The sequence below is a fragment of the Chlorocebus sabaeus genome, chromosome 2 (genome assembly GCF_047675955.1).
Source record: "Chlorocebus sabaeus isolate Y175 chromosome 2, mChlSab1.0.hap1, whole genome shotgun sequence".
Lineage (NCBI taxonomy): Eukaryota > Metazoa > Chordata > Mammalia > Primates > Cercopithecidae > Chlorocebus > Chlorocebus sabaeus.
In genome coordinates, this window is record NC_132905.1 from 87,539,137 (window position 1) to 87,683,315 (window position 144,179).

The 144,179-nt window shown below is 37.8% G+C and overlaps 1 protein-coding gene across 10 annotated transcripts; it reads left to right on the forward strand.

The window, feature by feature from the left end:
- Positions 1 to 13,020: 13,020 nt before the first annotated feature.
- NRIP1 (nuclear receptor interacting protein 1) lies at positions 13,021 to 118,567 on the forward strand. 10 transcript variants are annotated; one of them, XM_073010336.1, is made up of 5 exons: positions 13,021 to 13,204; positions 34,981 to 35,062; positions 64,403 to 64,525; positions 97,924 to 98,199; positions 111,286 to 118,567. In XM_073010336.1, the coding sequence occupies exon 5, from the start codon at positions 111,617 to 111,619 to the stop codon at positions 115,082 to 115,084; it is 3,468 nt and encodes a 1,155-aa protein (XP_072866437.1). In that variant the 5' UTR covers positions 13,021 to 13,204; positions 34,981 to 35,062; positions 64,403 to 64,525; positions 97,924 to 98,199; positions 111,286 to 111,616; the 3' UTR covers positions 115,085 to 118,567. The 10 variants fall into 10 exon arrangements, with proteins under 10 accessions (XP_072866437.1, XP_037838731.2, XP_072866438.1 ...); XM_073010337.1 differs by lacking the exon at positions 13,021 to 13,204 and adding an exon at positions 14,162 to 14,186 and having other exon boundaries at positions 97,921 to 98,199; XM_073010334.1 differs by lacking the exon at positions 13,021 to 13,204 and adding an exon at positions 14,162 to 14,186.
- Positions 118,568 to 144,179: the final 25,612 nt, after the last annotated feature.

Consider the following 144,179-nt stretch of genomic DNA (forward strand, 5'->3'; position numbering starts at 1 on the left):
TGGTAAATGTTAACACAGAGCACGTTATGTGTGTAGAGTGCAGGAGTGCTCTGTGTGCGCGTGTTTGTATGTATTGTATACATATATATGCAAACACACACACATGTAAAATTTAAAACAGTAATTTAGAAACAAGAACCAATCTGAATTTGAAAACAGTCTAATTTCTATAAAACAATAGTATGTAGTGGTAAGTTATGTCTATTTTCTACTGATATTACCTGCTGGATTTATTTTGTTTCACATGCCAGCAATATTATGTTTCACATGAATTCCCGTAGGCTAATCAAAAAGCATTTCTACAGTTTTTGTACCTTAATTACTAACTCTGTTTTTGGTGACTTGACTAATACCACTAATCCTCATTCCTCACCTGAGCCTTATGGCCATAGTGCCTTTGATTCAAAAGAGATACAGAAATGAGACATGATGAAATGAGACAGTTCAGGCTCATGGTATTTAGATACGTCAATGAGAAACCTTTAATGCCATCACAATAACGTTTCTTATCTCTCTTCACCAGAGGAGAACACAACCGAGCATGAGAAATGCATATGTCCAGGTTTTAACAAAGAGCCCATTACCATATTAGACTTAGCTGTGCTCAGTTAACTGGGAAGCCTCGGAATACAGACAAATGATCCAATGAGTGCACTTTATTGCCAAATGTTGTCCAAATTAAAGAGATTATTTTAGCAAATGTTTCATTAGTGTTTGACTTAACAGACAAACCACTATTTTCCCTGTGAGCATGTTTTAATCAAAATGGAGAAGGCAACAGATGCTGTTTGATAGTTTTCCAATCTATACTAAAATTTCTCCCACCATCAAATATATTTCAAGTTCTTTTAAAGGTGATATTAAGAATGCTTATGCCCAAATTATATAGCTCAGTTCACTTCAGAGCTTTCTTGCTATTTTATGTCAATTCTCTTTCACATATCTTTCAAACAGGATTAAATTATACATGCTTTAAGCATACAATGCGTTGAAATAATGAGAGTCAGCCTGGCTTCCTGGAAAGATTAATTAAGTGCATCAGCTCTTTCCTGGGTAGAAAGAAGCTGTAAATTTGATTCTTTGATGCAGGATTGAGCTACTCCCCCCAAAATTAGCTGGAAAAAGTGTTGGTCACAGGTAAGGCTGTCCTGAAATTAGAATATCTTGTTCACATTATATAATTAAAGAAATTTGAAAAAGTCTGACTGGCAAAAAATGACTCCTTTGTCTTATGAAGGGTCTCAAATTCCTAATCTTCAATTCACTCTGTGTGAATTTTCTAAGGACTCTTCTGAGGAGTCTAACAGAGTAACTTGCCAATTGAATAGAAAGGATTCGTGTATTTGAACCATTAGTATATCTGTGTATCTGGAAGACAGCAGACTTCCAAAGGAATGAATAAAATCAAGGGTTTTCATATTTGTTCAAGAAATGTAACACTTGTGGAAAATTTTTTATAATATCTTAAAATATTGCTATGGTAAACTAAAAATGATCATGTTTTGTGTAAATTCAATATCTTATGAAACAAGATTCTAGTATCATCACATGATAGCAGAAACTAGGACTGAACAAAAATATGGAAAAAAATTTGATTGAGAAGACTATTTGATAGTTGAATTTTTCCTGCAAATTGAGAAAAGATGACTGTTACTTGATTTAAAAACAGAAAATCTTGGAACGACAGTATTTTGGGGGGCATAGTTTGTGAACTGTTGAATTAAATTTTTCAATCAGCAAGGATAAGTGACAGGTCGAGAGACTGAGAGTTACGGTGTAGGTTTGTGAATATCTAAGAAGTATGATGGGAAACGGCATAAATTGGGGTGCTCCAAGGGTGCAATCAGTTAGTGCGCAGTACTTATATGGCAAAAATAGCATGAATTGGTGGAAAAAGCCTTGGATTATAAATAAAATACCCCAGTACTATCAAGCATAGTACCAAATCTACTATTTGTTATCTTTGTGTCATTGGAAGTAGATTACTTAAATTGGGGGACATCCAGTACTTTCTTCACAAAATAAGAATCCATGACTACCTAACTTGTCTTACATATGATAATGCTACAGAAACATAAGGTCTGCACTAATACTTTGGAAATTATCAAGCAGTGTCATATCTCTTTAATTCTATGTCATATGCCATTGATTCATCATTTGATATTTTAACATCTTGGAAATGGGAACGTGTCTTTGTGTCCCTGTCTGTGGGTGTCGTTTGCTAGTGCATTTACATCAAAGCCTGTACAATGGAGATCAGCAACTTGGAAAAAAATCTTACAGACATAGTAGCCGAGCACTCTTTTGAGGCATGCTGCATCAACAACACTACTTGATGGCACAAAAGAGTAAATTGTGTTTTGTTAAAAATAAACATTGATGACGAAGTCAAAAAGTGATTCTTGCGGGACAAACTCAGATATTCCGAACATGTTTAGGAATATCTTAAAGAATGTGATTCACTTATATTGTCCTTCTATTTATACATGTGAGTGATAGAGGATTAAAAATCTATGTATAAATAAGTGTAAAAGAGCTCTTTCAATAGGTATAAAATTAGAATTCTATGTCATAAGCAAGCATTGTGCCTTTATTTGGTTGGTTACAATCTTCTTTCTTAACAGTACATGGAACAATTGATGATGCATTAGAGGAAAAAGATTTGGTCCCTAAATATACAATGTTATTATGCAGTTACTGGGCATCGCACTAAAAGTGGGTTAGAGAAAGGGCATGTATTGGTACTAAAGGTATGGTTGGCACATTTCACAACATTATTTAAGAATGGCCTTGATACCAAGGAAGAGACCATGGAAGTGACAATCACCACAACTACTAGAGACACCTGAAAATTTCTCATGTTCACGAAAGCTATGTTATTAGAAAATGATTTTTCAATGCCTATGAAAAGGGAAAGAAAATTACAAGGAGAAAGAAAAATAAAACAATTTTACCCCATGTGAGGGAATCTGAATTTGCTTTCAATTGACAAAATACAGTTCTAGTTCTATATATTGACATGTTGAGAATCAACGAAACTTCCTAAAAGGGAAATAATACCTGTAAAATATGATTTGATAGTAAGATGTTATAGTAAGTATATAAATGCGAATCAGCAATGACCATAAGAAAAAAGCACACTAATAAATTCATCATTCATGATCTAGTTCAAAAATCATTTCTTTGAAGGAAGGAACCTTCCCTTCAATCCCCCATGTATGAACCAATGCCTCCTTTCTCTATAATACTCATCTTTATGCCTGTATTAAAAAGTACATCACAGTAAATATTAGCTGTCTCCTCCTGTGGTGCCTCAAAGAATGTAGCCATGGTTTGTCCATTTGGCATCAAGAGAACTTGATACACTGTGCCACAGGGTACTTGTAGGCACAAGCACATAATTAGTGAAAGAATGAATAGGTTTAATGTATTTTGTATATAAGAATCACAAGCATTAATTTGCAAGCAGTTTGTAAATAAGATTAATGATGCTGTTACAATATTACAAGTCTTAATTTATGTAGTGTAAAAGACAATAACTGTACTAGAGTCATTAGTTTATTGATCTACCACACTCATCTTACCCTGCTAGTTTTACCAGCCCTATTCACAGCCTTGCGAATGTCAATCCTTTGAATCAAGCGAACTTGCCCTCACCTCCATTCAGTATAACTGACAAGGGCTGGACATCTGACCATAAAAGAAGTAGTCCATTGACTGGCCAAAAGCCAATCAAATTTTCTCTTTGGAGAATTGGACCAATAGGGTCTGAGTAATTGGAGTAAAAAGGCATATTATTGGTGGAGCGCCAGGATGAAGAGCTATGGTCTCTTGAGGATTGATGTGACAGTACTTCCTTGGATTTTATGAATTAGAAGTTCCTTTTCTCTCAAGTTATTTGGCATAAGTCGCTCTTCCTTACAACCAAAAGTGTCTTATCCACTTATCCAAGAGTAAGCACACTTTTTGTATCCCAACAAAATCAATATATGATATACTGGTTAACCCAACTTCCAAGAACTAGAATACAGTGAAATAAAATTAGTGCAAAATTTACCCAAATTTAATGATCCTTGGGTGAGTTATTGTTCATTTTACAATCTACAATACTTCCTGTGCTTCAGAAACTTGGGTTTTGCTCTCTACTGGATATTTGACCTTTCCTGCTCCCTTAATTTCATGCCACTTTTAGCTCCAACTGATATTTTTCTCTCACCACTGAACAGTTGTGATCCTCAGGCATAATTACTGCCACACTTCACTGTTCACTATTGCCCCACAACCATGTTCCACTCCTGTGTCTTCACCAGGGAAGGACTTGGAACAAAGACGTGCACCTTACTATGAAAAATTGTGGAGATGAACTGGGCAGTTATTGATTTATCTGCATATGGAGATATATATCAAACATTTCTGGAATCCTATTAGTGTCTTTAAAATAGACAGGTAGGCCAAACAAACTACAGCAGCAATAATACTGCTATGGCTTAGGTATGGTTTAAGTTTGTCCCTATCAAAACTCATGTTGAAATTTGATCTCTAGGGTGGGCAAGGTGGTTCATGCTTATAATCCCAGCACTTTGGGAGGCTAAGGTGGGCAGATCGCTTGAGCCCAGGAGTTCAAGACCAGCCTGGGCAATGTAGCAAAACCTCATCTCTACAAAAAATACAAAAAAATTAGGTGGATGCGGTGGCATGTGCCTGTATCTTAGCTACTTGTGGGGCTGAGGTGAGAGGATTGCCTGAGCCCCAGAAGTTGAGGCTTCAGTGAACCATGTGCCATTGCACTCCATCCTGGGTGACAAAGTGAGACCCTGTCTCAATAAAAAAAAGAAGGAAGGAAGGAGAGAAACAGAGAGAGAGAGGAAAGAAAGAAAGAGAGAGAGAGAGTGAAGAAAAGAAAGAAAGAAAGAAAGAAAGAAAGAAAGAAAGAAAGAAAGAAAGAAAGAAAGAAAGAAAGAAAGAAAGAAAGAAAGAAAAAAAACAGGGAGAGAGAAAGGAGAAATTTGATCCCCAGTGTAGTGGTGCTGGGAAGTGGGGCCTAATAGGAGATGTTTGGCTCATGGTTGCAGGTCCCTCTTGAATGGCTTAGTGCCATTATTTTGGCAGTGAGATTTCCCTCTGGTAGGACTGGATTAGTCCTCCTGGGAATGAATTAGTCCCCAGAAGAGATCTTTGTTATAAATATCAGAAGTTCCTCAGGTTTCGTCTCGTCACACGTTTTTGCTTTTCCTTTGACTTCTGCCATGTAATAATGCAGCATGAAAGCCCTCTCCAGAAGCCAGGGCCATGCCCTTAAACTTCCCAACCTACAGAGCTGTGAGCTAAATAAGCACCTTTTTTCTTTTTAATAAATTACCCAGCCTCAGGTATTCTGTTATAGCAACACAAAACCGACTAATACAAACACTAAACCCAAGAAGAATCCTACAGAGAAAAGGAAACATAGTAAGTCAATGTAATTCATGCTATTTATTAATTTTACTATATATGTTATCATGATTTTCCTCAAATATTAGTATGTCAGTTAAAATACAATGAAAACCCAGAAATAAACCTTTGACCACTGTGCCAGATGCTGCAGAATGACACACCCTAAATACTACTCTAATCTCTTCCTAGTATACTTTCCAGGTTACTGGAAGACTGAATATGACATTTCTCAGACTCAGGTGAAGCTAAGGTTTCACATGTGACCTGGTCTTCACCAACCAAATGCACCTACATAAGATATGGAAGCCAGATAGGAACATCGTAAGGCAGAATCTATAGGGCTGTTTGGCAAGTAAAGTGGTTGGTTGAAGTGTGTGGTTCTTCGGTACAGTTTTAATGAAGGTTCTAGTATTTAGTCTGTATCCTTATTGGTTCAAAGTGGCGGATGATAAGTGACTGGAATTTCCACACGGCAGTCCCTTTATGCAACTGAATATTTCTCTTATGTATTATCAAGCCTGGTTTCTGGGTCCTTGAAGAAATGTTGTAAACTATTTTGGTATTAAAACAAAAACAAAAACATTTCTGCCTAAACTAGCAAGAGTAAATTTTGTTTCTGTAACCAGGAACCATGGCCAATTGGTACCAGAAATGGTATGCTGCATGGTACAAGTACCACTGATTTAGCAGAAAGATTTGGGCTGTGTGTGATTGGACTCTGTTTTTAATGTGGTAGCTAACTATTTGGTTAAGCTGCCAACTGCTTACCTTGAAAAGCAGACTCTTTGCTGACTGAGGCCATAGTGTTAAGGGAAATAAAAGATACATTCATACTGTTTGTAGGTGTTGGTATAGTTTTGCTATTTTCAGCAAAGTCTTCTGAGTTAGGTGAACTCAGACAAGAATCAAACATTCTGAAAACAGAGGTGGAAGGAAGCAAAGATTTGCTAAGGGAGACATTCTCTGCCGATACTTGCTAACAACTCTGACGAAGAGTCCAGTGATGTGGGCCTTGCAGTGTTGAAAAAGTCATCTACTCTGTACTTGAAATTGAGGAAGTTTTAAGCTGTGGCCATGAAACTGCAGGCTTAGCAGGAGGTAAGACTTGTGCTTTGTCATAAAGCAGCAGTGATATTGTTAGCAAGAGGTGATAAATTGTATTGCCTCCCCACCTAAGCCTATTATTTCAGATGATCTCAAGGTAGACACCATTAATTTAAGGGCCAGAGGGATGGGCAGAGTACAGAGCCCAGTAAATAAAAACTGAGAATCTGCAGCCTTGAAAACCATGTCTGGGCAAGACTTTTGGCTATGGTAACCTGTACATGGAAGGGAATGGAAACAAATCAAGCCTTCTAAGTGTCTGAAGAAATTAACATCCCAAAGAAACCCCCAACTTGGTCTGCAATAATCTCATTGTTAAAACTTTAAAATAACCCCTGTGTTGAAATATTTCAAAATCCAAGAGGTCTCTACGAGGGACAGCCTCCCCTGTATCTGTCTCAGATACATTTGTTGAGGAAAACTGTCAAATGTGAACCTTCCAAAGGCAGATCCAGGAACAGCAGAGGGCAAGGCACTAGAGAGAACATTCAGGAGAACGAATCAGAGGCTACCAGGTTGGTCAATCAAGGAACTTCCTGTATTGCCAAGAAAAGGAGTCCTGGCTATTCCTGCTTAGTAGGTTTTGATAATTACTATGGAATGGTGACCAATGCGAGTTCCTCATTCTTCCTTTTCCAAATGGACAGATTTATTGCAGTGATCCTGATCCTTCTTCATGGTTGAAAATGTAAATGTGCTGTGGCTGAAAGCACGTCTGTTTACCAGCCTTCAAGGGGCCTCATCGGGCCTTCCTGGGGAGTGCTGCATGTCACCCAGAATTCTTAAGCAACAGATTTGATGCAGTAACCAGAAGACGCTTAAGTCTTGTTCCCTTGAGGCAGGCAGTGAGCCTGTTCAGTGTGTGGAAACAAGGACATGCAAGTTGATTTAGGAAATCGAAGAGGCAGACCACAGGCAAAAATGTGAATTGCCTGCTGTGGTGTTTTTAAAACCTGTTCACAGATTATTTGCTACACCTCCCTTCAAGATGACTTTCCTCTTGAGTGTGGAATGAACTTAGTGACTCACTTCTAATTAACAGAATAAAATGGAAGTAACCATGTGTGAATTAGGAGAGCGGGTCAGAAAGGACACTCTGGCTCCACTGTCGCCCTTTCTTGGACAGCTTGCTCCAGTGGAAGTTAGCTGCCACATCATGAGGATACTCAAGCAGCCTGAGGAGAGGCCCATGTGGCAGGGATCCGAGGCCTCCTGCCAACAACCATGTGAGGGTGCCTTCGTGCAATTCGATCCTTCAGACCTAGGCAAGCCGTTCGCATGACCGCAGGCCCTGCCAATACCCTGACTGCAGCCACAGGAGAGACCTTGTGTCAGAACCGTCCAGCTAGGCTGTTCCTGCATTCTTTACCCCCAGAAACTGTGAGATAAGAAGTGTTTCTCCTTTTAAGCCACTAAATTTTGAAGTGATTTGCTATGCATCAACAAGGAATAACAATTGAGTGTTCCAATGACTCTACATGCTCACCAACGCCGGTTTCCTCTTTTTTTCCTTTTGTAGCCATTTGTCTTGAGTGTGAAGTAGCATCACACTGTGGTTTTGATTTGCACTTCCCTGATGGCTAATCCTATGGAGTATCTTTTCATGTGCTTGATGTACATCTTCTTTGGAGAAATGTCTACTCAGATACTTTGCTCATTTTAAAAACCGGGTTTTTGCCTTTTTATTATTGAGTTGTAAGAGTTTTTTATGTAGTCTACCTATGGGTCCTTACCTGATATATGATTTGCAAATATTTTCTCCTATTCAATGGGTTATCTTTTCATTTTCTTGATGGTATCCATTGAAACACACAAGATTTTAAGTTTGACTTCAGTCCAATATATCTATTTTGTTACTCATGCTTTCAGTGTCACAACTAAGAAGGTTTTGCCTAACAGAGGTCACGAGGATTTACTGCAATATATTCTTCTAAGAGTTTAACAGTTTAGTTCTTACATTAAGTCTATGTTTCATTTTGAGTCAATTTTTGTATATGATGTGAAGGAGCTCAATTTCATTCTTCTGCATGTAGATACCCTAGCACCATTTGTTGAAAAGATGATTATTTCCACCATTGAATTGAGTGAAATCTTGTGTGTGTGTGTGCACGCTCAAATTCTTTGTGAAAAGAAAAACTACATGAGATTTTTATGTTTCTTAAACTTCTCTAAAACAGATAGGTCAGTGTCTATGTCTTCTTTTGAGAGTCAAGCAATTATACAAATAGTAAGCTTACATCATGCTTTCTTTACATCTTTCTTCCCCTCAGAACCCTGAATAATTTGGAAAAATATATGTGTATTGCACTTTTCTTTAGTTGAAGTCTGTCTAAATATATCTCTAAAAATAATAGGATCATGTTTTTACTGAATTGATTCATAATATGGTCCTATGTTTGTGAAATCCCTTAAAGGAAACTTTCACATGCATTTACGACAGGACTGCCTAATGAGAGCTGCTACGCCATTTCCACATGAAAGGACAGGTTTCATGTAATATCTACTCTCAATCACTTAGACATATCCAACTGACACATCATTAAAACTGACAGGTTTTCCTTGCTTCGTTGAGACTTCTTGGCTTTTCTAACCCCTTAACCATACTAGACATTTTCTTGTTTTGAGAAGGAATGAGACGGCATCAACCACATATGCATGTCATTAAAGTAGCTGCCTTTTCCTTTACATGTTTGGCTACTTGTACACAATCATTCTCAGACTGTTTTGTAAAAAGATACAGTTTTCAAGATTCATTTTAGTGTAGACAATGAGCGCTGTGGATTTGCCAGTCTTTGGCACTCAAAATCCAATGAAACCAAAAGGGCTCCAATCTCACTGGGGAAAGCTGCACAGTCACCTGCAGACAGGGTGTCTAAGCATCTTCACGTTAGCTCTTTAGACCTTTCTTGGTACTCAGGGAGCTGCAGCAAACCCTTACTGCAGCTTCAGGTAGGCAACTGCCTCAAACAAAGGTCGGGGTGGTTTTTGTCGTCTACAAGTAACTGGGCATAAAAGAATTAGACAGCTAAACCCTGGACTTCTACAGCTAGGAAGATGCTTGGTGGTAACTGCATAGAAGAGGTGGCTTCATATTGTAGAGAGAATTTTTTTAAAGCTTAGTCAACCCCAAATCTATAGCATTTTATTTGTGCCATAAAAACAGTTTACATTTACAGTCCACCACCACAGTTAATAGAGATAGAAATAGTTGTAACTACAGCATCATTAAGACACAGTACATAAAACGCAAACTTTGCTGATTATCTAATGGGTGTAAATGTCTAAACACAAGAAGGTGGTCTTTATAACCTAACATAATTCAACACTAATAATCGGCATAAATAAACTCTTAGAGTTAACACGATTTAGATTTTCCTCTTAAGAAAATTTTCTTAAACTATATTATTAAATATTTCCTACATTCTCTGGAGCTGCACTACCCGATACGGTAGTTGTTAGCCACATGTGGCTGTTGAGCCCTGGAATATGACTAATCCAAATGGAGATGTGCTATAAATGTAAAAGACACACTGGATTTTGAAGACTATAAAAGATTGTAAAATATCTAATTAGTGATTTTGTATGTTGTATAGACATTGAAATGGTAATTTTTGATGTATTGGGTTAAAGTGGATTATTATAATTAATTGTACCTGTTCCTCTGTACTTTTTGAATGTATCTACCAGAAAACTTAATATTCCATATGTGGCTCACATTTGTGGTTCACTTTGTTTTTATTGGTCAGTGCTGCTCCAGAGGCTAAGGGACTGTGGCTAATAAGGTAACTGCAATGGGGTTCCATCTGTCTGTGATCTAGGACGTTACACATATTTCCCCCTCAGGTGTCATAGTTCACTCCATAGTATAAATATGGGCTCAATACTTCTCAATGCATATTTTTGTTTTCTCATACCTCTCTACTGGTAAACAGTCTACGTCCTCTACTGAGAGCCCAGTTTCCCACTTTGCCTACATGGCTAATCCTTTTAACCTTTCAATGGCCAGTGGAAGCATTATTTTCTCTGCAAAATGTTCTCTGAACTCCCTTACCTCACAGCCAGGACCCCAAGAGAAAGATACCTTCTGTTCTCTGGGGTATGACAGTATGTTGGCCAATATCTACTGAATGTCTATTGCTTGCTGCGCACAGGGATAGGTAGCTAGAAGTCCCCAAATGTGAATGAGAGGGGTATGGACCCTGTGCCTGTACTGCTTGCATTCTACAGTGGGATACAGACAAGCAAATACCCACTCACAAAATGGTTTTGAAAAATGCTATTCAGGAGGGATTTAGAGAATACACCAAAGGCATACCCCTTCCAGACTACATCTCTGTGGCAGATAGGTATACTGAGACTGAACTATAAGCATGTGGTTCCACAGGAACCCTGGACGTAAAACAATAATTAGGTGTTTAAGTATATAAACCGAACAGCATTGTTTTCACATCACAAATGATTCAAATGAGAATTGACTTCGAAGTACAAATTACCAAACAGGCATTCTTATATTACATATAATGCCCTAGTATCCTTGCAAGGACTCTGTTAGCCAGGAAATTTAGGTATTGATTTATTTTAAAAAACAAAGAACAACAACAAACAAAATAGTCTCCACATAATTAGCAAGATTAAGTGAAAATGAATTCCACAAGAGGTGTGCAATTTACTTAACACTCATGCCACTATCAAAAGAGTTCAGGATTTCAGTGACTGGATTTTTGTGGGGTTGAGAAAACAGAATAATAATAAGTGAACAGCTTTGGGAAGTCATCTAGCATATAGCAGTGGACTTTTTAACACCAATGTTGGAGGGCTGGAAAATTCTTGGCTTGTTGGGCAATCTCCGTGGTTCAAAACCTGGTTAACAAGTAAGAGGAATGCATTTAAAAGATAGATTTGAGTAGTCCAAATATCTTTCCAGAGTCTATGCACTAAGGTGTGTGTGCGCCCTACTCCTTGGTGAGCCATTAGTCCCTTACCCAGAACCTATTAAGTTTACTTTAGACAGAATTGTGACAAGTGAGGCTATCTGGATTCCCAGTCCACACTAGACTTGAAGTTACCAATCAGAAGAGGAGGAGAATGTTAGTGACAGCTGTGCTAGTAACAGTAAGGACAACAGATTGTCAGTTAGTGAAGGGGGAGAGAGAGAAATTACAAAAGGCAGAGATAATCACTAAGTCATAGCATCCTACAGTCCCTCGGTGTAGCCACTGATAGCTTTTGTACCTCCTGGGAGAATCCCTAACACCTAGGAAGAATATAGAATAGGAACTGGATATATTTCCTGAATCCACTACAACCTACTACAATAATTACTTTTAATAAAATTGACACTGAATTGTCAAGAAAATGCTAAATGATGTTCAATAAACCACTTAAGAGAAACATTTGCAATACATTGTAGAAAAATCTTTGTATTATGGTTAAAAATAATTTTCGTAAAAAAAGTTTGACCCCCACTAAGGGGCCAAGCTCCAATTACGCTGGTCATCATTGAATTGAAACGGTTTGCTTTGTATCAATTCTGAATAAATGATGCACTAAAAAACAGCAGCCTTTACTAATTTGCCTACAGCAGATTTTGAATTGTGGTATATGCAAATAATATGGTATTATATGAGGTTTAACTATATAAAATGGCAACAGATTGCATAGTTCAATCAGTAGGGTAATGTAAAATAATTGTTTCAAAATGTGCCATTGTCACTAAGAAAAACATCGGTACCATGTGCCCGGCACTGTGCTAGGTGCTGAATTTATTAAGCATTAATTTGAAAAATTGCTTTCACTTTCAAGACTGTGATAGTATTCTAAAACTCTCATTCATATTTTTAAAGGTTAAGTGAAATTTGCAGTACACAATACAGCCATTACATAACAGGCATAGAATACAGTTTCATGACTTGGATAGTTTTTGTTTTTTAAGCGCATTAGCCACTCCATTTTCAAATGCTATCAAATTCTTCAGGATATGAAAACCTACATGTAAGAATGGAGTGCCTCATCGGCTCATTTGTCTTATGTAATAAGTGTTTTAACACAGGCATGCCATTTCAGAATTTCGGGTGAGACTAAGCTATACTTTAGCTTTTTTGTGTCAAGCAAAAACAATTTCAGCGACAACATTGGTTTCCCCTGGTAATTTTTTTCATGGCGAATTACTAAATGCTGGATGCTCAAGTCAAAAAGAAACCTGACATCTGGGGAGGTGTTGAGGGGGTGTTAATAGCTCTAGGGAGATGTTTGGGGAGCGCTGAGGATACGATTTTTAAAACAGCGAATACACGGATAAGGGGAAATGATGGTTTCGTATGACTCTCTCCTCCCTCCACTTTCTCGTTTCACCAGTCTGTAGCCCCCCCAGTTTAGAGGCGGGTTCAGCGAGATTAGGCTGCAGGAAACCAAGAGGCTCCACCGCGCTGCCGCCCCGGCCTCGTGATGTAATTGTTATTTCTTATTCGGAGACTGAACCGAGGAGAGCTGCTGAAGAAGTAGCAGCCCTGCTCCTTTTGCCTTGTCTGGTTGGGTCAGATCCTTCCCGGGGATGATGTAGATTGGCTGACAGACTCCGCTGGAGACTTCGCAGTGACAAAGCAGCCGAGGATTAACCCTGCTCCTGGGTCCTACGTCTGTCCAGGGAGCTGAGCGGGGCGCTCCTCAGGTCTCCTTCCTAGTTTTCCTCCCGGAGTCGCTCCACATGAGGGCTGGGTGCCTATTACGTGCTGGGCGTGGGGTCAAAGTGACCCAGAGTTCGCGCCCGCGCCCCGCAAGATTAAAGCAGGACACACAGATGACAAGGAGATAGAAATTGGGTGGGGGGTGAAAGGGGGCCCAGGGACCGCGTGTTGTGGGGTGAAGGGGAGGAGGTAGATGTTTAAGGCGCCAGCACCCAGGCGGGGACCCTGGGGCGCCCCGGTCCCCAGGCTCTGCCCAAACGGCAGCATTCGGCCTGGGTCCCGAGAGCGCTTCCCCGGGTTCCCAGAAGGAGCTGTCCAGGCGCCTGCAGCGGTCGCAGGCGGCTGGACAGAGCTGGGAGCCCGGAGGACGGCCCGGGCGCGCCGAGCAGCCCCTCTCTTGGGGACGCGGTCCTTTCGCTGCCTCCGGGCCCTGCAGCCCCGTCTGAGCCACCCGGAGAGCAGGCGAGGAGGAAATCCACGAACCATAGGGGGCTCCGCAGCTCCCGCGAGCGGCCCGGACCCGCACGACTTCCTCCTGACCGGCTGACAATGGGAGGGAGGGGGAGAAAAGGGTTAAGAAACTTGGCTGAAGAGCTGAATGGCGTGGGGCGGCGAGGGGAGGGACTGGGCCGCGGCGGACTCGGCGGCGGAGGGAGGAGCGCGGCTGCGGGCGGGCGGGCGGCGAGCGAGGCGCTCAAAGTCAGCCTCGCAGACATTGCAGCAGAGCCCCGAACTCGGGAGGCGGCGGCGGAGGAGGCGGCGGCGAGGCGCAGGGACGATCCGGCCCCACGCCCGCCCGCCACCCGCGCGCGCCCGTCCGCCCGTGGCCTCGCGTCCGCCGCTGCGCCGGGAGCGCCGCTGGTCGGAGGGAAGAGCTCGCCGGGGTGCCGGGCCAGGACGGGGCGGCAGGCGCCTTCGCGGACCGAGCCTGACGGAGCCGGAGGCTGGGAGCCGCGGCGGCCTGGGGTGAGTGACGGCCGCGGCCAGGGCGCCCAGAGTAGCGGCCGCCGGCGCCGCCGGAAACGGCCCCGGAGCGCGGCCAGCGTCGGCGCTGGCTTGGCGGGCAGGGCCGCGGGGGCGTCGGGGCGGCGGGGGCAGCGCGGGCAGCGCGGCCGGCCGCGGGCGCGCACGGGGCGGCGGGGAGGGCGCGTTTCCGGGGAAATCCTGCCTCTGCTGCCTGGTTCGAGTCTCCCTGGGTTCTCGCGGGGGGCCGGGGCGGCGGGCCGGCAAGTTGTGGAGTGGCCCCGGGTCGGCCGGCCCGTCCGTGCCAGTTCTGGGCAAGGGGGCGGCCGTCGCGTGGCCCCTGCGCGGGGTCGGACACGGGAGCTCCGGGGGCCGGGTCGGGGTTGCCGCTCTCTCGCCTGCCCTCTGGGTCCCGAACCCCGGGCACCGCTCGCCGCGCCGCTCTCGATCCTGCTGTCCAGCCGGATCCTGGGCGGCGCCTTTCGCCTGGGTGCCTGCCTGCTCCGTGCTCGCTGGATACCCGGCTGGGAAAGTGAATAGGAAAACGGACAGCTCGCCTGGCCCCCAACGGACCCCAGGCCCGCTCTCCCCGCACTCGCCGTCCCCCCCGGATGGCGTGGCTCACGGACCCGAGGCCTCAGCCATCATTTTACCAGGAGCCAGGGGCCGGCCCCCATTTAGCGTGAGCCCGGTGGAAGTCCGGGAGGCTGCCCTTTCTCCCTTCTGCTGTGTCCACCTTACTACTATTGAATATTGTTTTATGAAGGTTTCCGTGGACGTATTCTGCAGACCCTCACATCCCTTCCAAAGTAGTTTCCCAATTTTAATCAGGAGTTGGTGTTCAGTCTGAAGGAACAAAGGAACCAACTGTGTCTTAGAGGCGGACGGGCTGGGAGTCTGTGACACATGTTGATCTCTGAAGCATTCCAGGAGTTTCTACCTTTTATCACGTCAATAATTGGCTGCTGAAGGTAGTAGAAGAAGTACGGAATGATAAGCACTTTTGCTTTTTAAAAATATTTTTTAATGGCATATTTTACTTTGGGGAAAAAAGACGTTCTTAGGCACAAGGATGTTTAAAAATTCGGCTGGTGGAACTGAGTTGGAGTTTGTCTCTGGTATTGTAAATGATTACATGTGGGATTGTGAAGGAAATTGTGTCCTTAGAGGAAGAGAAGCTATCTGTAGGTGTCCATAGTAAAAATGGTTGTCGGGTTATAGGTGATGAATGCTCTTTCTGTTTCTTGGGAAAATTTGTGAAGCAAGGGGCTTCGGTAATTCATTCTTTAAAGTTATGAATTGCATTGAATGCTTATTAGTGAATCATAGGTTTAGTAAGTGGGTGGCATTATTCAATGTTTAATCATCAGTTTTCCACCTTTGTGGAAGAGACAGTGAGATAATAGACTTTTTAAACAAATGGTGTTTCATCTGCTTAGCCCCTAAGTGTCGGTTGCCGCCTGGTGTATGTTGAAGTGTTTTTCACCTTCGAAGTAAGTGAATTGCTCTGCTTTTGCCCAGCAGTTTGGTAATGTCGATAGGGTTTATTTGGTTCAGGGGAGCGCTGGCTTCATCACCTATAGTAACTTTTTTTCTGCCTGGGCATAGTTCCTAGAGACAAAGGAGGAGAATCATTAGTGGAACAGCTACTGCCCTGCAGGTTACAGGATTGGTTGCTCTAGTCTGTGTCATACTCTAGTGGAGAAAGACCTCTTTCCAAACTTACCCTAGGAACTGCCCTAGGAGTGTGAGCAAAATACACATCAAAACATAAAAAACAACAACAACAACAACAACAACAAAAAAAACAGGACTGTTCGTTGTTGATTTTATTCAAATGAGTTAGGTGAAAAGGCAGGTTTAATGCCTGTGGGAAGTTAGTTGAAAACCAGGTTTAATGCCTGTTTTACATGCATTTGCAAACTCTGTAGAACTTGGATTTGGCTAATTTTAACAGCCTAAAATGTTGTTAACTTTGCACTAAAGAAATGTGTGAAGAGACTAAAAGCTTTTCTGACTCTTGCAGTTGTAAGTGCAAAACATCATGATAAAAAATAACCTATACCACCACCTAGAGTCTGTTTGTTAGTTTATTGCTCATGAAGTTTGCTTAAATTGACATGTCTGTTATAGTTCTGATACAGTCGAAAATGATGAAGAAGTGCTAGCTTTCAAAAGGTCATCCAAGAGAACAATTATTTAAGTAATAAATAGCAAGTGCCAATTTAAATTATCCATGCCACCTTTAGAATGGAAAATTATGACATATCAAGTTGAGTGGGCTATTCTCCAAAAGGTATTAATTCAAAAGATTTTGAAACGGAGTTTTCAGTGTGTGCGCCAAGGCAGTTCTGATTGCTTAAAGACTTCTTCGTTGTTTTCAGAGATTCAAGAACTCTTCCAAATCAGATGCCATTAGAACTTTTGGAAGTCCAGATGAAACAAAAGCAAAAAGATAGGAGAGCATTACAACTACAGAAATTCGGGAAATTCAGAAGTTGAGAGAACGCAGCCCATGGCAGAGTTGTGGTTCAGAGATATGAAAAGTAAAATCAATGTGAATTAAAGTGATAATCTGTTTTGCTGGTAGTTTATATGTGGTAAAGCAGTCTATTAAATGAGAGAGTTAGGGAGGCAGCTTTGTTGCCATGTGGCTTATCACATTGTCCATGGAGGAAGTAATGTTCCTCCTTTAAGTGGTATAGCCTGAGAGAAAGATAGCCTCCAAGATCTTTAATTAAATACCAGTTGAACAGAAAGAACTAGAGCACTGTATTAATTCTGTCAAACATCACTATTTTAGAACATTGAGGACAACTAAAAATGAATTAACGCATATCTGAAAGCAGAGTTTGATAGAAGGTGACAGATGAGGCAAAATATGCCAATCTAATGGAACAAATAAGATAAGGAGGTATGCCATCCTTGACTCTAGAAAGATCAGAGGGAAGATGATTATTGTTAATTGCACAGATTCTATTGCAGACCAGTGCTAGAAGACAATGACATAGAAGTAATTTTAAATCAGAGTGACTTAGGATATATGAAGTTAAAGGAATTTGGCTTTTCATTTTAAAACATAAAGAATTTAAGAAACTTAAAAGCTCATGTTCTAACTGTTGTTTGGGAAAAACTAATAGTTTGGTGTATCAGGTTAAAAGATAATTTTGCTCAGAATGAGTTTAAAATATCGAATTTTTGTCGAGGAAAGCATTATTCACTTTAAATTGTGATAGGGTCAGTTTTGCGTTTGAGATTGCTTGCTACAATTAGTTTTTAATGTAGGTTAGTAAGAGAAGAGGAGTTCTAGTCTCTTCCCTACCCTTTCCCTCCCTCCCTTGCTTTCTTCCCCTTTTCTAAAATAAACAGCGTCTACATCTTTGGATATTTTCTTCTGTGAAAAGTGCCTTGATTGCAACTTTCCTTCTTGGCTGTGGTTGGGGTGAAGTTTCTTCACTCTTGTACTTTTCTGCCCCTTCAGGTGACTGATACACAATCAGAGTGAGTTTTATTTTGTGTGTTTGTTTAATAATGATTTACTGTTACACGGATGAAGACTGGGAAAAAGCATTTGTCGTTCTAGCAAAGTCCTGTATACCCATGTCTTCCAACTGGAGAAATATTTTCATTAAAATAATCTTGACAACTATTGAAAAGTCAAAAGAAAAATTTCAGCAAGATAGGGTAGGGGGCTCGCAGGATGTATGAGTTTGAATCTGTGAACTAAAAAGATTCAAGTTGCATTTCCTTAAGTTGTTGTTTTTTCAGGGACTTTTGGGGGAGGGGGAATGAGCAAGCTCCTCCTATAATATTTAGATAACACAACAATTAGAGAAATGTAACACCAGTATGGTTGCTAAGACTTGAGAAGGTAAAAAACCAGGAATGTCAGATGATGAAACAGGCCATTGGAATGGAACTAAAGATTATGTCGAGAGGTTGGAATGAACAAAAAGTAAATGGAGGAGAGAGATCTAGTTTCCGTATCCTGTTTGCATCTGATGCTGAAGCAGAGGCATGAATTGCTGATGGTAATGGATTCTCTATTCCCTTTTATGAGGCCAGCAATATTATATAAATAGTGGTTGTTTGAGGGTGAAAAATGACAAGTTCCCCATTTGTGCATGTTCCCACTTTGTTTTGAATGTCTCTGAGATATCTCTAAAGTAGAGGGTCAAAACTGGGTACCAGCATGGAATCAGGAGTTATACTTTGTTTGGAGGAAAATGAATTAATGTTAGATCACATTTTCTTTAATCTTTTAAGATCTGGAATTTTCCGAGGGTCTTCATCAACAGGGAAAACAGTGTTCTGAGTGCTAAAGTTTGTGTGGTGAACTGGATAATTCTTTTATAGGATCTTTGATAAACAATGTAAATAACTGCAGAAGGAATGCTTTATTTAAGCACATTACCTATGATTCATGGTAGGGGGAAAATAGAGACCACAGAAATTCCTGAAGTCTTATCAGGGTTTCTTTGCAAACTATCATATGGATGCCCATCTGTTGTTTTTTCTTGAAATTTAGTGTTCAGGTTGATGGATACTGAATGTATAGGATTCTGAAGATTGGAGTTTATTTAGAACAGAACTTTCCTTTTGTTTTACTACGAGTTGTGAAATGCAGTTTTAATTTGTTGCAATAAATATACAAACTGAGATGAGTAGGAATTTATACTAACTTTTCTCACTGTTCTGGTATATACTCTATATCATGAACCTTGAAATTCAAATTGATCCCTACACTATCTTGCAAATATTACAAATGAAGCATTACAAAATTTGTGGTATTTTAGCTTATCAAAATGTACCCGAAACATAAAATAGTTTTCCTTAAGTTCTTAAAACAGAAGAATAGGAAAGAGTTGAAAATAAATGTGATACATTTTATCATTATATTAGGATTTTGTTGAAATTAATACTTTGAATCATGCTAGGGATAAACATTTAGCCTAGAACTCTGAAAGTAGTATAATGTGAATCAGATTTAAAGAATTGAGGCTGGCAACTCGAAAATAGAGGAAAAAAACCACTCTTTGGGGTTATGAAAAAAAGGATCCTCTTAGTATTAAGATTTTTAAAAAAGCTATACACAATTTTAAGATAGATTTTTCTTGAAGATAATGGGGTGAATACCTGCTAAACAAATTATGAGTCATATGATCCTTTTTTTGGTTGAAATAATTTCAAGAACTCCAGCCTATGTTGCAACTTTGGCTAGAAAGGTGATTGTGACATCCATCCATTCATCCATTCTCCCCCTCTCCTTCCCTCCCTTCCTTCTGTCCACTTTCAATACATAGGGCTTGGGTAAAAAATAAAAATAAGAATAAAAATAAACAATTTTGTAAAACTTGATAATAGAATTATTTGACAGGGTTAATAGTTGTGTTTGAAATTCAGAGCTAGTATGGTTCACTATCCCCAGAAAATAAAATTTTAACTTTTTACACCTCAGGGAATAAAAACTCTAAATTAAAACCCATCTTGCCTCTTTAACTTTGTGTCACTTAGCAAAAATATCTTTAAGGATGGAAAGAAGAGACCCCATGTGCCTTAAATTCCAAGTCACTGTGTGACTAAGCTCAGAGTTTCAATAAATATTAAACTAGAATCCTGCTGGGAATTTGAGTCATCAGCTTAAGCTACTCCTGGGACCAAGACAGCTGTGGTTGACCTGATGTTGGTGTTTATTCAGAGCTTTGGTAGAAAGGAGCCTCTCACCCTTGGACTTCTAATTAACAAAGTCATTTCTTAGTCACTTGTTAAGTGATAGAGCTACTCCTTGTTTTCAAGCCTGTAATTTGCTAAAGGATTGAGCACAACAGAGAAACTAAGGAGTTTGGAGCTTCTGCTGTTAGAAGTAGTCTGCTTTGATTATTTTACTTTTACTTTCTTATCTAGCTATATGAGGGTACTAGGTAAAAGTCTGGTGATTTGCTTTAGATACTTAAGAGAAAAGCTTAGCTGTAGTCACATATAGTGACTAAGATGGCTTTCCTAATAGTTACATGTTTTTAATAGTTTGAGTTTGCCTATACTCTTCATAACGTGCACATGTTAAATATGTTACTGCATTCAAAAAGCATTTCATTAGTAAGATGGGAAATTGTTTATGTACAATATTGAAATGAGAGTAGCAGTATAATGGAGTTTTTGGTAACTAGCAGGACATAATCAAAATTTGAGAATTAGAAGTTCAGAATGAAAAAGGGACTTCTCTCTTGAGGGATCTTTCTAGAAGTTGAGAGAGAGCAACTGTTTAACAGATTGTAATGGTTTCTGAAAAGCATGCTTTTCAAGATTTTTTTTAAATTCCTGAATTTATGAGTTTATATTATAATAATCTATAATAGAGTAATAGATTTATACACTGGAAAAGAAACAAATTAAGGGAAGGAGAGAGTACGCAATAACATGGAGGACATCAAGAAAATATGTTTGGAAACATGTGAAACTCTCCAAATGGGAAGTAAGAAATATTCTCAAGAGAAATTAATCACAGTTGCAGTTTTTCTCCTAAAGGGACTGTTTGCACAATGGGTCGTGTAGGCTCAGGTTTGATTTTTGAAAAACATATTTAAAAAATAGTATTCCTGTTTTGTTCTTCCACGTTTATTTTTCGACTTTAAGTTCTGCTACTAAATCAAGATGATACAGATAAAAGGAAAGCCCTTTTCTTTCCCCGGCAGCATCTGTTGAATAAGGGGTTAGATTTGATTTCTAAATTTTAAAATTCTGACTATACAGCAGTATATGCTGTTGTTGACAGTGAACAGTAAAGATTTCAAGCCCGTGGTTTTAAAAGAAGAAGAGATGATTGGGTAAAAACTTGGAATATTAAGAAGTTGTTTAGTTACTTGCCTCTTGCCTTTTCCTGTTTTATTGGGAGGGGGAGCAGGGAAAGGAAGAGTATTGAACTTTTTAGGGCAACTGTTTTGTGCCAGACGTTGTGCTGGAAGCTTTACACACATTTTGTCTTTTAATCCTTCCAATTCCCCTGTGACATCTAGGTATCATTTTCTGTAGTTTAGAGATAAGGAAACCTAGTCTGAGAAATGCAAGAGTAGTTAACTTGCCTGCGGGCACATGGCTAATTTCATTGATAATTTGATTTTCTTTAAGAATATACCATTGTTTGAAGAGAAAACCAGTTGCCATCTGATTTTCAGGAAGCCGTTAAAAAAACCTTGCTCCCAACCTGGTAGCCACAAAATTCATGCAGCATTTCCAAGCCTCATAGCCTGGATTCTGCAAGACCAGGCTCTCTGGGAAGGCACATTGTTGCCAGTCGATGATTCTGCAGCAGTTTATGCTAGGACTCAAAGCGCTGATGTCCTGCTGCCTGCATTGCACTGGAGGGAAGTGTAGTCACCAAGGGCTGCCGCACAGGCTCTTTTCCCTCCAATGCTAGCTGTTGTACTTACACTGCAGTGTTATTTGAGGCAGTGAAAGCAGCTATGTTTCTTGATATAATTCATTAAAATAGCTTGTCATGGTCTTAATCTGAGTGTTCCCAAGGCTAATTATGTTTGTCCACTTCAAGGAGCAGTTGTAGCAAATTCAGAACCGTAGCTCTTCCTGGTTGAAAAGTTACAACTCTTGACTATTACAGTTCTTAACATGATTTTTTTTTTTTTGATTACCCTATCTTCACTCACAATAATTTTGTTCAAGACTATGCTGTGCTGATAAACTGGTCTCTGAAATACAGAGGAAATTGACAATGCATTTGTGAAATGGAAGGAAGTGGAAGTAGAGAGGTGAGGAGTAGCTGACTTTATTTTGAGAGTAGACTGGTCAGGAGGGAGATTGTTGAGTTGAGGAGCTTTGTGGCACATAGTACATTTTTAAGTACATACCAGGTATGTGCTTTTATTGTTAAAGCCATAAGAAATGGAGTTATGATCTTCTCCACCTCCTTTTACTTGCCTCATTTAAAATTTATGGAATTTTGAACCTAAAAGATTCAAGCTGAGTGGTTCCCTATACACTGAAAGGTATAGTCAAATTGAAACTATATTGGAGACACAAGGATGAATAATAAGACTCGTAAACATAATATTTTCTATGGTGCTTTAGATTTTGAGTTGCCAAATCCTGTTGGAAAAGCAAGAGATTTGTATAAAAGCTGCAAAGGAAACATTTTGCATCTATCTTTTGTTTAGAGAATGCATTGTATTTTGGCCAAATAAGAAAAAAGAGAAATTGTCAAAGTCAACAATACGGTGAGAAGAATGTCTTCCTAAAGATCAGAATGAACTTACATTGTTTCCTTAACTGATCCATGCTTTTCTTAAAAAAAAAAAAAAAAAAAAAAAAGAATTAAAATACAGTGAATCTATGTGATGCCAAATACAAGGATTGAAAACAGTCTTTTTTTAATTTACCATCTGATTCCTTTCCAATATATGGATGTTTGCTCTTATTGTGGCAAAACCTGAGGCAATGAATTGTTAACTATTGCTGCAAATCTGCTTTTATCTATCCTGGTAATACTTGACTGACCTGAGTCAAAGTTACATTTTCTTTTTTTTTTTTTTTTGAAATAACTTTGAATTTCTTTTGCTTGGGCTTTCACAAATTGAAGTGATTTCATAGAATCGTTAGATTCTTCAGGTTGGAAGAGAATTTGATAAAAGCTATGGCTGCTCTGGATTTAAGCACACCTATCTTAGAGGCACCTTGTCCTCCCCCCATTTATCAAACAAGTTGGGTTTTAGATGCATCTTGTGTATGGAAGAGCACCCAGCTAGTGTAGACTATAAATAAAATAATGATAAAATGCTACCATTTAGTGCTTATAGCCATTTTCTTTTCTCTTGGGTTTCCTTCTTTCTCTATTTTTGTTTCGTCTTTACTCTGTTTTCCTTTTTATTTCTTAATATCTCATTCATCTTTTTTTTTTTTTAATTGCCAGGGGATCCATGCGATACAATGGGGTAAACGGTTACTTATCTTCCTGTAGTTTTTGTTATTGCCATTAAGTTAAAATGTCCAAAACAGTTACTGTCTGCATTTATGGAGGAAGAAATTGAGTCCTTAAGAATTTAAAGACATTTTGAAAGTCATTCAGCTAGCAGTTGGGGGGACCTAGGATGACCAGTCAAATCTTGGTTTATTTCACACTTTTTTGTTTGTTTTTGTCAAAGCAGTCTCAGAAAGAGGGGTTCGTGTCCCAGGTGGTAAGAAATAGTTAATAACCTTTGGTGATGGATCCTGCAGTAAAATCCAAGCTAACCCCAAGAAGGGATCTATAATAATAAGAACAAGGTCTTGAGACGTGGAATGAGAAATGGCTGGCTGCCTCACTTTTGTTCTAGTACCTTATTTTCTTTTCATGGTCTTCATAGAAGTCTTAGGATTTGTTGAATATTCTATTACTTGAAATATAATTTCCAAGCTGAGAATTAAAAAAAACAAAGAGTACAGTTATGTGCATGTTAATACAGTGGCATTGTTTTACATGTTACATACATTTGGAATTCTATTTAAAAAGAAATAGGGAGACTTGTTATTTATTTGTAGATGAACAAAGCCAGAGACCTTTAGTTGACCAGAGCACTCACAGGCCATCTCTACTTTTTACTGATGAGTGGTCTTCTGACACCATTAACAGAGGTGATTGGGTCTGTTGGTTCAACTGGAAACGGATTTCAAAGGTTATGGACCCCATTCCTCTATTCTCTTGAGAAAGGTAACAAATAAGATAAGAGGGCACTGTGTGGACCAGTGGTGATAATGTGCCATGAACCAAGTGCACATTGGTCTACACACCTAGAAAAGAGAGCAAGAGAGAAGAAATCTATATGTAGACCTTTTCTTGGACCACACACTGGCCATGCTCCTGACCTTGGTGAAACAAATTGGAAAGGAATATTCTCCCTCATGGGACAGTGGGCAAGGGAGTTTGTAGGCTTACTTCTGTCCCCAAGCCTCTAACAAGAGCAAATCTTCTTTCACCGTTTTGTGTACACCCTGATTGTAAAAGTTAAACTTGTGTTATAGCTGTTTTCCTTGGTAGAACTCCATGAATAGGAGCTTATTCATCAGTGTACTGTCAGTCCTGTAAGTGTCTGGCACACAGAAGGATGTCTGTAAGCATTTGTTGAATTGAACTGTACCAGTCCCAACCATTGGCAAAATTTGGCTCACTTAGGTCAGCAATAGGACCTTTATGTATTTATGCATAGCAGCTGTTAATTATTATGTATAACTTGTGAATAATGGAAGCTCGTCCACGTTTTTTCTTTAGTCCATTTAAATTAGGACTTTTAAAAGGAGTGATAGTTTTTTCCTTAAAATTTATTATCTTCTTTCCAGGCATACTAATTATGAGGGAAAAAGTGAAACTGACTGTTAGTGACATTATGATTAATTGGTACTTGAAATAATTTGTTTTGTAATACTACATTTCTGCAGTAATACACAAATTATAATATATTAGAAAACATGTTTAGCAAAATCTTTGGGGACAACTTTTTTTTTGTAAGGAAATGAATAATAATATTTCTAGAGCCTTCTAGGCAGTTTCCTTAGCATCACTTCCGGTAGTCAGAAGGAATCCCCAGCTGGGCACACTTAACTGCATTGGATTTGATGGCTTGGGAAGTTGGAAATGTTAACATTTCACATCTAGAGTTAATTTTGGTGTGCAGTAACCTTAAAAGTTAAGAGGGTGTCAAGAACAATTGATGATTCAGAACTTGGTAAGTTACAGGATTAAGCAGTATATGAAGCCCTTTTGTATTTTAAAAATTAGAATTTGCTCTTCACTAAAGGTGAATTTCCTGACCCTTAGAACACCATCATATTCAACTTCATTAATAACTGCTGGTAAGAGACAGAAAATAAAATTATTTTGAAATGCAGCTCAGAGATTTCTAGATGAGAAATTTATTTTAAAATGCTAATAAAAATAAATGAATTATATGGATATATATTTATAACATTGATTTTTAACAGATGCTCTTAAAATAACTTTAGTTTCTTGCTTTGTGAAGGCAAAGCTGTGGTTTTTTTTTTTTTTTTTTTTAAGCAAAGGTAACTTTATGAGTGTTTGACAGTATATTTCTTTTGGCTTACATGTCTGTGTATTCACCTGCTTGTAAATCATAGCAAAAAGGAACAAGCTTAGTGGACTAATGTATGAAGTAAAAGGGCAGAAAAATGAGCACATTTGCTATTTATGCACTGTGTTCTACTGTGTGCTTTCCACCAGTGCTTACCTATCCTGAGTTCCTGAACAACTTTTCCTTCATTGTTCATTAGTGTCAGTTGGTATGTTATAGAAATGCGTGAATTTCTCTACATTAGTTGTAAGTGTGAATTTCCCACCATTGGTTTCCTCAGCAGACACCCAAACTTAATTTCTGTTTCATGAACTAAAAGTTGTAGGTAAGCCATAACGTCTGATTGAAATTAACACTATTATCCTTTGCAATGAAAAGGGTGAATAAAACTAAAGTTGCAGGTAGTTGCCCCGATACAAGTGTTTGCTTAGTTTTGACCATACATCAATCTGTTTATTTTACATTTTACACGTCCATGGGTATTCTTCCCGATAATGCCAAGGAATGCTTTCCTTTGCAGGCATCATTCTAATAACACAAACACATTCACTTTGAATTTTAAACTTTTTCTCTTTTTTCCTCCTTTAATAAATTATCTCATTGAGATTATTCATTGTTTTGGCAGCACTCTAAATGATCTTGCTTTTGCAAAATCATTGTGTGTTCTATTTAATGGCATGTTACTTTAAACCTGTAAAGTTTAGGGTTGCTAAAGGCAAAAGCTGACAATATTTGTGAATATTGAGAATAGGTAAAAATGGACCTTTGGGCAGTCAGCAAAAGTAAAATTAAAATCTGATATTAAATCTTTTGAAAATCTAAAATTAATATGGATTTCTTCACACCAATCAGAAATTCAAATTTTGTTTTATGTTACTGATCTTTAAGTTGTATATGTGTCACAGTGAGGGCGGTAAGAACATTTTTTTCTAATTGTGTGAAGTTAATGAAAGGAAAAATAACAGTATACATCACTGTGGTAAAACTAAAATATCGTTAATGATAGCATGTTAGTTTGGACTACATTTTGTTTTATTTTACAGTGAAATAGAGAGTGTTTTGGTTCTGTTTTTTTGAATTCTGGTAAATGTGAACAGCAATTCATATGCATTTAGGTGTAAAAAAGACATATTTGAAAAGATATGCTGCGTGAATTTGTCCGGTGAGGATAAGTAGCAAGTTGTAATTGCTTTCTGTAGTTTAAGCCATTGGCTGTATTAATACTTCAGTGAAGTATCGGGGGAAAAATAGTGGTTGTACATACTACCTTGTGAGTGTTGTAGGGTTTAGTAGTTCTCAATGACCATTGTTACTTTTAAAGAGGAAAAAAGAAAAATAGTGAGGGGATAGGACAGGAAGTTTCGATGTGTGGGAGGGGAAAGGAATCATTACTTCTCAACTACTGAAGTCACAGTTTATTTTGTTTTAGACCTCTTTGCATAGCATATTCTAGAGGATGTTGAAGGATAATAATTTGTTGTGAAAATGTTAGTGTCCTTAACACACTTCCGGGTGGTTTAACCATTAATCAGAAACACCATGGAGATTAAAGAATTGGAACTAGGGATTAGATAGGTTTTAGTGAGGCTTTGCCATGGAAAAGCTATGAAATGGGTGAGTCATTTAACGTCTCCTTGCTTCAGTATCAGTGTTACTTTGAAAGTGAGGTTTTACTTTCGAATGTATTGAGTATCAGGGTGAATAGAACTTAGGCCTGGGAGGATGTCCCTTATGATTTTTTGAGCTTGGCATTTAATATTTTACAGCAAAGTTTTTAGCTTAACATAATTGAACTTGTACTAGATAGGGTTAATAGGCTAGAACAAAAGGTCAAAGCATAAGGCATTAGGCTTAATTAAGGGAGAGCAGGAGTGGCAGGAGTGTGTGACAGTTAAATGGGTTTCCCACAGACTAATGTCGGTGACAGTGCAACCATGCCTCAACTTAAGTGGGTTATTTTGTGCAAAGGGCAGCAGTGATTAGCAGTTTGACATGCCAGACACTTCTGGCCAATCCCATCTGTTTTAGAGGTTAAAAAAGCACACCTTTATGAGCTGATGGATTGATTTGTGTGCCCGTCTGGTAAAGATTAGAAGTCCAAGGCCAATGCAGTAAATGTCAGTTATAGAATATTATCCTTTCTTGGTTGGCTCATTGTTTTAACCGTCAACTGTTTTATAATGGGGGAGAACTGCTGTTTATGGAGTTGAATGCAAGATAGGTGGGGGAACAGGTGAGGGAGGAAGAAAAACATTTCCTAGATGGACTTGTGAATTAACATAGTCTGTAGCAGGTGTTCACATTTTAAATGGAGTGTTTTTGACCTGTTCCTTACAGTTTCAGACACATTGTTCTTTTCTGAGTGTTATCTGAGCACCACTGCCAGTCCAGGATTTCATTTTGCATACAGAATTGGTAGGTTTGTTTATTTAGGTACCTCTTTTTAAAGGTGTAATAATTTTTTATTGACCTCCTGAACAAGGAAAAATAAAATGAAAATAACACACACACACACACACACACACACGCACGCACACACACGCGCGCACACACGCAGAGTTCTGTGTTCTTTTATGTGGTCAGTCAGGTGCATGTGAAAAGGAGACACAGGAGAGGCTCAGGAAGACAAAGTTTATTGTACTCATGAGTTCTTGGAGGCACAGCATGACATTCAGGGCCACATGAGAAAGCCCCAGCCTTGGTCCAGGGGCCAAAGGGGCAGGAGCTAGGAGAGAGAACAGGCTGCAGCCGTTTCTGGAGTATCTGTGGGAAAGGCAAGGCAGGGCAGGTAACCAAGTTCAAGATTAGCTGGTTTGCATTTGCTGTAGGTAAATGCTACTGCTACTACTACTAAGAAGCTATAGGTGTATAGTAATAATAGCTTTGAATAAGTTGTAGGTATACAAGCTCTGAAATGTAAGAGTGGTCCCTAGTTTGCCTGGTAGATACCAGGCAGGGGAATATTGCCTCCTGGGTGTGTGGGCCAGGTGGAGGAGGTAGGCTGTGGATTGGTCAGTCTGCATGTGAAAGGCGCACTGAGTCCTTTGCCTTTTCTAAGCATTGGCTGGCACCTAGAGGGGCAATCTCTTCCCAGCCAGAAAGGAGTCAAAGCCATCATAATATACGGAAAACAAGAAACGTAAACAATACACACATGTGTACTTGCTTTAAGGGTAGGATGTACTGTGGTCACATGAGTCCACAGTGAGAGTGGTAAGAACATTTTTTTCTAATTGTATGAAGTAAATGGAAGGAAAAATAACAGCATGTTTGAACTTAGACTCTAACCTATTCTTTGAAAGCTGTTAAGTGCGATGCCATTAATGTAGTTCATTTTCAGTTCTGGATTGTAGCTCATTTAAAGATACACAGATACTAGGTTGTGGTTATAGAAATTGGCTCCAACATATTCTGATATTCAAGGAAAGATCCCAATATTATGTGTATGAAATCTTCAGATATTGTCCTCATAATCAATGAACTTAGGAATATATAGCATTGATTCATTCTTTTGGGATAGGCACAGAGAGAATGTTTGAAGAAAACAAAAGTTATCTTAACAGAAGATTATATTCTTCCTGAGGTTTGAGTTCAAATAGAAATGTAGCCAACAACATTGGAGATACATTGGAAGGTTCTGATTGGGGTCAATAGCTTATTCTTGTCAAAGAATGTGAACCATTAACTGCCTGTTACCTAGTTACACAGATTATATATTTCATGTCTGGCCCTGAATTGTTTCTTACAGAAAGAAAATTAAAATACCCAGATGTGGTCACTGAAAGTTATATGTAGACAGTAATAGTAGTTAGTATTTTATCATATATGTGTATGCATTTATTTTAAAACTAAGCTAATCCAAAGTGAATTGTCTTAACTTAAAAAAAGATTGAGAAATTTTATTTCTCATTTACAAAGGACGAAGTGACATCATGTATTCAAATTTATTTAGGAATATCTTAATTAAATATGTGTCCATCCTTGTGTTCTTTGTGGAGTAGCATCACTTGAAATGATTTGGATCTAATATAGATTTACGTGAAAAAAGTTTTGCCCTTCTCTGTAGGGAGAGAAGGTGAAGAATAAATTTTATAATATCATTGCTTCTCTTTCATTAAATCATTTGTAAGTTGCAAAAGATTGGCTTGAGTAGTGTGAAAGTGCTTGGATAGTAAATTAAATGTGAGAGATTTACCTGATGTAATGGGTGGAAACTGCTTAAATGAATCTTTTGGTGATGTTGTATTAAACCTGAGACAAATACTTCATATTCTGCATGTGTACTAATATTATAAATATTTAAAAGGTACCCTAAATCCTATTCTTTTGAGTTCCTTCCCTTTTCTCCAGTAACTCAAGTGCCAGTAGTGCCTAGTTTGTGTTACAATTCTTTTTTACAAAGCTAAAGGGAAATATTTTGTAGGGTTAACTTTTTTGTGTGTGTATTTTGATGTACTCTTGAGGTTTTGGAGAATACACATTATCCCCTGTAATCTATGCTAGTTAATCTTTCAATCTATTGTACCTCTTTTCTTTTATTAATATGGTATTATTGGATTTGAGACATGTAAACTGTGCTTCTCTAAGCAAATTAGTTGAATATATTCTTGTTTAGGCTATAAAAAATGAAAGCAGGGACTCAACATACTTGGCCTCCTGTGTTTTAAATTCTTGTCCTAAAACGATAGCTTTGTAACCTGAATATTAGGTGTTAGAAATTTTACAAGACAATGGAAAAATAATAGCCCTATATTGTATTTTGATTCTAAATGCTATTAGAGTGTAGAATTGTGCTTTACCTCTATTTAGGCAGATTAATTTTAAGAAGAAAACCATAATATATGATGGACTTAAATATATATTTTAATGTTATTTATATATTTGTAAAATGAATACGTGTGTGTGTGTGTATGTATTTGTGTGATATATTTTAAATGGAGATGTCTGCACCTGTTGATTGCATTAAGTATTTAGTATCCCCTAATGAAGGATGGAAAAGGTGCTGCCACGCTGTCTAAGTGGATCATTTCTCCTTGGTAAATTGCATGCATTCTACTTTTTTGTATTCTGTGACCTTGCAGTCAGTGACTTCAGCCCAGAATAGTTTCAAAGTCATGTAAATGAATGCAATTAAGGTATTGCCTATCATCTTACATAGTTCAGATGAAACCTTATTGGATAGAGAGGTTTATTTGCTTTATGAGGGAGGTCAAAATAAAGTTAAATTTTATTACATAAAATGATTTGGTAATGTTTTTATTTAGCTCCTGAAAAAGTAATGTCCTAATAGGAAATGATAATGCTTTTTTTTTTTTTTTTTTTCCCTTAATCACCTGGAGGTCTCTTCAGGTTCTGTTTGTTTTTGTGTGATAATTATAAACTCTATCTTGAGGAGATGCCTTCTGTCAACTAAGATTTTGGAACATGCTGCCCGTAGTTACGATTCCAGGTATCTTTGACTTATACACATAGGTGACATACCCTGTTAATGATGTAGGATAGCTTTGGTGTTGCTGGTGTGTAGGTATACTTCCTTTCATTGTGCTTCACTTTGTTGCTCTTTGAAGATAATTTTGTTTTTTACAAATTGAAGGTTTGTGGCAGCCCTGCGTTGAGCAAGTACCATTTTCTCAACAGCATGTTTTCAGTTTGTGTCTTTGTGGTCACATTTTGATAATTCTCACAATTTTTAAAACGTTTTCATATTATTATATAAGTCACGGTGATCTGTAATCAGTGATCTTTGGTGTTACTGTTGTGATTGTTTTGGGGTACCAAGAACTGTGCCCATATCAGTTGGCGAACTTAATTGTTAAGTGTGGTCTGACTGCTTTACAGACTGGCTGTTCCCCCATCTCATCTCCCTTTCCTTGGGATTCCCTGTTCCTTGAGACACAACAGTATTGAAATTAGGCCATTTAATAACCCTATAATGGCTTCTAAGTATTTAAGTGCAAGGAAAAGTTGTAGGTCTCTTACTTTAGATCAAGAGCTAGAAAAGATTAAGCTTAGTGAGTAAGGCATGTCAAAAGCCAAACTTGTCTGAAAGCTAGGCCTCTTGTGCCAGTTGACCAAGTTGTGAATGTAAAAGGAAAAGTTCTTAAAGGAAATTAAAAGTGCTACTCCAGTGAACACATGAATGATAAGAACACAGAGCAGCCTGATGTAACTTGGCTGTGTCCCCACCCAAATCTCACCTTGAATTGTAGTTCGTATACTCACCATGTGTCCTGGGAGGGACCCAGTGGAGGTAATTGAATCACAGGGGCAGTTACCCTGCTGTTCTCGTGATAGTGAGTTCTCACGAGATCTGATGGTTTTATTTATTTATTTATTTATTTATTTATTTTTGAGACGGAGCCTCTTGCTCTGTTGCCCAGACTGGAGTACAGTGGTGCGATCTGGGCTCACTGCAAGTTCCGCCTCCCAGGTTCACGCCATTCTCCCACCTCAGCCTCCTGAGTAGCTGAGACTATAGGTGCCCGCCACCACGCCTGGCTAATTTTTTGATTTTTAGTAGAGACGGGGTTTCACCATATTAGCCAGGATGGTCTCGATCTCCTGACCTTGTGATTTGCCTGCCTTGGCCTCCCAAAGTGCTGGGATTACAGGTGTGAGCCACCGCGCCCGCCCGAGATCTGATGGTTTTATAAGAGGCTTTTCCCCCTTTGCCCGGCGTTTCTCCTTCCTGCTGCCTTGTGAAGAAGGTGCCTTGCTTTCCCCTTACCTTGTGCCATGATTGTAAGTTTCCTGAGACTTCCCCAACAATGCGGAACTGTGAGTCAATTAAACCTCTTTCCTTTATAAGTTACGCTGTCTCGGGCATTTTTTCATACAGTGTGAGAACAGACTAATAGACAGCCTTACTGCTAATATGGAGAATATTTTAGTAGTCTGCATAGAAAATCAAAGCAGCCGTAACATTCCCTTAAGCCAAAACCTAATCCAGAGCAGGGTCCTCACTCTCTTTAATTCCACGAAGGCTGAGGGGAGATGAAGAAACAGCAGAAGAAAAGTTGGAAGCTAGCAGAGGTTTGTTCATGAAGTTTAAGGATAGAAGCTGCCTGGATAACATTAAAGTGCAAGATGAAACAGCTAATGCTGATGTAGAAGCTACAGCAAGCTTCCAGAAGATCTAGGTAAGATCACTGATGAAGATGTCTACATTAAACAGCAGATTTTCAGTGTAAATGAAACAGCCTTCTGTTGGATGAATATGCCATCTAGAACTTGAATAGCTAGAGAGGAGAAACCAATGCCTGGCCTCAAAACCTCAAAGGGCAAACTGACTTTCTTGTTAGTGGATTATACAGCTGGTGACTTGAAGTGGAAACCAATGTTTGGCCATTCCAAAAATCCTAAGCCCCTTAAGAATTATGCTAAATCTCCTCTATCTATGCTATATAAATGGAAGAAAAAGCATGGATGACAGAACATCTGTTTACAGCATGGTTTGCTGAATATTTTAGGCCCCCTATTGAGACCAACTGCTCAGGAAAAAAAAAAAAAAAAAGATTCCTATTAACATATTACTGCTTATTGACTGTATACCTGGTCACTCAAGAGCTCTGATGGAGATGCACAAGGAAGTCAATGTTCATTTTCATGGCTGTTAATACAGCATCTGTTCTGTAGCCTGTGGATCAAGGAATAATTTCAACTTTCAAGTCTTACCATTGAAGAAATGCATCTTGTGAAGCTATAGTTGCCATAGGTAGTGATTCCTCTGATGGATCTGGGCAAAGGCAATTGTAAACCTTCTGAAAAGGATTCACCATTCTAGATGCCATTGAGAATATTTGTGATTAATGGGAGGAGGTCAAAATATTAACATTAATAGGAGTTTGAAAAAAGCTGCTTCCACCCCTTATGGATAACTTTGCTGGGTTCTACTCCTGATTGAAGATACTGTGTGAACATTGTTGAAATAACAACAAAGGATATAGAATATCATATAAACTTAATTGATAAAGTAGTGGCAGGGTTTGAGAGGATTGACTCCCATCTTGAAAGATGTTCTACTGTGGGTAAAATGCTAACAGGCCAATGGACAGTGAAGCTACTGGTGATAAGGGCGGTACCGTGCAAACTCCCCGATACCACCATAGCAGCATTCCATTTCTATCAGATACGCCACTTAGATCTGACTTACACTTCTAGAACTCTCAATTCCTAGCCTAGAACCTGTGATCAGTTCTCAAGGATTATAGCTTTGAATAAAAATAAATCTGTAAACCTGAATTCTAACCTCCCAAAATAACTCTTTTTCATTTCCTTTCATTTTACTGGGGGCCCTTCAATCTCTTAAAACCACATAAAGGTAACAAATTTCTTAGAGTAATACTTCCCCAACATCCTAACCAAGCAGGCTCTTCACCACTATACCTGTAGGTCAGTTAGTCTGTATCTTGCTTATTGTTATTCTGCCTGTGTCTGTGAACCCTCAGTACCCCGCATGGTGCAAGGTATACAGCTGATACTCCGTAAATGTCTGATAAATGACATCAATTAATCATAGAGCCTTAATCAATTAACATGCCAGGCTTAAGTAAAAATAATATCATAAAAGAGAAGATCGTAGTTTTAGATGGACCAACTGCAGTGAAAAATATATGCCCTTAATTACTACTACACACGCATGCACACTCTCTCTCATCCACTCATTCACTGTCAGTTCTTCATCACTAAGACTCCTCCAGTATCTATTTCAACGCTCTCCTAATCCCCCCGGCCCAGACAATCAGCCTGGCTGGGTGGTAGGTGTCCTTTCTAGCCAGATGAGTTGGGACTCTGGTGTTGCTCTCTGACATCCTGTACCAACCAGCGTGGTACTCAGGCACTGTCCATTGGCCTGTTGACCAAAATAAAGTTTCTTAAATGTTAAATTGTTTGCTCCATCCCTTGCTGGCCAAAAACTTTGATCCACTCTTTTGTTCCTGGTAGTATGAACTTTTCCACATCAGTGTCATTCTGTATCTAGTATGGTTCTAATTCTGAGTTTAACATTTTCTGTTCCTAGTGGTACAGAAAAGAGATGAGGTGTTTCAAACTGTGCAGTGACTGTTAAATAATTCTAATACTTTTTCTCCCAGAAGCCTTGACTGAAATTCCTCTTTATCTTTGACATTAACTTTTTACATCATCAACAATAGGGACAGTCTTTACAGTAAAATAAACACAGATGGGTAGTTAGCTGGGTGTGATGGCTCACGCCTGTAATCCCAGCACTTTGGGAGGCTGAGGGGGGCAGATCACCTGAGGTCAGGAGTTTGAGACCAGCCTGGCCAACATGGCAAAAACTCATCTCTACTAAAAATACAAAAATTAGCTGAGCGTGGTGCTGGGCACCTGTAATCCCAGCTACTTGGGAGACTGAGGTGGGAGAATTGCTTGGACCTGGAAGGCGGAGGGAGGTTGCAGTGAGCTGAGATCACGCCATTGCACTCTAGCCTGGGTGACAGAGGGAGACTCCACCTCAAAAAAAAAAAAAAAGGGTAGTGTATTTTGGCAAATATTTCTGTAATTAATGCTGTTCTGTTACATGTGGTCTACAACTGTGTCCAAAGAAAGCGTGTATCATGAAGAATATGAATACTTTTTTTACCTTGTAATACATCTTTTTGTTGTTTTTTGAGATGATTTAGTTAGTAATTAAAATTCCATTGTAAAACAACTCTTTGAGATAAGGTGCACTTGAAGTAACACTTATTTCTCTTAATTTTCAGGAAGTGTTTGGATTGTGAGCTATTTCAGAACTCTGTTCTCAGGACTCATTATTTTAACATTTGGGAGAAACACAGCCAGAAGGTATTGTCTTTTGTCTCATTGCCCCACTTTTTAAAATGTTATCAAGACTTTCCAATTGTAGAAAAGTAAGACTATGTCATGTCACATTTTGTTATTTTTCTTTAATTTTTAGATATTGATAAACTACTTTGCCATTTGTCACAAAGAAGGTTATATTTCAATTTTGGTAAATCAAAATGTTGTGTAATCGAATAAAATGTCTGGTTTAGAGTAAACCAGTTTTACCTATTTTAAACATGAGGTATTTACATTTTACCTTACTAGTATAGAACTATTTTAAAGAATGTCTTGATTTGAAAATGAGATACATAAAGTTCCTTTTTACCTAAGACAGTGTGAAGTATACCTGAAACATTCAGGCAGTCTTAAAATTATTCCTGCCTGCGACAGCTCCACCTTCTAGTGCAGGGATCAGCTGCCATCTGCTTTTGGATCAGTCTATCATCAGGGTCCATGGATAGACTCAGCCAGGCCTCCTGGTTTTGCCCCTGAACATCCATTTGCTAAGTTCCCTCTTTGCATGATCATTTGTGGATAGATTGGAACAGCATAATAATTTATCTGCTTGTAGACCCAGAGTGTCAGGACATGCGATGTATTACTAGGAAGGAAGGTTATGTTAAAATCATCTTTTGAGAAGCTTGCTCACTTTGTGCTTTGTCTTATCTTAGTCCATTTGAGCTGCTGTAACAAATACCATAGATGAGAGGCTTGTAAACCACAGAAGTTTATTTCTCACAGTTCTGGAGGCTGAGAAGTCCAAGACCAAGGTGCCAGGAGATTTAATGTCTAGTAAGGGCCTGTTCCTCATAGACGGCTGACTTCTTGCTGTAACCTCACATGGGTGGAGATGGCCAGAGGATTCTTGGGACCTCTTTTATGAACTAATCCTGTTCATAAGGGCATTCCCCTCATGATCTAATCACTCCCCAAAGTCCCCACCTCCAAATCACCCTCACATTGCAAATATGGTTTCAATTTGTGAATTTTGGGGAGATACAACATTCAGACCATAGCATACTTCATAGACCACATATGGATATGCCAGCCAATTTGACTAATGTCAGTGGTGAACATAGTCTTCTTGATCTATATCCAAGGCATCCTTCTTAATGTTCAACCTTATACCTCCTCTGTATCTTGTGTTTTCCTTCTCGAAAACTTTTGCCAGCTGTCTTGCTTGGAATAGAAGCAGATGAAGGAAGGATGCGTAAATACATCTAATAAAATAATGTATTTGTTAAGATTGTAGTGAATTGGCCACCTTCTTTTACTGTAATACAGATTTAACTTTATTAGCTGAATATTCATGATTTTTATTCATATGAAATAACACAAAAATCAGTTTTTACAGATTTTCTTAATCACCATCAAGCAGTGTGAATTTCTAGGATTGGTTGAACATAGTCTTTTAGTAAGTCTCCCCAGTACGCTGCATTGAACTTTTAAAATGGAAACTCTGTGTTTAAGATTATTATTTATTGGCAAACCAACATATTCTTCCTCTTCTTGTCAGTTACGAGGGAAAGGCAAAAGCAAGGAAGAAATTTAAACAAGCAAATTAGGTCTGTGAAAGGACTTGTAAACGAACCCCCAAAATAAGTTAAATTTAATATACACTTTATCCAGTAAAATAAATTATATAATCAGAAACTGGATTTTATGGAATTTAGAGTTATCTTTTCAAATTAAAGATGAGAATGAACTATTATAAATATTTCGTATAAACATTCACACTTAGCTTTAAAGATGGAAGTTATAATTTTAATGATAATATGAATTATCAATTCATGAAATGTTGTCATATCTCAGAATTAAATGTATGTTTCAATAGAGTTGATAGTTACTAAAAAGAAACTGCAAAGAAATGGAAAGTTTAGCTGAAGGATTAAATCGACAAATTCTCATGTATATTCAAGGTAAGAATTAGTTTTAAGTAATTATTTTGAAAAGGAATCGTAATGCATAAGGTCCTTTTAAGAAAAAGTTTCTTCTGTTTATACAAAACCTACTGAAGTGTAACTTCACGTAATCAAATAGACACCCTTATTTGTTAACTTGATTGTTTTTTATATAAGTATAGTCTGAGTAACTAGCACCCTACTCCAGAAGGCTTATTATATTTGTGTATTTTCTAATCAATCCTGCCTGTACCCAGCAGAAACTAGTCTTTGACATCTTCTGCTATAGGTTAGTTTGGCCTGTTTTAAACTATATAAAGTTGGAAGCATGTCATATGAAATCTTGCGTGTCTGTGTTTTTTTAATCAACATTATGTCTGTAAGAGTCATCCATGTTGTGCATGTTATTTGTTTTTCCCCCTAAATTGTCGGTGTTCTGTTCTATGATTATACCACCATTTATCCATTCCACTGTAAATGGACGTTTAGTTTTCTTTCAAGTTTGTGGCTACAAATAAGGCTGCTGTGAACTTTTTTGGATCTTTTGGTAGAAATAAACGTTGATTTCTCATGAGTACAGTGTCAGCACGGGAATGGAACTGCTGCTGAGTGGTGGGGCATGCATGTGTTTAGAGTAATAGGTACTTAGAGTGCTTTTAAGAATATTTAGGAAATGTCGATCAGTGTGTCTTTTGTTAATGGTAGGTTTTATAATTAGAGAGACTTATTTTTCTTTGACCTAGTGTAAACTCCAAAGTTGTTTCTTAGGAGTTATTTAAATTTTCCCATCTGTTAAAAAATAAGTTACCTATTTTCTGATTCCATTATAATATGTGTTTGGCTCACAAAACCTGGGTTTGTTCTAACCCTAGTGAAGGAAACTAGGACACAAAACCCTGCTCTATGTACTTGTGATCGTATGACGGAAATACTGAAAGCGGATTTTGAAGCAAATCAGACATAACACATATTGAAGGCTTTTTTTAATTATTGAATATTTGGACACCTCTCTGAATATTTAAAGTAATAGATACTTTTGAGTTACAAAACCCTTATTTCAGCATTCCTGACAGGTGTTTCTTGTGACCTTTGTGTTTTTATTATTCTGGTGATAAAAATTGATATCACTCATCCTAGCAGATAAGTATTTGAGAAATTAATCTTTTTCTAGGTCTTTCCTATAGAGCAGTGCTGTTCACTAGAAGTATAATGTGAGCTGCGTTATGTAACTTTACATTTTAAATGTTAAAGTTTCTAGTAGCTGTGGTTAAAAGTAACGGGTGAAATTAATAATATGTTTGATTTAACTCAGTATCTGCAAAACGTTATCCTTTCAGTCACTATAAAAAATCAATATAAAATGATGAGATATTTTGCATTCAAAAAGAATGTAAATCTGTACTGAGTTTTTGAAACCTGGTGTGTGCTTTGACTCACGGCTCTCTGAATTCTGACTAGTCATCATTCAAGCACACAGGGGCCACATGTGTCTACTGGTTGCTATATTAGACAGCACAGCTATAGAGTTACATTTTGGGTTTTTAAAAGACAGTGCTTTAGTCCGGTTCATGACTAGTTAAAATCACCCTTAAAAATCCAAGAGAAAGGGGCCATGTCAAATGCTGAAGTACTATCTTTAAGTAAGTTTCAAACAGCCTATTTTTCCTTCTGTTTTGGAATAAGTAGCATTTTCTTTGCTTGAACATCAGAGAAATCAATTAGCCAGTGTTTAGGGGACATGTCGAATGACAGATACGTATCTTTAAACTGTAAAATCCAAATCTGTGGCAGTAGATTCGTATTTTCCATCTTACTCCAAGTTATACTAGGTAGAATTTTACTTTTGGGGGAAGTGTGTTTTTCTTTTTTTAAAAGCATGGCTGTTTTAATTGAATGTGATAGATTGCTATATGATACAACTCCACTATATTCAATAAAATAGGGGAGTTTGCAGATACTTTGTGTGTGTACATATAGATGTGCCTATGACTTCTCATTGCTTAGGATATTTAAAATTTACCTAAATTATGAGGGTTAATGTTTCTTCATGTTTATTTTCGCCAAATGGGATAAATCAAGGCTATAAACCGTCTCACATGAATGTGGGTTTGATTTTGCCACCAAATTGGGTTTAAAACTTCTTGATATTCAGCATTGGGAATGTGGATGAGGGACTATTGGCGTGTGAAGACAGTCAGTATGGAGGCGTATTGTGGAGGGAACAGCCCTTTGAGGGATAGATGGCATCTTCACACTTCAGCGCTTGCCTTGGGTCCCAGATCTGGGATACAGTGGTTGTTTTATAGCTTACCCCCAACACATTTTTGATAATACTACCTCCACACTCTTAAATGAAATTGGTATTCTTTTTGACACTCAATTCTTATTGAGTAGTAAGAAAAGAAAATTATTCCTCTACTTAAAAGCCTTCACCTCACTTGATGTAAAACTAAAGTCCTTTCATTAGCTGAAAAGGCATCTTCTTAGTGGAGTCCACCCTGGTGACCACATGATTCAAAACGGAAACCTCCTCTTTTTTCTCTCTCCTTTATGCTGTTCCCTTTCTCCACAGCACTTAACAGCTTTAAAAATACAATGAAATTTGTGTTTCTTTTTAAATTATAGTTTATTGTTTAATCTTTCTAAAATTGAAACTCCCTGAAGGCAAGAATTTCTGTTGTGTTCATTACTAATAAATCTGAAGAAGCTAGTGGAAGGCTGAGCATCTGGAAGGAGGACATACCTGTTCATAGACTAATTATTTATTGAATGCGTGGAGAAGATACACATTTGTTTTTATTTCTGAAAATTTGCCTTTATAGGTTTTCTGGGGCAGGGAATATTTAAAGGAAATGAAAACAGAAATTGTAAGTTATAAGCATCATAATACATTTGGATAATTTGAATAATTTGAAAATAGTTTTTTTCATCAAACCGACATACACATCCCTTTGAAAGGTAATATGTAAATAATGAACTTTTCAAAAATTAGGGTTTATTATTATGGTCAGGTAATTTTTCTTATAGATATAAATATGTGTTTTTTTCATTTGGATAATAAAATTATGTTGGTAATCAGTTTGAGAAGTTCATTTATAAAAGATTTCTGTTTCTGTAAAATATAGGAGACATACATTATATTTTGGTATCTTAGTATAGATCAGGCACAGCTCAAAAGGTTTTGGAAAGTAATTTTGTATAGAGAAGTATAGATTGGCTTTCATTTTATACAGGTGGTATCTAATTGTAGTTCTTGAAGTTTTATTTTTAGGTCAACTACAATAAATGTTTTTAAAATAGTACAAAAATTGAATTAAAGACATATTCAGTTATGGTATATGGTACCCTAGAAAACATTCAAAGGGGACATTATAATGTTTATTACATTTTAGGATAAGTGTGAGATGATAAATGTGATCAAAGTCTTTCCTAAAAGTCTATAGGCAAGTTCTCAGTTTTATATTATACCTTTATGTATTTAACATTTGATTGCAGTCAGCAGTAATTATGACTATGTCAATAATCATTTTCATTGGAACAGGAAGAATTACGAGTTTTGGTTTGTCTTTCCACTGCCATTTTCCAAATTCAGGCTTTGTTACTTTCTGGTTATTAGATAGTGACTGCAGTAACTTTCTATTTGGTCTTTTGTCTTTTAGTTTTATTACCCAATACATTCTACACAGCAAAGTAAAAATTTCTGAAGAAAATTATTATGACCCTGAACAAAGACCTTTGCTCCCAAGATAAGACAGGTCCTATTTCTGCTTGGTTCCTGCATATCTCAGGATCATCTGTTTGGTTTGCCCCTTCCTTAAACGTGTTAATTGCACATTTCTTATTCTGCCACATTATTTTTGCTATCTTCAGCTCAGATGTCCTGTGATCCCTACTAGTTTTCTTTTACCAAAGGCCATCCATCCTGTGATTTGTATGACCACTCGGACAGAAGGGAACATGTGCTCCCATCTACTCTCTTACAGTGGTTGACGAATGCCACTCACACTGCCTTTATTTTTCATATCTTTTCATTCATCTCTGCAGCAAAATTATAAACTTCTAAATGGAGGGGGTTGTATCTTTTGTAAATTTGTGATTTACAAAGCACTCAACTTGATGCCTCACGCATGTGGGGTGATAAATCAAACCGTTGGTGAAACCGAACTCCAGAGTATGTCCTGATACAATTTTAAAGCTTTAGAAATGATCAAAAAAGGATAAAAGTTCATCTTTATTATATTATGCAGGTTGCTTACATTTGTGCAACAGTTTTTTCATATACTTTGTATGCAGATGAAATGATAGCATGTGTTTTAGAAATTTACAGGTTGCGAAGTGTAATATGAGTAATTATGACAGTACCCAGACTTTATTTTGTGGGATATATACATTTCTTTGACTTAACTGACTGTGATATGTAGAATGCTTTTTTAATGTTCCTTACCTGAATAAGCAGAATTTATTTAATATGTTAGCTAAATAAATTCTGCTTATTATTTTGCTTAAATTTTGCTTATTATTTCCTTATAGCTTACTATAGACTTAATATTCTTTGCTGTTCATCAAGAGAGAAAATACAAAAGCTTTTGGTGAAAGTAATAAATTACCTGCTTAGAATGTAACAATTTCAAAGATCAAAGTTTTGTTAACTTCCCAAAATGTATCTTTAGTTTTCCATATTTAATTCACATTGGGGTAAAATATATTTTTTAAAAAGAATCATTTCACAGATTTCCCTAAATTTCTTAAAGATAACCCCAGCCTTTTCAATTCTATGTCTTAGGAATATTTTAAAAATATTGCTAAATAGTCTGCCTGGCTAGTGGAGATTCTAAATGGAACTGAATTTGGGATAATGAATTTTTTTTATTTGGTTAGGGCATTGTTCTGGTGCTAAGAATAGTATCTAGGAATGAAATAAGTTTCTGACTTTCAGATCTATGCCCCCTCCAAGAAAAACCCCAAATCTGAAGATCATGTGTATCTGGGTTGTGGGTGTAAATTAGTTCGCAGAAAGAAGTGGTAAAAGGTTAAAGGAGGAAATGAGTTTCATAGAATCAGCAGCATAAACAAAGATGAATTCTGTCGTCATACATAGACCCCGAGCATTTGGGCTGACTGTGGTTTTATGTATTTAAATGCTGAGATGGTGGTGACACGGAGTAGTGGCAGAAACTGAATTTGGGAGGAGGAAACAATGATTATAGTTTCTAAATCTTCCTTACTGTAACAAAATATGATGTGCAATTGGGATATCCTTTTGGCAACTAAATATATTTGGGAAGTTAACATTTTTGGCCACCCAGATTATGTGGGCAGTATACACAGCCCTTATTTTATTATCTAGGGCATAAAGTTTAGAAAATATTCAGCCTTTTTTTCCAGTGTTAGTTAAAAAAATATTGATCCTCTGGCTTTACTTATATCACGTACAAAAATTCTGAAAGACAGCCTGTTTATTGCCATAGAAATGGATATAACGTCACAAGGAATGTTACTCAAGTTACTTTTATAAGCGTTTTAAAAACATGAGCATGCAGTTTGTATTAATAGTGATACTCCTCTACTGAGTTACTGCTAATTTGCCATTTTCACAGTAATTTCAGAAAATAAGAAATCGATAACATTATTATATTATGTAAATACTCCCATGAGTTTCTGTTAAGGTTGAAAAGCATCATTATAGTATTTGTTACAAAGTCATATACATCACAATGCCTGTAATCCCAGCACTTTGGGAGGCCGAGGCGGGTGGATCACAAGGTCAGGAGTTTGAGACCAGCCTGGCCAGGACAGTGAAACATCGTCTCTACTAAAAATACAAAAAATGAGCCGACTATGGTCGCGCACAACTGTAATCCCAGCTACTCAGGAGGCTGAGGTAGGAGAAATGCTTGAACCCGGGAGGCGGAGCTTGCAGTGAGCCGAGATCGCACCACTGCACTCCAGCCTGGGCGACAGCGCGAGACTCCGTCTCAAAAAAAAAAAAAAAAAAAAAAAAGGCATGTACAATTTAAACTTAATCTGGTGACCACAGAATGCTGTTTCCTTAGCTTCCTTTTTTTTTTTTTTTTTTTTTTTTTGTGAGACGGAGTCTCGGTCTGTCGCCCAGGCTGGAGTGCAGTTACCGGATCTGCTCACTGCAAGCTCCGCCTCCCGGGTTCACGCCATTCTCCTGCCTCAGCCTCCCGAGTAGCTGGGACTACAGGCGCCCGCCACCTCGCCCGGCTAGTTTTCTGTATTTTTAGTAGAGACGGGGTTTCATCGGGTTAGCCAGGATGGTCTCGATCTCCTGATCTCGTGATCCGCCCGTCTCGGCCTCCCAAAGTGCTGGGATTAACAGGCTTGAGCCACCGCGCCCGGCCTGTTTCCTTAGCTTCTAAACCCTTTATTAGTGTAACTTCTCTTCATCTTGGTTACTTTAATGTCAAATGAGAGTTATCATGCAGACTTTGTTTTTATAGCAACATTGTATGAAATGAATAAATGTGAACTATTTAAAATTGGCTCAGGCATTTAGACTTGTTTCTGATAGGCTTATCACATGAATACTCCTTATTACCTTGTAAACTTGTATTTTAAAAGAAAACATTTATTTGAGATATAAGGATTCCTGTTTTCTCTTGAGAAGAGGCAGAGGTAATTGGGTTTTTTTGTGGCTGAAGCCTGTAATCCCAGCACTTTGGGAGGCCGAGACGGGCGGATCACGAGGTCAGGAGATCGAGACCATCCTGGCTAACATGGTGAAACCCCGTCTCTACTGAAAAATACAAAAAAACTAGCCGGGCGAGGTGGCGGGCGCCTGTAGTCCCAGCTACTTGGGAGGCTGAGGCAGGAGAATGGCGTGAACCTGGGAGGCGGAGCTTGCAGTGAGCCGGGATCGCGCCACTGCACTCCAGCCTGGGCGACAGACCGAGACTCCGTCTCAAAAAAAAAAAAAAAAAAAAGTTTTAAAACAAAGGGTTTATTTCTTTTTTACCTCTTGAGTAGCCATTAAGAGCTTCTGCTGTCACAGCCACAGTTAAATACAATGGTATGGAAAATGATAGCTTTAGAATCCTAAGATTTATATTCTTCACATATACTGCATCTTCTGCATCTTTACATATACTCTTCCCATCTTCACATATACTCTTAATCATTTAACCTGAGCATCAGTTTTTCGATCTGTAAAATGAGGATACATCTTACATCATAAGAATATTATGCAGAATAAATGAGGAATTATATAAAGTGCATTGATATCAGTGTAATGCTATAGAAAGATAATGTGTTATGGACAATATTGTTAATTATATATTTTTCAAAAGAAAGAAAATAGGTTTTTAGATGGTCACTCTTTTACTTAATAGCACGTCCTTCTAAATTAGGACCTTTCTTCCACACATTTTTATTTTTATTTTTATTTTTCATTTACTTTTGAGTTACTTTTAAGAGTTTCCACAAACCTCGGTCCATGCTTTTAGGATTCCTTTCAAGTTTGAACCACTTAACATCTGCCACCTACTGACCTAGTTCTTTCCACTTCCTCCTGCTCTCCTCTCCTCATACACACTTGCGTATTATGTTTGTTGGATGATTAACCTGTCTTTCATTTCATTTTTGCAAAGATCTAGATCAATACAGGGTTAGGAAAAACAGTTTCTGAATTTGTTTGAACTATAAAGCAAGGTGGTACATAGGAGTCAATAATAATATTCATTTTTTCCCCCCAGGAAAACAGTTTTCAGGGGAAACAATTAGTCAACTCCCACGTGGACTTGCTTTTCCTTTCATAGTGTGGCTGTGATAGGTTTTAAAAGGGATTTCTGCCTACATATCCAGGTTAAAAAAAGTTTTCAGTATAAAGCATGAGTTGGGAAGTGACTCACCACATATGGAACTACTTCAAAATGCATGCCCCTTAACTACTATTTGAATTTTTGTAGGTTTGTAGTTTTGCTGACTGCAAGAAAATAAAAGGCCCAGTGCCAGTTCTTACTGGGTCAGGATTTATTTTAAAGTACCAACATTTCCTCAGCTTTTTGATACTTACAAAGTCCTAGAGATTTTCCTGCACAAAGTTTTAACAGGCTTTCTTCCAGCAAGGAAAATTCAGGATGTTTATGCTGTGGTAGTAACAAAAGCAATGGATTTGGTGAATTTGCAATAGAAATTGCCAGAATCTAGATTACCCCAGGAACATATTTTTATTTAAAGAGTCTAGTGGGGTCCGGCAAAGACTTGTAATTATATGTATGTCTTTCACATAGCTCTAGAAACAAAACATTTGATGAATGATTTATAAACAGATGGTTAATTTTTCATGAAATGATCAGGAGACGAGCTGACCAAGGCAATTGACCTGACACTGCTGACGTTTATTGGGGATTGATTGTGGAATGCCTTACTGTGAAACACACTGACTTGGGTTTGAATCCCAGATTTACCCCTTAACTGGGCAAGTCACTCAACTTCTCTGAGCCTCATCTGTAAAATTGGATACTATCTATTTTATAAATAATGATTGAGTGAGATAATGTATGTCTTAGCCCTATTGTCAGTAACAGGTATTTACTTGTGTCTAATGAATAAAAGTTAATCATGATAACTGACAATAACCCACTAGATAATTGTTTTAAAACTACATTTCATGTTGAAAGTCACCATTAGAGTATAGAAGTATACTTGAGACTACTTAAAATCTTTAATAAACTGCATTTCAGCCAAAGAAGTGTTTATGGGTAAATGGATTGAAGTTGACAAAGGCTTGTGATGTGGTGATTTTGAACAAGACCAGATAACCTAGGTATGAACCCCAACTCTGCCGCTGCCACTTACTTACTATTGCTGACTATGGGCAAATCACCTTACCTCCCTAAGGCTCAGTGTTCTCATCTGTAAAATGGGGATCTCTTCATAGAGTTATTTGAGAATTACTGTATAGGAATTAAGCCTGCATAAAGCATTTAATGCAGTTCTGACATTGTATGGGGTATTTTTTCTTTTCTTTTTTTTTTTTTTGAGACAAGAGTCTCGCTCTTTTGCCCAGGCGGGAACGCAGTGGCGCGATCAGGGCTCACTGCAAACCCCGTCTCCTGGGTTCACGCCATTCTCCTGCCTCAGCCTCCCGAGTAGCTGGGACTACAGGCGCCCGCCACCACGCCCAGCTAATTTTTTGTATTTTTAGTAGAAATGGTGTTTCACTGTGTTAGCCAGGATGGTCTCGATCTCCTGACCTTGTGATCCGCCCGCCTTGGCCTCCCAAAGTGCTGGGATTATAGGCGTCAGCCACTGTGCCTGGCCAGTATGCAGTATTTTTTAGTTTTTTGTATTATTCCTTAGATACCTCTTTAGAAATGACCTTGACTACCTGCGGGAAATGTAATTCTGAATTTTTTTAATGTAATGATTAATGTTTGAATTTTGGGATTAGATACATTTTAATTTTTGTTTGACTAGTGCTTATCCAGTTAACTTACATTGAGATAAGGTACTTCAGAGATGATCATTTTAATTTTTCAGCTTTCTCAGTGGCCCATTATTTAAAGGAACCATATTTGAAATCAAACAGACTAGTTTATATTTTTGTAAAAACATTTTTCACATCACACACATCTTTTGGTCATTCTGTGGCTTCACACTTTTAATTCCAGTCTTAACTCACCCTTCTGCTGCCTCTTCTGCTTCATTTGCTGAATGTAGAGTGACTCAGAGATGAAGCAAGGGAGAGCAGAAGGAAGCAAGGATTGGATCTGAGATCAGCAGACCTCTGTAGTCAACCTTACAATGATCAGACATCCTCTCTGCACTAAAGTCCTAAGTTAAATTGATTCAGTTACTGCTTTTTGAAGTTTTACCAACAGAATAACTTCTATACCTTTGTTTACTATTAGCGAATATGGTGAGAAGGTTTTGAAGGACATTCTTACCTTTTTTCAGTGACTTCGAAAGTTTTTTTTTTTTTCCCAGAGCCATCATTCATCCAAATGTTTGTTCAAAAATGACAGCTAATAAAACTACTGATAACTAAACAATTACTATATGTTACAGATACTATGTTAAGTGTAGAGTTAGGTTTATTCTATGGAAAAGCTTTTTAAAATATCTTCTGTTTTGCTCCCATTGTGTCTATAGTAAGTTACTTGATAGTACAAGGAGTTTATTAGAATTTTCAAAGTTTTTAAGACTTTTGTGATGAGGCAGTGTGTGTTTGTTAGGTGGTTGTAGTGAGAATTTGAAGAGTTCTCATTTTGGATAGTCATAGTTCTGGCTTTGTTACTAATGGCTTGGTTTTGAGTTAAAAATCAAAACCCTTTGACTCAAAATTACCCCTTTGGGTCAGACTATCACTGACCTACTTCATTCCTCCATTTGAACCTAGGATTATTTCAGAGATGAATGAGAGCATCTCAGATTAATGACGTTTTCCTCCAACCGCCTGCCAGAGTGTATACACATAGAAAGGGAATTTGGTGATCCTCCCACTGCCTGCCAGACTGTACAAACATAGAAAGGGAATGTGGTGATCTCCAAGCGCCTTCCAGAGTGTATACACATAGAAAGGGAAGGTGGTGATCCTCCATCCGCCTTCCAGAGCGTATACACATAGAAAGGGAAAGTGGTGATCCTCCATCCACCTTCCAGAGTGTATACACATAGAAAGGGAATGTGGTGATCTCCAAGCGCCTTCCAGAGTGTATACACATAGAAAGGAAATGTGGCGTCCTCCAAGCGCCTTCCAGAGTGTGTATACACATAGAAAGGGAATGTAGTGATCTATTTTAACTTAAATCATCATCTCCTAAATTTATTTGGACTTGGAACCTCCCCTCCTCCCTCCTTACCACCCAACCTTCTCTCTCCCTTCTTCCGTGTTTTCCTCCCTCTGAATGAGCACTTACCATTCTGCAGAACGTTGTTATATATGTAGTCATTGGGAGCACAATTTTACCATTTAACTTATTAAAGCTCCATATTTGGACTGCCTTTGTTTTGGTAATATGTTTATTTTCAATTCTTAATTAAGAGAAAACCCTGTTTATAACATATTATTCCTATGAGAAAATATGATTTCCATTGAAAGATCTTGTTTCATTATCATGTAACCTGTTCTCTAGGCATGCAACATGATGAAAGGGAAACCACCTGACTACCACCAGGTAAATGAATCCAACTTAGTGTTAGTTTGACTTAACCCATTGTGCGAAACTGTGTGAATATTTGAAAAATTTTTCTGTGTTAATAAAAATATAAGTAATAGAAGGCTTCTAGAAGTAACTTAAACAGTAAGGGTATGTCTTCTCACCCAACAAAAAATTTGGAGTCTTGGCAGTTAATGAATTGTCATAATGATCTTATCAGTGTCCCACATGGTATTTTCTGTTTTCTCCTCTGCCGTCTTGAGTGACTTGGTGATGTCACTCTTCACGGTGGAAAGATGGCCATTTTCCCACATTTCCTGGTCACCTTCACTGGTCAGAATTACATCATATACCCATGCCTAGGCCCTGCGTCGTATTATCAGAATAGACATTATTTGCCACAAGTGGCTTTACCTAATTCGGATCGACCTCCTGAGGGGAAGAGAGTGAGTTTCAACAGGCAAATAAGGAAGAGGACACTGTGTGTTTGAGGAGGTCACTGCAGTGTTTGTCACAGCTGGTGAGGATATGAGGATTTGTTCGTCTCTGCAGACTCCCTTGTGAGATCACAAAATACAGATGTGTACTATTTGTTTATTTGTTTTACTTTATTGGAGACAGGGACTCACTCTGTTGCCCGGACTGGAGTGCAGTGGGGTTATCGTAGCTCACCACAGCCTCTAACTCCTGGGCTCAAGCGATCTCCTGCCTCAGCCTCTCAAAGCACTGGGATTATGGGTGTGAACTGTGCACCCCACCCAGTCATACTTATTGAGTGCTTACTGTATTTTGGTTATTCTTCTAAGTCCTGGGGATAGAACAGTGAACAAAAGAGGAAAATAAATTGCTACCCTCCTGGAGCTTACATTTTATTGGTGAGATAGACAAATAAGACAAAGCAATTCAATTTATGGTGTCTTATTAAGTGCTAAATAAAAATTGAAGCGAAGAGAGGAGAATGGAGGGTCTTGAGGGCAGGGGCAGGGGAGATGTCCATGAAGTTTTAGATGACACCAGGAAAGGCCTTACCCAGAGGATGGACTTGAGTAAGGGCTGAGTCAGCTTGGGAGCTAGTGATGCAGCCCTCTAGGGAGGAGAGTATTCCAGTCAAAGTTCCTGTGGCTGGAGTGGGGTGAGTGAGGGAGAGTCACATGATATGAGGTCAGAGGGGGAAGCCCCTAGAAAATTTTGAGCAGAAGAGTGGCCCAAAATCATGTTTTAGCAGAATCACTTCAGCAGTTGTGTTATGTATACCAAAGAGGTATCAAAAACAGAAACAAGGAAACCAGTGAGGAAGCCATTATTATAATTCAGGAGAGAAGGAGATGACTTCAATGGGGACAGTAAGAAGTAACTGAATTCTGGATTCTGGATTCCAAGGTAAAGCCCACAGAATTTGCTAAAAGATTGTATGTGGGTGTGAGAGGAAGAGAGGTATCTCGGATGGCGGCCTGAACAATTGGAAGAATGGAGCTGATCTGAGATTAGGAGTAACAGGGACTCAGTTACTGACATATTAAACTTGAAATGCTTGGAGACTTCCAAATGGGGATGTCAAATAAGCACTTGTTTATATAAATATTTTTTGGACCAATGTATATTTTTTAAAAGAATAATGTTGACCATTAATAATGGGAAATGACTTTTAAAAGAATATAATTTCAATAGTAACAGTAAAGAATAGGAAATAGAAAAATTAAGTGTTATATGGAGTGGATATTTTATTTCCATTGAACAACACAGGGAAACACTGGAAGCAATTTTAAAATAGAGTATTCAAAGAAACATTTGTACACTATACTTTTATTTAGTGCCTACTTTAGTGTTAAAAATTGCACATTAAATATACTTATTCTTTGAATCAGTGCTCATTTTTCAGCCCCAAAACCGTGTGAAAATATACATACAAAAAGAAATACACCACAAGGACTAATGGTGTGGATTTAGTTTTATGTCTGTTTTCTCTGTAACATGAAGCAATGATCCTTCTAAAGGAAATGTGTTATTAAATAGGTGATCTTACCCCATTCCAACTTCCTCAGTATTGTGTAGCCTGTAGTTAATGTGCAAGCACATCATTAAAAAGAAATCCAAGACCAGAGAAAGAATCAGTACAGTATCTTATGTGAGTTTATCAGGATGAATGGCTTCTTGCTCCCTTTCTTTTGAAGAGGAATTAGTGTAAGATGTCTTTTAACCAGATTATTGTACTCATTTGCATTTAACAAGAATGCAGCACGTAGCTAAGATTTTCAATCCGTGTGCATTACATAGAATGCCAAAAAGTACCTTATAAAGTACCTTTCACATGCTAGATACTCAAGAAGTATTTGGGTTGCAAATTTGATTTAGAATATCCTTCACATTTCTAACTTGTTTAAAAGATTTTTAAATATTATGCTTCATGCAGTGGTTATTGCTTAATAATGTGTGCTTTATCTGTAATGCAAGGTTGTTGAGAAAATTGAATTGTAAGTTTTTTTTGAGATGGAAGTACCATATGCTAAATATAAAGAGTTATTTATTGTGCAAATAAACTTTGCTCTTTAAGATGGATTAAGTCTTTCTCATCACAGTTTTGGCCGTCATGGTGAATATATGATTGCCGGCCTATGTGACCAACTAGAGAGAAAAAGGCCTGTTTAGATTTAAAGGGAAAATACATTTTGTTAAGAACCAAAATGTATTGAATTACTCCAGTTTACCTATTTCTCATGTTAAGTAATTTTTGCAAAATGACCCTCTTTCATCAGACAGTTGTGAAGTTTGCAGTAATTAAGTAAGCGAGCATTTATGTTAGCTTTATTAGAGACCAAAGTGGTGGGAGATATGAATTAGCCTCATTCTTTGATTGACCAAGCTCTAAGTTTTTATCTGCCAGTCAGTTTTTCAATTCTTTTGAGTGTCTCTCCCTATATACTCGTTTGGTTTTGTTTCTAACAAGGAGAATAAAGAAAATATGTTGCCTAACAGTTAACATTTGTTCATGTGTGAAAATTATTAAGATGCTAACCTAAACAAGATACTTGTCAGAGCTCTGATTTACCACAATATAGCCACTTATTTTCTATCATGTAAGTAACACTTGGTGTAAACAGGAATGTATTTGAATTATGAGGCACAATATGAAAGTGATCTCCCAAGAACCTACCATCGAGCCTCAAATCAGACTTAACTACCGCAGCTGCATCTGTTGGTATGTTGCTCTCCTTGCCCCTGGTGCCTTGCAACCACTGTCTTCCATTTGGTGTTAATAATTTATTGTCTTTTAAATAATACTGGTTTTTACATTAATTTTTAAATAATATGTCACCTTATGTTTTTGTTTTGTGAAAATGGTAGCATTTTGTGTGAAGTTTTCGGATACTTGCTGTTTCAAATTTTTTTTTAATTTGGTTTTTGTGGGTACACAGGTGTGTATATTCATGGGGTACAGGGATGATTTGATACAGGCATGCAATGTGAAGTAAGCACATCATGAAGAATGAGGTGTCCATCCCCTCAAGCATTTATCCATTGAGTTGCAAACAGTGCACTTACACTCTTTAAGTTATTTAATATGTACAGTTTTGAGACTTGCTTTTTCAACTCATCATGATTTTTTGAAATTTATTCATAGCTGCTGTATGTAGCTATAGTTCATTTATTTCCACTCCTGGCCAATATTCCATCGTGTGTGTTTATTTCTTCTCCTGTGTGTGGACATTTGTATGGTTGCTGGTCCTTTTGTTTGCTTGTTTTTGTTTGTTTTGTTTTGTTTTTGATATACTTGTTGATATACTTACATACATATATAGATGTACTTATATTCACACACGTATAACTGTTATAAGCATTGCTGATGTCAGCGTTCTTTTATGTGTGTTCTGAAGAAGATGTGCAAAACTCTGGGGTATATACCCAAGTTTAGATATGCAGAGAATGCTCAGTTATTTGAAAGAATATGAAATTGTTTCCAGTGTTATCAGACCAGTTTACATTTCATTAGTAATATGTCAGGAGCTTCTGTTGAGCTACATCATTGCCAGGTCCAAGAACTGTCACTTTTTAACTTTTTCCAAATTAGTAGATACAAAGTGGCATCATATTATGATCTTGATTTACTTTTCTGTGATAGCGAATGAGGCTGAACATCTTTTCATGTGTTTTTCTCATCATTGGTATATTATTTTATGAAATTCTTATGTCCTATGCCCGTTATGTACTCACAACTGTTATTTTATACATTTGTATTTTACCTATTTTTAGTTTTAAAGTAATACATACAGAAAAGTTACATGTACAATACAGTGGAACTTTTTTCCTCTGTTGACATATTACCCATGAATAAACAAGTATGTGTTTCTTCCTGGGAAACAAGGAAGACCTTGTCCTGGAAACCACAACAAAACCATCAAAGTCATTGATCATCACTACTATCTAATCCTCAGAGCTCATTCCAGTTTCCAAGTTGTCCCAATAATGTCCTTTTTAGCAAAGGATTCAGTTTAGAATCACACTTTGCTTTTTACTAGTCTCATCTCTTTAGTCTCCCTCAGTCTGGAACAGTTCTTCAGTCTTTGACTTTAAAGACGCTGGCATTTTAGAATACCATATCAGCCCGTACTTTTGGAGAATATCTTTTCCTTTAGGGTTGTCTTCTGTTTCCTCATGATTAGATCCCTATTATGAATATTGAGCAGGAATATCACAGAAGTGATACTGTGTTTTCTGTTTGCATCCTATGCGGTGGCATACAGTTTAATTTTGACCCATTACTGTTGATTTTTACTGGGATTACTTGATTAAGATGGTGTCTGCTAAGTTTATCTACTGTGAAATTACTCATTTTCCCTCTGTAATTAATAATTATTTTGCATGCAGGTTCTTTGAAACTGTGTAAAATCCCTTTCCTGATCACAGTTTTAGTGAATTTATTTGTATCAGTATGTGCACATGAGCCTGTATTTTATTCAGTGAGCTGTAATCCATTTTTATAGTTACTTATTTTGGTGCTAATCTTGTGCCTGATTTTGCCAGTGGAACCCCCTTCAGTGTCTTTTTGACATTTCATCGCTTGATCATACTGATGTCTCTAATTTCATTCCAATCCTATAGGCTTCAATTATATTTCCTTCCCTTTTTGTACCTCCTCTTACAGTGAGAAACCTGACTACCGTGATCCTTAGTGTTACTTTATTTGATCATTCTCCCTGTAGGTAGTCAATCTGCCATTTCTCTTGTCCCTCACCCTGCCCCCTAGTTTTACTTAAGCCTCAAAGCCCATTCCTGTGGAAGCCCTTCTCAGCCCACATTGATTTCTACATTGCATACCACAGTGCATCTTTTTGTGGACGCCCTTCTGCTCCAGCTTGGGCATTGATACCCAGTGCTGGACCACTCCTGTGCAAGGACTTCTCTGTCATCCTGCTCACCACAAACCACCCTTTTCTTAATTTATTGAATGCAAAGTGGCATCTTACTAGTTTTGATTTGCTTTTCTGTGATTGCTAATAAGGTTAGACATCTTTTCATGTGATTATTCACCATTAGTGTATTCTTTCGTGAAATGCAAGTTAATACCTTTTGTCCATTGTATACTTAAAAGTTTACATTAAATACTTTTATGTCATAAATTTTTAAAAATTTTAAAATAACACATCCAATAACAAGTGCAATACAGATCTGGAGCTTAGGCTTGAATTCCCCGTACCACATAATTTCTCCCACTCCACAGTGACACTCACCTCCTCCTGCTTGAACTCTCTCACACCTCTTATTAGGGCTACCCCCTCTCTGTTTTGCCCGTTTTTAATTAAAATATTATAGGACACACACACACACACATATTCTAGATACCAAAGTTTTGTGTGTGTGTGTGTATGAGAGAAAGAGAGTCTCTGTCTGTCGCCCAGGCTGGAGTGCAGTGATGCGATCTCAGCTCACTGCAACCTCTGCGTCCTGGGTTCAAGCAATTCCCCTGCTTCAGCCTCGCTAGTAGCTGGGATTACAGGTGCCCGCCACCACACCCAGCTAAGTTTTGTATTTTAGTAGAGACAGGGTTTCACGAAATGTTGGCCAGGCTGGTCTTGAACTCCTGACCTCAAATGATTCACCCACCTTGGCCTCCCAAAGTGCTGGGTTTATAGGCATGAGCCATCACACCAACCCCCAATTTTTTCGGCACATCTTCTGCTGTTGTATTTTTGATGAATGAAGTTTTCAATTTGAATGCATTTGAATTTATTAATCTTAATACTTTATGTATAGTTAACCCTTTCTGTGTCTTAAGGAAACGTTTCCTACTATGAGATCATAAAGATATCCTCTTATATTTTGTATTAAAAATACTGAAGATGTGCGTTCTCTATTTAAAACGTTAATCCCTCTGGAATTGATCGTTTATATGTTAGACCGCAGGAGTCCACTTTTGCCTCAGTGGATAACACAGTGGATAACCCGTTGTTTCAGCACTACTGAATGATGTCTGCCTTCACTGGGCATCTAAAGTGTAACTTTTGTCAAATATTTTCTCCGTGTGATGTTCTTGTTTTCCAGCAATCAATTTATTTGTCTCTTTTCCAGGCGCACACTAGCTTAATTGTTAGAACTTTGATACGTTTTGGTATCCGGCAAGGCAGGATTCCTACTATTTTCTTTTGGTGGTAGGATTTTTTTCTCTTTCATGGGCTTTTGCTGCTTCATGCAAATTTTAGAATTAACTTATTAAACCGTTTACATTTCAATAGGCATTGCATTAAAAGCATTTGTTTAATTTGGGAAGAATTGTCATGTTATGATACTGAGTATTTATATAATGAACATGGTATGTCATTCCATTTATTTGGATTATTCAGGTTTCATTATTAATGCCTTCCAATATATTGTATTTATATTGAACATGCAGTATTTACAAGTTACTTTTATTCTTAGGTATGCTTTGCTTCTGGATATTTTTTAAATGTTGTTTTCTGTTTGTGGCTGGTGTATAAAAATACAGTTTTTTTAAAAAGTATTCTTATATTTAGCCAGAATTAATTGAATATTAGCAAACTTCTGATAAATGTGACATAACTTCAAAAGCAAACAAGATTAGAGATCTAGGTTTTTACCCTGAAATTACTTTTGATGTTTTAATAAATATCAGGTGAATAGTCATTTTTACAGCTTTATTGAGATATAATTTACATACCACAAATTCACCTGTTTAAAGTGTTCAGTTCCGCAGTTTTTATGTTCATATAGGTGTGTAACCAACACCACAGTCTTTTTTCACAATTTCGTGATCTTAAGAGGAGCCCCACCCCTGTTAGCTGTCACTCTCCATTTCCATCCTTTCCCACCCCAGCCCTGGATAACTGCTGATCTTTCTGTCTAGATTAATTTGCCTCTTCTGTACATTCCACAGAAATGGGATCACATGTGATTTTTAGTGATTGGCTTCTTTCGCTCAGCATAATAAAGTTTGTCTATGTTTTAGCATGTGTCAGCACTTCCTTCCTTTTTGTGACTAAATAATATTTCCTAGTATGGATTTATCACATTTTATCTGCTTATCAGTTGATGGACATTAGGTTATTTCCCTTCTGTATATACATAGGAGTGGAATTCCTGGGTCATGTAGTAACTTGATGTTGCTTTTTAGGGAACTATCTGTTCCTCTGAACGGCTACACCGCATTTTACATTCCCACCAGAAGTGTATGAAGAAGGTGAATAGTCATCTTAATTCTACTTTTGTTTTCTCCAAAGAGTAATTGTAATACATTAGGTTTATCTTAAAGTATGATTGTTATTTAATGAGAGAAGTGGCAACATATTTTACATCAGACTCATTTTTTTCTTCAACTTGTAAGTTCTAGGGCACATGTGCAGGATGCGCTAGTTTTTTTACATAGGTAAACGTGTGCCATGTGGTTTGCTGCACAGATCAGCCCGTCACTTAGATGTTAAGCCCAGCATCCGTTAGCTATTCTTCCTGATGCTTTCCCTCCCCTCGCAGCTCCCACCCAGCAGGCCCAGTGTGTAATGTTCCCCAGAAGTGTATCCCTGTATTCTCATCATTTAGCTCCCACTTTTAAGTGACAACATGCAGTACTTGGTTTTCTGTTCCTGCATTAGCTTGCTGAGGACAATGACTTCTATCCATGTCCCTGCAAAGGACATGATCTCATTCCTTTTTATAGCTGCTTAGTATTCCATGGTATATATGTACCTCATTTTCTTTATCCAGTCTATCACTGATGGGCATTTGGGTTGATTCCATGTCGTGGCTGTCGTGAATAGTGCTGCAGTGAACATACATGTGCATGTGTCTTTATAATAGAATGATTTGTAATCCTTTGGGTGTATACCCAGTAATGGGAGTGCTGGGTCAAATGGTATTTCTGCCTCTAGGTCTTTGAGGAGTTGCCACACTGTCTTCCACAGTGGTTAAACTAATTTACACTCCACAGCAATGTAAAGTATTCTTTTTTCTCCACAGCCTTGTCATCATCTGTTGTTTTCTGACTCTTTAATAATCACCGTTCTGACAGGCATGAGATGGTGTCTCATTATGGTTTTGATTTGCATTTCTCTAATGATCAGTGATGTTGAGCTTTTTTATATATATGTATATAAATATATATAAAAATTTTATATAAATATATATAAATATTTGCTGACCGCATGAATGTCTTCTTTTTAGAACTGTCTGTTCATATCTTTGCCCATCTTTTAATGTTTTTTTTCTTGTAAATTTGTTTAAACTCTTTGTAAACTCTGGATATTAGACCTTTGTCAGTACATTAGACTCATTTTAAATCAGTTTATGATTTTGTATGTAATATGTTGTTTTTATTTTTCATGACTTTATTTCGACATATTTGCATGTATCAAGCAATTCATCCACTGTAAGTGTTCAGTTTGAAGGTTTTGAGTCAGTGCACTCAGATGTTGCAACCATCACCACAGTCCGGCGCTAGGACATTTTCATGTGTCCACAGCGTCCTTCACTCCCACTTCCAGTCTCTGCGTCTTCTCCTGCCCCAGGAGGTGATCTGCTTTCTCTACATACAATTCAGCTTTTTAAGACATTTCATATATGAACGGAATCATACAATATAGATATCTTTTTGGAATCATACCATATAGATATCTTTTGTATTTAGCTTCTTTCACTATTAAGTTTCTGAGGTTCATCCTTGCTTCCATGAATCATTAGTTCGTTCCCTTTTTTATTGGTTCCCGCTTTATGCTTGCCTTTACCAGTGGGTGAGTATTTGGTTTGTTTACAGTTTTTGGCTATTATGATTGTTGCCCATATCGCCATTTGTAGACAGATTTTTTGTGTACATATAGTTTCATTTCTCTTGGTTAGGTACTCCAGTGTAAAATGAGTCAGTCATTGCAAGGGTATACATTCACGTATGTTTCACTTGTGAAAAACCACCAAACTGTTTTTCAAGTGGTTATGCCGTTTTTACATTCTCACCAGCAATGGAGGAGGGCTTCAGTTTCTTCCTGTCCTCCGTAACCTTCGAGTTTTTTCAGTCTTTTTTTTTTTTTTTTAATGTAACTATTCTAGTGAGTGTGACATGTGACCTCGTTGTGATTTTACTAATATTTCATGTCTTTGACGGATAACAATGAGCATCTTTTTATGTGTTTACTAAACATTCATGTCTTCTTGGGTGAAGTACCTTTAAATCTTTAGTCCATTAAAACAAATTTGGTCAGTTTATCTTATTGCTGACTTCAAAGGGTTTTAGTATATGCTGTATACTGTATCGTCATCAATTATATGATTTGCAAATATTTTCTTCCATTGTGTGGATGGTCTTTCAATTTGATGACATTCCGTTTTTCATTGTTTGAAATGGATTGTGCTTTTGTTGTCCTATTTAAGGAATCTTTCTGTAACTTAAGTTCATAAGAATTTATCCTATTCCTTCTTCTAGAAGTTCTGTTTTAATTTTTACAATTCAGGCTCTAATCCATTTTGAGTTGTTATTTTTGTATGTTGAGAGATACAGGTTTACCCTTATTTATTTGTTTTCACATATGGACATCGAGCTGTACCAGCACCATGTATTAAAAAGACCATTATTTTAATTGCAGTGGCATATTTGTCAAAAATTAAATTACTATGAATGGGAGTTTATTCTGGATTCTATTCTGTTCCATTACCTATATGTGTATCTTTATGCCAGGATCAACACTATTGGTTACCATATAGCTTTATAGCATGCTTTGAGATTAGATAAGTTTAAGTCCTGCAGCTTCATACTTTTTCTTAGTTGTTTCAATTTTATTGGTATTTTATACTTTCATATATATTTTAGGACCAATTTCTAGAAAAAGATTACGATGGCATTTAGGTAGATCAATGTAGGGAGAATTGACGTCTTAGTAATATTGAATCTTTCAATCAACTGAATCTTTGTTCCAATAAACAAGTCTTCTTTAATTTCCCTCAACAGTGTTTTGTAGTTTTGAGTGCACATGTTTTACTCCTACCTCTGCTTCCCAAAGTGCTGGGATTACAGGCGTGAGCCCCCGCACACGGCTGCATTTCTTATATACTGGCAACAAACCATCCAAAAATAAATTCCATTCAGTCAAAAGAGTAACAAAAAGAATAAAGCTTAAGAATGAATTTAATGGCCAGGTGTGGTGGCTTATGCCTGTCATCCCAGCACTTTGGGAGGTCGACGTGGGTGGGTCACCTGAGGTCAGCAGTTTGAGACCAGCCTAACCAACATAGTGCAATCCCATCTCTACTAAAAATACAAAATTAGCCAGGCATGGTGGTGCATGCCTGTAATCCCAGCTACTTGGGAGGCTGAGGCAGGGCGACAGAGCAAGATTCTGTCTCAAAAAAAAAAAAAAAAAAAAAAAAAAGAAATGCAGTTGATTGTGGATCTTATCATAAACCTTTCTAAACCTTTTTTTATTAATTATTGTGGGCTTCTTGTAGAGTCCTTAGAATTTTGACAAGCAAGATCATGTTACCTGCATATAAGGATAATTTTAACTTCCTTTTCAATCTATCTGTCTTTATATTTGTTGCACTGAGTAGACATCAGATATCCTTGTCTTCTTCAGATCTTAGGTGGGGAAAGCATTCAGTCTTTCACCATTAGTATGATAGATTAGTTGTAGGCAATTATCTTAGAAAGGAAAGATTGTTTTAACACTGAAACAATAAAATGTATATTATTAATAGAATAAAGGACCAAAAACCCACATAAAAGAGTAAAAACTCACATGATTATCTCGATAGATACAGAAAAATCATTTGACAGGATCCAGCACATCAGTGATAAAAGCAAACAAACAAAACTCAAAAACTACACACAGGGAGGAGGGAATAACCGCTGTATTATACTATAGCGGTATAATAATTAATCGTGGAAGATGGATTTTTTTTCTCCGTAAAATGGGGACAAAGCATGAATGTTTGCCATCATCGCTTCTATTCAACACTGGACTGGAAGTTCTAGCCGTATTTTTTCTCACTGTAATGTTTATGCAGCCTATTTTGGAGCATGTGGAAATATTAAGGGAAAATAACCCCAACTCCTTTTCCTACCATCTAGAATTATCACTGTTAACATTGTGTTCTCTGTCCCTTCAGTATGGTGTGTGTATATGTGTGTGGGGTAACACATTAAAAAACAAATTTGAGATCGTACTTTATGCTCATATATCTGACCTAATTTGTTACCATGTTTCTCCTTTCTCATTACTACCTACTTTGGTCATCTCTCAGTTCTTTGAGCAGGCACATCCTTTGCATACGCTATTGCTTTTATTGGAAATTCTCTTCACTTTATTCTTTGTATGACTAGGACCTTCTCAGCTTAAATGTCATTTTCTCAGAGAAGCTTTTGCTTTTCCTTATCACTTTATGTAAAGTAGCTTCCTCTCTACCTCTTGCTTTGTTTGAAATCTTCAATTATTTTATTTTCTGTTTCCTTCTTGTCTCTTTCCCATGGGAACTGTGTTTGTCTTATTCATGTTGTAATTCCAGCACCTAGCGTAGCGTCTGCCTTTCTAATTTGTTTGGCAGTTTGTTCAACTCAGATGAATAGTATCTTGCTTTCTTAGCATTGTGTTCTGATAATTTTACCACATTATTAAAAAAAATAGATGTGTTTGAAAACATGCATTTTAAAGATTGTATAATATTTCATAATATGATGAAGTTATTTAAAATTTTCTTATTCATTAGACATGCTTCTTTTGTCATGATTCAAAACACATCTGGCATATTCTGTTTCACTGACTTGAACTGAAGGCTAATTTACCCACTTATTAATATAGGAAAACTTTAGGTATTAATGTTAGAGTAGTTTATTTTGTGTTAACTTTTGTTGGTTTTATTTAAATATTCTTTAATTTATCTTTTGTGTGGTCATAGATTTGTTTCAAAAGGAGGAGTATAATAATGTTTTAGTAGAGACCAACCATTAACATAAACTAATTCTAGAATGTGACAAAATATCAAATACAAATTGTGGGCTTGGAATACTTTTAACTTTTTACATGGAAAATGTAGGCTCATTAAGTTGATATGCTAGTGCCAAGTGTTTTGCAGTACCTGAATTGAGACCATTGTAGATGAACAGTAGTAGAGAAAAATCAGAATATATGTTCCAGAGAACTGCCAAGGTGCTGTCTTTTTCCAAAATATTAGGATTTGTATTCCACCGCAGCCCCTTATTGGCTTTGTGACTTGGGGTAACTTAAACCCAGCTTCCTCATCTACAAACTGGGGATAATAATAATCACCTTATAGTGTTTTTTAAAGATTATGTCTGTAAAAGGCTGATTGTTATGTCTGAGACATAGTAATTGCTCAGTAAACTATAGTTATCATTACCTGTTAAGTCTTTTAGTTCTGGGAGTGTTGGTAAGAGTAGGAGCTGTAAGGATGCCTTATGGTATCATCAACGGATAATGACCAATTCATTAATAATGTTCCTCTAAGTGGGCACTGTGGTGCACTTAGCTACTTGGGAGGCTCATTTGGGAGGATCATTTGAACCCAGGAGTTTGAGACCAGCCTGGGCAACATAGCAAGATCCTCATCTCTAAAAATAAAAATAATAATGATAATAATAATGTTCCTCTAAAGGTATTTTCTTTTACTCTTCTCAGGAGTTGGTAGTTTTCTTTATAGAATATGCCAGTTTGTAGGGTTTCATATCTATGAACCTAGACCAAAAAAGATTTAGCCCACAAGTTCATATTTTAATGAAGTTCCAGTAATCAATTTGGAGATTACTATTTGCAGCATTCTTTTTTATTCTTCTTTCTTTCTTTCCTTTCTTTCTTTCTTTTTTTTCCCCCCGAGACAGAGTCTCACTCTGTCACCCAGGCTGGAGTACAGTGGCACAATCTTGACTCACTGCAAGCTCCGCCTCCCAGGTTCATGCCATTCTCCTCCCTCAGCCTCCTGAGTAGCTGGTACTACAGGCGTCTGCCACCATGCCCAGCTAATTTTTTGTATTTTTAGTAGAGATGGGGTTTCACCGTGTTAGCCAGGATGGTCTCGATCTCCTGACCTCATGATCCACCCGCCTCAGCCTCCCAAAGTGCTGGGATTACAGGCGTGAGCCACCATGCCTGGCCAGCTTTCTTAAATATAGTTATGGTTACTTTATTGTTCCAACTGTAAAATAAAAGATTATAATCTTTTTGTCAAGAAGGAAAAAAGGTAATTGAAAACTGAACAATTAAATTCTACTGGAATTTCAGTGAATTGGTAGATAATGTTGATAACAGGAAGATGGGCGTGCCTTGAGTATTGCTTCAGAGATTGGGGATGGGAGACTTAAGAAATTCCCAAGGTCCCTACCACGTTCTAATAGGAGTACTCATGTAATTGCAGATATGGCTATTGTTAAGTTGATGTGTGATCACATCCTTCTAGGTATATATAATCAGGGCAAGTGATTGTTTCCAACTCTTCGTACAATTCCTATCTGAATTTATAGTCAAAGTTTGATTGAGTCCAAGGTCTATAATTTGGGACATATGACTTAACCAGCCCCGCTCACCATCCGTTGCTCCTCTGTAAAATGGAATCTCTGCTGATTTCACTGAGTTGTGAAGATCAAATACAGTCATGTCCATGATAGCATTTTGTAACTGGTAAAGCATTACTCACTTAGTGATGCTCCCTTTTATGTGTCAGACCTGTCTCTTTCCCACAGCTATTTGGTAGGGTGCCGCTGGTGGCCGTGCGATAGCTCAGAACTACATCTGTAATGTGTACTGCCTCTTAGGAGTTTTGTACTTGTGTTAGGGAGTGGACACTTTTAGTGTTTTCCTATTTGCATCATTTTATTTGTGGTGTTTATTAGAAAAGTAATATGTACATATTTACTGTAGAGAAATTAGAAAATACAAGGCCGGGCGCGGTGGCTCACGCCTGTAATCCCAGCACTTTGGGAGGCCGAGGCGGGCGGATCACAAGGTCAGGAGATCGAGACCATGGTGAAACCCCGTCTCTACTAAAAAATAGAAAAAAAAATTAGCCGGGCGCAGTGGCGGGCGCCTGTAGTCCCAGCTACTCGGGAGGCTGAGGTAGGAGAATGGCGGGAACCCGGGAGGCGGAGCTTGCAGTGAGCCGAGATCGCGCCACTGCACTCCAGCCTGGGCGACAGAGCGAGACTCCGTCTCAAAAAAAAAAAAAAAAAAAACAAAAAAAAACAGAGAAATTAGAAAATACAAATCAAAAAGAAAAAATAATAATTACCTCTAAATGCAGAAATAATAACTGCATTTACTTTTGTTTAAAACAAAAATTCAGTTATGCTGAAATAATGTTGTTTCCTGTTTTTATCACTTAATATAGTATATAATTTCATATAATTTAATTTTCTTGTATAATACTTTAATGACTACATAATATTCCATGATGTAATATACTGTAGTTTATTTAACTATTTCTAATTTTTTCATTTTGACATTTTATGGCTGTATACAATGCACTGCACAAATATAATAGTATGTATTTTGAACATCCTTATGGCTAAATATTGACACCTATCCTCCATGATTTTTTAAATTTAGGATAAATCTTAGACATGGGATTGCTGCATCGAGGGACATGTAACATGTTAAGGCATTTAATTTTTGTTACAGTTTTATCGAGGTATAGTTGATAAATAATAAACTGCACATATTTAAGATATAATTTGACAAGTTTTGACATATGTGTACACCTGTGAAACCATCATCACAATTAAGATAACATTTCTTTGTAATCCCTCCCTCTGGCATCCTTCATCCCCAGGCAACCCCACTGATCTATTTTCTTTCACAGTAGATGAATTTGCATTTTCTAGAATTTCACCCAAATGGAATCACACAAAATATGTTTCTTTTTGTCTGGCTTTTTGCACTCAGGGTAATTATTTTGAGATTTATCCATGTTTATTTTGCATATGTGTGTGTGTATTCTGTTTTGATACTGAGCAGTAAAATTATATTGTATGGATATACCATATGATCTTTCACCTGTTGATGATGGGCATTCCAGTTGTTTCCAGTTTTTGACTATTAAAAATCAATCTGCTGTAGACATGTTGTGTAAATCTTTTTATGGATATAGGGCATTTGATATTTATTGCCAATTTTTTTGCTGCAAAGATTACACAGTTGGTGTTTCGAAGCTGAAAAAGTTCCATATAAGAAAAACTATAGACCATCCTGGCTAACCTGGTGAAACCCCGTCTCTACTAAAAAATACAAAAAACTAGCTGGGTGAGGTGGCGGGCACCTGCAGTCCCAGCTACTGGGGAGGCTGAGGCAGGAGAATGGCGTAAACCCCGGAGGCGGAGCTTGCAGTGAGCTGAGATCCGGCCATTGCACTCCAGCCTGGGAGACAGAGCAAGACTCCGTCTCAAAAAAAAAAAAAAGAAAAAAAAAAAAAAAAGAAAAACTATAGCTACTCTTTTCTTTTCTTTCTTTCTTTCTATTTTTTTTTTTTTTAAGAAATGCATCTTTAGGAGGATTTATAATTTTTTGTACCTAAATTAATTTAGCACGCTAAGAAATTTGAAATTAACCAAGGGTAATAAACACATCCTAGCAACTATAAACCTTTTTCACAGCTTATTTTGTTGAAGCAGTTACTTTTATCGATTATTATCTGGAAAGCAAAGATCTGTTGCTTTCTGTTAATGAACCAGCATTCATAAACAATTGATATTTTCTGTCAAATGACTACTTTTGCATCGAACTTGAACAATAAAAGGTAATGGGCTAAGTTGAACTTCATCAAAAGGTGTTCCAGAATCTGGTTTGGAATAGATGCCAAACTATCTTTTCCCTCTTGTTAAGATACATACTTGACTGAAGGAGGACGGGGAATCTGAAGACTCCGGATGACATCAGGGCTACTTTTCAACAGCCTTCTCAGTTTTCTTTCTCAGAAAGCAGAGGCTCAGAGCTTGGAGACAGACGGTGAGAATATTTTTTTCCTGAGTTCTTAAGGCTTAATCATTATGACTTTAATATATTTCAGACAATTCTGTCTCAGTTATAAATTAGCTTCTAATTCAAAATGTGTATTATGTGCTTCATCTGTCCAAGTTATTTCATCAGGCAATGTGGTTTAAAAAATGAATGAGGTACAGTCCTTCCTTTAAGGAGCTTATATGGAAAGAATAAATGTAGATAAATAATGTAATCAAACAGTAAAAGAGGTTAAATGCCGTAAGAGAAATGGAGAAAAATATTCTTGAGAATTCAGTGTGTAGATTACTTCTAGAGAGAGGAACTGGGAAGCTTGAAAGAAGAAATAGTATTTTTGTTGATAATACTTAATTTGATTGATGAAAAACCAGAGAAAATGGACAGTTAATACAAATCCTAAAACAGCAATCCCTGATTTCAGATAAAAAGTTAATTACCGTTTCGAGGAAAGATAGAAAGCATGTTTGATTATCGTGTGTTTATTATAGTAGAGGCCAGTGATTACTTTTGGAATTATGTAAAATTCCTCTTACGAAAGAAAGAGCGTTATTAGCATTTCTGAGAAATGATAAAGTAATTGGATTAAATTAACACAAGTAGGTGGGCAGAGCAACAAAAAAGACGATGAGTGAGTGGTTAATTCTACTTGGATTAACACTTCTGTTTTCTAGTATAGCTACAACCTAAATGAATTTGTCATGTCTTAAGCTCTTGGACCTTATGCTGCTTATTTCTGGGAAGGAGAAATCCAAGTGAACTAGATGAAGGCATAATGGTTGATTATTGTGTTCATAATCAGTTGTGAATAGTTCAGTTTCATCTAGCTAACTGAAAAACTGGTCAGAGAGAGAGCAGATACAGTGTGCTGAAATTCACCGTGTTTTAGCTGACCACAGTGTTTCCAAAATGGAACGGCAACTTTGAGCCAAATTTGCTCTTTACCTGTAGGCCTCATATGGTTGTCGCAAGGATAATCCTAACTGCTTTGTCTTCACTCTTCTGATAATGTTCAGAAAACCTAGTAATGAAGTTATTTTAATCACCCACTTAAATGCTTAGCTTTTCTTGTAATTTCATCAAGAAAATCTTTAAAACATTATTTTTTAAAAGACTACATAAAATTACTAATAATTATTTGGTTGCAAGTCACTTTTCATATATTCATATATTGTTTCACCTCTAAATTGGAATTTAAAATCAACGGGGCAATTATTTGTAAATACTAAAATTGTTACTCAGAGATAATTAGGTGTTAATCACTGGTTGGTAGTCTGAAATCTGCTTTTACATTTGATGAAACAGTTGATATTGAACCCCACTTCTGAACTTCTAATGTTGTTAAAATTAACATTATAATCATGCATATTCCTGTGACCACCCCCCCCAAGATATAATTGGTTTGTTGTTGTTCTTAATTTTCAACACCTTTGTTTTACCACGTAACGAGAAGGATAAGCAATGCTCACTGGATCCAACTAAGAGTTGGATGAGTAAATTATAGGTAGCTGTCTGGTAAATATACACAGCCAATGAGTTCTTCTTAGAAAATTGTCAAATTTAGGTTTTTCTTCCAGATTAAAAAATAAAGACGGCCAGGCATGGTGACTCATGCCTGTAATCCCCGCACTTTGGGAGGCTGAGGTGGGCAGAACATGAGGTCAGGAGTTCAAGACCAGCCTGACCAATATGGTGAAACCCTGTCTCTACTAAAAATACAAATATTAGCCAGACATGGTGGCGTGCACCTGTAGTCCCAGTTACTCAGGCGGCTGAGGCACGAGAATCGCTTAACTCAGCAGTTGGGGTTGCAGTGAGCCCAGATTGTGCCACTGTACTCCAGCCTGGGTGACAGAGAAAGACTCCGTCTCAAAAAAAAAAAAAAGACGTTATAATGTATGGTGAACAACTTTGAAAACTAAAAATTTATAAAAACAAATTACTAGTAGTGATTTTCTATATTCCTTTCACATATTTTTAAATGTTTTTAGATTTTAAAGATGATTATGTCAAATGTGTTTTTTTCTGAAATGTGTTATTTTAAATAGGTTTTCCTTTTGAACGAACTGACCATGGTCAAATAAGCTTGGGAGATGTTGGGTCAAAGTATAGAGTGTCTTTTCAATAAGCCTTTCATTAACCCAGTGGACTGTGTCTCCAAAAAGAGGATCTGGTATATCTCAGGAGATGAGTATTTGACAGGTTGAGGATTCTAAACTAATGTTTTATGAGGTTTTTACTATAGTTTGTCATACCCTGCAAAACACTCATGTTATATTTGTAAGTATAGTAATTTTTTTTGACTGAAAGCTCAAAGATAATGGTTGGGAGGAAAAGGGATGTAATTAATTGAATATTGCAAACTAAATAAAGAATGAAGTGTTTAAAAAACCTTTCAGTGTCTTAGGCCATGTTTCTCTTGCCCTTTTGTTAGCTCCTTCTTTTGAAAGAGATACAATCATCGTATGGAGTAACTAACAAAATTAATTCACCCTTTGTTATATTTTATAGGACTTTATATACTTTCTGTGCTGTTTATCTCAGTGTCTAGTATTTATTAGCTAATTTTGATAGAAATTACTGATACCAAAACAGGGAATATCTTGGGTAGTGTTAACTGAATGACCATAAATCAATTTAGCTTAAACACTTGAATACACTATTTTCTCTAACTGAATTTTTATTGTTATATGTCACGATTTTCCACTAGGAAGAGTTCTCTATTGTACTTTTTTTTCTAGTTTGATTAAATTTTTGACAACTATTTTAGTAGAATAGATGTCTTGAGTTTAAAACTTTTGGCCGGGCGCGGTGGCTCAAGCCTGTAATCCCAGCACTCTGGGAGGCCGAGACGGGCGGATCACGAGGTCAGGAGATCGAGACCATCCTGGCTAACACGGTGAAACCCCGTCTCTACTAAAAATACAAAAAACTAGCTGGGCGAGGTGGCAGCGCCTGTAGTCCCAGCTACTCCGGAGGCTGAGGCAGGAGAATGGCGTAAACCCGGGAGGCGGAGCTTGCAGTGAGCTGAGATCTGGCCACTGCAGTCCAGCCCGGGCTACAGAGCAAGACTCCATCTCAAAAAAAAAAAAAAGCTTTCACGTCAGACATAAAGTATGTATATAAAATTGTTTTTAAAAAAGGGCCAGTACTGATGAGTTGGGTTACAGAGTTGGTAAAGTAGGCTAATTGTGTACATGGAATGCCTTTCCAACTTCATAAAATATTCCTCAAAGTCATTTTTGTAAATTTGTTTAAGAAATAAGTCTTTGTAAAATGTGTTTAAACTTTCACACCAGATTTTTAGTAGGAACATGATACTGTGAAACAAAGATCAATTTATAATGTGGGTAAGTTGTCTTAGTTGGAATTAATTGCCATAAACCAATTTGTCCTTCTCACTAGTGCTTTCCTGGCCTTGTGGATAACCCTGGTAAGAAAATCTGTATGCTTGGCTCAAATGAATCATTGTTAGTTTCCAGCATTGCTTCCATCCACTCTTGATTCCCTTTCTTACAGCCAACCATCTTACTTCAGCATCTTACCATTTCTCATCTGGAGCTCTTGTGCTGGCCTCTTCACTGACGCCCTTGCTCCAGTCTTTCACAGCCACCAGGTCTTCCTGAGACTCCAGCTTGCTTGTGTTACTTGTCTGATCAAACATCATGTAGCAACTGCAATAGCATAACAAACATGGAAAAGTAATAGATCTTCCTTAATCCTAGCTTACTGTTCTATGGGAAACATTAATACAATTAACTTTTTTTTTTTAAATTTGATATCTTTAAAGAATTGACTTTTCTTTAAGTCTTTTACTTAGTATCTTAATTGATATAACTTACGTTGTTTGGGGAGGAAGATCCCTACTAGACTAAACCTCCATATCAACTCAGATTTTATAAAGTCGCTCTATGCGAAGCCTCCATATCAACTTAGATTTTATAAAATTCCTGTATTCTAAGCCTCCATATGAACTCAGAATTTTTTTTCTCTTCCATGAAAGGTTTCAAGTGAAGTAATCAAAATCATTTTAAAAGTGTTGATCAAACTGTCAATACACTTTCTCTTCTTACTTTCTCTTCTTCAGGTCTTTTTTCACTGAAATTAACTGTTGTGAACCTGTTAGTCTCCTTGATTCTCTGCTACATTTGCCCTTCAACAGTGTGGCCTGCGGTTTGCATATCTGAAAATTGTTTGATTCTAACATCAGAGCTTATGCATTTTATTTAGATAACTAGAACTTCTTCATTCTGGATTAGAGGTATATGAGTAATTTTCACACCTCGTTTGCTTCCTTTTTGCATTTATTTATTAAAAAAATGTTCACAGTAAAGTCTGTGTAAGCTTCTAGCTTGAAGCTTTGTCTCCTGCTGTTGCTGCCCCTCTCTGCACCCCCCCCCACCTGCCATCTTGTAGCCCATCCTCCAAGCTAGTGCTTCTCAAAATATCTGCAGTAAAGGCCAATAATTTGTCTGTTTCCATTTTATTTTCTTTAGTAACCCACTTTTATTGTCTTTTAAAAAAGCTTCTATGACAGATTAGAAGTTTTTAAAAAGACTACAAAATCTAAGTCCACACCTTTCATCATTAAATTTAATTATCTGTAACTTTTATAGAACATGCCATCAAATTATTTTGTCATGTTCTATAAACGTTTGTCATTACTGGCAATTTTTATTCTTGGAGGGGATTACTAAAAGTTTCTAGAACATACTCTGTGCCATTGTGCTTCCTGGACTGGGCTGATGGTCCTCCTACTTTCTAAAGATTACTGAAGCTTCTTTTCCTGTTGGGAAAGCCTTGATTGTCCCTAGAGTCAGTTCATATGCAGCCTCTGTGAAGCACCTTCACTAAAAACGGTGTTCCCTGCCTTATAACTCAGTGTTCTCCCAAAAATCATGTCTTTCAGTGCTTTCTCCACTTTGTCCATGCCTTCTTTTCAGTGGTATCTCACTATGTTGTTGATTCTATTTTTTCCTGATGAGATCGTGAGCCCACTAAGGGCTGGTTTATCACTTCATTATCCTTGTAACTTCAGCTCTTAACAACATAGCAGCTTCTTTATAAATATTTGTGTTACTTCTTGTATGGTAAATTCAGAATAATAGAGACTGCAGAGATGGGAGATTTTTCATATCCTCCTTAGTCTACTCATCTTTTTAGAAAGTTCTTCTTTTATTTCCTCATCTTTCTGCACAGAGAACCATATTTATCTGCCATAATTATAGTGGAAATTCCTGAAATTAGAAAGAAGAGATTATGTTTGAAGAAAAGCAGCATTGCATTTTTTAACTATTACTAGCAGTAGCTCTCAAACTTTTTGCTTTCAGGACACTTTTTTTCCTCCCCTCTGATACGAAGTCTCCCTGTGTCGCCCAGGCCGGAGTGCAGTGGTGGAGTCTTGGCTCACTGCAAGCTCCACCTCCCAGGTTCACACCATTCTCCTGCCTCAGCCTTCCGAGTAGCTGGGACTACAGGCACCCGCCACCACACCTGGCTAATTTTTTGTATTTTTAGTAGAGACGGAGTTTCTCCGTGTTAGCCAGGATGGTCTCAATCTCCTGACCTCATGATCCGCCCACCTCAGCCTCCCAAAGTGCTGGGATTATAGGCGTGAGCCAGCGCACCTGGCCTCAGGACACCTTTATATTCTTAAATTATCAGGGACCCAAGAGAGCTTTTATTTATGAGATTCATATCAACTGATGTTTATCATATTAGAAATTTAAACTGAGAAAAAATTTGAGACAAGAGTTACACAAGGATGCATTCCATGTATATAGCCTCTAGACAACTCTACTGTACACTTATGAAGTGATGATACCAAAAACCAGATAACATTTAGTATTATGAAAGTAGTCTTTACCTCGTGTGCCTCCTGAATGGGTCATGGGGACCCCGGCATCCTTGGACCACACTTTGAGAACTGCTGTATTACGGCAATTCACTTGTCTAATTGCGAACAGAATCTTCTGTTTTTCTATTCCAATAATGTTAACCTTGCTTTTGTGTTTGTAGATTAATAAGTTTTTTTTTTAATAACTGCACGGCATATCATATTACCCACTTTTCTATTAATGTCTAGACCTAGAATGTGCTGGAACTTATTGCCAGCGTTGGCTTGGCAGCTGTAAGACAGAGATGCTTACTCAAGGAGAAGTCATTTTATTTGTGGATACTCGGTAAGGTCATTCCTAGTTGTGCCCTGTCAATAACCCTGACTGTCAAGTCCTTTTTATGATTTGTGTGCCTTCTAAAACTTCTGTGGTGATTCACCCAACTCCAGAGGTTTCAGAGGTTTGGTCATTTAAAAAAATGATTTCACAAAATGAAGTTGATGTGTTTTTTTACAGGATTGACTAGGCTTCCCCTCAAGTCTTTACTTCTGTCCTTTGCGTGACCTTCCCCTCCACTTGCCTCAACCTGATCCCTGATGCTGGCGGTCCTTTTCTGAGAGTACAGTCTGCTCTCTGGCAGATATTTACTTGGCCCTGGTGACTCCTGTTCTGTTTTACTCCCTGCCCTCTTACCTTGGCTGATAGTCTGTTAAATTCTTTCTGAGGTTTTAGCGGGACAGTCAGTCTCTACAGTATTTGACGACTCTCTTCAAATTACATTGGTACTGGGTCTTCCCTGAGAGTTCTGGGAATGCGTTGTGTACCTTTCAGCTGGATGGGAATACCAAGATGGCTGCTAGTTCCGACACTTGATTTACTGACAGCTTCATATTCTTTTTACTCATAGTCTTTTTATTGTATGATGATGTCATGCAAGCTGGAATTTGGGGACTTGATATCATTATGAGTGATCATCTAAAAACATGAAGCTGATAGAATGTTGGGTAGTTTTTATTTTTTAATTCTGTGTCTTAAACATAGTCGAGACTCAATAAATGTTTGCTGAGTTAATTTTTTTTTCCCATTAGTGTTGGATAGAACTCTTAGCTCCAAGAACCACACTATAATTTAAGTCGGACATCTCTGTCTTATAGCCAAGGGAAATACGCTCTCACACTGTTCTGAAAAGGTACATGTTACTGTCTTAGTAAGCAAAACCCTTACCTAATACTTAATGAAGCTTGATAGTTGAAATGTACAGAATTCAGATTTCAAACAGGATCTGATTCTGACTCTTTAAAGCACCCCTATAAGAATTACTACTTTTTTGAAACTTTATAGAAATCATTTTTTAGCACAGTGTTTATCAAACCTAGGCTTGAGATATAGTAATTATTTTTATCATTTTTATCTTTGATTTAATAAAGTTGCTATGAAATAACACCCTATGTTATAGCACTGTTTATGTTAAACAAATTGCTTTCTAAATAGTCAAAGCAGCCTTCATTGTTTCCAGAACTGTCTCTTTCTTCAATTCTCCTGCCTTTACCTTATTTTGGCCATGGTAGTGCACTGACTGATCTACAGTTTCTTCTTCCCTCCAAGCTGTCAACAACTCCATAGCTTCTGGTTTTGTTTTTCTAGTATGCTTTTCATAATACCATTGCTTGTAAGGAAACCCACCAGATAAAGGCCAGCTTCTTGGCATGGCCTTGATTCAAAGTCCTTGGTCCCAGTTGCATTTCCAGCCTAATCTCCACTCCCATTGGACTGCCACACTTCCTGTGTCACACTCAGCTCTTCCTTGCCTTTGAGTGCTATTTCTGGACCCTAGAATGGCTGCCGTTCTCTTCTGCCTGGCTAGCCCTTACTCATTTTTTAACCATCACTGACCACCACCTGCACGTGCACGTATGAACCAAAAAACCTAGTTACAGCCTATCTGTGTTCCCAGAGCACTTTTTAGATATTTCGGTCATTGCATTTAGCACAGGGTATACTCTCTCTCCTTTGGCACAGAGACTAAGGAAGAAAATCACCAGCGCTGTGCCTTCTCGGGTCTTATTTACTCATGAGGTATTATTACTCTGTCCTTTTCCTGTCCTGTTTAGGAAAACATACCTGAATCCAAGTGAGTGAAAGTGTGGTTATTACCCAGGTTATCTTGAATTTATTTAGTCTGTTTTTTTAAAAGGGAATAATTTGCAACCTCTTAGACCTTATTAAATTCTGTACTTACACGGAATACTTACACTAAATACTCTTTAGAACTAATCATGACATACCTTATATCTGATGGTGACAAACCAGCATGTTATAGATGGAGACACACTGATTTTAGGATATATTGCGATTTAAGCATTACAGCTCTTTGTTCCACCAGACTGTTTATTTCTTGAGAGCCAGGACTATTTTATCCATCTTTTTCCTTTTGTTGTTCTAGAGTAATGATTTAAAAATTTGCCTACTTTAGCTACTAAATTGAATTTCGAGAGCATTGCCAGGGAGGAATCAAACACCTTCTACTGGCATTAATACTTTCTCTTTTGGCCCATGCTCTGGTAATGCTAAAACATCAAATGTCATGCTGATGTTTTTATAACAAGACCGAGATTACCTTACCTTGTTTTACTTGTGTCACTTTCACTGTTCTAATGATTTTTTTTCCTGTCTTAAGAATGAATTCATCACGTTGGGAATAAGAAATTTAGTAAACATGCTATAATGTAATTTTCCTTCCCTGTAATCTTAGTAAGCTGTATGCAGTATGCATGAAGTTTATGACTTAACCAACTAAAACCATATATTTTTTTAAAAATGAAAATTCTAGAGATAAATATTGATGGAAATATTTTTTAGTCTTAACCTATCACTGTGCTACAAATCTGAAAGATACAAATAGAGCTTTAAGTTTTACATTCGCTACACTGAAATATAGTCCAGAAAGAATTCGACCTGAATTCTTTAATAAGCACAATGGAAGGGTTGTTTACTTTTGGGAACTAATAGCTGCCCCATTCTTTGTGATTGTCTGCTTACATAATTTGTTATGAAAGAATGCTTCTAGGTAAACCCTCTCTCCAGAATGCTGGTGGTTTGTTCTCTTCTGCTTGGGAAGGGTTAAGAGGAGACAACATCCTGTCAAAGACCTTGTTTTTAATTTTGCTTCTCACACTGGCACAGATCCTGCTAAGAGCAGCCCAGATTAGTTCGGAAAACCTTTGAAGAGATTTAAGATGTCCTTCAGCCAGTTTGAAGGTTTTTGTCTTGCAAATCCAGTACAAGGGCGCCTGCAGGCATCTCGACCCTTGCTGTGCTGCTGATGCAGCTCAAGGTCACACTAACCCGCCCTGTGACATTCAACAACAACAAAAAAAATTATGCGGTGAAACTGCCTCAGCGTTCAACCAACCAACAACTTCCTTTAGTGAGGAACTGTGGAAGAAGTCTTTTTTACCACCCTTTTTCTCTTTTGGGGGGCTCTGTGAATTTTTGCTGTAGGAAATAATCCCGGATTTCTGGTGTGTGTGATGACAAGGTCATTTCTTAATTAGAACACATGTAAAGAACAAAGCTAAATGGCTTCAAAACAGCTTTGTAGTTGATGGAGAGGATTTAAATTATTTAAAGAGATAGTCACCCATGTATGATGGAAGCTGAATTCTAAAGGCATTAACTCCTTCATTCCTATCTACTTGTCATTGCTTTGAATTCTGTATGTCTGACTTTAGAGGGTTGCATTCTGAACTTCAGAGAATTTATAAATGCCCAGTTCTAAAATGATAAAATATAATTTATAAATCAAATTCTCAGATAAACTTTTAATGGAGATGTTTTCTCCCCGTGACACCTATCTCCTAGAAGCATTATCAAATGGCTTGACTTAGGAACTAGGAATTACACACTCTTCCCTCTGGCAACTGTGATTTATTTATAATGTGTTGGAGGTGGGTGAGTAAAGTGCTTCTTTATTGCCTCACCTTCTCTCTTCCTCACTTTTATCCATTTGTGATTTGGAAGTCTAGTTGAGCAATTTTCTCCTGCCTCTTTAGAAATAACAGCACATATCATTCAGGTTTCTCAGCTTTCAAAGAGTTGGTATAGGAAGACCATCTTTTTTCTATGAAAAAAAAGGTAATCTTAGTGAAAAATGAACTTTAAGAAAGTTGTTTCTGAACACGCATGACATTTTAAGGCACAATGAGACCATGTCCATGAACACTCAGTGGCCATATTGGATCTGCTACCGTTCTTGCGGCTTGTTTCCCCATGTTCCTCCTTCGCTGCCTGCGAATGTTAACTACCAAATACATTAGTTGGACAAAGTCCAAGTGCGTTGGCTTTCTGTGCTTGAGACTGTGTATCACCTCTGCAGGATTGGAGCAGAACAATCTAAGAATTTTGTGGTTGATATTTTCTTTATGTATATTGTGTATAGAAGCACGTGTGGCAGTTATTTTTTTGTCCACAAAATGACATTGTGTAGAGAAAGTTACCTTCAACATTATGATATTAGCAAAACAATTTTCTCAGAATTTATACCCAGTTGCTTTTTGACTGAAGTAGAATCAGGACAAGTACAGTATTTTAAGTGTGATGATTTTAATTGATATTTTGGATTTGTGGGCCGCAATGAAGAAATTTGTTTGAGGGGATAACATGATGGACTGTGTAAGAACAAGTTAGAATGAACTAGACTTCTTATTCTGAAGGATTTTTCTCCTGTTGAGAAACAATTTTTGGGGTGTGTGAAAATACATAGTTTTAGGTAAGGGTATTTTAAAGATTTCAGGTTTGCAAAAAGAAAGTATTGGAGGGGAAATCTATATACAAGGAAATGGTTAGTGTGATTCATAGCATCCTGCCCTTGCCTGGAGTCTGGTGTGCCCTAAATGTCATGTATGACCCAAGCTCACCTGCTAGTAATTTCTAATTTACTGTCCTAATTCATCGATTTGTTATCACTAATTGTTCTTCATTTACTTCTGTGTAGTTTCCAGTACCTAAAGGGTTGAAAGGTTGCTGTAATTGGCACCCGCAGCTGCTCTTTCTTTTGACAGGGGATAATTTTGCAGCCTCTGCTTTGTGTGACAGCTGCCTAATTGGGCATTCTCCCCTTGTAGCAAGCCTGCCTCCTCCAGCCTCCCTGCTGACAAATGGTGGTGGATTATAGATGAGGACACGCTGACCCGTTCGACCTTGCTGAGACAGCGGGGAGGGGCCTCCTGCTACTTGAGGGAAGCGTTAGGTCATTTAGAGGACAAGGTCATGAGCCAGGTGGAGAAATGACATGATATCACATGACAGTAGCCTGATGACATGGTCAGTGTGTCAAGGACAAATGCATCAGTATCGATTAAACGTTATTGCAATACTTTTCATTGAGTCCCTAGTATTTCTTAATTGTTCCTACTGATTTTTTGTTTAAGAAATAGAAAAAGTGCAAAAGGAGATACATGTATTTTAGCAGTGTTAGAACAATTGTTTACATGAAAACAATTGGTGTAGGATGCCTCCTAGTAAGTTTCTTCAGTATTTAGAGTATTTTGTTCTTAATTTTTGCTTAATTTGCAGCCCCTTAACTATCAATACTTTTCAAGAGTTGTTTGAAAATTAAGGCAGGCAAATTAAAATGTGGCAATGTATGTTGTTAAAAAATATTTAACAACGTCTGTCATTCCCTTACTCAATGATTGGCATAGCTTTTCATATTTTGAATAAAAGAAAAATAAGCCAAGTGAAAATGTGTAATTGAAAAGAACCCCAGAACTCTGGATTTATAAGATCAGCCATACCACCGTGAGGCCATAATTATGAAGTGTTAAAGGTACTTTTTAAATAATTTTTGAGACCTGAAAATATTTTTCAAATAGCTTGGGATTATTCATAATGTAAATACTTCAAGATACATGAAAATCTGTTGTATGTCTTGTTACTGGTAATGCACATGCTTTTCTTGAGAAAGTCGACTTGAGCTATTACAATGTATTTTTAAGTGCAAAATCTTCAGAATCCATGCCGAGTCTATTAACCCTATGTTAATACCTGAAATGATAAATTCATGTAAAATGGCACTGGATAGTACAATTAAGAAAAATGCCTAGTTTTAAAAATGGTTAACAGTTGAATACAAAGAGGACTGATCATGATTCTCATTTCTGGAAAAACAATCGTTGGGCACTTGAATCTAAGTTCTCAGTTCAACAGGAGGTAATTTTATGCCCCTGAGATTAAAAAAAAAAAAAAAAAACGAGGCATGGTAAAGTGTGATGAATTAGTTCACTGAAGTAGACACATCTGTATTTTCATGGCACGTGTGTGTGTGCGGGCGCGTGTGTGTTTCATTTTGACCATGCTGTGCATGTGTTTAGCTGCTCTCAAACCCTGACTCAAGCTTGGTGGAGGTTTAATCCTGTGCCCTTGTACACGTATACTTGATTAGTAGTTGTGGTTATCTCAGCAGAAGACATACCGCCCTCCTCCTTGTATTGGTCGGGACCTGGGCATTGGGGAGTCAAGGCAAAGGAGAAAGAAAAGAGATTTTACATTAGTATTCTATGAAAGCCTTACTGTCTGCAGAACAAATTGATTGCTCCGGTGTACCTGTGCTTGGCACTACTGCTGTGAAAGAAAGGTAGGGCTGTAATCTGTTTTATTGTATTACATATTGTGACACTCCAGGAATATTTAACATGTACTCTTTCTATGGCACGTGCTGTAAGTCTAAGTAAAGAAAAAGGAAATAAATGAATGGAGAGTATGTGAGAGCAGTGGGCTACAGCTGTGTTTACTTCAGTCTGAGAGAGTTCATTCGAATAAGATAATTTTACGAAAGCATCACTGGGAACATAACCTGATTGATAATGAAACCCTGTAAAGTGTTCTGAGGCACTAAGTCTGCTTCCCTGCTTGAAACATGTGAGGCAGAGATGAAATTCAAGCTAATACTGTAAGATTTTAACCATCAGGTGGGAGCAGTTGTGGAGGTGGTTATGGACATAGTTTGGGAAATTATTGTAAATTATTTTAAATTGTGCTTCAGTACATTATATTCTTAAAGGTCCTCCATAACGTATTGCAGAGGACGGGAAAGAGATTTTCTTTCAAAAAAGAAAAGAGGTGGAGTGACCACTCTACCACCTTCAGCTATATAAGGAAATTAAGAAATGTGTTGTTTACCTTATTCTTTTGCTAGCTTGATTTACATAAACATTGTATGGTTTATTCTGTTGTAGAAAAGGAAATTGCACATTTCTTATAGTTTTTTTTTTTTTCTGTGAATGTTATTCAGATAGAGACTTGTGGTGTACAGTTTGGAATATTTGGAATTACTTCATTTGAAAAGAATAAATGCTTTAACATTTTATCAAGTGATTAAAATATCTGTGATTGGAGTTGGACCCCTGGGCATTTTTAGGCGTTCTTAAAATGTGGTCATAGCTGCACTTTTTCAGTTGTATATAAATCTGTACTGCGAGGGGAGAAAAGAAATTCCTCTTGTCCAAGCCTCTTGCCACATGTGAACGGCAGGTGCCCTTTTCCCTCTTCTGTCCCCATTCTGATCCTCGATTACAATCAGAACACTTGATTTAGGAGAGAGAGGAAGCAAAGTACCTCATACTAATACACTGATGAAATGAAAGTTGTTTCCTATTGTTTACTTTTGTATTCTTGAAACTAGTATATAGCTTTACTTTTTTTAGATTACATTTCACTTCCATTTAAATGTGTGAATAAGTGTGCTGTGTACAGTAATTGTATGTCCTGAAGACATTCCGGTACAGATCTGTATAATCACAAGCTATAGACATTGGTCTAGACTGGCTTGCAGATACTTTTATAGAAAATGACCAAGTGAAGAAGCATTTTTAAGCACCTGTCAATAATAAATATATCACTCTGTGACATAAAACATTGATTAAAATGAACTATTTGAGGTCATATTATCTATAAAGGGGATGTTTTCAAAGAACTTTTGAACTGCCTCACACAATTCAGACTATTACATTTTGTTTCAATTGGATATAGGCATCAAAATTATTTGTACTGTATTTTCGTACACCTAGTTTTGTGAGTTTTTTCCTTATTGAAAAAACATATCAGAAATTGTAGAGGAAAAGTAAACTATAGAACTAAAAATCAGAATATTTTATTTTTCAGAATAAAACATGCTCTTAAACTCTTTTTACTTACGGTTTTTGATTTTGTAATTACTTTACAAATTTTGAAGATTTTAGAATCTTTCACTTTCTCAAAAGAAATACATGGCATGCACATGGTTAATAATTAGCCAAGTAAGATGGGGAAGTTAAAAGAGGATACCAAATTGAAAAAATTGATATTTTCCTTTTTTTTCCTTTTCTTATTTATTTATTTTTTGATGGAGTGGAAGATTGTTTTAATGGGAAAGGACTATATTTTGTTTATCAAAGTATCCACAATGCTTAACATTGTACCTGGCACATAATAACTGCTTAATAAATATTTGTCGAACACATGAATAAGGAATACTCAACTGCCCTCCCTTCTAACCCACCCTGTAGATTGTTTTCTTCTCTCTTGGCTATTTATGGTTTCAATTTGTGCAGTGTTCATTGTAGTGAGGTTTTACATCAGTTGCTCTTTTGAAAGTACTCTAGGTATTGAAGGAACAGGAATTCAGTGTTTTAGAAACAACCTCTGAATGGTGTTTATGGAATTGTTTTCCAGTCAGAGTATTTCAAGTGACTGAGTCGTAAAGTGTACTTCTTCCAAATGTGTGCTTCGAGTTCTTCTTCACCTCAAGTTGCCTCTGTTCTTTTCCCTCATATGCAGATCTACTGTGTTGTTGAATTTTGTTCAGCTGTGAAATCTAATTCTTAAGCGTTTCATCTTGTCAGTTTAGGTACATTATGCTTCTTAACCAATATCAACAAATTGTTTCAAACATCCAAGAAAGTTACCTGTTAATTTTAGTCAGATATATCTAGGTCCATTAAATTACAGAGAAAACAAACATTTGATATGTTGTTATGACTATTAATTTAAGCCATGAGATGGAAGACATTCATGAGAACAACTTTATGTGGGTGACACATCCCTAAGTTCAGTAAATGAGCGTGCAGTGGTATTTGGTATCCAGTGTTAGCTAGGCTTGGACTGGAGTTCTTGAGCAGTAGGAACCTTAGGAATTATTATAAAGAGTTCATTTAACTGATGAGAACACTGGGCTTTAGGCAAGTTCCTACTCAGCCACTGTTGTAAAACTGCTTAGGACCTGAGCCAGGGCTAAAACACAAATCATCTAGCTTTTAAAAAAGTGATTAATTTTTTTAACATGGTTTCAACTCTTTGTTCAATTTTATGCTTCTGAGATAGTAATTGTTATGTTTATATTAGCCACATTTTATTCCTGTAGCCACAGTAAAGTGTCAAAAATTGAGAAGAAAACTTTCCGTAAAATTAGTGGCCAGGCACAGTGGCTCAAGGCCCCTGTAAGCCCAGCAGTTTGGGAGGCTGAGGTAGGAGGATTGCTTGAGCCCAGGAGTTCAAGATCAGTCTGGGCAACCATAGTAAGACCATATCACTACTAAAAATTTAAAAATTACCTAGCTACTTGGGAGGTTGAGGCGAGAGGATTGCTTGAGCCCAAGAGTTCAAGGTTGTGGGTGAGCTGTGACTGAATCACTGCGCTCCAGCCTGGACAGAGCAAGAACCTGCCTCTCTTTCTTTCTCTCTCTCTCTCTCTCTCTCTCTCTCTCTCTCTCTCTCGTTTCATATTGAAACAAACTTGTGAATACAGTTGACCCTTGAACAATGTGGGGATTAAGAGTCTCCAGCCGCTGTGCAGTTAAAACATTTGCATCTAACTTTTGACTTCTCAAAACTTAACTACTAATAGCCTACTGTTGACCAGAAGCCTCACCAATAACATTAAAACAGTTGATTAACATGTATTTTATATGTTATATGTATTATATAGTGTATCCTTATAATAAAGTTAGCTAGAGGAAAGAAGATGTCATGAAGAAAACCATAAGGAAAAGAAAATATATTTACTCTTTGCCAAGTGGAAGTAGATCATAATAAAGGCTTTATCCTCATCATCTTCACATTAAGTAGGCGAAGGAGTTGGTCTTGCTGTCTCAGGATTGGCAGAGATGGAAGAAAATTTGCTTGTAAGTGGACCCACACAGTGCAAGCCAGTGTTGTTCAAGGGTCAACCATAGCACAGTCACAAACACATTATATAGTCTGTTGATATTTGATATCTGTGGCAGTGTTTTCTTTAATAATATAGTCATGACTTTGCAGAGGAGGGCAGCCTGCAGAGTTGAGGCTCTTGCTATGTGGAGACCACCAAAGGGCAATGCTTGCCTCCTTCAGTGATAATTAAATGCTGACTTTTCAAGAAATTCAAGAAATATTCTAATTCAGATTGTTCATGGAGAGATTAGACTCGTGGGGTTGGAGCTGGGGTTTGCAGATAGGTCCCAGCAGTACATGTCAGGTAAATATTCAAGTTAAAGACTGAGAAGGTCCATCCAAAAATCACATGCCTAGTTCAGGGTGCTGACAGACTTAGCTATAGGTGGGTCAGGTCTTCATCCACATGGGCTACGTTCATGACTTGGTCTTATTTCCAGGAGAGAAATGAACAAGGAACTAAAGACATGATCAGAAAGCCAAATTGACCAAACACAGAGATACTGGAGAAACTACTAGACAGTAGCGGTGTGGTTTGGAGCCATGGCTGTCTCATGCTCAAAATTAAGTTTATAAGCTTCCAAGTCATAGGGATGGTGGTTAAACTGTTTCTAACCCTTTCTGTCCAATTACTGGAAAATAAATCTCCAGGCCTGGTTCTTTAGTTCAACAGTTGGGCAAAGTTTGCAAGCAAATTATTTTACCTCTTTACACCACAGTTTCCCCATCTGCAAAATGGGGAACATTTTAGTGTCTTCCTCTTTAGGTTATGAGGATTAAATGAGAAGACAAATGTATAATACCTGGAGTATATACAAATTATAGATAAATTGTATATATATATAAAAATGTGTACATATAAATATAAAAATATATTTTTATATATATTCAAGGATAATATAAATAATATATATAATGATAATTTTTGTGGGTTTGTGTGTCTACGTGTAAGTGTGCCATGTCCTCTACTGATATATTTTTTTATCCTGCTGTTAATAACAGATGACTTGACTGGGTAACCATAATATGGGAGCTGTATCCAACCATTTATTTCTATTTTTTACCTATTAATTTATTCTCAGATTTTAACCTAGATAATGGTCTGTGACTTTAGTCATATTTTTTCCTCTCCCAAAGTGTATATTCTTTGTCATGATCGGTTATGTGACTTTTATTTGTACTGAATTTATTAAAATATGTATCAAAAACTGCATAATTGTCAATGATCACCTTTCCACTTGAAAGTATCATGTGTCTGAAGGAACCGTGAATCTCAGTTTAGAATTATAATAAATTATTTGGAAAATGAGAGTTAAGAGCAGATAAGGTAAAATTTAATTTGTTTAAATCTTAACCAAACTTTATCTTCCTTCAAATATCACTCATAGTTTCCTGACTTTTTTCTCCCTTTAATTGTAAAAATTTCTTGGCAATTAAAGATTTTTTGTAGATCTGTAGGAGACTGGGGTGATCTGACTTTGTAAGTGTGAATGCCAAATGAATAGCAATTAACACAGTACCTTTCTCAAGAAGGCAGGAAAGGGAGAAATATTAGAAATGCGTTATGATTTGATTTGAGTTTAAGTAAAGTTTTATTTTTTATTGGATAGTACTTGTAATTTTTAATAAAGTGATTTTTTTATCTTTATAAAAGCATCTTACTTGAAAATAAGAAGAATTTTTCAAACAATTATATCTTGTAAGCGTCTTTATTTGGCTTATAACTTAAATAATTGTATATATATTTGTTGTTTTCTTGTGTGTATATTATGCTCCCAGTTGTTTCTGAATATCAGGTATAGAAGTGGTCAGAGAGCAACTAAGAGTAATGGCATGCAATTATTATATTTAGCAAAAATTCAGTATCTCAGATGTGCCCATGGTGAACAGAATAAAAGTCGTCCTTGTTCTCATGGAGCAATAGTTACAGTCTAGTGGTGGAAAACAGGAGATAAACAAATATTTAGAAAGCAAGGAAAGCAAGCACAAAAAATGACAGAATGAGAGAAGTCCTAAGATAACTGTGATCTCCGAGGTGTTCTGCTAGGGAAGAAGTGTGGAGACGGTTTGCCTGAAGTCATGGGGAAAGACTTATCTTAGCAGGTGATATTTAAGCTGAGTTTGGGGAAGGAGGCAAAGGAGCCAGCCATAAGAAAGCGAGAAAGAACTTTCTCAAAAGAGAGAGCCACACACAGAGATGCCAAAGACCAGAGAGCAATGTTGGTGTTCTGGGGTCCGGGGAAGTCTGTGTAGCTAGAGCTGTACTGTCCAATGAAGAAGCTACAAGCTACAAGCTACAAGCCACATGTAGCTTTTCTGAACGGAGGTAGTTTGTCAGCGTAAAATACACCCCAACTTGGAGGAAGGACTTAGTACTACAAAAAGAATGGAAAGTATCTTAAGACTTTTATAGTGATTTCATATTGATACCATGGTATGTTGAGTTGAATAAAATATGCTCAAATTAATTTTACCTTTTTTCAACTTTGTAAAAGTGTGGCTACTAGAAAATTTAAAGTTATATTGGTAGCTCCCATTACATTTCTGTTGGACATCGCCTGGCTGGAGCGTAATGAATGAGCAAAGGACTAAATGATGTGAGATAACATTGGTCAGATGCACTGGAGCCAGTTGATGCAGTCTTCCAAACCATAGAAAGGAATTCAGACTTTATTCTTAAATGAAATAGAAAACTATTGTAAGTTTTTAGCCAAGAGATTTACCTTTTACAAAGAGCATTGGCTGCAGTGTGGAAAATATGTTGGAGGAGGGCCAGTTAGGAAGTGAGTACAGTAATACACACACACACACACACACACACACACACAGAGAGAGAGAGAGAGAGAGGGCGCTAAACCAGTTATCACAACAGTTGTCAGACAAATTTACATTAAAAATAGTCTCTCTAATCACCAGTGAGTTTCTCGGTCTTGTTTGACAGAATTTCCTAGGCTGTAGGTATGGACAGTGGTTTAGTTTTACATATATAAGAATTCTCTTTCTTCCATATTTATGAAATATTAAAATTCTTACAAAATTAAATCTCTCATTCTCCCAGAACACTGTAATTCGTGGAAGTTTAACACGACTTTAAAATCATTTATAGCTTTAAAGATTTTGAAGCATTTTGACAAACCTACATTTCATAATATTTTGTGGTTCAAGTAACTGATGATTTATGGGAAGCTACTGACAATCTCAGATCCCATAGGCCTACATGAACATTTCTCAGGAGGCCTTGTATCCCAGATTTAAGAAGCCTCGTCATACAGTCCAGCCTGTAGTCTTCCCAACTATTCTCTGCAGTAGGACACTTTCTCCCTCTTTTGTAAATGAAGAACCTGAGACTTAAAGTAATTAGATGCAAGTTGCCAAGGTTAATACTGGTAGCAAATGACAGTCTCTAGACTAAAACTCAGATCTTTGACATGTGTCTTGTGATTTCTGCTTATCTAGTTACTCCTTTTATTTAGTATGTATGTGACTGTCTGTCTCGGTGAATGTGAGTTACATTTTCCATTTGTTTTATTTGGATCAGAAGCTATATTTGCAATACCATCATTTAATGTGTATGAAATTGGAATAATTATTACTCTTTGGGGTTTTTATTGTTACTTATACTATCGAGTGATGGTAAAAGGTTTTGGATTTATTTTGTAGTCCTGATAAAATACAAGGCAGGTGAGTATAGGATTTTGCTTTTACTTCAGAGGGAAAAATAAAGTTTGTTTGCTATAGAATACTTGAACTTGTTGAGTACTTAGAGGACAGCAGACACAATGTTAAGTGCTTTAATTTTTTTTTACAGCCCTGTTAAATAGTTAATATTATCCCTAGAATCTCAGAAATGTTGCTGCCTGAACCTAAGATTCAAAGCCTGGCCACCTGACTTTAAGGCTGGTACTCTTAGCTTCAGTGTGCTATCCACTTTTTTAGGTATCTTTGAAATGAAATAGCTTCACAAAATGCCTGTTATGTATTGTTCGCAGTTGACAACAGTGATTTTCACTGTAAAAAGCAAAGTTGATTTGAAATTCCAATGAAAATTTTCATTTTTAAAAATTACGTTTCTTGAGTGAAATTAAAGTTGATCCATGTCATACCACTCAGAAGGCTGATCCTTTCAGTAAGCTAATAGTTTTATTTTCTCTACTTAAATGAAAATAATAAAAAGTTTAGATCGTGCTCAAGAAAGCTGTCTGTATAGCATAAAAATCTTGCAATTTGCGTGTAATCCCAGCACTCTGGGAGGCTGAGGCAGGCGGATCACTTGAGGTCAGGCATTCAAGACCAGCCTGGCCAACATGGCGAAACCTTGTCTCTACTAAAAATACAAAAATTAGCCAGGTGCAGTGGTGCACCCCTGTAATCCCAGCTACTCGAGAGGCTGAGGCACGAGAATCACTTGAACTCGGGAGGTGGAGGTTGCAGTGAGCTGAGATTGTGCCACCGCACTCCAGCCTGGGTGATAGAGTAAGACTCAGTCCATGCCCCACGCACCCCCCCCCAAAAAAATCTTGCAATTTGCCTTTAATGGATGGTTTTATAAACAATAGGTTAGAGGAATCAGTAGGCTTATTGTGACTAAGCAGTGTCATATGATTGAAAGTACCAAGGCATAGTAAAGTGTATAAATACATGATCCAACTCTAGATGTCAGAATCTGTCAGGAATTAGAAATACCAGATACTTGGTACGTGGTATTATACAGAAAATTGTTTAAGATACTTGAGTATCAAAACATTTTCAAAGTAGTACTACTTACTTTAGTTTCCACTGTAGTGCTTGATTTTGGAAGGACAGATTTTGCCTAATATAAGATTATATTAAAATAATTATATAAATCATGGTCTATATGTACTGTAGATATAAGTAATACAAAGAAAGAAAAAGGTGACTTAACATTTCTTAAGGACCTCCTTTGTTGGATTGAATGTTGTATATACATTGTCTTTTTTTTTTTTTTTTTTTTTTTGAGACATATCTCTCTCTGTTGCCCAGGCTGGAGTACAGTGGCGTGATCTCATCTCACTGCAGCCTCAACTTCCTGGGATCAAGCAATCCTCCTGTGTCAGCCTCCCGAGAAGCAGGGACCACAGGCACATGCCACCATGCCCAGCTATTTTTTTATTTTTTTATTTTTATAGAGATGGGGTCTTGCTGTGTTGCCCAGGCTGACATTGTCATCTTTAATTTTCACAACTGCTCCATTAAATACGTTGTTATACATGTTAAATTGAGGCTCAGACACATTTAACCCGAGGTTACATAGCAAATGGATGAGGCCCAGTGTTACTGTTTTTAAGGCTCATGGTATCTTTTACATATGAATATGGAAGGGATTTTTGTATCAATGAAGATCTTTCAGAAGTGAACTGTGGAAAATCTGACTCGTACATTTAAGTTGTTGAGGTTGACAATCTGTGGATTGGAGTGGTATCTAGTCCTCTGAGTAACCAATACAGTAAAATAGTTTATGAAGTCAAGTATAGGAAGCTTCTCAGCCTTGATTTTTTTTTGTCATTACTGGTCTCGATTTTAGTTGGTTATGTGTGATCATCTTTTATCTCCAGACTCACCACTGATAACACAAAGGTATAACTACATAGCCATGCAACATACAAGGTTTCCCTTTGCAATTGTAGAAGTGCCTTTCATGTCAACATTTTTTTGATAACTAAAAACGGATTATTGAACAGATATTTTAAGGTTTAACCATTTTTATCCCATCTCAGTCATAATTTTGCTGAGATTGGATATGCATCAGCTATCCAATGACCATTTTTTATTATATAGTTAAAAGTAGAGATGCAAGGTAAATTTTTATTTAGTTCTGATAGTTAGATTTTAATATTTGTATGTGTATGTCTTAATCTTACCATTTGTTCTTCCACTTTGCTAGTTATGGAGGACTCTGCTTAACCCTTTTATTCTGAACATATGGGACAGCCAGTTCTACTTCCTAATGTTTATGTTATTGAATAACATATTTGGAAGAAATGTATCGCCAAATTTAGGGACTGTTTTTTAGTGCACTGTAGATGTTTTTAGCATATTGAAAGAGTATTTTTTCTTCCACTTGTGTCACTTCCTAGGAGTAGTCCTATAGTATACATATTTTGGCGGGGGCAGTGAGAAGGAGGACATCTTACTTGGTAAATCAGTTTTGATAATTATTTTGTAGCAAACCCATCTTTATAGTTAAACTTTTTGGGGGGTGAGGGGAATAGTTTAAGTTTTTTATTTTAAAAGCTTGAATAGTATTCTCTTATGTAAACAGAACGTAGACACTTAACGGTTTTCATCAATATGTTATAAACTACAAAATTCACTCACACTGAATTGATAGTTACATTGTTTAAGTGATATCCTTGCTTCTGTGGTTTATTTCAAATGTAGACTGTGCGGGGGTTGGTGGCTCACGCCGATAATCCCAGCACTTTGGGAGGCCTGGTGGGGGGATCACCTGGGCCCAAGAGTTCAAGACCAACCTGGGCAACATTTCGAGACCCCGTCTCTACAATAAATAAATAAATAGGTAAAATTAGCCAAGCATGGTGGCACGTGACTGTAGTCCCATCCATTCCGGAGGCTGAGGTGGGAGGATCGCTTGAGCCCAGGAGTTTCAGGCTGCAGTGAGTCATGGTCACACCACCGCACTCTGGCCTGGGCAACAGAGTGAGACCTGTCTGAAAGCATACAAAACAAAACAAGACTGACTTTCTTTAGGCTGCATATAATGTTTAGAATAGAGGAGAAAACATTGGTCAGGGAAAGGGGAAAAAGAAAAAAAGATTAAAGGAAAAGCAGCTTTTTAATTCTGGATGAGGTTTCTTGCGATCTCAGATGTAAACAGACAATATTCTTAGACACCTTCCAGTTTAATATTAGGAAGTCTTTTGACAAGTATTTGTCACATGCCTGAGTGTTAATAATATTGTGGGGAAAAATGAATGGAACAGTGACTTTGTTTCCTTTTATTTCTTCCTTTCTATAGAAGAGTATTTTATTCCATTTGCTTTTTACAAATTTGGTATTCTTTATGCAAACAATTTTATTTCCTTTTTATGGCCACGATAATCTCTGAAACTCAATGGCAGAAATTCTGGAGTGACACTTAAGTCTCCCTTTTTGTGAGTAATGGGGAGGTGAAATAAGGCATCTTACTCTGTCAGGAGTAGAAATACATGCTTATGCCTGAAGGGAACATCAGTCCTACAAGATAGAGCAGAGGAAGAAAGGCAGAGTCATCATGTTTAGCTGAACTAAGAACATTCTCAAAAAGGCCTTTAATATAAGGAGGTAAAATAACTAAAGCCCAGGAAAATGCAGTAGAATCTCAAAGAGGATCTTGTCGAGCTTTCTGTTTTTCAATGAATAGAGTGAGGAACAAAGATAAAATAACACGTAGAACATTTTTTCTTTCTTCATTGTCTCATAGCCCCAGAGTTCCAAAAGTTGGTTTGCATGGACAGATTCAGAGTAGTCCCTCAGAGCCCAGGTTCTGTTAATAAGAAGAGGCACGTTACATGATATGCACAAAGAAATGAAGTGAGAAGTAGTTAGAACTACAGCAGTGCAATCTTTTGCCACTTTTTCTTAGCCATCACACCATGGAATAATTGTTGTTTCTGACTCCTTCTTTTAGGCAATTGTTGTCAAGACTTTTGGGCCAGGGCTATAATCTAGGCCCAGGAGCCATCAGAGTTTATTTAAGAAGAATCAGAGACATGTGGAAACCTAATAGTTGACAGCAGCAAATGAAACAAGAGAAGCACATAGAGCTCTTAGGTACAACTGGCCTTACCTGACCTAGGGTAACCGTTCTTCCCACTCAACTTCACTAATGAACTTTGCAGGCAGTGTGATGGCTACTTATTAGATGCTATGTCCATTTATTATTATAAATACGGGCATATGGTGCTAGAAATGATAGAAGTTAGCTGCATCAGGGTCCCTTTATCTAATGTTTTGCCATCTAGCCCTCTGAGGAGGAACCATCTGGTCTTTGTTTGCTGGCCAACTTCAACATAACCATCCACCCAGTCTTTGCATTAGAGTTTCACTTTAGGAATTCGTTTTCCGTGTCTGTTTACGCATACAGCTCGAACACCAGCATCTCTTTTAAGATTTCATTACCTCTTGGCTGTTTCTTACTGTTGCCCTCTGGCTCTTACCTTCTAATCAGTAGTCGTAGTGTTGGACGAAGACATGCCCTCTACACTGCCTTTTTACATTCATTCATTCTCATCCTTACTCAAGTCTCTTCAGCCTTGCTCAAGGCTTATCATCTAGGGCTTGGACAGCCCTAGTCTGACCCAAACTTGGGCATTAGTATTTGCATTGCTTAAAAGTAACCCACCCCATCCCTCCCCGGTACACAGTTCCCAGCATAAGGAATATGGTGGTGTTATGTCAGTATCTGAATGCCAGCAATGTTCATGAGTAAGACAGGTAGAAATACATTCAAACTTGAGAATTGAAAGATGGAGAAAAGAAGAAAGTAAACCGTGTAAGAGGAGGGGTGGAGGGAGGCAGGAAGAGAGAATTGAGCGGGAGAAAATACATGCTCACTTTCTGGAGCAGCTCTTACGCTCGTGGCACTAGAATCGTGACTTGAACCCACTTGATGGATGCACATCTGACTCTAGAGTATTCTAGAGTATTGGGAAATACTCTTCAACTTAATAGTCTAGGTTTATTGTCATATTTACAAATTTACAAAGTAGGAGAAGTGGGGAAAATGGGCAAGGAAATAAGCTACCTGTTCTCCTTCATGTTTCTTTTATTTATTTTTTCATGATTAATAAGACCAGTATTTTAGTTTCATTTTCGTATGAAGAGAGTAACAAGTTTTTGTTTCTTTTCTAGTGGCCCTAGTCTAAATGAATTGTTCTTTTTGAACACGAAACATCTTTCTTGACATCCAAAAATTTCAGGCTCCCCTCCTCCTCACCTCCACACACATAGACTATATATGTTCCTGTATATTCCATAACTCTGGAGTCAGGGAAACTGCGTGGCTCATATGAACATAAAGATTTGTCTACTTTTAATTTTAACAGAATAGAGGGAACATGATAAAACGAATTAAACTGTAAAGTTCTTCAACATCAGTAAGTTTCACACAGCTGCAGGGATAACTTGAGGAAAGGACATGTTCAGCCAGATGGCCTGTGCTGGCCTCCTTCCCATTCCTGCGAAAGATATGTTATTCACTCCCAGGGTAGCTCAGGGAAAGAGCTGATTATGGAATTAAAACAACCAATGTCCAATTAACCCCTGTTTTGGTCAATGTTTCCTACACAGTTTGGATAATTGGCATACTTTAGTTTCATCGAGGGAGGCAGTTGGTTTATTGGTTAGTGCAGGCCCCTCGGAATAAGAAATATGAAATTCCGTTGTTGATTCTGCCCCTACAAACTTAAGTATGACCTTGGACATCTTATTTACCTGTTTGTGCTGTTAGCTTTCCCCGTTTGAGATTCAGAGCCACGTGTTGCTCTTTGACCATACGTGAGGTAAAGGCACCACAGGAAAAGGGAGAAAGAAGAACGTTTGCAGAGTTCTTCAGGACCATGGATTAAAATGTGCAGTTTGTCTTACATAATGTCACTGCAGTGTCTTAGCGGTGGTGCCCCCTCAACAAAGCTCCGGTACAGGAGGACTTGTTAGAGGCATGCAGCAAACTCTTCAGGAACCTGGTGATAGGAGTACTTTGCTCCTCCTGAAACTGGAAAGCTATTCTTTCAGCACCTCCCTGCTGTCCCTTCCCTCTCCTCGTTTTGCCTCCCTCATCTCTGCTTCTCTCTATTTGCCTACTCCAATGTTTTCTCTCAGAATACTGACTCCTCTAGGCACTAATCTGAAACGTGGCCTCATGAAGTCCACTCTAAAATGAAGCTTTCTGTCTCCCTCTGAATTCCAGATGTCAAGAGAGGAAATGATTGGTCCATTTTAGTTAAGTTCCCGGTGTTGATCCATTCTCCTCAGGTCTGTGGTTTGGGAACAGGTTATTTAAGAAAAAGGTTTAGGGAAGGAAGAAGAAATTATAGGCATCTTTTGTATATGAAATTCCTTTTTGCTTTAAGTAAACCTGTCACACAAAATTATAAGTGAAATAATTAATTACCTAGATTATTAAATTATTTTACAGCTCCAAATGCTTTTTCTTTTTTTAGTTTTTCAGGAGATATATATATATAGACAGATATATGTCTGTATATATCTACACATGTATATATATAGACAAAAGACAATCCTAACCCTCAAAGAGCTTTATATAGGTTGACTAGTAAGTCAGAAAAAATTTTGTCTGAGAAAGTTCTTTGGGCTGAAGCTTCGTCTGTGAATAATGAAACAACATTCATTGAGTGCTTACAAAATATGAGATATTACACTAAGTGTTTTACATATACCTTTTATTTAATACAACAGTTTTATAAGGTAGTTACTATTATTATTCCTCTTTTACAGCTGAAAAAACTGAGCCTTGGAACGGTTAAGTAAATCGACCAAAGTGACCCACTACTGAATAGCAGAGTCAGGAATCCAGAGACTGTTCTTTTAACCACAGTGCTTTGTGGCTTTCCTAATAAAAGCAAGAGACTGACAGTGGCAGAGACAAAATTTTAGAATGGGAAAAGTAATCCAGAATTCTCAGAGTGCTGCATAAATGTGTGCTTTACCAAAAGTTTTCAAATCCACATTTGTTACAGTCTGTGGCAATTGAATATGATAGGAAAGACTATGTTCCAGAAGACCTTGACGTGGTTTTGGATCAGCCAGTTACTGGACAATTAACCAACCACTCAATTGTTCTGAGCTTTAGTGCCCTGGTAAAATGGGAATGAGGATAAATAATGTATTAACCAACCCCATGAGGAGAATCAAAGACAACTCTATCCTAGTATTTCATTTGAGGAAGGGTGAGTATAGCTTAAAGCACCTGTGACAAAGCAGGGCTTTTAAAATGTATAATACACTTTGTAGGAATCAACGGTCAGTGACAAGAGCTCCCAGGAGGTTTTATACACTGTTTTGCCCAGTCAAGAATTTGTAAAGAATTGCATCTCAGCAGCACCCACCACAGACTGGCCCCAGGAACATTTGTCTTCCTTTGTTTGCCCTTTGCTAAACCCCTGTCAACAATGGGTTTTAACTATCTTATCTTGACCTTAACAAGGTGATAGACCTGGTCAGTGGAACATGGCAGCAGTTTTCTAATGTTTGAAAGATAACTGATGGATTAGCCTTGTTTTCTGTTTCCCCAAAAAGACCAATAGGCAGACTAAACCTCAACAGATTATAGCTCAGTGCAAGGCAGAATTTCATACTGTTGCAGTTATGCGAGGCACTCTTACTGAGCAGCTACTCTGTGGCTAGGCTGTGTGAGCATTACCGCATTTATTCAGCACAGGGGCTCTATGAAATAGGTATTAGTGCTTTTGCACATTTAATAATGATAAAACTTTCCAGAGGAGCCAACTTCCCCAAGATCAAACAGTTGGTAAATGGTAGAGCCAGAAGAACTTGAAGCCAGAGCCATCTGTCTCCAAAAGACCACCTTGGAAGATAGTTGGTGGTCACTAGAGGTTTTTAGAAATGAACTAGATAACCAGAGATAGCAAATGGGCTATAAAGGGGATTCAGCATCAGATAGGATGATTGATTAGGCAGATGACTTTTCGACTGCCTCCTAACCTTTAAATTATAATTCTGTCATGTTTGGAGAATTACTTTACATGCCATACTATTATGAAAACAATAGCCAGTGGCAAAATTATTAGAGGAAAATAGATTTCAGCTCATAAAAATTTAGCTGCTTTTCCAATTGGATACAAGTTCTTTAAATTTGTGTAATCTGGTATGATGAAGGATAAGATGTTTGTAAGTTTAGTTTAAATCATTAGTTCAAATGAATAAAATATATACCAAAAATCTGCCATTTTCTAATTATAGACAAGGAAATTTGATTTGATGCGTCATATATTTAAAACAAATACCTAAACAAATGCCTAAATAAAAGAGTGTCTTACTATGCATTTTGGAACACTGGGTTTCTAAGTCTTATCCATTTACAGCAAAGTGAGATCTTTTCTGGACCCGCATGACTTTTTTGCCTTCTCAGACCTGAGAAATGTTGTTAAGGTTTAATCCTGTGCCACAAAGCAGGAGTGGATCTGAAGCTCTTAGGTCGAAGGAGTGGTGTTTCTTAATGTTATGTTTCTACTAATGACAACTTGCTAATATGGTAAAAAGTCGAAAGCCATGGCAATGACATGTGGCGTCATCTTGCATCAGTATTCAAGACCTACTTGGGTAATGGCTGTTTTTGTTGAATTGGTTTTTGGTTTTTTAGGTTTCAGTTATTTAAAAGGGAATTTCACTTTTATGTATTGTAATTAATCACTTTATGTTAAGATACTGTTTTTATTTAGCCATATTCGTTGAACGTTCATACTTGAAGCTCTTCAACAAACACAGATTCAGGTTTAAAAGATCATTCCAAGAATAGCTTTGACCAGTTTGATTTAATCTTTGTCACACATTTAAAGGGCTGAAGTTCTTTGGCATACAGTTATCATCTGCTTCAATGATTCATGTGTAAAATTGGCACAGAGAAATAGTTTCTTAATTGTGGTTGATACTGTAAAAAAATAAATACATAAAAAGCCTTTCTTACATAAAGGCTTACTTTGCCCATTTCATTGTAACTATTTTTTTAGAATGAATGTCTGGTTTTAGAGACTAAATCTTTTGATGTGATACTTCATTTCTTAATATCTCCATCAAAAGAAAATGTAACAAAGTAGTATTTTAATGTTAACTGGGTTTTCATCTTTATCTAAGCGAGGTAATTTGAAAAGAAAAATGATGAAAAGCTTGATGGAACTGGGATTTTGAAGCATATACTCATTCTTGATATAACCTAAATCCATACCAGATCTTACTAACCTCGACTTGGGAAACAGCAACTAAAGGAAACCAAATTAGTATGATCATTTCTTTATAAACAAGTGGTAAAATAAAGATCATCTTACCAAAACTTGAAAATACTCTAAAAGTATGTATATTTTTAAAATGCTTTGCCAGGCATGGTGGCTCACGCTGGTAATTCCAGCACTTTGGGGGGCCGAAGCGGGTGGCTCAGTTGAGGTCAGGAGTTCAAAACCCAGCCTGGGCAACATAGCGAAACCCCATGTCTACCAAAAATACAAAAATTAGCCGAGCCTGGTGGTGCAGGCCTGTAGTCCCAGCTGCTTGGGAAGCTGAGGCAGGAGAATTGCTTGAACCCGGGAGGCAGAGGTTACAGTGAGCCGAGATCACAACACTGCCCTCCAGCCTGGGTGGCAGAGGGGAGACTTTGATTGATTGATTGATTGATTGATTGATTGATAGGTAGATAGCTTAAATCTTGTGGGTTTTCTACCATAATGTTAGTCATGCATGTTTTCTAAACCCATAGAACTCTCTGTAGGATAAAATATTTTATTATTCTTTAATTTTGTGCCTTTTTTGTTCATTCATATTCCAGTGAGAAAGATATATTGGATCTGAAACCATCGTTTTAATTAACATTGTCGTACCATTTTAATTCTCCTGGTCCCATAGAATTATGACAACCCACTCGTCATTTTGCAGACCAAGGCTCCAAAAGGTTTACTTGCCATTTACAACATATTCTACTCGGAATGCTGCCTCTGCTAGGTGCTAACATGTAAAGATAAAAATACGTAATTCTCGCCCATAAGGAGTTTATACCCTTGTGGGGAGCCAGGCCTTAACAAACCAAAACACAGGCATACCTCAGAGATATTGCAGGTTCAGTTCCAGACACTGCGGTGAAGTGAATACCTCAGTAGAGCAAGCACATTTTTTGGTTTTTCCGTCTGTATAAAAGTTACGTTTACACTGTACTGTAGACTATTAAGTGTGCCATAGGCATTATGTCTAAAAATAATATGCATACCTTAACTTAAAAATACTTATTGCTAAAAAATACTAACGACCCTCTGAACCGTCAGAGAGCTGTGATCTTTCTGCTGGTAGATGCCTTGCCTCCATGTTCATGGCTGCCGACTGATCAGAGTGGTGGTTACTGAAGGTTGGGTGGGGTCTCTGTAATGATTTCTTAAAATAAGACGACAATGAAATTTGCCACATTGACTGACGTCCTTTCATGGAAGATTTCTCTGTAGCATGTGTTGCTGTTTGATAGCATTTTACCCACAGGAGAACTTCTTTCAAAAAGGGAGTCAGTCCTCTCAAACCTGCCACTGCTTTATCGACTAAGTTTACATTTACATGATATTCTAAATCCTTTGTTGTTTGTTCGACAGTGTTCATAGCATCTTCACCAGGAGTAGATTCCATCTCAAGAAACTGCTTTCTTTACTCATCTTTAGGAAGCAACTGCGCAGACTGGGTGTGGTGGCTCACGCCTGTAATCCCTGCACTTTGGGGAGGTCAATGTGGGACGATCACTTGAGCTCAGGAGTTTAAAAAAAAAAAAAAAGCAGCAACTCCTCATTCATTCATGTTTTATTATGAGGTTGCAGAAATTTACCCACATCTTTAGGCTCACTTCTAGTTCTTTTGCTTTTTCTGCCACATCTGCAGTTGCTTTCTCCACTGAAGTCTTGAACTCCTCAAAGTCATCCATAAAGTTACCAATGTTGATATTTGACCTCCCCTCAGGAATCATGAATGTTCTTAATGACATCTAGAATGGTGAATCCTTTTCAGAAGCTTTTCAATTGACTCTGCCCAGATCCAATCAGAGGAATCACTTTTGATAACAGCTAAAGCCTTAGAAAATTTGTTTTTCCAATAAGATACAAAGTCAAAATTACTCTTTGATCCATAAGCTGCAGAATGGGTGTTGTGTTAGCAGGCGTAAAAACAACATTAATCTCCTTGTACAACTGCATCAGAGCTCTTAGTGTACCAGGTACATGGCCAATGAGCAGTAATATTTTGAAAGGAATTTTCGTTTTTGTCCAGTAGGTCCCAACGGTAGGCTTAAAATATTCAGCAAATCATAGTGTAAGCAGATGTGCTTTCCTCCAGGCTTTGTTGTTCCATTTATGTAGCAAAGGCAGAGTAGATTTATCATCATTTTTAAGGGTTTAGGATTTTTGGAATGGTATATGAGCATTGGCTTCAACCAAACTTCCAGCTTCATTAGCCCTGATCAAGAGAGTCAGTCTTTTCTTTGAAGCTTTGAAGCCAGACATTGACCTCTCTCTAGCTGTGAAATTTCTAGATGGCATCTTCTTCCAATTTAAGGCTGTTTTGTCTCCATTGAAAATCTGTTGTTTAGTATAACCACCTTCATCATTTATCTTAGCTAGATCTTCTGGATAACTTGCTGAGCTTTTCTGTCAGCATTATTTGCTGCTTCCCTTTGCACAGTTTTATTATTTTCTCCCTTAAATTGTATGAACCACCTCTGCTGCTTCCTCACCTCTCTCAGCCTTCATAGAATTGAAGAGAGTTAGGGCCTTGCTCTGGATGAGGCTTTGGTTTAAGGGAATGTTATAGCTGGTTTGATCTTAAATCCAGACCACAAAAACTTTCTGTATATCAGCAATAAGGCTGTTTTGTTTTCATTATCATTCATGTGTTCACTGGAGTGACATTTTTAATTTCCTACAATAATTGTTTTTTGCATTTGCAATTTGGTTAACTGGTGCAAGAGGCTGAACTTTTGGCTCGTCTTGGCTTTCAGCATGCCTTCCTCACTAAGCTTAAACATTTCTAGCTTTTGATTTAAAGTGCGAGACATGCAAAACACACGGAGACCATTGTAGGGTTATTAATTGATCTAATTTCAATATTGTTGTGTCTCAGGCAATAAAAAGGATTGAGGAGAGGGGGAGAGATGGGAACAGCAAAGTTGTGGAGCAGTCAGAACACACGTATTTATTAAGTATGCTGTCATATGGGCGTAGTTCATGGCACGCCACAACAATTACAATAGTAACACCAAAGATCACACATCACCATAACAGCTATAATAATAATGAAAAAGCTTGAAATATTGGGAGAAATACCTAAATGAGACATAGAGCTACAAAGTGGGCACAAGCTGTTGGAAAAATGGTACCAATAGACTCCTCAACAGGATTGCCACAAATCCTTAGATTGTTAAAAAAAAAAAAAAAAAAAAAAAAAAAAAAAAAAAAACCATAAAAAAAACCCCCACAATAACTGCAAAGTTCAATGAAACAAAGCACAATAAAATGACGTGTGACCGTACAGTTTTGTAAGCAAGATGATTGAAAGATCTACTGAGTGCTGTGGAGTCACAGAGAGGAACAGCCACCCTCAGGCTGTGGAGTTCAGTGAAGGCTGCCTAAAGAGAGGATGAGTTGTCAGCTGAGACTTACGGAACGAAAGAGATGTCCTAGTTGTTTAGCTTGACTGTAAACAAATGGGGCTTATTACAGGATTCTCGATGCATTTTTAAGTCTGATGTATTTTTCCTCAAAAGATGAGGATGGTAAGGATGGTATAGGGGGAAGGGCACTAGGCAGAAAGTTCTTTGTTCTTCTTACCGCCCTGTTTTTCCCCTGCTGTCTTATTTACAACCTTTTGTTTAATGACAAGAATTTCTATAGAACAAATTATGTATTTTATATAAATGCGATAATTGAAAGCAAGTTAAAGACCAAAACACAAAGCAAAATATAAACATTGGGAAATTCTGATGTAAAGATTTAAGTAATTTAGGAGTTGAATGAACTAGGACCAGGCACTGTGGCTCCTGCCTGTAATCTCAGCACTTTGGGAGGCCAAGGCAGGAGGATCTCTTGAGCCCAGGAGCTTGAGACCACCGTGGGCAACATGGTAAAACCCTGTCCCTACAAAAATCAAAAATTAATCAGGCATGGTGGTGTGTGCCTGTGGTCCCAGCTGCTCAGGATGCTGAGGTAGGAGGATCACTTGATCCTGGGAAGGCAGAGGTTGCAGTGAGCTGAGATTGCACCGCTGCACTCCAACCTGGGTGACAGAGCAAGACTCTGTCTCAAAAAAAAAAAAAAAAAAGAGTCAAATGAACGACTAAATAGCGAGGAGAACAATATAGTATATATGTGCCATTCCACACATCATCATTCTATCTCAAGACAAAAAAACAACAGGAAAATGATGAGAGATTTTCATTAAAGATTTTAGTTTTCATTGTTCAGATGATTTAATTTCAGTAAATGATGCTAGTAGTAGGAAGTAAGTAGTTGTTTTTAATGATCTTTATTGTTAAGAGAAAAGTTGTTCTGAAATATTTTGGGTCCAACCGTTGAAATCAGAAAAGCCCCGACCCGTGTTCCCTAGACCGCTAATCTGCCTGTGTCTCCTCAGCAGACCGGAGTCGTCCTCTAAAGCTTCCTGACTCTTCCCCGGCCTGGGTCTGTATCTGACTACGAGCGGCGGGTGCCATGCCAAGGAGCGTGTGTCACTGTCCCTGCTGCACAGACTGAACGTGCCCTAAACCTGGACAACAGCAGAACTGGGTCTCAGATTAGCATTTACCGGCTGTTGTTCCTGAGATTGCTGCTTCAAACACTTGGTTGTATGGATAGAAGAGATCAGGGAAAAGCACGCACCGCAGTTTCTTCAATAAAAGTAAAACCATTTCAAGTGAGTAAGTAGCCTGCTGATGGTGTGCTGGTAGCTTCATTTTCCGAGTTGACAGGCATACTTGAATGATACCTGTGAGAATTTCAAGACATAGAAGTTCTCCAGGTACATTGTGCATGTAGTATGTTTGGTTTTGATTCCTTCATCCTGTAGGATGGGACCTAGTCAGGTTTATTGACTCCTCCTTTACAGGTATGGCCTCCATGTCTGGGCGTTCATGGATTGTGTCTGTAGTGATATTTCTCTTCCACAGCTTGACTGGAAACTTCAGTCTAGATATCTTTGTGTTTTGGGCCTGTAATGACTACAGTGATGTCATATATGTCATTTCAATAGTATTTAATTTGATAATTTGACATAATTTTTCTTTTTTACTTTGTTTTTGAAAAACTAGCAATCTGTCTAGGATAGTAAATTTTGGGTTATTTTCATTCAAAGGTATTTAATTGATCAAAAATATGAAAAAACACTAATTGAGAACATTTACATATACGTATGTCATAAGTAATTTGCAAATTGTATAAAGCTACAGCAGGTGGTACTTGATTTAACAAGGAAAGCTTTTGTAGTGTAAATTTACCCCAACAGCTTTATGCATCCTTCAAAATGATTTCTTGACCAGCATGCTTCAGTAAGAACATTGATCACATAACTCTTGGTTTCATAAATGTAACTTAAAATAAATTTAACATCTTGTTTAAACAGCCAAAACAAAAGGCGTGATTTGTTAGATAATAACATATATTTATTTATTTTATTTTCATTTTTATTTTATTTTAATTTGAGACGGACTCTTGCTCTGTCACCCACCTGGAGTGCAATGGTGCGATCTTGGCTCACCGCAAGCTCCGCCTCCCGGTTCAAGAGATTCTCGTGCCTCAGTCTCCTGAGTAGCTGGGATTACAGGCGCATGCCACTGTGTCCAGCTAATTTTTGTATTTTTAGTAGAGACAGGATTTCACTATGTTTGCCAGGCTGGCCTCGAACTCCTGACCGCGGGTGATCCTCCCGCCTCGGCCTCCCAGAGTGCTGGGATTACAGGTTGAGCCACCACATCTGGCCTGCACTAATATATTTAATAATATATTCCTTTAAGAATCACTTTTTTGTCACTATTGATAACTAAAGTTTCTTTTGATCCCTGTGATTTGAAAATTGTTATGGAAGAGTGTGGATACATTATAAAACTTCTCCTGTTGAAGCAGTGACTTAGAAGTTAAATCTGTGTTTTTGGGAACAAGTGACCCAAGACGTTGCAGAGCACACTACTGATTTCAGTTTCAGATGGGTCAAAAGCTTGGAATTGTGAGAGAGCATTATCCATTCAGGGAACTGCAAGTTAAGTTAATTTTAAATTTTTAAAATCAGTTATAACAAGCAAACAAAAAAAAAATGCAAGCATATATATACATGCATACAAGCACATAAAAATTCACAGTTCTGGGCCAGGTGGAGTGGCTCACACCTGTAATCCCAGCACTTTGGGAGGCCGAGGTGGGTGAATCACGAGGTCAGGAGTTCAAGACAAGCCCAGCCAAGATGGTGAAACCCTGTCTCTACTAAAAAAATTCACAATTCCGTAACACACATACTGGTTTCTTCTCTTATTCTTGATCCAATACAATATATTTAACAGAACATACTTTATAATAAGAAGTGCATGAAGATCTTGACTTCAAAGATGGGGAACATTTTTAAAACAGAGTGTACCCTGTGAGTAAGCGCAGTGTGTCTAAATGTACTAAAAACCCTAGGAGCTTTGATCAAAAGCCAGCTGGTTACATCAGTTCTGTTGGTAATCTTTCTTGCTGATCTGTGACCTTGACCTTGTGCTTGTGTCTGTATGTCAAATCTATTTTAGGGATGGGGAAGCCATAGTTGAGTTTAATAGGATTGATGCTTCCATCTCAAAGGATATCCCTGTATATATACTATAAACACTCAAGCAATTCCAGAAGAAGAAAGATCCATTTTCCATTACATTTCTTATTTTGATAGAGATTGGAAAATATTATGCTCTTGAAAACTGATAGAAAGCACCAGGTACTCCAAAGAGCTATTGAGAAAAGTGAGGAGAAGCAAACACTCTGTTAATTTTGTATTTACACTCTTTTCTTATACTTATGTGCTGCCAAAGTAATTTGTTAATGATTATTTTGTGTTCATTAAGAGAAACTGTTGTTTCTTTGATAACAGTAGAAGGTAGGGAATAGACATTAGTACTAATCATAAATAGGTATGTGCTGTCTGTCATATAATAATTTTCTGGAGCTTTAAAAATTGTAGGTAAAATTAACTTTATCTAACGATTTTCCAGTTTCAGTATTTTCAAGACAGACTGCAGCACAGCATCCAGAAATGTATTGCATTTTTGAAATAGAAATTTTTTGGAAGTTTAGCTCTTTCTCTAGCTCCTTTGTCTAGATCTTTGATTTTTAACTTAAAATCTCCAACTTTTTCATCCTAACTTAATTTTGTTTAAAAATTAAATGTTTTTCAGATTAACTGTAGAGGCAATGTAAAATGAGTAGCAAATTTATGGAATCCGATTCATATATCTAGGCCTTCTGAAGAGAATTCAGAACAAAGAAGCCCTTCTTTATTTTGCTGTATCAATTATGGGGTATTTCTTTCTGTCACCAGAACAGTTATTTCATGTGTCTCTTTGTGTCATCAAAGATCCTAAATCTTTGTGATTATCCTGCATTTTATGCAGTATATAGCCATTATGAGATAAGCAAAAGTTCCAGTTTGAATATGAGCTCATATTTGGCTTTTAAATAAACATCTGTTTGCAATTCTGTGACCCTACAGAAGAAAACTGTGAACATAGATAACTTGGGGCTATTTCAAAACCATTTCCTTCCCCCAGAATTTATTAAAAAGACAATAAAACATATTGGTCAGGGCTATTTCCACAACTTTATAACAGCATATCATCTTTCTCGTTAAAATGCTTGTCATTTTCATCAGCTATAATTTGATGAATTACTTGGAATCATAGGAATAAAATGTGAGATTTAGGGAGGTCCTCGGATACATGTGTCCTTGCATTGAATGCTTGAGTTAATCAAGCAGGAGTGTCTCCTAATGAGTCCTTTTTAGTTGGGAATGTGAATGACACTGTTTTGCTCCTATGGAAGCAGCTGACTAGCGAGTTAAAGCTGATGGACCTAGAAGTTTGGAGCAAATTTGGCCTTGGGCCAAAACATTAAGTCCTTCAGGTTGCAGTGGAGGGCAGCCTGGGCAGCTGTTTTCCTCGCCAGTGTCTCTGGCTTCCATGCCACCTGTCTCTGAGGAGTATCTGCACCTAAAATGGGAACCCCCGGGAGAGAGTAAGAAACTCCTCAGTTCTCATTTCAGATGTTGAGGCCGTCAGTTGAGCAAAGTGTATTTAGATAATTATTTTTGGCACCTGTTAAACTGTACGACCACACAGCTACCTTTTCATAAAGATAATACTTCAAAGAAAGTTATCATCTTGGAATTCAACTTCCCTTAAAAGACATATATTAATTTTGATTCAAGTTTTTCAAGTAATTAGAAATATATTTTAAGAAATGAAACTTCAGGCATGTTCTTTTGTTGTCTTATTATTCCTTGCTGTGAAATGTCAACACTTGAATGTTTCTTGTATTCCTTTTTAAATGTTTTCTTCCAACGACTTTTTAGCTTTTAGTTTATAATAGAGGATTCACTGTTGTCTTCTTAAATGAAACTTCAGGACCCATGCCTGAAATGTTACTTTTCCTTTCTTTTTATATGAAATTAAGTGTTGGGTTTTACGTACTTTAACTTTTCATTGGCGCTTGATTTGGAAAGCTGCTTTCATCCCTTCGGATGAAATGTTTGCAGTTACAGCCCGTTGGTAAATTGCTTTTGGCTTATTGTTTCTCATTCAGCTCTTAAAACTTCCTTTCAAAGCCCCGCTTTGGAGAACAACAAGAGTTCTCTGAATACCTGGATCTGTTTTTTTTTTTTTAAATAAAAGGGGCAATACTTAGGACTTTGGAATCTTCTTAGTATGTACTTAGATATTTTTCTTCTAATATTTAATGAAACATATTAATGTTTTTCTTACCATTTGTATAAAAAATACCCCTGAAAGTATCCACAGTGGAATATAGATATTATTGTCCATTAGGAGTTATTCTTGAATGACATAATTAAGTAGCCCTTTGATTACTTATGCATTTTGATGAACCAGGCAAAGCCAAGTGTCCTAATTGTCAAAGCTGCATGGTAGAAATCCCTTTAAATTCAGTACTCAAATAGGTATTACTTGATATTGCAGAACAAACTGGGGGAGATCTCATGGAAACAATTGGAAGTCATGAGGTAGTCCTTAGATATACTTTAAATGGCATACCAAGTGAACTCATAGATGTTTAATCATTTAAATGTGTTTTTGATGGAGTATTTAATTGCAAGTAAGATACTGAATCCTTAAAAACAGCTGGAGAAAGACCGTTGTCATTATTTCTCTATTCTCAACCAAAAATAGTCCTACCTGTAAGAATTCTGCTAGATGCATTCTTCGTTTATCTAAGTAAAATCTTATCACTTGGATTTCATCATTTTAACGTGTTTAGAATTTCAACAAAGTTTCCCTAATAGAAAATGTAAAACATATTGCAATGAAAATAGTTTAACTATTTTAGAGTCAATATAGCACCCATTTGTGAACTGTTAGTATGCACATTATTTACTACTGCCTTTTATTTAAAAAGCTCTAAAAAAATTACCTGTCAACTTAGTTATGTACTTTTCAGCTACTTATAAAAAAGTAAATGTAGCTCTTTTTAAAGTATATTGTGTAATTCAAGCATTTTATTAGATACTTCATTAAACTAGTTTGTGTTGAAACTTTCCCTAAATCAATCTGTGCATATGGTCAAGATTCCATGGAATTCTTTCATAGTTTAGTTTGATTTTATTACTTTTAAAATAATTCTTTTTCACCATAATAATTTTTTCCACCACATGATGTAGACCAGTAAAATTTTAACTTTATAAACTTTAAAGGATTTTTATGCTTAGAAACAATTTTAAATTAATAAAAGGAAGATTCTGTTTATAATTTTAACATAGTTAAGTAGTTGGACATGAATTTTATTGTCGTAAAATACTACATTAACCTTTGATATACTATCAGAGTTCTTTGGACTCAGTTTTAGTTTTCAAATGCTTTTTTAAAAAATGTATTTGTAACTGGTAGGAAGGACGATATCACATTTTTTTTTAAGTTTTAATGAATGTGCCCTTAATAGACTCAAGCATAGTATCTTGCTATTACCATACGTGTCCATTGGAACCTTTTAGAAGCCAAAAGTACATATGGATCTTAGTGATCTTATTTTTTCTGTATCTTTAAGTATTTTGGCATTTTACCATCTTGGCAATTAATTCATTTTTTATTCCCAACTATCCTTTAAAAAAAGAAAAAAATGCTAAAATAATAAAAAGTAAAAATAATGAAAGTGCCTAGAAGGATGATGCAATGCTAAAACAAGTCATCACTGTTATACCATCATTCTATCCTCTTCCCCCTCCCCTCCCCCTTCCCCCTCCCCTCCCCCTCCCCCTCCCCCATCTCCCTCCCTCCCTCCCTCCCTCTTTCCTTCCTTCCTTCCTTTCTTTCTTTCTTTTTTTCTTTCTTTCTTCCTTTCTCTTTCTTTCTTGTTGGGTTTTTTTTTTTTTTTTTTTTTTTTTTAGAAGCAGTGTCTTGTTCTGTCATGCAGGCTAGAGTGCGGTGTACAGTAACTCAGTCATAGCTCACTGTAGCCTCAAACTCCTAGGCTCAAGTGATCCTCCCACTTCAGCCTTCCAAAGTGCTAAACTTACAGGCTAGCCACTATACCCAGCCCCATCTTCAGTTTTCTTAGAGCCCATTATGCTACATTATCTTTCAAGAATGTAAAAAAATAAAAAATAAAAAATCTGGAGACACTATCTTTCCCTTTTAAGGTTTTATTAAAAATTGATGATTCAGTATTTTTCTGTCTATAATGTCAAAGAGAAGAAAGTTGACATACGAAGATATTTCACTTAGATAAACCAGAAGATGAATGGAACAAAACTGATGGTAATACTTTACACGTGAATCATTATGGTGCTATTGATTACATAAGCAATACCACTGACTCTTGTCTTCAGATACATCCTAGATGAATGTTTCCTTCCTTCCGTCCATCCGTCCTTCCTGTTCTTTCTTTCCACAGGGTCTTGCTCTGTCACCCAGGCTAAAGTGCACTGGTGCTATCATGGCTTACTGCAGCCTCGACTTCCCCAGACTCAGGTGATCCTCCCACCTCAGCCTCCCAAGCAGCTGAAATTACAGTTTCATAACATCACACCCAGCTTTTTTTTTTTTTTTTTTTTTTTTTTTTTATGTTTTTGTAAAGACGGAGGCTCGCCATGTTGTCCAGGCTGGTCTCGAACTCCTGGGCTTAAGCATTCATCCTGCCTCAGCCTCTGAAAGTGCTGAAATTACAGGCATGAGCCACTGCGCCCAGCCCCTAGGTGAATTTTCTCAAACACAGGGATCAATGAGGAACAATATAGTTCAAAAATATAGTTCTCAGGACAAAAAGTAAGTACAGCATTTTCATCCAGTTAGTTATTTATTTGGAAAGACTTCATTGCATCACTCAGCGTTTTGTGACAAAAACTTCAATGGCTCTGTTTTCCTCAAAGGGTGTGTGATAGTATTCTTTCATCTTTTATGATTTTTGGAACACTCAAATTTATTTGAAACTGTTCATAAGTGGACAAATACTTAAGACGGGTGTTTGATGAGATTGTAAAGAAAGAGATGATATAGAAATGAAGTAATTCATTGGATCGATCATTGTAATTGCTGTTACTCTAAAAATGAAATATGTTGGGCAATTACAAGGCAGAAATTTCTGTCATCTTTTCAACATCATTATGAGCTATTAAAGTTATCAAAAGTAACACCTTTTGAATTCTTCAAGTACAAAAAGAAGACCCAAGAGTCCTTTTAAACACATACTTGAAATCTGGAATCAATATTTGTAAATATTTCCAGGTTCGTCCGTGACAGTTGATGAGCTGTCAGTTTCAAAGCACCTTGCCCTTTTCAGGTGTATGTTCCTTCAAAACCAGGAAAACGGGGAATGAAGAATTGAGTTACAGTGTACATTTAAATTCTTATAAAAAAAATCTAATGAAGTTATTTTATGTCATTTCTTTATTCTTATTGTGTAAATTATTGATGAATTAACTTAAATATTAATAAAATGTCTGTTGGACCCAGATGATAAATGATGATGACTTTTTCTTGGTATACTGAGGGTTAAAACGAATTCACTAAAATTGTAAAAGAGTCAGGTGTGGTGGTTCACACCTGTAATCCCAACATTTTGAGAGGCCAAGGCGGGAGGATCACTTGAGGCTAAGACTTCCAGATGATCCTTGGCAACATAGTGAGACCCCCTTCTCCACCGGGGGAAAAAAATCAACTCTGCATGGTGGCACACACCTGTAGTCCCAGCTGCTTGGGAGACTGAGGTAGGAGAATCACTTGAGTCCAGGAGGCTGCGGCTACAGTGAGTTGTAATCTCACCACTGCACTCCAGCCTGGGCAATAGAGCAAGACCTTGTCTCAAAAAAAAATTATGTGAGCTGATTTTCACTTAAGATGATAATACTGAAATCAAAATTTAGCACTTCTTGGTATCCTAAATGTTATACTAAATTTTTTGTTAAAATTAACCATTTTTTCCCCAAAATTTTATGGAACCACTCTATAAAAATGACAGCCAAGTTGAAACAAACATCACTCAGTTAGCTTTTATTTTATTATTATATAGGTTTTCCTTTTTTGTCATTGTATATATGCATTTTTAGTGTTCATAAAAGAAATCTTTCTTCACCTTGCCTGTCATATCTACTAACCTAATGTTTAAAGACAGGCTAGTAATATAATCTACTTAGTTTCTAAACTAAGTTTTTCCTTCTGAAACCTCATGAGAGTTACAGAATTTATGATGCCTTTATTTGTTCTTAGTATTTTTTCCCATTTTTTTCTTTTTCTGTACCTTTAGTATTTTTAATTCCTTTGGTTCTTCTCATCCATCATAAGCCAAATTCTAGAAAAGTTCTGTTTTCTTTACTTAGAAGTTATTTAACAAGTATATACCATGCAAGGCAAGTCTCCCTTACTGTGATGAAAATGTTTAATATCTTTAAATAGACACATGCACAAGTGCTAATGAAATCACCATCGAAATTAGGAAAGTGACAAACCAGTGGATTCAATATTTTATAAACTATTCCAGTTTCAGAAATATACATTAATTGCAATTCTCTGAAGCAGGGGTTCCCAACCCCCAGGCCAAGCCTGTTAGGAACTGGGTCACACAGCAGGCGGCCAGCCGCGGGCCAGCAAGCATTACCGCCTGAGCTCTGCCTCCTGTCACGTTGGTGGCAGCATTAGGTTCTCATAGAGGTGCGAACCCCATTGTGAACTGCACATGCGAGGGATCTGGGTTGCCCACCATTGATGAGAATCTAATGCCTGATGATCTCAGGTGGAACAGTTGCATCTCGAAACCACCTCCACCCCACTAGTCCATGGAAAAATTATCTTCCATGAAACCAGTCCCTGGTGCCAAAAAGGTTGGGGGCCACTGCTTTAAGGAAACCTAATTATTAAATGTGTGTTGACATTTAGGTATTTGTAACTAAATATACTCAAGTATACACCTGGCAACACTCTTAAGTTATGTTTATATAAAGCCAGGCAAGAGAACTATGTGTTGGAATTTCATGAATAATGTGATTGTCTTCCACTAAAAGAAAATGAGTTGGCCGGGCGCGGTGGCTCAAGCCTGTAATCCCAGCACTTTGGGAGGCCGAGGCGGGCGGATCACGAGGTCAGGAGATCGAGACCATCCTGGCTAACCGGGTGAAACCCCGTCTCTACTAAAAAATACAAAAAACTAGCCGGGCGAGGTGGCGGGCGCCTGTAGTCCCAGCTACTCGGGAGGCTGAGGCAGGAGAATGGCGTAAACCCGGGAGGCGGAGCTTGCAGTGAGCTGAGATCCGGCCACTGCACTCTAGCCTGGGCGACAGAGCAAGACTCCGTCTCAAAAAAAAAAAAAAAAAAAAAAGAAAATGAGTTAAGCTAATATTGAATAACTTAAAATAACATTTTAACCTTAAAACGTCTATTTATTAGGTAGTGGTCATATTTTACCTTATACCCTAAATCCATAGGTCCCAACAAGCTGTACTATTTCCAAGTATCGTGCCTCATTTTCTTTTTTTCCTATATTTCTCAATTACATTCTATACTATAGAAGGAAAAGGCAAGACTTGGGAAAGGTGAGAAGGACTGTTAGTGATTTCTCCCTCTCTAGTTGTTTAAGAGATAGAAAAGGAAGATATCTAAAGAAATTTGGCTCACTCTGGCCCCTGAAGAGCTTTCAATAGAAGGAGTGAAGTGCATTCAGGCCTTAAGGGGTATAAGAATTCCTGCTTTCCTAGGATAGGCACTTTATTTTCTGCTAGAACAAGTGGTAGATGTTGCTGCTGTGTCACCTGAGGCAGCCTCTCCAAGTGACCACAGTCTTTGATTTGCAGGTTTATCTCATTTAAAAAACAGGTCTCCATGAGAAAATCCTTTTTCTCCACTGCTTCATGTAATTGGTACGTTTTATAGGATTTTTTTTTCCAAAGAAATTGATGAAAAATAACCACCTTGACGTAGAATATTTTGGAAGCAATTATTCATCTTCCCTTTAAATCTATTCTAAATGTGTTACTGGTCCACTTCTCTAGAAGAAGGTGTGACAGCTTAGTGCATACACATAGTGACTTTTATCCATACTATGGTAACCACGTGTTCTAAACTAAAAATGTTCGTTTTATAATTTTCATTTAAAACTCTTAAAACAATCTTTAGCAGATTTTTCAAATCACGTTCAATTTTTTAATTTTGTTGTGCTTGGTGATACAACAGTCATGTGAAAATGTGAAAAGAAATAGCATGGGGAGAAGAGATTTTTATTATTAGGGATATTCTAGAAACCTAAAGGTGGACATTCACCTTGCCTGGTTCTCTAGATGCTATCTATCACATCCCTTTTTAAAAATGAATATAATTCACCAATCCTAAGATAGATCAGATCTCGAAGCAGCTTGGGAGTTCAGTAAGAATGTGTTGTATTGATATAAATTAAATAAACAATTGAATATTTAGGATGACCTTTGCCTCGTCATTCCTTTAAGTGATGAGCTACAGTATGTGGTTTCAAATTTGTGACTTGAATTATCTCATCTATATATTTTTTGAGAGTGAGAGAATGTGTGTGTTTGAATGTCAAAATCTTTCTTTCCTACTGGGAATTTGGTCATTGAATAATTTCATGTATCCCAAGATTCAGTTATCTATTGACTGTGTTGCACTGTACTAATTATGATTAGCACAGTCCTCAGACACAAGGAGCTTAATAAAATTACTTGTGTATGTCATTTTTGTTCTTGAAGTTAAAAATTGTTTTCATATTTAAGAAATGATTATTTTCAACCTGAGAAAGCTAATTGCCAAAAAAGGATTATTAAGAGATGATTATTCCTAATATCTGTCATCTACTTTCTCTGTGAAGATAGGAAATAAATGGTAGAGAGGTAAATAAATGGTAAAATACAGTGTTAGAGCTCCTTTGCAAAGAAACTGTGGTAATTCCTTTTTAAATCAACTTCCAAATCTGCTTTGTAAATTCAGAAACGTGTAAATTCAGTCTTTTTAAAGCAATGAATAATACTTTGCAAATTATATTATACACAGTAAAAAGTAGAATAGCAATAACAGGAGTAATATGAACTCAAAGATGCTCCTTACTTCATTCTTATTCTTAAATAAAGTATATTTTATGGCTATTTACAAACCAGTTTTCAAATGACTGATATGATTTTGACTTTCTTGACTCTACCCAAGAACAGAAAGGTTGATAGTGGTATGGAGAGAAATACAGTAGATTTGCATATCCCATTAAATGGTGGTTAAATGTCTTAACTAGCTGAGAATTAATTGTATATTAGCAGTTGTTATTTTTGGTGTTTGTTTGTTTGTTTGTTTTGAGATGGAGTATCATTCTGTCACCCAGACTGGAGTGCAGTGGCGCAATCTCGGCTCACTGCAACCTCTGCCTACCAGGTTCAAGCAATTTTCCTGCCCCAGCCTCCTGAGTAGCTGGGACTACAGGCGCGTGCCACCATACCCAGCTAATTTTTGTATTTTTCCAGAGATAGGGTTTCACCATATTGGTCAGGCTGGTCTCAAACTCCTGACCTCAGGCAATCCACCCGCCTCGGCCTCCTGAATTGCTGGGATTACAGGTGTGAGCCACTGTACCCGGCCATATTAAGTTTTTTAAGAGAATTAGAAAACTTTCCTCAACTCCAAGATGTTATTGTTGTAAAATGTGTCCTTACGTTTTATACCACTAAGAAAGAAAAATAAGCCTCCAGTTAAGCAACATGCCATCAATTGTAAGATATATACCAATGGGGGAAAAAAAAAAAGTATTGTTTAGCTGGGATACCTCCCTACTCCCTGAAAAGCAAGTCAGGGTTTTATTAGGAAAGGAAAATGGGAGAATGGCTATTTGGTGGCAGTCGTCATCACCATTTCATCTCTATATCATTATTAACCTCTTAAAATATCCATCTTAAGTACATTATGGCAAAGCTTTTTAAAATGGTGGTACTGGACTCTCAAGAAGGTCTCTTCTCATCCTACTCCTTACACAGTTGAAATTAATTGTTGCTGCCTCTTTTCTCTATCTTTTTCTGTGGCTATCATTTCTTACCCTTTTAATCAATACATTCAACAATTTGATACAATCAGGTAATTCTTTCCTAAAGTTTGATTTAGAGTTAAGCATTGTACTCAAAAGGCTACAGGGTCATCTTTCAATTAAAATGTATCTTTTCAATTCCATAGGGACCACGGTATTTGTTGATAGCTTCAGGTCTAATAACTTGAACAAAATGTTCTGGCATCTTGAAAAACAAAATTCTTGGAATTTATTCCAGCTTCTCTTCCAAAGGTGTACTGGCCCCATTCCTTAGGTCAATATTGACACTTATCTATCAAGTTTGCAGAAATGCAATGAGTTCTTGCTGCTTCTGTTGTGTATGTGTTAGTGATAGGAAATCGTTTGGTATCTTCTTAGATAATAAATACCATTGGAATGTTTTTCAAACTGTGACTAAAATGTCTTTGGCATTTTCCATTGTACTTCTTATATATGTTTATGCCTTCCCTGTCTTCTGTATCTGTAAGGAATGGACCTGACATTAAGACTTCTCCATAGAGCACATGAGGAAGGATTTACTAACAAACTACATTAAACCCTTGATAGCCCCAAACAAGCATCTAAAGAATCACTCTCCTCCATATGACTGTATTTTAATGTTTATGAATATGACTAAGATGGTCACACTTTGAACAGACTCACAAAATAATCTTAAACTTGTTAGTGGTTTCATTTTTTTGAAAACAGAAATTCTAAAAATTACTTATGGAATGTCTGGTGTTTGGGGGATGATGTCAGAAATGAATCTGTTCTGTTGGCCTCAGCCCCACATCAGACTCATCAGAGTCTGCATCTCTTTTCCTTTTTCTGCACATCTACTTTTGTTTCTTCCTAAGTGCCCAGCAATGTAAGGAAGCAGGTTCTAGTTCCCCTATAGAGCTATAAAGCTATACAGGAGACTTAACATTCACATTACTTTACAGAAAGGTGCTTATGAAAATTCAGAGACTTGGCGGGCTTTGGAAGATGGTTATATAACATTAAAGTATGTTCTCTTCTCTAATGATTTGATCATTTTAACAGTATGGATTAACCCACAGGATTTCCAGTAGACATTTTCAATGGAATAGGAATGGCAATAAAACAAATTACTAACGTGACTATAATCCATATATATGTCTATTATTTTTATGTAATATACATATACACTTAGAAATGCTATATTATTTTGCTTGTAGGTATCATAACATGATTCTAGTTCTGCCTCCTTAACTATTCTTATTTTTATTTTTTTTAGAACACTGGTATTTGCATTTAATGGGGAACAAACGATGAAGAAGGAAAAGGAATATATCCACTAAGGATTCTATCTGCTTACTGCTACAGACCTGTGTTTTAAGGAATTCTCCTCCTCCTTGCATAGAAGTTGATCAGCTCTGTGGTCAGACTGCATTTATCTTGTCATTGCCAGAAGAAATCCTGGACAGAATGTAACAGTACGTCTCTCTCTGATTGCTATGGAAGGTGATAAACTGATACTCACTTATTAAAGTTACGTCTCACTCACCACAGAAAACCATTCTTTAAAGTGAATAGAAACCAAGCCCTTTTGAACACTTCTATTGAACATGACTCATGGAGAAGAGCTTGGCTCTGATGTGCACCAGGATTCTATTGTTTTAACTTACCTAGAAGGATTACTAATGCATCAGGCAGCAGGGGGATCAGGTACTGCCGTCGACAAAAAGTCTGCTGGGGATAATGAAGAGGATCAGAACTTTCACATTTCTGGCAGTGCCTTTCCCACCTGTCAAAGTAATGGTCCAGTTCTCAATACACATACATACCAGGGATCTGGCATGCTGCACCTCAAAAAAGCCAGACTGTTGCAGTCTTCTGAGGACTGGAATGCAGCAAAGCGGAAGAGGCTGTCTGATTCTATCGTAAATTTAAACGTAAAGAAGGAAGCTTTGCTAGCTGGCATGGTTGACAGTGTGCCTAAAGGCAAACAGGATAGCACATTACTGGCCTCTTTGCTTCAGTCGTTCAGCTCCAGGCTGCAGACTGTTGCTCTGTCACAACAAATTAGGCAGAGCCTCAAGGAGCAAGGATATGCCCTCAGTCATGATTCTTTAAAAGTGGAGAAGGATTTAAGGTGCTATGGTGTTGCATCAAGTCACTTAAAAACTTTGTTGAAGAAAAGTAAAGTTAAAGATCAAAAGCCTGATACAAATCTTCCTGATGTGACTAAAAACCTCATCAGAGATAGGTTTGCAGAGTCTCCTCATCACGTTGGACAAAGTGGAGCAAAGGTCATGAGTGAACCGTTGTCATGTGCTGCAAGATTACAGGCTGTTGCAAGCATGGTAGAAAAAAGGGCTAGTCCTGCCACCTCCCCGAAACCTAGTGTTGCTTGTAGCCAGTTAGCATTACTTCTGTCAAGCGAAGCCCATTTGCAGCAGTATTCTCGAGAACATGCTTTAAAAACACAAAATGCAAATCAAGCAGCAAGTGAAAGACTTGCTGCTATGGCCAGATTGCAAGAAAATGGCCAGAAGGATGTTGGTAGTTTCCAGCTCTCAAAAGCCATGTCAAGCCATCTTAATGGTCAGGCTAGAACATCATCAAGCAAACTGATGGCTAGCAAAAGTAGTGCAACAACATTTCAAAATCCAATGGGTATCATTCCTTCTTCCCCAAAAAATGCAGGTTATAAGAACTCACTGGAAAGAAACAATATAAAACAAGCTGCTAACAATAGTTTGCTTTTACATCTTCTTAAAAGCCAGACTATACCTAAGCCAATGAATGGACACAGTCACAGTGAGAGAGGAAGCATTTTTGAGGAAAGTAGTACACCTACAACTATTGATGAATATTCAGATAACAATCCTAGTTTTACAGATGACAGCAGTGGTGATGAAAGTTCTTATTCCAACTGTGTTCCCATAGACTTGTCTTGCAAACACCGAACTGAAAAATCAGAATCTGACCAACCTGTTTCCCTGGATAACTTTACTCAATCCTTGCTAAACACTTGGGATCCAAAAGTCCCAGACGTAGATATCAAAGAAGATCAAGATACCTCAAAGAATTCTAAGCTAAACTCACACCAGAAAGTAACACTTCTTCAATTGCTACTTGGCCATAAGAATGAAGAAAATGTAGAAAAAAACACCAGCCCTCAGGGAGTACACAATGATGTGACCAAGTTCAGTACACAAAATTATGCAAGGACTTCTGTGATAGAAAGCCCCAGTACAAATCGGACTACGCCAGTGAGCACTCCACCATTACTTACGTCAGCCAAAGCAGAGTCTCCCATCAATCTCTCTCAACACTCTCTGGTCATCAAATGGAATTCCCCAGCGTATGCCTGCAGTACTCAGTCTGAAAAGACTGCATCTAACCACTCAATGGACCTTACAAAAAGCAAAGACACGCCAGGAGAGAAACCAGCCCAAAACGAAGGTGCACAAAACTCTGCAACTTTCAGTGCCAGTAAGCTGTTACAAAACTTAGCACAATGTGGACTGCAGTCTTCCATGTCAGTGGAAGAGCAGAGACCCAGCAAACAGCTGTTAACTGTAAACACAGATAAACCGATAGGTGTGATTGATAGATTAAATAGCCCTTTGCTCGCAAATAAAACGAATGCAGCTGAAGAAAGTCAAGCATTTAGTAGTCAACCAACAGGTCCTGAACCAGGGCTTTCTGGTTCTGAAATAGAAAATCTGCTTGAAAGGCGTACCGTCCTCCAGTTGCTCCTGGGAAACCCCAACAAAGGTAAAAGTGAAAAGAAAGAGAAAACTCTCTTAAGAGATGAAAGTACTCAGGAACACTCAGAGAGAGCTTTAAGTGAACAAATATTGATGGTGAAAATAAAATCTGAGCCTTGTGATGACTTACAAATTCCTAATACAAATGTGCACTTGAGCCATGATGCCAAGAGTGCTCCATTCTTGGGTATGGCTCCTGCTGTGCAGAGAAGCGCACCTGCCTTACCAGTGTCCGAAGACTTTAAATCGGAGCCTGTTTCACCTCAGGATTTTTCTTTCTCAAAGAATGGTCTCTTAAGTCGATTGCTAAGACAAAATCCAGATAGTTACCTGGCAGATGATTCAGACAAGAGTCACAGAAGTAATGAAATGGCACTTCTAGAATCAAAGAATCTGTGCATGGTCCCTAAGAAAAGGAAGCTTTATACTGAGCCATTAGAAAATCCATTTAAAAAGATGAAAAACAACGTTGTTGATGCTGCAAACAATCACAGTACCCCAGAAGTACTGTATGGGCCCTTGCTTAACCAGGAAGAGCTGAAATTTAGCAGAAATGATCTTGAGTTTAAATATCCTGCTGGTCATGGCTCAGCCAGCGAAAGTGAACATAGGAGTTGGGCCAGAGAGAGCAAAAGCTTCAATGTTCTGAAACAGCTGCTTCTCTCAGAAAACTGTGTGCGAGATTTGTCCCCGCACAGAAGTAACTCTGTTGCTGACAGTAAAAAGAAAGGACACAAAAATAATGTGACCAACAGCAAACCTGAATTTAGCATTTCTTCTTTAAATGGACTGATGTACAGTCCCACTCAGCCCAGCAGTTGCATGGATAACAGGACATTTTCATACCCAGGAGTAGTAAAAACTCCTGTGAGTCCTACTTTCCCTGAGCACTTGGGCTGTGCAGGGTCTAGACCAGAATCTGGGCTTTTGAATGGGTGTTCCATGCCCAGTGAGAAAGGACCCATTAAGTGGGTTATCACTGATGTGGAGAAGAATGAGTACGAAAAAGACTCCCCAAGACTGACCAAAACCAACCCAATACTATATTATATGCTGCAGAAAGGAGGCAATTCTGTTACCAGTCGAGAAACACAAGACAAAGACATTTGGAGGGAGCCTTCATCTGCTGAAAGTGTCTCACAGGTCACAATCAAAGAAGAGTTACTTCCTACTGCAGAAACGAGAGCTTCTTTCTTTAATTTAAGAAGCCCTTACAATAGCCATATGGGAAATAATGCTTCTCGCCCACACAGTGCAAACGGAGAAGTTTATGGACTTCTGGGAAACGTGCTAACAATAAAAAAAGAATCAGAATAAAATGTACCTGCCATCCAGTTTGGGATCTTTTTAAAACATAATGAGTATGAACTTGAGATCTGTATAAATAAGAGCATGATTTGAGAAAAGCATGGTATAATTGAAACTTTTTTTCATTTTGAAAAGTATTGGTTACTGGTGATGTTTAAATATGCATACTAATTTTTGCTTAACATTAGATGTCATGAGGAAACTACTGAACTAGCAATTGGTTGTTTAACACTTCTGTATGCATCAGATAACAACCGTGAGTAGCCTATGAATGAAATTCTTTTATAAACATAAATAATAGGCATAAATTAAAATGTAAAACTCCATTCATAGTGGAATAATGCATTTTGCTGCCTTTATTAGGGTACTTTATTTTGCTTTTCAGAAGTCAGCCTACATAACACATTTTTTAAAGTCCAAACTGTTAAACAACTCTTTAAAGGATAATTATCCAATTAAAAAAAAACCTAGTGCTGATTCACAGCTTATTATCCAATTCAAAAATAAATTAGAAAAATATATGCTTACATTTTTTCACTTTTGCTAAAAAAGAAAAAAAAAAAGTGTTTATTTTTAACTCTTGGAAGAGGTTTTGTGGTTCCCAATGTGTCTGTCCACCCTGATCCTTTTCAATATAGATTTCTTTAAACCTTGTACTACTTAGTAAAAATTGATTACAATTGAGGGAAGTTTGATAGATCCTTTAAAAAAAAAAGGCAGATTTCCATTTTTTGTATTTTAACTACTTTACTAAATTAATACTCCTCCTTTTACAGAATTAGAAAAGTTAACATTTGCCTTTAGGTGGTTTCCTGAAAAGTTGAATATTTAAGAAATTGTTTTTAACAGAAGCAAAATGGCTTTTCTTTGGACCGTTTTCACCATCTCTTGTAAAAGCTAATTCTCACCATTCCTGTGGTACCTGCGAGTCTTATGACCAGGATTCCTTAAAGCTGAACTCTGACCACTTGCGTTAGAACCATCTCCATCTGGAGCACTTGTTTTAAAATGCAGATTCATAGGCAGCATCTCAGATCTACAGAACAAGAATCTCTGCTAAGTGAACCTGGAATCTTCCATCTGCATCTTAACACGCTCCCTAGGTGTTTCTTGTGTTTGAGAACCATGGCTTATGACTTTCCTCAGAACATGAGACTGTAAAACAAAACAAACAATTTGATGCCTCTATTTTCCCCAATACAGTCACACATCAGCTCAAAATTTGCAATATTGTAATTCATATATTACCGTTATGTCTTTGGAAATCGGGTTCAGAACACTTTTTATGACAAAAAAAATTGGGTGGAGGGGATAACTTTCATATCTGGCTCAACATCTCAGGAAAATCTGTGATTATTTATGTGTTCTAATGAGTAACATCTACTTAGGTAGCCTTAGGGATGGAAAAACAGGGCCACTTACCAAACTCAGGTGATTCCAGGATGGTTTGGAAACTTCTCCCGAATACATCCTTAACCTTTATTAAAACCATTGTCCTAAGAACAATGCCAACAAAGGCTACAACATTTAGTTTAAACCCAAGAAAGGCACTAAATTCAGATTGGCTAAATAAAAAGTACAACGGGCACATATACATGACAGAATTGTACACAATCACTCCATTGGATCTTTTATTTTAAAATAGTGATGAAAAGTAAATGTTGATACAGTCTTAGAAGAACTTAATATATTCTTGAAGCCACATGGGGTTTCAGTTGTGAAACAGGTCTGTTTTTATGTTCAGTTTGTACAATCCACAATTCATTCACCAGACATTTTGTTTTTAATTGTGAACCTGGTTAGCAAATGACCTATCAAAAATTATTCTATAATCACTACTAGTTAGAAGGATATTGATTTAAAGTTGTTCTTCTTGAAGTGGTTTCTAAGGTTTTTATATTAAAAATAGGTGTGATTTCATAATATGATCTAAAACCCTAAATGGTTATTTTTCCTCAGAATGATTTGTAAATAGCTACTGGAAATATTATACAGTAATAGGAGTGGGTATTATGCAACATCATGGAGAAGTGAAGGCATAGGCTTATTCTGACGTAAAATTCCACTGGCCAGTTGAATATATTCTACTCCATGTCCATACTATGACAATCTTATTGTCAACACTATATAAATAAGCTTTTAAACAAGTCGTTTTTCTTGATTGTTGTGAAAGGTTTGGAGCCTTAGAGGTATGTCAGAAAAAATATGTTGGTGTTCTCCCTTGGGTAGGGGGAAATGGCCTTTTTACAAGAGAGTGAAATTTAGGTCAGGGAAAAGACTGTCAAGGGCCAGCATTGCTTTTTTTTTTTTTCTCTTATGGGTTTTGTTTTGCTTTTTGGTTGGTTGGTTGGTTTCGTTGTTGTTAACAAAGGAATGAGAATATGTAATACTTAAACATGACCACAAAGAATGCTGTTCTGATTTACTAGAGAATGTCCCCAATTTGAATTTAGGGTGATTTTAAAGAACAGTGAGAAGGGGTATACATCCACAGATTCACTTTGTTTATGCATATGTAGATACAAGGATGCACATACACACATTTTCAAGGACTATTTTAGATATCTAGACAATTTCTTCTAATAAAGTCATTTGTGAAAGGGTACTACAGCTCTCATTGACATCAGTAAGGTAGTATTCATTACCTGTTTATTCTCTGCTGCATCTTACAGAAGAGTAAACTGGTGAGAGTATATATTTTATATATATATATATAATATGTATATATATATATTGACTTGTTACATGAAGATGTTAAAATCGGTTTTTAAAGGTGATGTAAATAGTGATTTCCTTAATGAAAAATACATATTTTGTATTGTTCTAATGCAACAGAAAAGCCTTTTAATCTCTTTGGTTCCTGTATATTCCATGTATAAGTGTAAATATAATCAGACAGGTTTAAAAGTTGTGCATGTATGTATACAGTTGCAAGTCTGGACAAATGTATAGAATAAACCTTTTATTTAAGTTGTGATTACCTGCTGCATGAAAAGTGCATGGGGGACCCTGTGCATCTGTGCATTTGGCAAAATGTCTTAACAAATCAGATCAGATGTTCATCCCAACATGACAGTATTCCATTTCTGGACATGACGTCTGTGGTTTAAGCTTTGTGAAAGAATGTGCTTTGAATCCAAGGGTCTTAAACAGTTTTTTTAATCGTCAACCACTTTTAAACATAAAGAATTCACACAACTACTTTCATGAATTTTTTAATCCCATTGCAAACATTATTCCAAGAGTATCCCGGTATTAGCAATACTGGAATACAGGCACATTACCATTCATAGTAAGAATTCTGGTGTTTACACAACCAAGTTTGATGCGATCTGCTCAGTAATATAATTTGTCATTTTTATTAGAAATTTAATTTCTTCATATGATGTCATGAAACTGTACATACTGCAGTGTGAATTTTTTTTGTTTTGTTTTTTAATCTTTTAGTGTTTACTTCCTGCAGTGAATTTGAATAAATGAGAAAAAAATGCATTGTCTCTGGTTTGAAATGACTGTTATTTTGTGGACTTTCTCTGGTTTTTAGGTTTTCCATAAACGTAGAACACATTGCTATGAATGTAACAGTGATCTTCAAGGATGTTTTGCCCTTCTCAGAAAAATAAAGGGGACAAAAAAGAAGGTGGCTAGCAAGTTAGTGCACTAGAAACAGGGTAATTAAGGCATAACTCAAAGCGACAATCAGCCTATACACTCTCTCCCATGATTCAGTGTGTAACTAGTTGATCACTGTAAATTTTTTAACTAGAATATAGTTTGCGCAGTATTCAGAATTAATGTTGACTTTGTGTATATACATACACACTTCATTTTAGGATAAGACTTTATCAGAAGGCTTTTATCCAGTTTTCAATGGATGTGGTTTATTTTAAGTAAAAGCAAAAGGAGTTTAATAATTTTCCAGAAATGAATGTATGTATGTACACGTATATACATGTTTAAATATATGCTATATGTGTATAGGTAATACGTAATTGATAAGCAACATACATACATAATAAGTATTAGAGACCAGTGGATTCCAAAGGAAAAAAAAAAAACTTTGGTAAACTTACAACTTAGGAATTTTTATTTTTACAAATAATGATAATTTATGAGAAAGACATTTTCCCAAAGAGGAGTTCTGTTTCCTGGGACCCAGATAGGTCTATTATAATCCATGTGCAGCTTCTCTCTTAATAAGTTTATAAATGTCTAAAAATGTTCAAGTAATAAAAATACTTCCTGCTGTTGTACATCATTAACATGTTGACAAATTGCATCTTGCTGTTTGTATAGATGCTGATACCAGAATGAGAGGTACACAACTATGTCTTTTATTTATATGGCGGAAAACCCTGACAAGTGCGTCAGTTACCCAGGAGGGATTTTTATGAAGAGAAGCACCAGTTAGCTATTCTTGATTATAAAATAGTGCCCGTGACTTCAATATGGAGGGTCTTTAAAACTCAGTTCAGATTAAAATCACTCATACTTTGTAAGGTTCTATTTCAAGCTTGTGAGTGTGGAAAATCATCAACAAAAGTAATTTTGAAATTTATTTTCCTGCCACTGGTCTCACTAAACTACGACCTGTTTGGCTGTAGGAAATAGGTTTTAAATGTTCATTATTAAGCATACTGGTAATTTTTGTTTATGCCATAAAACTTGTATCTAATACCACCTCACCTTATAAGGGTTGGTAGAGGAAGCCATGGCGTCATTTAGCATCATTTAATACTCCAATTCTCTGTAAGTGGTTGGTACAACAATATTTACAACATTTTTCAGATTCCATCTTCATAAATAAAAGACTCTCTAAAAAGCAAAATTTATGCACTTGAGTTGGAGGCAGAATAGTAGGAAATAAAGTCCCATAAATTCCAGTCCTTTGGAGGTGCTGTTGCACTTTTGATGCCCTCTTACGAGTGTCTAAAAGTAAGCATATAAAGCTTTTAATCAGTAAAGCAAATTTTGAAACAGTGTACCTTTGCAGTCAGAAGAAAATTTTTGAGACATTCAAAAGTCTTCGTACAGCCTTCATGTTGACACAAAGTCCTAGACAACCTTCTGCTTTCCCTCTGTTGTCTTTACCAAACTTCATTGGTATGTGTTCCAAACCTTAAGGAAAGCTGCAATCCTTTTAAAATACTCATTTTCCTCGCTTTAGCTGATAAACATTCACCTCTGAGATCACATCTGGAGAAGAAAATGACCCAACATTTTATAGTTGTCATAGCCCGCATTTTTGGAAAGCTACGTGAACTATGCCACACAACAGAGCCGCAGTGCAGTACAGTGCATTGTCTGAGATTGTGTTTTCCCTTAACTAATTGATAAAATAATTCAAGGATAGAACCATGGGGTAATTTTCTTATAATTGGAAAAGTGCGATTTTCTCTAAAGGCCGAAGGGTTGCCTCTGGCAAACATTAATAGCTAATCTTTCCACAAGCAAGCTTCAAGTCCTTAAAAGACTTTTAGTACCGGGTTGGATGTACCAGCTAGCCTCGTTACATTTTACATCGTACCTAGCCCTTTTGCTTCTCTGCCCGTGTCTTCTGAGTTTTGTTACGTTCTTGTTTGATTCACAGTGGCGTCTTTGAATATATAGAAATGCTTAGGCCGGGCCTCGGTGGCTCAAGCCTGTAATCCCAGCACTTTGGGAGGCCGAGACGGGCGTATCACGAGGTCAGGAGATCGAGACTATCCTGGCTAACACGGTGAAACCCCGTCTCTACTAAAAAAATACAAAAAACTAGCTGGGCGAGGTGGCGAGCGCCTATAGTCCCAGCTACTCGGGAGGCTGAGGCAGGAGAATGGCGTGAACCCGGGAGGCGGAGCTTGCAGTGAGCTGAGATCCGGCCACTGCACTCCAGCCTGGGCAGACAGAGACAGACTCCGTCTCAAAAAAAAAAAAGAAAAAAGAAAAAGAAATGCTTAGGTAAAACTTGAGAGAATACTGGGAGAGATCCCGTTTCTCTCCCCTTCATGATTTTGTAGTCACTTGCAAAAACCAAACTTGTAATACAAACCTTAACCATTTCCCCAACTTCTAAATCATGGCTTTCTCCTTCCAATTACCTTACTTTTGGGGGAAAAATATCCATTAAAAAGGCACTTAGAGTGCTGATACCCTAATGTGGATAAAAATAAGGGCTCAATTCAGTCTGTGGGAGAGACTGAAGTACTGGAATAATACCATTGGGTTCAATGCTGTAACACACACTGATCCATAAGCTTTAGATCTCTAGTGACGGCCTTTCTCTCCCTTTTCCCTGATTGCTTTCCTATGACAAATAAATACTTTTTCTCACAAGACCATGCCTTTGGGTTTGCTGCTTCCATTACATTTCCGACCCCACTTCAACATACAAAGTGTTTCTTTAAAGCTGCAGTGGCCTTTCCCTGTGTCCATAAAATCTGGGCTTTTATCCATAGAGCTCTTTGCTCTTTTCCTGCTTTTCTAAGGGCAGTTGACAATATGGCGGGGGGGGGGGGGGGGGGGGGGAACTTCTTCCCTTCCCCACCCCCAACAACATCGACAGAGATTTTTATCTCCTAAGTGGAGTCAAAAAACGGGGACTTACACATGGCTAAACTCTGGGGACTTACACATGACCAGAGGGTAGATGAATGTAGAGCTTGGTGGGGTAAAGCATGACTACCCGCTCTTACACTTTCACCTCCAGAATAAAAATCTATCTCACTTTACATAGTTCTGTGCTAATAAAGATAATCATGATAATCTTTCCAAAGTGAGCAGCAGGGATGGCATTTTAGATCCCTTTGGAATTGCTTGCATCCCAGAGAATTTTGTGCCCTTAATACTAAAGCCAGGTCTACCTGCCAAAGAATAGACAGCCCAGCCCTCTGAAGGGGAGATTTCCTGCTTGTAGTTCACTCTAGAAAGGCCTGTTCTGGGGAGACTGAGATGCTTAACGGTGAAGGTCTGGCCCACTTTGACTATTATGGATGATACATACCAGGAGGGTAGCAATCAAAGATTACTCAGAAAACAGGCAGGCCTGGGTCAGAAGCAGCAACTCCTGCTACTTGCATTTCTGGCCTGGGCAAGCCATTGACCCATGTTTTCTCTTTGGTTTTCACAAGCCAGTGTCTCCTAGTTCTCTTCTTAATGCTAATTTCATCTGGTCTCATAACAGATTTGTTTTCCCATAACTGCCCATATTCTGCCTTACAGCTGTCTCTTCCTTCATTGCAACTTCAGCAGAAACAGCCGTCCCTATGTCTTCAAACACCTCATACTTTGTTCCAAGTTCCTTCTAATTATCTGGTTGTCTTCTGTTTCCTACCGCTCATGGATATCCGGCTTGTCAACCTATTAGCTAAACTTCAACATGCCCCAATCTTGAATTCAGTATACAGTCATTCTCCCCGGTCTGTTCTTCTATCCCTTTGTTGGAAAGTTGCCTATTTCTAAAAATGTTGGTCCTCAGCAGACTCTTCTTATGGTAGCCACTTTCTGAAGACTTTCCTAATCTGTAGCTCACAACCCATATCTTTTACCTTAACCCAGAGTGTTATCGTACCTCACCTCGGTTATTGCTCTAGCATCTACTTGGCCTGCCTGCCTCCCCTTCCCAACTGTAATAGCCACTATTGCTAGAGCAATCATTCTAAAATACAAATCTGTTCAATCTGCCTAACATCCTCTGATGACTTTATATTGCTCATGAAATTGCACACTCACACGACTTTAGGGGCCTGGGGGAGTAGTAAAGAATGTAAGGCTTCTGGTGGAATACTGTAGGAAGGGGTGCATCTACTTTAAATGGAGGAGGTAAAGCTAGTCTAATTCAAATATTTTTAAAATGAGCAAAATCCATGTGTTAGCCAAACAAAAGTGATATGACTACTGGTGTCCAGTGTGGGTCCATGGGGTTAATTCTGTATCCTCCAAGCTCCTTTGACTTCTGGCTCTGCCTGCGTTTTCACCTTTTCAACTCGTTCTCCTACCCTCTAACACCATTCTGTGCATCATCACCAATCATTCCATATTCAAACATTCCCAAATAAGAACTCACTATTTCCTGAGTGCTCCTGCTTTCTTGGCATCAGTGCCTTCAGTCACGTAACATTCTCTGCCTAAAATACTTCCTTCCTTTGCTCATTCTGAACCTGGTAAACTCCTATTCATCTTTCAAACTTAACACATTTACTTCGTCAAAGAAGCCCTCCCTCCCTAACTCACTATTGTAGGACAGAGTGTGTTTCTCAGCCCTTTGCAATACCAAATACTTATTGCACTTATTACAGTGGTTAACACCATACTTTGTAACTGTGCATTCCTTCTGAAGACAATAAAGTGTATCTTTTTAATCTGACATTCAGTGAGTACCTAGTGCATATCTTTTTTTGTTTTTTGTTTTGTTTTGTTTTGTTTTGTTTTGAGATAGAGTCTTGCTCTGTCCCCAGGCTGGAGTGCAGTGGTACGATCTCGGCTCACTGCAACCTCCGCCTCCTGGGTTCAAGCATTTCTCCTGCCTCAGCCCCTCCAGTAGCTGGGATTACAGGCATGCGCCACCGTGCCGGGCTCTGACCTCAAGTGATCTGCCCATCTCGGCCTCCCAAAGTGCTGGAATTACAGGCATGAGCCACCCGGTTCATATCTTGATATATAGCAGTTACTCAACAAATGTATGCCGAATGAGGCAATGAATGAAAGGTGATCTCAAACAAAAAAATGAAAGGCTCCCCTCCCTGTCTGGAAGGAAACTAAGTAATGTATAACGTAGGGGTGCAACCACGTCCCTGAGGCAAGTCCCAGCCTCCCTAGTCACCTCTAGCCTAGGGCTCATGATCTATCTGGGCCAAGTCAGACATTCTCCCTTCTGCCTTCTCAAATCTCCTGCAGAAATATGATCTCTACTGGGAAAGTCGTGATAAGAGAAACTGGTTCTTGAAACGAGAATGGGAACTTTGCAGATTTTGCCAATAAAAACCTAATTATCTGCTGAACCATACCTTCCTCCAAACAATAGCAAGAGCATCTCAGAAGCTTTACTTTTAGCAAGGAAGCTGAAGATAGTACTGTTGTAAGCCCGGGATCAGAATTCATGCTCTCTCTTGAAAATCAGCCAATGAATATATCATGTTTCATAGGATTGCATTCTCCTGAACTATCTAGAATCAATCATAGCAGAGCATATACTCTCCTGCTGAGTATGGTTCAACTAATTCCTTGATGATAAGACCCTCACCAGCATAGAAGCTGGAATTAGCATTAGGCTATTTCAGATCCCCAGGGAAATCTGGGTCTGTGGGGGTACGGAAATGCAAGAAACCGGTGTCACTTATGAACTTGGCACGTAGCATGAGTGTTCCTTTATTAGAGGGCTTTGAGGGTGGCCACTTATCTATGAAGACCAAACCACCAGGTTTTCGGTGATTCAGTAGGTGCTTAATAAAGGTCTATTAAATTGATGTGAAAGCAAAAGCTTATATCTTTTGTATCTACTTTGTATCACTATTTCCTGAGTGCTCCTGCTTTCTTGGCATCAGTGCCTTGAATCACATAACATTCTCTGCCTAAAATACCTCCTTCCTTTGCTCATTCTGAACCTGGTAAACTATTCGTCTTTCAAACCTAACACATTTACTTCCTCAAAGAAGCCCTACCTCCCTAATTCACTATTGTAGGACAGAGCGTGTTTCTCAGCCCTTTGCAATACCAAATGCTTATTGTACTTATTACAATGGTTAACAACATACTTTGTAATTTTGTATTCCTTCTGAAGGCAAGAAAGTGTATCTTCTTAATCTTACATTCAGTGAGTGCCTAGTACATACTTTTTTTTTTTTTTTTTTTTTTGAGACAGAATCTTGCTCTGTCCCCCAGGCTGGAGTGCAGTGGTGCGATCTCAGCTCACTGCAACCTCTGCCTCCTGGGTTCAAGCCATTCTCCTGCCTCAGCCTCCCCAGTAGCTGGGAAGTCGTGCTGATAGTTATGATTTGCTTTTATTCTGATGCCAGAAATTAATGTAATCAACATTTTATTTTTTAACTATTACATTGTATTTGCCCCCCTCAAAAACCTCATTTCCTATCCCCACCCCACCCCAGAGAAAGTAAGGTCTGGGTTGATATCACTCTTGTTATATTCTAGATCATTCCAGATGGCTCTGAACAATGTAAATATAGAGCATATCTAGGATGAGGAGATCTGTTTACAGTGGGGATTGAATAGTCCCTCTTCCCTCACGAAGAAAGACTGAGAAAGGATAGAGATCCAATATAATATGAGGCCATGCTTCAAGGCTCTATTTCTCAAATAAAGGGGTCATTTTGTGGGTATCTGTGGACTTAGAAGGACCACGGAGACAGCTAGATGTATTTAGCAGGAGGACGGAGAAGTTCGCATTGCAATGTCCCTAGCTTTGCTGAGGGGGATCTTCCCTATGCTGTTCTCTTCCTATAAGCTCCTTTCTAGCTTGAGCAAACCAAGAAGACTTCTAACCTAACTACATGGAGGATAGTCAAACTTTTTCAATCTCATGGAAGAGAAGAAGTTTCTTGAGTCTGCATATTTAAAATCAAAGTTTTTTCTCCCAGCATCTTTTTTCCCTTGCGTAAGGCTGTAGAATGGCAGAACTGGGACATGAAACTATGGACTACAGAGAGATAAGAGGCCTTATCAACCCCATTCTCCCCCGCTAAACCAAACCAAACAGCAACCTAAGAAATATACCATCAAAGCATCATGCTTAGGTACCCAAATTGCCTTAGCAATTAGAAAAGAGAGTGTGTCCTTTTGTTCTTATGGCCTGCCACATCCCCTGGGCAAAATTTCCGAGCCACTGCTTGAGATCTGGGGACAGAGGTAGTGGCCTGCTTCTCGCAGAGTGACACCCCTGCTTTGGAAGCAGGGAGCTGGGTAGAGACAGTTGCCTCTGGTCTTTTCAGCTTGTTTTTCCAGTGGGGAACCTCTACCCTAAGATTGAGCAGGGGTGAAGGCAATGACACTCAAGTATTCTTGGCCTGGCACACCTAGAGTGGAGGCAAGAGAAGGCGGGGTGGGTAGACGAAGACAGCCCCTGATTTTCAAAGAAATTTGCCTGGAATGTAGCCCCTGCAAAATGGAGCTTCACAGGGATGAGAAATTCCTGCCAATCCCAAGGAGATACTGTCACCCTTAACCAGAGACTGAGGAGTGAGACCCTCATCTTCCTGGCCACACCCAACTTGAGTGGAGCTTCATCACATTAAACTGTAGGGCGAGTAGGAGCAGGCCGTGGCTCTAGTGCCATGGACTATCATTTTCCTTACCAAGATTTAAGAAATGTTCTTGATTAGTGTTTCTTCATATGCCCTGTCACCTTAGCAAAACAGACGGTTTTGTGTTGCTTCGTTTCATTTTTTTGAGACAGCGTCTAACTCTGTCACCCAGGCTGGAGCGTAGTAGCACGATCTTAGCTCGCAGCAGCCTCTGTCTCCTAGGTTTAAGCGATTCTTGTGCCTCAGCCTCCCAAGTAGCTGGGATTACAGGCGTGTGCCACCACACCTGGCTAATTTTTGTATTTTAATAGAGATGGGTTTTCGCCATGTTGGCCAGGCTGGTCTTGAACTCCTGGCCTCAAGTGATCTGCTGGTTTTGGCCTCCCAAAGTGCTGGGATTACAGGCATGAGCCACTGTGCCTGGCCTGTGTTTTTGTTTTTGTTTTTTTAAATAATTTTTACCAGTTATATTGTTGCACTTGAGTGGGTGTTTGTAGAGTTCCTCACACACTGCAAACCCCCTTTCCACTGTGGGGGCATTTTGGAAAGGTCTACTTTGCCATTACAAAAGTGAATCTCTCCTACTTACCTTTATTTCCGATTACCAAATAAATGTATACTGGAATTAACATTCCTGCAGGGTAACTTGCTTAAGCAGTGTTTTGATGCGGTTATTGTTTCTGTCCATAGGGTGGTATATTTCTGGTCATGAGGACAAAAATCACTTAACAGTTACTTTTCAAGACTATTTTTTCTTACCACAGTTTACCTTAGTCTTTTATGCTCTTCTTTCCAAGAAGCTCATTCATTTTTCTTAATGTCCTCTTCTGTATAATATGCAAATGTATAACCCTGTGTGTGCATCGAAGTATTCCACGATTAAGCCCACCAGACCAACCCTCAATTCAACAACCTGTCACCCCTTACCTATTCACTTTGTAATCATGTAAATGGATCTTTGGTATTTTGTTAAGATATACTTTATTTGCTTTTCTAGCTGAATTTTTGAGCAGTTTTAGGTTTACAGAGAAACTAAATGAACAGTGTAAAAATTTTCCATATATCCCCTCTTCCAGCTCTCCCAGTCTCCCTTAAATTAACATCTTGATTAGTATGATATACGTATTACAACTGATGAACCAATATTGATACCTTGCTATTAAGTAATGTCCATAGTTTACATTGGGATTCACTCTTTGTATTATACATTCTGTGGGTTTTGGCAATAGAATAGTTTCACTGCACTAAAACTCCCCTGCGATTCACCCATCCCTACCTTCATCTCTACGATAAGCCCTTGACAATGGCTGATTACTGCCACCAGTTTTGCCCTTCACAATACTGTGACATAGTTGAAATCATACAGTATGTTGCCTTTTCAGAGTGATGCTTTCACTTAGTAATGGGCATTTAAGGTTTCTTCCAGTCTTTTTGTTGCTTGATATCCCACTTCTTTTTATCACTGAATAATATTCCATTGCATGGGATATACCACAGTTGGATTATCCATTAGCTTATTAAAAGATGCCTTGGTTGCTTCCAAAATTTGACAATTATGAATGAAGCTGGTATTAGTGTTCAGGGTTTTGTGTGGAGATAAGTTTTCCTTCACTTGTTTTCGATACATATTCAGAGGCTGGAAGTTTACCTTCTAGTAATTTAGATTTCCTTTCCCTCTGATAAACAAGAAATGCTTAACCACCAATTCCAAGCCCATCAGTTTCACTGAATGTATGAATCCAGTGAAAGACCATGTAGCAGTATTACACAAGTCTAAACTCACTGTGACCAAGAACCACAAAGGTTTATTTAATATTTTTAATACCTGCCCATCTTGGGTTGGCAGTGGACTCTGTTCCACCTCATCCTCTCTCTGGTGCCGAGGGTGATGAAGGCTCCACGATCTGTAAATGTCACTGGTTATCACGGCAGAGGGGAAAGAATGTGGTGAATGGAGCCCTAACTGTTAAAGGACTGAACACTTCTCCTTGCATTACACTAATCAAGGCACTGGTCTGCTCAACCTCAAGGGGATGAGAAATGTAATGACATAGTAGGCCTAGGAGAAGAAGAATCAGAAACGTTGATGAGCATTCAGTAAATGTCTTCTTTTAATCCTTGATTTTCTGGAGCATAGAATGCTCATCTTTTGATCACTAAATTAAATTTGATTATATCTTAATGTTTGCTTTCCCTCTTCAGACTATGGACAATAGGCTAGAAGCGAAAATTAAGGGCTTAAGGGCTCAAACAATATTTACCAATCTAAAGAAAAAGGCTTAGTTTGTAAAATAAGCTCTATCTGCATACTGGAAGGAAGATAGCAGCAGTCTGAAAACGAGGTCTAATAAGGGATTGATGGAGTTTGGTACTGCTGACTCTGTAGCACTCAAAATGAATGAGGATGAGTTCTTTCATCTAGGCTCAGTATAACAACAGAAGGATGCTTGCTTAGAGTATCAGATAGCTCTATACCCATACACATTTACTGATTTTCTTATTTCAGCTTGTTTATATGACTAAGTTTTTCTTTTAAAAAAATGAGATATTCCATTTAAACCTAAATACATTCTAAAGCAAATTTCAACTCAAAAGAAAATTTGGGGTTGTTTCAATTCATTTAATTTCCATTGAATTCTTCAGCTAAATAGCCTTTTTTTCCCCAGATTTAGTGGCAATTTCTGATTTACCAGCACTCACATTATGAAAATCCTTCATTTATTTATGAACAGCTCCTAGAACTGGATAGTCACTCGTTTACTACTCTATCCTATGAAACTTCTCCCCTTCCTTATAGAAACGGCCGTCCTTCAGAAAGTTGTCCCTGCTTTCTTTTTTCTCATCTATCTTATCTCAGCATCAGTGTGGTCAAGGATCAAGGCATGCTTCAATCCCTGCCTGTGCTATTTGAGCCCACACTCAACAGGAGCCAAAACTGCCCCGATACTCCTGCTTACGTTTCTCACTGCAAGAGAATTCTCCTAAGCCCTCATCTCAAATTTCTGCCTTTCCCCATTCTCTGTTTCCTGAACCTTTTCAGAAGCTTCTCCAAGGTTTTCATTCTCCCTTTTCCCAAGACCTACCTCTAGGACAAAAAGATGCTATGGAGCGGGAAGAGGGATCATTTACAACTATGGCAATGAAGAGCATGGAGGTGGCAGAGAGATTCTCCCCTGAAGGATGACACACATTAGCTGCAATTTCCAGCCCATTTAAAGGAGAAACCATGGAATGAGAATACACTAGGAAGTAAGACTTTGGAGTCAAAAGCCTGGTATTCGAGGTCCAGATCCACCACAAACTAGCTGTAAGCTTGTGAGTCTCAGATTCTTGGCCTAAAAATGAGATTTGTCCCCTTTGCCCACCAGATTATTGCTAGGATTACATGATATATGACATAGAGGGGTGTTGTATTAAGGGCTGTTCACATGCTCTCTGTTCTAATAAGTCTGTTTATATTTTCACTCACAGCAAATATATTTGATCCTAAAATTTATGATGAATTCAAAAAAGCACATGGAGAATAAAAATGACCTATAGTTCTACCACCAAGATAGAAAGAAAATTTGTTATTTCTATTTACATAAAGTAATATTACTACTTCCTTCTAATGTGCTGGTAATTATGAATTGGTGTTTAACATTATCAGGATTTCGCTTTGTATACAGCTCGTGTCCTTGTGTGACAGTCTCTATTTTCCAAAAATGACCAGACAATATTTCTAGTGTCAGAACCTTGCCTGTGTAGAAGGGGTGGAGTCATATTTTACCTCCATCTAGAACTGGCCAGGCCTTGGGACTGCCTTGGTGAATGGAAGGTGACAAAAGTGGCATTGGCTGGCTTTAATGGTCAGGTCATGAAAGGTGATACGGTTTTTGTCCGGCTTGCATTCTTGGAACCCAGCCACTATGTTGTGAGGAAGGCAAGGTCACACTGAGAGCCTGTCTGTGGGTGTTTTGACCAGCAGCATCCACTGCTGGACTTGTGAGTGAGTGAGCCTTCCCATGATTCCAGCCCCTGAGCTGCTGCAGTTGATGGCAAGTGGAGAAGAGAAAAGCTGTCCCTGCTGAGCTCTGTCCAAATTACAGATTCACGAGCAAAAAATATTGTCAATATTTCACTCCAATGTTGTATGCACACTTTCTCATGTCTTTAACAATGTTACATCAACTTAATATGGTTGCATAACATTCCATCATGTGGATATTCTATAATTTGCATAAACCTTTCCATGTTGTTGCATATTTAAGTTCTCCCTTCTATCTTTTTTTATGCTATGGTACATAATGTGGCTAAAAACATCTTCGTAACACATTTTGAGTTTTTGCATTCTGATTATTTCCATAGAATAGATTCTTAGAAGACAAAAGTAAACGACTTCTATACCTCAGTTATGTTTAATTAGCTTTAGTGGCTCACTAGAATCAAAATTGTCTTAAGTATTATTATTTCTGTAGAAAAGTGACGTAAGATCCCAACTTTAAACAACCGACTCACAAAATTTTGAAACACAATCCTCTTCCAGAGTCAGGAACTTACTTTTGCATTGATTTCTGAATTATAGGGTCGGCATGAAATTTTTATTGAGGGCAGTTCTTTCCATCACAGTTTGTTCCTCTTATCTTCTATATCTCTTGGCTTGCTTGCACCCCAGAGGAAATTTGTTTTTATTGGGACAATGCCTTCACCACCTGTGGTAGGCTGAATATAGTCCTTAAATGGATGTCCCTCTCTTAATACCTGGAACCTGTGACTGTTACCTTAGATGGTAAAGTATAGTTTGCAGATATGATTAAGGTTACGATTTTCAGATGGGAAGATTACCATGGATTATTCAGACAGGTACCAAATGCAATTACAAGTCTTTATGACAGAGAGGCAGCAGGAAGACTTGACACAGACAGCAGAGGAAAAAAGCAATGTGACCACAAAGGCAGACATTGGAGTGATGGGGCCACAAGCCAAGACATGTTGTCAGCCACCAGAAGCTGGAAGAAGCAGGGAACAGATTCTCTCTGAGAGCATCTGGAAGGAATGTGTCCCTGCAGACATCTTGATTTTGGTCCCATGTAACTGATTTTGTACTTCTGGTCTCCAGAACAGTGAGAGAATAAATTTCTGTTGTTTTAAGCCACCAAGTTTGTGGTGATTTGTTATAGAAGCCCTAGGAATGTAATACATCACTTGCTACTATATAGAAAATAATGAAATATGAAAAAGTCCATTTTAATTCTCTAAATTCTCTTCCTCACATATCTAAATATCTTCCTAGGGTAAGTACAGGCTTCACTAAATGTGCACAAAATATGTTACAGATCTTTGTCTTTTTTATGTGCGTGTGAAAATTTTAATATCAAGTGTTTCCTGTGGAGAATAATAAAGCAAAGAGAAGACTCTTGTGCTTGAGGTGTTCATATTCTAAGTTGAGACACACACACACACGCACACACACACACGCACACACACACACACGCACACACAAACAACTGGAGCAGAGTACAGAGGCCTGTGTTTTTTCAAAGTTTACCTTGAGGTATACACTTTGAAATACATAGGAATTCGGAGCACATAAACATGAAGGTGTGGTGTGAATCTTCCCCCTTTGAAGATGTAATTGCCGTCGTGGAAAGGAAAATAACGAGGAGTCACAGATAAGAGGACCCCAAAGATCTCAAAGAAATAGGTTAATCTCACTGTGGATCCTAGCATGTCATAAAATATCAGTGTGCACGAGCTTCTCTTTCCCTTCCTTGGTTAAAACTGTCCCTTTATTTTCAAGGTCTAAAAACAGGCAAGACATAACGAATGAATCTGCAGTGATGTTTGAAAAATATGCCCTGACACATTTGGAACATACCCACTGTTCAAAATCTGCCAGCTAAGAGAAGCTGATGAGAACCCCTGATGGCCCATGGGGAGCCCCGTCCAGGTGCCTGTTACCTGCTGTGGTCAGCTCTGCCTTGGGCCAGCATGGAGCCAGAGTATCCAGTTGACTCTCAGCTTTATGTAAACATCAGACCAGGAGGCGCCACTGCTGTTGATGTAAACATGAAGGGAAGGTTGTGCTGGCTGAAGAATACGACAAGCCCCCTTTCTTTCTCATCCTCCTCATTAGACTTCAGTTGGGTCTCTTCAGCAATGAAAGCATCATATTTTTCTTTATGAAGTGCCCTGACTTTGGTGGTTTTCATGTATCTCTTCATTTTGAATCAGAAAAAATCCACTCTACATTCTCTCCCCTGAAGCTCTGAACAAAGAGAGACTTAAAATTATCCCCTCTGTTGGTGTGTGGATTTAAAATTGAAAGGACAGTTTTAAGGTTGGCCAAACGTCCTGCATTCCATCACCACATGGTGAATTTTAAGTGTATTTACACCTCCATTTCCTTCCTAATGATGGGGAAAAAACATATCTGCCAGAGTTTATTTAGCATGTATCATTTTTTATATTACAATATATTCTGAAATAAATCATTAATGTGATTGTAAATAACAAAGCATGGGACAAGTTTTCTAGGAATGAAATAAGTCAAAATGGAACAATTGATATTATAAACCATAGACAAAGCATCCGTGATCCATGATGTAGACAAATTCTAGTTAGAGCCAAAGCAATTCATACATACATTCATTCACTTCACAAAAATATTTATTAGCACCCACTCTACAGCAAGGTCCTAGGAATACAATGAGGACCAAGACAGATCTGATAGCTGCTTTTAGAATTTAAAGTGTAATTCGTTTGAAGACTAATAAGGGGGACAGAAAACTGTGATTACCAATTTGTGCTCCGACAGGGTGCAGTAGGAAAGCACCCAACTCAAACCTGAGAGGCAGTCGGGCTTTCTAGAGGAAATAATATTTTCCCTGGAACATCAGACATGGAAATAGCATAAGCAATGGTTTGGAGACAAGAGAGAATCTGAAACATATATTTACTTATTTATTTATTTATTTATTTTTGAGATGGAGTCTCGCTCTGTCGCCCAGGCTGGAGTGCAGTGGTGCGATCTTGGCTCACTGCAACTTCCACTTCCTGGATTCAAGCGATTCTTTGGCCCCAGCCTCCTGAGTGGCTTGGACTACAGGTGAGCACCACCATGCCCAGCTAATTTTTGCATTTTTAGGAGAGACGGGATTTTGCCATGTTGGCCAGGCTGGTCTTGAACTCCTGACCTCAGGTAATCTGCCCGCCTTGGTCTTCCAAAGTGCTGGGATTACAAGCACGAGCCACTGTGCCCAGCCACCTGAAACACATTAAAGTAACTGAAGTAAGGTTAGAGTGGCTCAGAGATAAGGCTGTAAAGGTAAAAGGAGACCTTTTTACCTCTGTCTTGTAAATAAAGACTATGGAAGTTGTTAAATGGTGCTAAGCAGGTTGGTGATGTGATCCAATTCACTCTTCAGAAAGAGCTCTGTCTACAGCGTAGAACACGGCTATTGGAGCTATGCAGGACAGCGGTGGTGCAGCCAGCGTAATGGCTGTGACAACAAAGAAGCCGATACGTGGATGATAAGGGATATTTAGGAGAGATATTTGTCAGCCTGGGTGATTGAGAGGGCAAGGGGTGAGAAAGGAAAGGATGGCTCCTAGTTTTCCAGACTGATCAAGGAGGAGGTGAAGTTAATGAACTCGGTTTCAGGCAATTGGATTGGAGATGTCTAAGTTATGTTCAAAAGAAGATGCTCAGTGGAGAGTTAGATAAACAACTTATTTCAGGAGAAAGACTTGAGCTAAGGAATAGATTTGAGAGTTGTCAGCATACAGTTGGTTATTGAAACCATGGAGCCAAAGAGATTGTTCAGAAGCCTTGTAGGTTAAGAAGAGATGACGACCCAGCTAGCACAGAACACTGAGGAATATGATGTTTTCAGGGATGAGGAGATGCGGACACTGCTGGAGAGACTACTAGCTAGGAAAAAAGTTGGGAGAGCATGTTTCATGAAAACCAAAGGAAAAGAGTGTTCGGAGAAGGATGGAGTGAGCACAAGATTGGTATGCAGCCTTGATCTGTGGTGCGCCTGGTGTGGCTGACACCCAGAGGGACTCCCTCCACCGTATGGTGAAACCGTTTTCAACTATCATCATGCAACCATCTTTGTTTTCTTGATTTGTTCTTTAATTTTAAAATGAGTACAACTTAAGAAGAATGAATTTCAATTTTAAGGATATTATTCAGATTCAGTACATTATTTCACATATGAATTAAAATTTGTGCTTAGCAACCAACTCAATAATGAACATCTCACAGTTTGCACTCTTTTCAGTGTTTTCAATTTTAAACACAAATAAAAACTCCTAGTGGTAACACAGTGACAGATTTAAAATAACTCACTTGTTGTTTCTTTGTCTTTACAGTCTCTGTGCTGTCATTGTTTATTCTGAATCCTCTGATTAAACATAGCATGTTTACAGCAGGGCGTGTAGTACAGAGATGGAAACACTAACTGTGCTCAAAGCAAGCTTGAATGACTCTGAATTGTTATGAATTTACTTTTGAAATGAACATGCATGCTGACACATCCATGTGTGTCCGGAGTAGACTATGTAACTGCAAACTCCTGAGAATAACTTTCAGGTGTATATGACATTTATTAAAGGATAAGTAATACAAGTGTGCTTATTTGAAGTTGGCATACATACTCATACAATGTGACATAATATGTGCATATAACAATATTACTAAAATGTAACAGTAAGCATAGCAATTGGTTAGAGCTAAGATCAACCCGAGAGTTTCGGGAGGAGTTTTTTATACTAACATTTTTTGGAATTGCGGGTGCACTGTGATAATAGAAAGCCGATCAATTTTTGTCAGTTTTTATTACTGTCTTTAAATCGTTTGGGGACAATGTACTCCCTATTGCCTGCACCTGACATGAACTACTCTCATCTCCCATCCTTTGGTACAATACTAGCCTAGATGATAAGTAAAATGAGGCCTGAATATTACCCATGTATTCTGTTGTAATAAGGTTTATTGGTAATCTTGGCGAAAGCAGTTTCAGAGGAGTGATGGAGGTGAAAACATATCACCCTTAGACGGTGACTTACCTCACTAGTCTTAATTCTTTCAACCCCCTGGCCACTCCTTGTGCCTTTCCTTTCATCTTGGCCTACTCTCCAGGCATACAGAACTTTCTACCCTTCCCCAAGCATAGCAAGACCTTCAGTGCTCACTTGCCTTTATAGCTACCATTCCTTCTGTGTGGAATGCCCCTTCCTCTGAATTAATTCCTGTCTTGTTCCTCTACCACTTCGCAAGGGCAGTGATCTGGTGGAGGTTTCCAGCTCTCCTAAGCAAAGTTACAATTAGTCCAGTCAGACCCGCAGTCTCCTTCTCCATCTCTGGCCAGGCAGATACCACCTAGCTGTGCAAAGTGTTTTGTCTTTCTCATCTCCATTATAGCGTCATGCCTGCCTGTTCTGCTCATTAAGGTTTGTTGGGTGAATAAATGGGTGATGCAAGAGTAAGAGATTCAATGATTTGACAAATGAGTAAGTGAATACAGCTAAAGAAAACCTAGGACCTTCCGCTCCATTTGTGTAACACATGAAGGCTAGGTGGGTAGGTGGCAGCGTGGTGATGAGCCGGTCACAGGTAAAGTTGGTCATGGGCAGATGATGAGCTAAACTAAACCTGAAATTATCGTACCATCAATAAAACCAATCCATATGTGGTCCTAACTCAGACCTTTCAGCTCTAGGTATGTCACCTCTAGTAGGATTTCTCTGGCCCTTCCACTGGGTTTCTTTTGCTCCGTAACCTACAGAGGCATTTCAGTCCTGTAAGGAAAGGAGGCAAGACTAGATTTCTACAAGAACAGTTTTGTCAGCTCAATCTAGAAAATCAGTTGAGCAAAGCATCTGGTATTGTTGCTTTAATCTGTCCTGCTTGCCCAGGAAAAGGTCTGTTGGCTTTTCAAAATGAATGATTCAGATGCAGCTAAGTATTTACATTGGTTTGGAAAAGGCTGAGATTTCAGGATGTAATTTGATACAAACTTTATCCCCCAGTACCCAAGCCTCTCCTTTCCTGCGCTTTGTTACCAGTTCAATGACATGAAACTAGGTAGCCCTTGACACTCTAAATAGCTCTAAGCAGGTCATTGTGGGCTCCAAAGTCAATCATTTGCTTGAGGTCAGAAAGGAAAACTGGTTCGTCACTTTATTTCCTAATGCTTCAGATTTAGGAAGAATTAGGAGTTTATTATTTTCCTCTACACTCCTCTTACCACTTTCTTAGCACTTTTATTTGTTAAGTCTGAAATGGGACATCCACGTGTCTCAAGCACAGACAATGTGAACTTGGAAGGTGTTCTTGAGAATAGAGTTGCTTGAGGCTGGCATCCTGAAAGCAAAGTTGGGCTCTTTATTTGGAATATTTGTTCTCAGATTGAGCCAATGTTGCTCCCAGCCTACTTAGGCTGATTCACTTTGTCTCCGACAAGAGCCATTTAAATATTTACAGTGCAGTGAAGTTCTCTTCACTGAGTTCAACTGAATGAATAGTTGAATAAATAGTGAAAGATCAATTTCTGTGAAGCAACAGTACCATTCAATAATATCTTTTGAAGTATGGTAACCTTTATGACTTTTAAATATTAGAAAGTCTTAGCAATGTACAGCTGGTGAATCAATGTGCCCTTTTGATAATTGAGTAATTTTCTGGGTTAAGAAGCTCTAGACTGAACAGCTGTCCAGTCAACAGTGAAAGCTATACTCAGTTGTGTAAACACTGACTTTTTCTTGTCCAGTCCCCTACCCCTACCCCCTGTGAGTTTGCTGTTACATCGCTAAGCACTATTCTCTACTAGGGCCTATTCAAATCTTGAAACAATTTTTGTTATTTATTAGCAACTCAGCCAGACATGGACACAGTACGGTCAGGATGAGAATAATGGGATCTTGTTATTTTGTGATAAGTATGTGGCAATGGAGATATTCATGCTAAAATGAAACTCAGGAAATGCAGTGATATAACAGAATGATCTAGATTCCAGTCCTGTCTTGGCCATTAAAGCTACCATGTGACCTTAGAGGAATCAGCTAACATCTTTGGGACTCAGTTTTCTCATGATTAAAATGAAAACATTGGATTAGATCGATGGTCTTCAACTGTGCCCCTAAAAGCTGTAGAGTGTTTTAGGACATATTAGGTGACATATGATTTGTCTTCTCTGTATCTTTTCTGTAGCTTAGTTTCCTTAAAGGCTGGTATAAAACTTTACCATAATTTTTCTTTACTGTGTAACTGATGGATGTACATTTTATCACCATTTATGGTGGAGTTGAGGTTCTGCCTTTCACCTACCCCAATACCACTCCCACTCTCAACCTTATGTCTTTCTTATTTGGCTTCTCCTATCCAAGGAAAATCTCAAGAACCACCTCTTTATGATACCTTTTTTTTTTTTAACCTATCCAGCTCATTTAAATTATTTCTTTTCCTTGAGATTCAATGAAACAAATACTGCATAACCACTTTTCTCTTGTTCTACCTCTCTCTGTATTATTTTTGGCTCAAAGAGTAGATTGCAAGTTTCATGAGACCATGACGATAGCAACCTCTTAATTTTGCCTCTTCACTATCTTTTCTCCTTAGGTACAACTTAATGGAGACCCTGGCCATTATGGCCAAGCTAATAATAAACTCAAGTTAATAATTTCAGTTTCAAAATATCTGCCAAGGATGGCCACCCTGTAGGTTGCAACCCTTTATAGGAAATAAAGCTCTCCTTTCCAAATTAAAAAATAAAATGAAATAGAAAATTAAAAATTTGCCAAAAAGTAGGTTGTAGTTGTTTAGATTTGACCTAGACATTTTGTAGAACAACTTTCAAGATTCCACAGCATTCCATAATTGGTTATTTTGAGTTCCCAAGATAAAGATACTATTAAATGTGGATATGTATGTGTGTGCCCAAGTTTAATGCCGGCATATCAAATTGGGTGAGGTGCTACGAAGTACAGGTACCAGTGAGACAAAGGTGCTTACTGACAGGATAATGCATAAGTCTAGATAGCATTTTAGTTTTCCATTATATTATGGCAGGTTGGGCAGTACGAGTAAGGACAATGATGCTGTAATAGCACTTTTCTTATGTGCATTAGATACATTTTTTGGCAACTTTCAGCTTATAAGGAATTACATTTAAAACTGCAGGAGGAGAAATGGTTTTTGCAAGCTTTTAAAAGTTAAATCTCTGAAAGAAGGGGCTCATTATCAGGTCTTTCTCCAAAAATGTCTAAATTATACATTAAATATGTCTGGCTATTCCCCCATTTACTGATCCAAATGTAGGGCTTCTTTCTAAGACATTTAGTTTTTGTTTTTGTGTGTTTACATTTGTGGACTATTTTTACATTTCTGAATTTCAACACATATTTAAAGATCGCGCATTAAATGCTAAGTTTTGCATGTGTAATGGTGTTTAAGATGATTATGGTCCCTATTCTCGTGAAGTTTCTCTTATTCTGTTAGAATATTCATGGAATTTATAGAAATGTCCACACAGAATGCAGTGAGCTAGAATATCAGAGTTTTTGATCTGGAAGGAGTCTGTAATGTACAGATGATGAAGTCAAGGCACGGATGGTTAAATGATTTGACCTGGGTCATGCAATAGCAGAGCTGGGGAAGGAATCCAGGATTTTTTAACCTTCTGTGCTTCAAACTTAACCACAGTGTTACAGTTGGTTGAGAAGAGAAGAGGGAATGGGAGGAGTCTCTTAAGTTAATTAGCTAATTTTCCATCAGGACAGATACAGTTTTAAAGATTAAATCAGATGAATATATAGAAATTTAAACAGATCTTGGCTCTGACTCTCCTTGTTTTCAGAACCTGTTTCAATGGTGCAACCTAGCAAAAATAATATGCATCTCATCCAGACATGTCCCGTTATTGCAGAAGTGTCCTCATCCTAAGAAGGAAGGTAAAAATCCACACTCTGGCTGTTACTATGGCACTGAAATGGTGCCCATTATGGGAAAAGCCCTGTCTTAATTCTGGTCCATGACCAAGAGGAAAAAACTATGAAATATGTTTCTGTCACTTCACAATCTCGGTTAGAAGAAGTTTCTCATACTGAGAGATTTTTAGAGTATAGTGGGCATGAGTATAGACCCTGGAGGCTGCCTTCTGAGTATAAAGCTTGATTTTCTACTTACTGGTTGTATGAACTTGAATAAGTGACTTAACCACTTTAAATCTTAGTTTTGTGGCCTGAAAAATGGGAATCATGGGCCAGGAGTGGTGACTCAGGCCTGTAATTCTAGCACTTTGGGAAGCCAAGGCGAGTGGATTGCCTGAGCTCAGGAGTTCAAGATCAGCCTGGGCAACACGGTGAAACCCTGTCTCTCCTAAAATACAAACAAAACTAGCCAGGTGTGGCAGCGTGCACCTGTAGTCCCAGCTACTTGGGAGGCTGAGTCAGGAAAATTGCTTCAACCTGGGAGGCAGAGGTTGCAGGGAGTGGAGATCCCGCCACTGCCCTGCAGCCTGGGCAACAGAGCGAGACTCTGTCTCAAAAAAAAAAAAAACAAAAACAAAACAAAACCAAAAAAAACAAAAAACAAATGAGGATCATGATAAGGTGGTTGTAAAGATTGAGTTAATATACCTACATCACTTAGAATGGTATCTGGCACATAGTGAAATCTAAGTAATTGCTATTTTTAAGTAATTACCAGGATTTGTGCAATATAGATTTGCATGCAGGTAGACATTAATGAGGCATTCTTGTGTCTGTGTGTGTGTAAGCACGTGTGTCCCTGTGCACATGATAGATCCAGTGTTTGAGACAAAACAAGACCCTACCAAATATAAATTCCCAAATGTATTCATTTTTTTTTTTCCTCAAACACTCTCATCTTTCCATCAGAGAGCTCTGATAAAGGATACATTTATTGTGTACTGTTGGCTTACACCACAAATTAGTAGGCCTTACTCTAGAGTTTCTGCTTTCCTTCTCTGTACAGCAAGGAATCTCAAAGATTGCTATTGTCTGAGATACAATGCTGAACCTCCTAGTCCCTGGGGTTCTCTGAGAGAAGGCCCACACCCAAGTCCTCATGTCGCCCCATTATATTAGGCAGCACCACTACCTATATGCTCTTGTTCTCGTTTACTGTGGTTAGTAAATATTCGGGCACATTAAAAGGGTCTTGCTAGAAGTATCAACAACTCAGTTTCCAACCTTACCTCCTTTTTCTCAAGGCCTGGATTCCATATATAAAGAACCTTCTATTCCAGGGGGTTTCTCCATACTGTTGGATCAAACTGAGTATTTGTTCGTTCATGCAAGCTCTGTTTCTCTGTTTTACGAAGTAAAGTTCTTCTCGGAGAGGAAATGCTAGAACTGAGTGTTGGGTCAATTTCATCAACAAGTCCCGGGAAGACACCACCTATTTCTTAACTTTATTACATTAAATCAACTGGGGAGCTTTTGTTTTACACTCCACATGGATTTGATGACAAATGAGGCAACACTGGAAAAACAAGTTTTGCCACTCATGTTGTATGTATTAATAATGTCTGTGAATATTCAGTTAGCTAACAGTTAAATTGATTAAAATATCAATAATGGTGTGATGATAACTTCAACAGCATATATCTGGGAAGTAGCACAGAATTTTAAAAAATTAATTTAAATTATGTCAATGAGTTAAAAAAAACAACTCCAGACACAATGTACTTAAATGAACAATATCTCTGGGTACCCCAGAGGGTTAGTTTCTTTTTCAAGACCACTCTTGTCCCAGGATACTTCTTTGGACCAATGGAAGAGACAGAAGCTAGTTTTGTAAATGGCTGTGTTTTATGATTTGATGCTAATGAAACCACTTGTGATTTTCCTCTTCTGAACTTGTTGTTTTTGTGTCTAAATGGACTTAAGAGAAAACTAGTTTCTGCATATTATGACACATTCCTCATCCAGTGGAATGTTTTTAGTCTGGAATTTATACCAGAATGCACAAGCTGGACATTTGGAAAATCTGGACAACTGTGCTAGGGCCCAAACTTCCAGTTATGGCTTGAATTTGAATTTGAGCTTTTTAGAGCTTTTTGTGCACTGCAGTGGAGCCAGTGATTGAATTTAGCTTGAAGAAAGTTGAAGACATGTGATAGCCTGTAATGGATAAATCTAATAATCTTCTTTAACTTCAGAGAATTGTAGATTGTCGGAGAATTCTTGGCATTGTGGCAAGATATAGCACATATTGTAAAATAATATACTAATAGACAAATAGCTAGAAAACACTTCAGCAAAGGTAGTGCATTCTTGGCAGAAAATAAATGCATTTGGCAACCACCATGAAGGCACAAAAGTCTGGAAGCATGATCCTTTAAAATTTGGATGTTTTTCTAAGATCCATTTTTTAATGCTATGATTTAGAAGCTATAGATCTTACACTTCTAATACTTACTCTTACATTTTTAACACTTTTTTTAAATTTATATTTTTCTATTGATATTGAGGATTAATAATTATCTGCTTCTATTTCCCAAAAAGTAAAAATCTTATCTCACCTCTGATTTTTTCCTCTTCATTAATTCTACCATATTTCATACTGAGTTTATCTGGAATTTTTGTTCCAAGTGTTTATTATGTTTTGGTTTTGTGATGCATATCAACAATTATTTAGGTTTTGGTTTGAATTTGCTTATTACATTTTTGTATATTTAGGACTACGTGATGTCCTTTTCTGGATTCCTTACTTATTTTTTGGTGCGTATCCTCAAGTAATTCTTTCAGAGATTGCTTAGCTTGAGGCTTTTCTTGTCTGAATATGTATTTAGATTCTCTTTCACTCAAATGCTAGTTTGGCTGGGTATGGGATTGTAGGTTTAAAATCATCACCCCCTTTAATTTGGAAGATATTGATTACTTCTCTTCTAGTATTGAGTTGTCTCTATGAGAAGTTATGCTGATGGTAGGCTGAATTTTCAGAGTTTAATTTTTTTTTCAAGTTGTTTTTCTCTGAGTTTATTTATCCTTGAAATTCTGAAATTTCACAATGATGCATGTAGCTTTGGCTCTTTTAAAATCTGGCTTAGCACTTTTAATTTGACGATTTATGCTTTCTTCAGACCTGAGGATTTTGGGGGGGTTGATATTTATTTGATTATATACATCCTTGCATTTTCTCATTTCTTTAAGTCTGGAATTCCTATAATCCAGATTTGGGAATATCAAGATAATACACTTCATGTCATTTAACTCTATACCTATAATTGCCTTTCTTTTGTCCATGTGTTCTCTTCCATGTGAAAATGTTTCAGCTCAATCTTTCAACTCACTAATTCCCCATAAAGTATGTATTGCTGCTATTATTGCCTACCTATTGAAATTTTCTTATTTTTTTAATTCTAAGAAGATAGAATTTTAAAATTAAATTTTGTAGGAGATACTTCTATATAAAGGAAATGTTCTTTCAAGTCTTTCAATTGTTCATATTTATTCTAAGTCTTTTTGTTAACTTTATTAACTCTTTCTAAGGATGGGGTGGTCATTCCTCTTTTTGTTAATGCCTAGGTTCTGTATTACTGACTTTCTTGAAATGTTTAGCACATCTTGGCTGCCTATAGCTTTGCATTTGAGAGTCACCGCTTACTTGTTCTTTGCATTACCAGAATCTATCCCCAACAAATGGGGGAAACATTTGGAATGGAAGCCTTATCTTTCAAATGTGGAAGTTCTCATCACTCCTGGAAGTGAGTAGCTACCTAGCACTGTAAGTCTTTTCCAACCTCAATATTCTTCTCTAGCCAGTTGTTAAAGCCCACATAGCACAAAAGACAGAAAAGAAAGAAATCAACTAGTCTGCTATTCCAAAAGGAGCCTTCCAAGTAATTACTTTTTAAACGTTTGAGGGTTTTTCTCTTAACTTTTAAAACTGCTAATACTGGACTTGGTTACTTTCAAACCTCCCACTTCAACAACAGGCTTCTTCTAGGTGTATTCTAGCCTATAGTTTCATTCAGTTTTATTTTGCCAAAGGCATGATTGTATACGCTGTCTGTCTCTCTGAAATTCACAAAATTTGTGGTTCATTGATTCTACTTTTAATAGGCATAGAATATTTTACTTTGTGTGATTTGGAGTGAGAGGGAAGATATAAATGTATGTGTAGTCTATTAATTTTCAAAAATCATCCTTATGAGAAGAACTTACAAAACTGAAAAATATTTGCTCCAAGTTAAGGAGAAATATTTCAGTTCATGAATTTATTTAGCCTTCACTATGAGGCTTTACAAATATGGTCAGGGTAAAGTGTATGTCGCAAGCAATCTTGGCCCACAAATATTTTCTTAGGTCTTATTGTGAGACGATAAGGTGAAGGGAAAGTGCTTTCAATTCTTTCTTTGACCTTATACTCTTCTTTGTTGAGATATTTTTTTTCCTAACAATGTTCTCATTATAAAAAGTTTCACCACAATAAAAGTAGAATCTCCTTCCAGCTTACTGTAATTGGTGGAGATATTAATTTTTAATGGAGTTCTCATGAGGACAAGGATACACCCTTTGGGATCAGGTGGTGGTTTTATCCTTAGAGAAGATGAAGTCATTTTGAATATAGAGCATCCCTTCACATGCTTAATGGGATCATTGACCAATAACTTTCTATCAGTGACCTGACTTGACTTCAGCGCTGAGTTGTCTGAAATATATGCAAGACTGTGACATTTAATTGCAACACATTTTTTAGAAATAGCATCATTACATGTTAGCCACTGGATCATGTACTTTTGGCAGTGGATATGGGTTAATTTCAACAATGCAAACTTCTTTTTTTAAAACACTGTTACAGAGAGAGTACAGAAACTCTCTGTGCTACTCTGCTTAGCTACAATACTGGATTAATG

Bases quoted from the DNA above. Each gene is read 5' to 3' on its own strand.
- NRIP1 (XM_073010336.1), top strand. From the start codon at position 111,617: ATGACTCATGGAGAAGAGCTTGGCTCTGATGTGCACCAGGATTCTATT.